This window comes from Crocodylus siamensis, chromosome 8 (assembly GCF_052110815.1).
Source record: "Crocodylus siamensis isolate JL-2025a chromosome 8, ASM5211081v1, whole genome shotgun sequence".
Taxonomy (NCBI): Eukaryota; Metazoa; Chordata; order Crocodylia; family Crocodylidae; genus Crocodylus; species Crocodylus siamensis.
Window position 1 is genome coordinate 65,681,156 of NC_143402.1, and position 142,363 is coordinate 65,823,518.

The following is a 142,363-nucleotide window of genomic DNA, read 5'->3' on the forward strand; positions in this document are numbered from 1 at the left end:
AGTGCATCGTCCTTCTACCATTCAATGGTGGGGTTTTTTCCTTATGCAAATTTAAGGCTCAAGATGGTTTTAAAAGAAATACTTACTTTTAATGAGAAGAATTATGATAAATAAGACATGCAGTGGACAGAATGATCAGGAAAGAATCAAACTCTGCGCATGTAGACGCACACACTTTCTGCATTAAATTGAGTTAGTTTTTATGGAGAGCACAGGGACACTGTCTGGGACTTGTTAGTGTATTTTGTATCTTTTGTGCGTGGGCTGTGAATGAAACCAAAGTTTGTGGGATGGTGGGTTCACATGCAGCACTTTTCAGCAGTCAGCCTGGAGCATCTACAAAACCTCCAGGAATGAAAGAAGAGGGTCTGAAGGGTGAATGGATTTGTGGCAGCCGGCTGGACTGTTACTGACTTACGCTTAAGCCTTGATCTGTTCTCGGTTTTGCTCCTCTTCCACACCACCCCCCAGAGGATTGATTTGAAAAAACAAGCTCTCAATTCCGTATCCGTCTTACGAGCTCTTCTTGTGCAAGAGATCTGCAATTACTCTCATTTAGCCATAAAACTGGCTGGAGCCCAGTAGCAGCAAAACTTGAACAAAATCCCTATCCCTAGCATGCTGTCTTTGGGAGAGTGAATGGCTGATGAAGTTGGAGTTTTTAACTGCTACCATTAAGCTGTGCGGTTTGGATACTTGCTGAGCTGTGGTAGAAGTAGTATTCATAGCCTGGCATTCTAGTTTTCAGCCTTAGAGCTTGCCAAAGGGGTGACCATGTCTAGTTTCCCTCCCTGGGAGAACTGCTGTTGCCCTATTCCATCCATCCCTGGGCAGTTTAGAATTCCTTTCATTTATCAGTGTTGACCCTCTGATGTATTTTGGAGATCTGAGAAAGGTTTGAAAAGTCAGTCCCACCAAAATTAAGAATATCTACATTTTTAAATAGCAAATCCAATAATAAAATACAGAACAGGGATAAATGACTGAACAGGATAGATGAGGCATATGAAGCAAATGGTTAACATTTATAGAATGCATGTGTATAATAGGGCATAACAATCTTAACGATATTTGAAAGCAATTGTATCTTAAAACTTATAAGCCCTAAAGTCTTAACAGCCTCTGAGAGGTGTCCAAGTCTGTTAGGGAAAGGTCCTTCTTACCTAGGTTTCAAATTAAGCTTTAAAAGAGTTCTTAATCTTAGTTCATGTGTAGATGTGTTATTCAGCAAGGACTGTAGTTCAGGGCTGAAGAGCAAAAATTCCAAGATGAACCTAGATTTTTATACTTTATGGCTTGGCCAAAAAAAACCCCAACAACTTACTAAATAAGGTAAAATAATACAGTGTTCCTAATGAATATTCAAAGCCTCTCATCCCCTATATATGCTATATCTTGCTTAAACTTAGCCTTATTTAACTACTTAAGTGTGCTTTAAGAGATCTTAGGGAGACCTTTAACCTAGTCTTCTTCCATTCCGTATTTCTTTAATTTTCTGAATTAGCTCACACCTTGTGATGTCCTTTAACCTGGTTGTTTCCTGTGCCTCGTCTTCTCTTACCCGACCTTTAGTCAGATGAATGCAAGTAAAGTAAATGCTATACTATATCTATATTAAGCAACTTAAGGCCTACTGTAGTCTACACCAGACTCTGGGGAGCAACTGCTGCTCTTTGGAAATGTTTCAAATCTTGCTTCAACCTGGAGCACTTTGGCATGGTATGGATGTACAGACCCTTTCTATATGAAGCACTTCAAAATGTCTCAGCATCTATGCTGTGCTTAAGCTGGATAGCAAGAGGGCTGGAGAGCAGAGATCCCAGCATGCCTTTTGGACTTGAGGCCGAGAAACTGTCCCTGTCCACACCCCTAGCTTGTGCTGAGGGCTCATGGCCAGTGCAGGCCCAGCCAGTTTCAGGAAGGATTTTTCAGCTAGGCTGTCACCCAGGGGAGCCAGAAGTGAATGCCTCCCATCTCCTTGCCCTGCAGTCCTTGGTTAAGCAGCACCAGATGCTGTCCTTTCTGTCCTGCTCAAAGCAGATCTTGTAGCTTACCTGGGCATACCTGGCACCTTCTTCCAGCTCGTTTGCCAGCTGATGGCCAATGCCATGGCAGCGCAGAGCACCCTGACTGAGGCCCCAGCAAGGCACTTCCTTGAGATGCATTACCCTCTTCCCTGCTGACACCAGTGTGCCTGAGGATGATACTACAGAGAATGGCCCTCTGGGGGACCAGCTGTACACTGCATACTGGTACTTCTGGGCTCAGATGAGCAGCGATTGGTGGGAGCATATTGTCCTGGGGATGTGGGATGAAGAGCAGTGATGGCAGAACCTGAGGACAAGTTTCATAGAGATTGGTGCCAAGCTGGCTCTGTTGCTTCAGTAGCAAGCCACCAGGACAAGAGCGGCCATCACTGTCTGGAAGTTGGGAGTCAGTCCCCAACAAACTCTGGACTGTCACCAACCACTTTGGCATGGGCAAGTCCACAGTGGGACTGGCCATGCAGGAGGTGCCACACAATCCAGAGTGTGCTGGCACTGTGTTCCTCCACCTTGCCAACCTGCAGGTCATCAGGTTGCCCTCATGGGCTTTCCAAACAGCATGGAGGCCATTGATGGTACTTACGTTGCCATCCTGTACAGACCCATCCTGTGTCCTGTCCACTGCAACTCAGATTTCATGAACCACCAGGGCTTTTCTCCATCGTTTTTCAGGGTAAGATGGAGCACCAGGCATAGCTTATACCCAGTCTACCTGGCTGGTTAGGGAAGGTCCACAACTGAAGGGTCTTTGGAAACTCCTGTCTTATGCCCCTGAGGACATGGCAGGGAGAGTATCCTTGCAGGGCTCCCAGCACTGAGGTCAGTAACTCACTGAGGTCAGAAAGGTAGTAACTGCCTTTCTGCTACTTGGGGACCATGTGTTCCTGCTCCTCCCCAGCTCATGAAACCTTACATGGGACACTGACAGAAACTGTCCTGGTACCCTGGACCCTGCTGAAGCTAGTACTGGTCTAGGGCTGGGGAGCGGGAGTGCCCTGCCTCACCACGTCAGCATGCGGGTCTTGGTGATGACACTCTACCCTGGTCTTCACGCATCATCTTCAGCCTTCTTTTCTGATAACCACCATGAGGCCAGCTGGCATCTCCTTGCTGCATCTTCTTCTCCTCTTCCTCCTCCTCCTCCATCAGGCAAGTCTGTACTGCAGTCTCTGGTTGTGGCCTTGGGACCTCCATACCTACTGCCATGGGAGCTCCACTCTGAGCAGGTGCTGACCGTAAGATGACAGCAGGGAAACAAGCACCCTTGGTTAAACCTTTGTGATGCTAAGATAAACCAGTGAACTCCCTACATGTCTCGGCATCCCATTCCAGCAGCCTCTTCACTCTTGCTCCCAGGCCCTTAGATGGTAAGTCCCCATGCCTAGGTGCCCCGGGCAACAGGGAAGGGTGATGGGTCCCCTTACCCTCCCAAAACCTGGCCCAGGGCTTACAGGGCCACAATTACTTTCTAGTTCATGGGAGGGGCTCTCCCTCAGTAGGTTTCTACCAGGTCCGCTCACAGCTGTTGTGTCCTAAGTGGTGGGGATGGGAGGAGGGTGGTAGCCAGCTCTTGTGGTCAGTGCCCACACCGGGGATTCTCTCCAGTGTCTCCCCTAATTTTACAGGACACTTTCTTCTTCGGGGTCATCTCCCAGCTCAGTGTCACTGTGCACTGAAGAGTACAATGCTGAAGACCGAAGCAGTTTAGGGCAGCTGGGGGAAACCCCTCCGAAAATGATCTCCTGTTGCTGGAGGAGATGGTCCTGCCTGCCGACCTAGCCTCTTGGAGAGGTCAAGCCCGCTTTGGGGAAAGAAGAGAGCTCCCTTTCAGCAGGAGGTGCTGTCTGACAGAGCATCTGAAGTTCCAGCACCTGCCACTTAATGATTGGGAATCGAAGAACACGGTTGACTCCATTGCCAAAGGAGTGCAGGGAAAGCCCCGTGGTGATACGCACAGGCATTTAGAGGCTCTGGGCATCCCTCCCATCATGGTTGCAAGCCATCGCTGCTGAGGCTCTTGAGTTGCCCAAGGCAGCCACTGAACCATCCACCACCCACCAGCTTGGAGCTTGTACAAGCAGAGCCACAGCACTGCAATGAGAACCCTGGACCCTGCCTGCTGCCGCTGCCCTGGCTGATGCTGACTCAACCCACAACCCAGGAACTGTTCCAGGGATATTTTAAGACATTTTTTTTACCAGGCAAAAGATCTCTGCAAGGACTCCCTGCGGGACTTGGCTTTGGGCGGTGAAATGTGAACCTCACCCCATTCTCCCCCACCCGTTACCCGATTGAGATGATTGTGACATGTGGGAGGAGGAGGGTTGTTGCCAGGACTTCTTGCATTTGGGTGTTACAACATGCTATGTGAAATCCACCCTAGGCTCTGCGTATTCACAAAGCCTGGACCCTGCTGTGAACCCCAGGGATCTCCCGCTGACAGGGGTTGGGCACAGAGGAAGGGTCATGGTCTGCTGGTGAGCCTGGTTTCTCTACAGTGTGCACCCCTCCCCGCCCCCCAGCCAATTCCCACTGTACTGACTGAGATTGCTGGCACTGGCAAATAAAAGCGATACCTTGGCTAATCTCTGGAGTTTTTTCCCTTGTGCACAGTGGGGAAGGGTAGGGAACTGGTATGTGCCAGACGACTAAGGTGATAAAATACATCTGGTAGGCTGGGCCTATGTGATTACTGCAGCCAGGCTATGAATAAGGGTGCTGAAAGAAGGGGGATTTTGGTAGTTTCCCATGTGAGTATTAACAGAGGTGCTGTTCCCATCCATTCAGGAAGCAATTTATGTGCCACCCTGATGCACAGCAATACCGTGAATATAGAGCATTTGTGGTTGCCAGCACAATTGTTATCGGTGGATTAGGCCAGGATTATGCACGAACAGAGAATGATTGCTCCTCCACTAAATGCAGTACACCTAAGAAGGGGAAAAGCCTCTGTGTCAAGCTGCTTTAACATTAATGTAAATGCACATCTCCGCTGAGTGCCCGAGAGTATGGACTGATGTAAGTGTTATTGGTATTAGGCTATATCAAATATAATTTGCCTTTCCACTCCTATAAGCCATTTTGTTCAGGTTTAAAATTATACAGGTATAAAAGTGGATAGACATAGCAGTCACATTGGAACAAATTATATGTGCTCCCACATGGAAAGTCCCTCTTCCCTTTTTAAAACAGTTTACAGTTAGGTCTTTCCACAGCTGGCAAAAGCATCTGAAGGAACAGGCAGAGGGAAATGCCCTTCTTTACAATAGTCTCCTTTGGCTTTATACCTCCTTTGTTAAAAATATTTCCAGCTTTTTGGACATCTCTGCTTTGATCCATCTCTGGTTAGGGACCATGTGTGCTTTCCCTTTGTCTGTCACTATGCTTTTACAGAGCCATTGTCTACCTACCTGTGCAGACCGTGGGCCATTAAACACCCCCGGGATTCCCTGGTCACAGTAGGCAGCTTGATACAGACCCATCCTTTCCCCGGCAGAGGGCAGCATGATCTGCAAAGATCTCTGCCAAGCTCTGGCATCTCAAAAGCTAACCTTGCTCATTTAAACCTTTGTTTATTTCCTACATATGGGGACTTTTTACCATCTTTAACTTTCCCTGAGCCTGATGAAGGGTGTGAGAGCCCAAAAGCTTGCAGAAAAAATATATTTTTTTTTTGCAATTCATCAGCTGGTCTAATAAAAGGTATCATCTCTGAATCAAGAGTTCCAGATTTTTCCTCTTTTTTGTTTTGGTCTCAGACCAACACAACTACCAAATATAGCCCTTGCTCACTTAAAAATCGCAACACCGGTTTTGAGGCAAAACTGGGGGTAATTCTAGTCAGAGGGGCTTAGTCTGGTTCCTGGGGGATGAATATCCCCAGAGCATTAAATGCTATTTCAAGCAGACCAGCTGATCTCTTGGTAGTCATGGCAGGGAGAGGTCAAAGAAGTGGAGGGGGAAGGCAGCGTAGACTGAGAAGGTCTGTCCCTTTGGCAACTTATGTTTGCAGAGCCGGGCAAGGGCCCAGCTCACTCTGTCCACATGGTGAGCTCTGCAGTGCTAGAGCAGAGAAGCAATCAGTGGGGAAGAGAGCCGGGAAAGTTGGTTTGGCAGACACGCAGACGTCAGCCCCGACCAGCGAGCTGGGTGCTTCTGTGTCCTTCATAGAATCAGAGAGGAATCAGGCTGGAAGGGACCTCCAGAGGTCATCTAGTCCAACCCCTGCCCTGAGGCAGCATCATCCCTGTCCAAACCATCCTGTGCAGATCCATTGTCTAATCTCGTAGCAAACAAAAGAGTCAACCCTGAGGAGACACCCTAACTTGCCGCAGGTAAAGCAGGGGGCTCATGGCGGCCAGCCTCCTCCTTCTGTAAAGGGTATTAACATACGTTCAAGAGATCCCCGGTTAGAGGGCCATGTTCCCTGCTACAGAGGAAGGTGAAAAACCCCACAGTCCATACCAGTTTGGGGTGAAATTCCTTCCTGATCCCACATATAGTGATCGGTCTGACCCCAAGGAGAGGGGCAAGGAATCTCCAGGTTTAAGTCCCAGCAGGGGCATTGGCACAGCCCAGTCAAAAGCCCCAGTCTTGGCTGCAACCAACACCTCTGAGAAAGGCTTAACAAAACCCTGACAAATGTGTGTTGGGGGGGGGGGTGGATTTCCTTCCCAGCCCCATGTGGCAAGCAGCAAAGCCCAGAAGCATAGGAAATACCCCTAGTAGGACGTAAGTGTATCTCTGCCCAGATCATCCCCAACCAGTGGCCATCCAACCTCTTCTTGAACCTTGCAGAGATGGTACATCCACAGCTTCCAGAGGCAGTCAGTTCTACTGCCTCACTGATCTAACAGTCAAGAAGTCTTTTTTTCTTGCTGTCTGAATCCCTGCCCCTCATCTGCTGCTGCCCAATGGAAGCCCAAGACGTCCGTCTCACTGCTGGCTGGGGAGGCTCCTTCCCTCGGCCTTAAAGGCTCTTGGAAGGTGACTTCCCTCCTTGCGGGATCCAGGAGGGAAACATCCCTGTGTTGGGGCTGAGATCCCCACCAGCCTGGGCTTTTAGCATGGCCAGAGGAGGACATGGCCAACCTACAAGGGTTGTGTGCCGTATCAGGGCATGGGGCTTCCCATGCACGCTGGGGTGCTGGCTCCACAAGGCAGTTTAAAGAGGCAGCAGGGCCAGACAGTGAATTTCAAGTAGGATGCCTGCCAAAGGATTTGGAAACATCTGAAGCCCCAGGTGTGGGTGGAGGATGTTTGCCGGTAGTAGGGCCACACATGGTTCTGGACTCTTGGATGAATTAGTTTTGGTTAATTTGGCCTTGGATACAAGTTTAAAAAAAACTCCTACTGGCTTCAGTTGGAGCGCTGGGTGCCAGCTGTGCCCCGCTGCACATCCAGAAACCGGAGCTCCCAAATCAGAGGCTATTGACCGATTTGACCCTCATGGCTCTGTGCCTCGGTTTCCCTGCATGTAGTGAGAACAGTATGACTTCCCTGGCCCAGCAGAGGCTGGGAGACTCAGCTCCTCCCGACTCTGGAATAGCAGGGCCTGACTTCTGCCTAGGGAGCACCGCCGGAGTACAAAGCTGTGGGCATCTGTCTCCCTTTGAGGAGGCTGTGGTGGCCCAGCTGAGAAGTGCTCTGCTCTGCCTTTATAACGTAAGACTGACTCAGACAAGCATCTTGCCAACACTCAAAGCCAACTGTGCTATCGGAGATGTCCCTGGCACGCATTGCCCCATATCTTTGCCTCCATCAGATGCCAGTCACTTGACTCAGCTAAAGACTGCTCCCAAGTGGGAGGGATGAGGTAGCAGAAAACATGTGGGAGAAGTACGAGCTGCTTTCCTGAATCCCTATAGCCTACAGTGAGCGCCTGCCCATTATGGTCCCTCCATGTCTGACCTGCGCTGTAGCGTAGCTATGCTGATCCGAGCCCAGGAAACGCAAAGCAGCTAGGAGAAGGAGATTAAGTGCTGCAGTGGTTTGTTACTGAGAATACAACAGCCCAGGCACTAACAACACTAGTCAGTTTGGCTAGATTAGCCCCAAAGGAAAGCCCCACTGCGCTTGTGACTCTGCTTCCTTCTCTGCTACCTGGGGATTTTGCTTGATCAAGAATAAAAGCCCTGCCTGCAACTGCATTGATGGGGAGGTGCTGGGAGCCCGAGTGCCGTGTGTGTGCGCCAAGCCTGGCTGGAGTCTGGATTGTGGCAGTGCTAATCAGGGCTGCTGCGAGCCCTCTGGTCTAGGAGGTGCAGACCGATGCGAGGCCCAGCCGCGAGGCTCCTCTGCCCTCGCACGGTGCTGGAGGCCCACGCAGCACCCGCGCCTGGTTTCCCCAGCATCGCTGCATGGCTCTGGCTGGAGGGGGGCAAGGCGTTCCTTGTCCTCACCCCCCCACGGGGGAGCCCCATAGGTTCACCCATTTTCAAAATAGCACCCGGCACTGGCAGACTCAGCCCAGGCAGGGGGAACTGGATCTGTTTAGTTTGAAGAGAAGACCGAGGGGGATTTAATAGCAGCCTTCAACTCCCTGAGAGCTGGTTCCCAGGAGGGGGGAGCTGGACGGCTCTCGCTGGAGGCAGACGACGAACAAGGAGCAATGGGCCCAAGCTGCGGCCAGGGAAGTCGGGGAGGGCAGTAAACCACCGGGCGAGGCTCCGCAGAGCGGCGGCGGAAGCCCGGGCCCTGGGGGTTTAAGACCCGAGCGGACAGGGCGGCGGCGGCCGGGATGCGCGAGCGGCGCCCCGCCCCCCCGGGCCTCGGGCACCTCCGCCCCGCCCCGCCCCGCCCCGCCGCGGCGCAGGGCCCGGGGGACGCGGCGGTGGGCCGGGCCGGGGCGGCGCCGTGTTGTGAAACCCTACCCGCGGCGGCAGGCGGGAGCTGGGCCGGCCAGACGCCAGGCGGCTCCCGGGGCAGCGGGGATGGAGGCGGCGCTGGACCTGGCCGTGGCCGTGCCGCTGCTCTTCACGGCGCTGGCCCTGCTCCTCGGCTTCCTCTACGTGAAGCGGCGCGGCCCCAAGGCGGAGCGGCCGGCCGAGCCCGGCGAGGCGGCGGCGGCGGCGGCGAAGCAGGAGCCGGGGCCGGAGCCGGGGCCGGAGCCGGAGCCGGAGCCGGAGCCGGAGCAGGAGCAGGAGCAGGAGGGCGCCCGGCAGGCGGAGGACCCCGCGGGCCGCATCCCGGTGGAGGAGGTCGGGGCCGGCGCCGAGAAGCCGCCGCGGGCGGAGGGGGAGGGCGAGCCGCAGCCGCAGCCCGGCGCCCCGCAGGCGGCGGACGAGGAGGACGAGGAGGAGGACGAGGACGAGGAGAGCAAGGTGAGCCGGCGGGGCGGGCGCGGCTTCGCACGAGGCTCCGCGCCCCCGGCTCCCTGCCACCTCCCGGGCCCGGAGCCGCGGGGCCGGCTCCCTGCCACCTCCCGGGCTGGCCCGCGCCCGCTGGGTGTCCGGCGAGGGAGGCCGGTGCTTGTAGGGCGCTGCGGGTGGGAGCTCGCTCCGTGCCCCCCGGGGCCTTGGCGTAAAGAAAGGGCTGAAGCAGGCTGCGCGCCAGCGCTTCCACCAGACTCCTCCTGGCCTCCGGTTCCCTGCCCGGGGCCCAGTTGGCCCCGTGACCAGCTTCACCTTGGAGCTCGCTTTCAGAGGGGCAGGGCTCCCCCAGCCACTGGCATCATGTAGGGGTGCACGCGGGTGCATGCGCACCCCCTGAGCATGACGGTGCACCCTGCAAAAAGGCGCCGCCGATACTGGTGGTGGTGCCTGCAGGTGGTCGCTGCTCCCCCACTCCCCAGTGGCATCTGTAAGTGGTTCGCAATTGCCGTTGGCTGCTACCAACGCTGCTTGCTGGTGGTGCCTGCGGGTGGTTGCTGACCGCTGGTCAGTGCTCAGCACCCCCCACCGCCCCCCTCCACCACCAATAGCGCCATGGCTGCCTGAGGGAGCTCACCAAGTGCCACTGCCAACAGCACTGTCACTGCCTGCAGGAGCTCACCGTGCCCCCCAGCCTCAGTGGCACTGGGGATGGGCAGGATGCCCTAAGGCCAAGATTTCTTAAAACAGACATGCAGCTTCTGGGGGTGCCCTTATGTCTTGCCCCAGGAGGGTTGTCCGTACCCTTGTTGTGACTTTTGGATAGCCACAAGGAAAAGTGGCAAAAACTTGGTTGCTTTTTCTCAGCTTTCGTCAGGCCTGTTGTCGACCAGCTTGTTCGGGAGCATAGACAGAAGATGCTGTCTCCACCAGCTGGGTAGGGTTGGGCGGCAGGTCAGCCAGAGGAGCCTGTTGGCTTTCTTTGCGAGATGACGATGCCTAGAGAAGGCTTCTCTTCAGTGCTCGGTGATGGCACCCCTCCATCACAGCAACCGCGTCTCAGTCTTTCCCCAGTCTCTCTCTGCCCACTTCCAGCCTGTTGGGAGTTGTGTTGCTCTGCCTTTGTGCCTTGGTCCAAGTCTGTTCCAGCAAAACCTCTTTAACTCTTTTATGTTGCTAAAGGATAGGAGCCCGCAGTCTCGTGGCTGTCTCCTTGCTACTAAGAGGAGCAGGTAGGGACAAAGACGCATTTTCACCTGGATTTGAGGAGGGTGAGCCTGTTCAGGGCCTGCAGAGGAGGGCTGAGATCCTGTGAAGGGACAGAGCTGATGGGCTACTACTAGGGGTTGGGGAGGAGGTGGCAAAAGGTCCCTGAAGTGGGCAGCAGGCAGTAGCAGGCTGGGTCTGCCTTGGGAAGCTGGCTGCTGTGGGTCACACTCCTTGGCAAGTGGGAGGCAAGGGGAGCAGCTGTTCGCGTTGCTTAGAGGCTGGTACAATTTTGTGCCCTCAAGGTATCAACTGAAGTTGATCGGCTGACGGAGCGCAGCTGGGACCTCCACTACTTGATGTGGCTTTCCTTTGACAAAGGACCCTGTGTCTCCAGGCACCCTGCCCGTGTCAACCCCAGCTGCCATCAGGAGCCCAGGCAAACCCCAAGGCCAACAACTTCCCAAGAAAATGAGCCTTGCCTGTTCCTTTTCCCACCCCTTTCTTCTCATCCCCTCCATCAATCTCTGACACACCCGCACCTGGGCTGGGCCCTTTTCCTCTCTGTTCTCCACTGCTCCTTGTCACAGGGTTGCCAAAGAGCGTAATGGCTGAAATTATTCCTCATCTGCCATTCAAGCCACGTTGTTCCTGGGAAGAGTGACTTCAGGCCACTTCCAACAGCTTCTCTCTCTAGTGCTTCCAAGAGGGAGGCAGTGACCGGCCTCTGTATAGAAGAGGTGGGTGGGAGAGGAAGGGAGATTTTTTCAGAGTTGAATAAGCATGTGTGCATATGTGATCTCGCTTGTGCCAGGACTCCTCTGAGCAGATCACTTGATTTAGCCAGTGCTATTGCTGCAAATCTGACAATGCCACTAAGCTGGATTTAGGACAGTTGCATGGCAGGCAAATGTGCCACACCAGCAGGGCATGCTCGTGTCTTGGGGAGCCGGGTGGGATTGGCTTAATGCATAATAGCTGGTGCTTCATTGCTGCAGGCACATCTGGGGAGTCAGGGTGCCAGGCTATGTCTCTTGCCTGTTTGCTGTCATACTAGCACCTTTTTGGTGCTCTCTTCCCTGTTGGACCCAGCACTGAGAAGAGCTCCCTGTGCACCTTCGTGGAGATATCTTGTCATCCTCCTGCACCATCTCGCTTACAAAAAGCTGGTCTGGAGTCAAGTTGCTGGTAGTCACCAGAACAGAGAGAGCTTGGGTGGAAACTGGTGGTGTGTGTCCACCTGTTGCCTCTTGCCTTGTGCTCCCACTGTAAGCTCCCTGGGACACAGGCGCCTGTTTGTGCACAGCCCAAAGCTCAATGGAGACCTGGTCGTGGTCATACCAGTTGTAAAAGAAACTAGGTTTGTGTTGTGGGGGATGGCTTCCTTAGGGAGTATTATAATGACAGGGCAGGGTGTACCTGTGTGTGGGGGCTCACTCTTGTGACAGCCCTGATGGGGACTCTTGCAGGAACCCACTGCCTGGGGTGTAGGGTCCTTATCTCTCCCAACCACTGACCTTCCTCTGTTGTACTGAGGGAAGGATGTGAGCTGGGGAGTGGCAGTTCTTGGTCATGAATATGAATGCCTTGTCCTGCCCTCGCAGCTGCCATGGAGAAGGTGTTGGGGGAAGGCCTGAGTGACGGGCAGTAACTCGTGCACCTTGGGGGCCTCTAGTCGGAGGGAGGTGGCAGGACATGGGGGCTGTGCTCAGACTCTCTTGATAGCACCAAAGCTGGACTCTGAGGTGCGGAGCTGCCCCTCAACCCTAGTGAGGGTTTGTATCTCGTACCCTGGCCATCAGAGAATCCCCCAGAGAGATCCTGGACTTGGTGGGGTTGTGTCCAGCCAGCTCAGAAAACTGCAGTGGCCCAAATGACTTGGTGCCGGAGATTCAGCTGCTCTTGGCTCTGCTGCTCATCCCATAACAGTAGTAGGGGACTGTGATGCGGATGAAGGGCTTTATAAACTGCATCAGTACCTCAGGCCTGAGAGGCACAATTTGCTGCTTTTTTTTTTTTTCTAGCAGAAGTGCTGCATCAGACTGGTTAATGGCTGCAGGGAAATTCTACCAATTGGATGAAACACGCTGTCTGAGCAAACCAGCCTTGTGCATCTGTGTCTTGGGGCTGGCTGGCTGGACTCAGGCATTCTGGTGTCTTTGAAGGGGCCCATTATTTCCCCTCTCATATGCCGCTGGCAAGCTGGCTTCTCAATGAGTCCTTTTTCATCAGCTGCATCCATGTCTTGTTCCTTCCCCAGCCCTAGCCCACAGCTTCCAAGGTTGTTCCTCTTCAGTGCACAGCGATGGTGTGCAAGCCTCTGGCTGGGGCAGTGGAACTCGGCCCCAGGACTCCTGGGTTCTGTCCTTGCCTCTGCTGCTAATTTACTTGGCATGTGGATCTTATCCCTCTAGTCCTGCACCTTGGTTTTCTCCCTTGGCAGTAGGGAAAGTTAATCCCCATCTTGCAATGGATTGGAGGCTTAATTAATGTCTGTTAAGTGCTTTGGTGCTTGTAAGAAGGGACAGCTGAGATCCTGCCCCAAAGCTGAGCCTGGCTTGGCTCTCCTGCTGGCTTTGATTGATGCATGCTAACAGGCTAGAATGAGGGATCTCTCTGGCACATTGCGGGGTTGACTGCCTTCGCCTTTGCTGGCATTGGCTGTGGGGGCAGGTGGCCAGAAGAGCTTGCATCAAAGTGTCTCACAGTGTGAACAGGTTCATTGTGCTCATCTGCTGTCCCTCAGCTCACCTCTGCTCAGATCAGAGGCAGTGGGACCCAGCGGAGAACCCAGCCCAGGACATCACATTTCTATCCCAAGAACTTCTGTCTTTTTCTGTTAATTTTAAAATGCCTCCTTTCCCAGGCAGTGTGTCCAGGCATTTGCTTTTTGTTCCCAATGCGCAACTTCTTAGCATGTTGGCACTGTGCAGTTGGCTTATCTTGTGGAGAAGGAAAAACCGCTTGTGCTTGCACTACGAGCTTCCAGCTGCGGGCGTGAAACTTCTGGGCAGATCCCAAAGCGGAGCGGAGGAGGCCAGCACTGAACAAGCAAGCAGTGGGAGGAGAGTTACTGCAAGAGGCTCTGTTATCCACTGTGCTGGCAAGGCCAGGGTCCTACAAGCCATGTGGGGTGGCGGCTGGAGGAGAAAGTAGTCTCTACTGTAAAGGGGATTCCTACAACAGGCCCAATCCTGCCAGGTGCTCAGTGTCCTCAATTACTTTTGGTATCAATGGGCATCTGCAGCCCTCTCTATCTCGCAGGATTCAGCCCATGCTGAATGTAACAGCCAACGCCCTGCTAGCACTCTTTATGCAAGGCTGTCCAGTCACTTCCCAAGTGCATTCATGTTTGCAAATGCCCTGTGATACGAATAGAGTTATAACCTCCAGTTTGCAGGGCAGGAGGCTGAGGCACGGGGCAAGGTGAAGTGACTTGTCTTGGGTCACAAAGTAAATCAGTGGCAGAGCAAGGGACCAGAACCCTGGAGTCCTGATAGAAGCACTGCTGGTGATTAAAGCTGCTTCCCTTTGCCCAAGCGCATCCCTTAAAAGAACTTTAATTAGGATCTAGTCTGCCCTGATAACCCAGCTTTGGCTCCATTAACATGGGATGAGCTGATATCCGAAGATCCTTTTTAATTAAAACTGTGAAGGACAAGACCCACAGAGCCACGTGTGGGATTGACAAGAGCACTTCTGCTGGAGTTTCTCACAAGAACATCCCCGTTCTATTATTGCACCAGTGCCTGGGGCCTCCCCATCTCGTACAAGTGGAGGGGGGGCGTTCCTTGCTCAGGAGCTCACAGGCTGACACAGCAAGATGGAGGAGGTGGGAGAAGGGGAACAGAGGCTCCTGGAGGGGATGGTCACTCCCCGGGGAATAGATCCCAAGGCTGTGAACTCCCTGGCCAGTCCCTTTGCCATAAGGCAGTACCACTTCCCTTCCACCTGTCCTAACCAAAGCCTCCCTGCTAGCGTCAGAGAGCAGATGAGGATCTCATGAAGCACTGGTCAGGCAAGAAAAGGAAGCTCTGGCACTTCCCTTCCCCTTGCCAAGCAGGTCTCCATCCTTCCAGAAATACCCAAACCGGGCAGGGATTGAGAGACTGAGCCAGATCCTGTGCTGTGAAGCCTCTTTGGGCAGCAGGCAGCTGCCTGGATGCCTCAGACCTGAGCGTTGCAGCTGTGGCCGAGGCAGGCAGTCCCCAGGCGTGTTCCTTCCTAAGGTGCTGCTCCCTGAGGATGGCGTTGGTGGCCTGTGCCTCACTTGCAGCCAGATGCGTAGGGAAATCGGTGGGCACTCTTCCCGTGACTTGGTTGGGTAGCTCGTGGTTTGGCAAGAGTTAACCAGCAGCTCCAAGCGCCAACGCCTCACGCTAGAAAGTGCCTGTCAGTGGAGTCCCCAGAACAAAGAGCTGTACTAAAATTGTGGCGTGCAAGGCTCTGGCTTCTTGCAGGGCGTGCTGGGTCCCGACCGGGCTGCCCACGTGGAAGGTGAATTGTGCTAAGACAACGCTGGCCTTATTCTCTGGATAAGCTGATGCTTCCCCCGCAGAGTCAGCCAGCCCCCACCTGGCGGTCTGCTTTGCAGGCACACAAGGCTCTGATTTATAGGGGGGGGGGGGCAGGGGATGTTAGCCCAGCTGCTCCTCTGGCCTCACTGTGTGGGTGGCTGGAGCAGGCTCTGCAGGAGGTGCCATTCTCCTGGGCATCAGCTGCATGTGAAGTGGCTCATAGGGAAAGCCTCTGAGGGACACCTGGTTTGGACAGGGCCAAGAGAGCATGTGGGTAAAGCTGGTAACCTAAGGAGAGGGCAGAGGCTCTGTTCGCAGAGGAGTCTGCCTGCTGCTGTATTCCAGCCTCCATCCTGCCAGGCTAGCCGTGCTCCCTGGGGCCCAGTGCCCAACAGCGCTGCAAATTCACAGACATGCCCAGCCCTGGCACCAGACGTGGTTGCCCATAAGCTGCTGCTGTGATCTAGGAAGCACTGAAGGGATGTCACCTGCTTACTCCAGTCCCTTCCAGTTGGGTTTTGCCTGGCACTTCCCTCCCCTACTGTGAGACCGGTCACGCCAGCACATGTGCATGTGTGTGGCTATCCCACAGTGCTGGGGTGGCTTGCATCTCTTTTGGATCCATGCAGTCCATTGCACAGTGCTGCTTTGAGGCCTGTGATGGAGCAGGTGCAAAAAGACAAGCCGTCCTGCCTGCTGCAAACTGGGCAAGAGGCAGCAGAGAGCCCCAGCCCCACACCCCTCCCTTCCTCCCTGAGCGCCTGGGGGAAGAGAGCTGTCTCTGCCCTGCTGCTTCATTAGACCAGCTTTAATTGAGTGCTCTCTGTTCTGTCTGTGGGAGGGAGAGTGGGGAGGCATGGCGAGCCTGGATTGCAGGAGTCTCATTACGTGCTGCCTCAGAAGTGATAGCAGGTGCCCCATCTTTCTGCCCCCCCCTCCTGATTGCGCCTGGTCTTGTGCGTGTTGCTAATGGAAAACATACTTGGCCTCTTCCTGCGGCGATGCCAGATCAGCAGCAATTGAGAGCAAGTCTCAAAACTGTAGCATGCCTGCCAGCGTCGTCTTCTGATTTCTCCCTAAATCTCACTGTTACAAGGTGGTTCACTCAAGCGCCAGTTCTGGGGGTTTGAGCTGCCTGCACTGTGTGCTGTCCACCCCTCTCCACCTGGACCTTTGTGGTGACCACAGCAAGACGACCACCCTGCTCTAGACTGCGCAGTTCCTTGCTGCTTGAGTTGCCGCTTGCAGTACGGGGTCTGTGTCTCGGCTGCACAGTTCTGATCCTCTCCTGTAGCAGCTCTTGATTCCCAGACGCTCCAGGTAGTTTGTGGCAATACCATACATCTGCTGAGCTGGTATAAGGTACCATTTTCCTCTCCCAAATGCAGTTCTGCAAGTGCCTGCCTGTGGTTTTTCAGTGATGACTGAATCCAGGACATGTGCAGCCCTTCCAGATTCTCTTGGAAAAGAAGGGCCATGGCAGGGGGGAAGGGACTGGGTGCAGAGCAAAGGTCTTCAAGGGCTTCTAAAGAGATGGCTCAGCTTTGCCCAGAGAGGCAAAGGATCTCATAGAAAATGGACTAATTTTTCTCAGAGCCTGGGCCTATAACCTCTAAAGGAATGTCCTCTGCTTGGCTTAACCATGGTGCCGTCCAGTTGATGCTGGGCCCAGCTGGCTTTAGCTGTAGGGCAGTGCAGGTCATGCTGAGGGGGCAGGTGGCACTTTCACGTGACTTGCGGTGCTCCTCAGAGTGAGACCGAAGCAGCCCTTGCCAGAACTCCCTGGTCACAGCTCGGGAAGATCCTGGACTTCAGGGGCCGGTAGGAGACTAGAGAGCTGAGCTCCATGCAGCCAGAAGCCTGACAGCGGTGGAGTTGCCTGTGCTTCATACTGCCTTGGCTGTAACTCCCCGCTTGGGCTGCGCTGGGGGACTGAGATGGAGCAGCTCTGGAGAGCTCGGTACCGGGTTCCCGTCTGCCCGGAAGGGTCAGTGCTAAGGAAGTGTCCTTCCTGCTCTGATGGGCAGCCGACTGCTGGGTGACCCAGCCTCTTTGGCTTCATTAGCGGGTTCCTTTTTCTCTGAGCCCAACCCCTTGGCTGGCCAAAGGCTGCTACATTTCAGTAGCTGGAAGGCAAAGGCTCCATGGAAGGCAGGGGAAGTATGTCATGTACATGTGGCTGGGAGGAGACTGGAGCCTTTGTTCTGAGCAGGAAATCACTGGGGCTGTTGCCAGCTGAAGGAGGGGGAATGGGAAAGCTGGTCCTGACCAGTTGCCCAATCAAATAATTGGCAAAGCAGATGGAGTGAAGGTCTCCAGAGTAGCACGCATCTCATGGCCCTGACCCCAGCTTGTCTCTGCAGCAAAGGGGCCACCTGTTTGGGTTTCCTGGGCACAGCTGGTCCGGACAACACTGGTTAGGACGACCAGCTTCCTCCAGTTGTTGGCTGCATTGACTCTCCCAGCACTGCCTCCCCCCCAGTGCTGGGAGCGCTGGAAAGAAAGCCGATGCCTTGGTGGTGCCTGAGACCCGGGGGCAGTGGTGGGTAGGTCAGGGGAGCTGTCCTGGCCTGCCTTCCAAAGGCAGGTACACGCCAGGGCTGTGCTGTCCTGTCACGGTCTCTCCCGAGAGATGAGGTGAGCATCATTAGAGGCAGAGAGATCCTAGCCCACTGAGGAGCCTAAATCCCCTATCAGGACTATGTGGATTCCCACCTTGCCTGCTGACCAAACGACTTGGCAGAAAGGGAGACTGTCAGTGGAAATCTTACAAGAGAGCAGAAAACCCAGGAACCCTCCCCTGCTGAGGGCTTGGCCCAAGGCTAAAGTTAACTTTACCTTCTCTAGCCATGTGCTAGCCCTCCCCTTGAGAGCCTGTGCCAGGGCAAGGAGAACCAGGGCTGAAGGTTACTTCTGTTTATCAGGTTCCATGTAGCGCCTCTGTCCCGTCGGGCCCTGGAGAACAGTGCAGGGCTCGGGCAGAAATGTCACGCTCCCAGTTCCCCTGTGAGGGTAGGACCCCTTTCTACCAGCAACCCCAGCTCTCCAACTGAAAGAAGGCTTCTGCTGCCAGCTGGCAGCCAGTGGAAGGCGGGCACAGCACGTCTGTGCTTGCAGCCAGCTGCTGCGGCCCCTTCGATAGCGGCGCCGACGTGGGGCACTGCACCGGCTGGCGCAGCTGCTGTAGTGGAAGTGATGGACGCCGTGTGGGTGTGAGCGTGCTGTGCTGGCCTCTGTCAGCCAGCAGAACTGGTGGCTGAAGCTACCGACCATAGACGAGTCACAACAGGTGGGTCATTACATGGTCTTGGCCTGGGTTCACATAGTGCTGACCTGGCAAATCAGCACTTTGGTCGTGGTGTCCATCCACCCTCCAGCCTTTCTCGCCCTCCTTGGTTACCTGAAGACCTAGCAGTAGCAAAGGGTCCTTGGAGGAAGGAAATGCGGCTGGAGAGCTCGTTGCCTGGATCCCTATGGTGCCCAGTGACTCTTCATTTGTCTCCTTCCAGGATCTTTTCAGTAGAGCTTTGGCAGGAGACGCCTGCCATGGGAAGGAGTGCACTAGCTGCCCCCTCGGGAGCAGGTTCCCCACCCTTCCCCCTCCAAAGCATCCCAAGGCTTTCTTTGGAAAGCCTGAGGCTGCAGACTGCTGCCACACTTGTTCAGGACTGTCTGAAAAGATGGTTGCAAGCCCAGCCCAAGATGCCCTGCTCTCCCCAGATGCTCAGAGTTAGCCCCACCATCCCCAACTGCCCCAGCTGTATCCTAGGATTTTGACTTCAAAGAGTTGCCTTGCTGCTGACAGCACAGTCCCGTGTGGTACAGTGGAGTCCAGTACATGGGAATACAAGGAAACAAATGGCTGTTTGATAGTAGGGCCAAGAGCTGCTGGAGGAGAGGGTGTGGTGTGCTGAGAGCCAGGCTGCCCCTGTGCTGGTATAGGAATAGCAATATGCAGGCCTTATGGTGTGGGTCCCCTTCCCCACGGCTGAGGTTTAGAAGTAGATGGGACCCTCCCCTGATGATGATGAGGCCATCCAACAGGGCCATTGGTGCTGAACTTAGTACGACCATCCCCAATCCCAAGCAAAATGCTCAGGAAAAGTGCTCTGCTGCTGTGTCTATTGCCAGAGGCTTCTGCCAAGCACGGTGATGGACAGGGAAGGAAAGGACCAATGTGGGTGGCCTGGCCCTGGTGTGTGAACAAGCTTTCCCCCACCCAACCCTTCCAGGACACTCGCTTTGCCTCTTCCCTTCACCCTTGGAAAGGGAGCTGCTTTGTCTTCCTGCCCACCCTCTTAAAGCAATGTTCCCCAAACCATAGTTCATGGGCAACATGACACCCTCATGGCCCAAGGAAATGTTGCTTTTCACAGGTGCCTGGTTCTTCAGGTGGATGGGGAGGGTGATGCATGTTGCTTGCTGTGTGTTGCTGGCTTGGTGTCATTGCCTATGGGTGGGCGAAGCTTGGGGACCAGTGCCTGCTGCTGGAGCTGTGGGGAGCTGGGCCTGGGGTGCCCGCACTTCACCTGTTTTCAGTGCTCTGCCCCTGAAAAGGGAGGGTGCTGGGTGAGCCAGGAAGCTTCTCCCACCTGCATCTCGTCTAAGAACCAGGGCTCCCGCTGCCTTTGGGAGCTGGGCAGAGGCTCAGCTGGATTTGTGGAGCAAAGTGGCAGGATGCCACCCCCAAGCTATGCACCCAGGTACAGAGGCCCTGCTTCTTCCCTAGCTTAGCCCTCCAGCCTCCCTCCAACTACTGGTTTCTCCACCCCTCCTTCCTGCATTGATAGACAAGCCAGCATTGTTTTTTGCCTGGGCCAAGCAGAAATCGGCCCCATCTTAGGGCCCAGCGGGGGAAGCGTACTGCCCTCTGCCTTCACTGGGGCTCTTGCCTACTGCCCAAGTTGCTCCTGGAGCTGTTTCTTGGTGTACTGTCAAACTGGCCATGCCCAGATGCCTCTGCGTGGGGTAAGGGTGGCCCTGACCTAACAGGTCAGGTAGGGTCTGGGAGCCCTTGTGCTGGGCCTGCAGTGCTTTTCCTGTTTGAAGGCCTGTCTCCTGTTGGCCTCTCAGATCCTTGTGGAATTATAGCATGGGGAGAATGGGAGCGTTATGCTATGGCAGCTGCTTTCTGCGGTCTAAGGGCATAGGAGCTGATTATGATTTGAGTGAAGGGGCTGGATTGTGTGGCCACTGCCTCAGCAGGGAAAAAATCCTTTCCTTCCTTTCTCACTCTTGGCTTTTCTTTCTCTGGATTTCTTTCTGTCTAACTCCCTTCTTTCTCTCTTGCAGAGGCTTGCATCAGGCTTGGATCAGAAAGCATAGCCATAAATGGCAATGCGTTACTCACTTCTGTGCTGGGTCTTCGAGTTTACTGCAAGGCACAGTTGTCTTACCTCCCCTTCAGGGGGGGTGCTCCTTTCTCTCACCCCTCCCAGGGTTAAAGATGCCTTAGGCCTTTCTGGAGCACTTGGAGGGACTGAGGTACCTGCTGTCCCCTCTGCTAAGGAGAGGGAATGGGAGGGGAGACTTGAAATGTAAAGAGCTCCAAGGGTTTGGGCAGCAAGAGTTGGAGAGAGGTGTGGAAGTGGCTCTTGTGATCCAGCTACGTGCTTAGAGACACCTGATGTTGTGACTTTGCAAATAGGAGTGCTGACTGTTTTCCAGTGGAGAGCTAGCCAGGCTCTTTGCTTCTGCAGAACAATCTGCTCTTGCTCCTCGGTTCCAAGGTCAAGACCTGAAGCAGTTGGCAGTGAGCACTTGCATGTATTCAAAGCATGATCCTGGTGCGCGCTAGGTCAGCCTTGCAATGACTCTTGGAAGTCACGGGCTTCACTGCTTACCCTGGTTTTACAAGAAGGGGGATTGGGGCTGAAGGTGACCTGACTTGTCCGTTCATCTTGGGGGTCGATGCCCTGGCTGTGGTATCTCTGTTCTGTGCAATGGGGAAGTCCCTAGCAGGCTCCCAGGTGACCGAGCCAGGCACAGAACTGGAGCCCACAGGAGCGTCGGCTCCGTGCCTTTTCCTCCAAGCTGGGCTGTCTGCCCCCACTGCGCTCAGAGGCCAAAGTCTGCCATCCTCCTCCTCTTTCTTCCACTGTTGCCAGTGGGTGTGCAGGGTCTTATGTTTGCTGTGTTGTTAAGCACCAGCTGCTGGAGTCATGAGCCTGCATGAGGGTCTCGGACATTTTTGCTTGCTTTGGTCTTTGTAAAACCAACAAGACTCCCAAAGCAAGTCCCTAGCTAGTGGAAGGAAAGCAAACCCTCAGTCCCATGAAGTTTGGTCAGTCTTGTGATTTGGGGGTGGGGGCTGACTCCTGTCTTTAACATTCACTGCTAACAGTGCTGAGTTTTGAAGCGTGCTGTGATTTTTCTGCACCGGGCATAGGAAGGCTGCATCATCCAGACTGAGGTCACTCCGGGAGCCAGGACTCCGGGTTCTTATCCCACCTTGGCAGTGAAGTCTCTGGCCTTGCTGAGTCGCTTCATTTCTCCATGCCCGTCTCCCTACTTATAATTAGAACTCCCTCCTTGCTGGCACGGAGCGAGGCACGGCTGTCTCTTCCGCGTGCTCCACGATCCTCGGGGAGCAGACATTTTGGTGCGGTGTGCTATTGTTGCTTAGAGGCACAGGGAGAGGAATGGCAGTAAAATGGGTCAGGGATGGCAGGAGCAGGCAGGGAGCCCTGAGGGGACTGCAGACGGATCTGTGCCTCCCCGGGCTGGGCAGCTGCTGTGTCCTGAGGCCCCTTGATTAAGCCTGTAGTGACGTATCTCGGTCTCTTGTGGCAGCTGGCTCAAACGGCCTCTGTTAACTGCATTCCAGATGCTCCAAATAGTTGTGTGGCCTGCCTTTCGCTGGCAGGCAGCGCTGCTCGTTGCCCACTTCCCTGCCCAGAGGCTTCCTTGCTGGCTGCATCTGTGAGCAAAGGCTCAGCAAGGTCGAGGCAGGGGACAGGCCAGGCGAGCAAATGGGTCTGGGCTGTCCTGACCAGAACACTATGGTTCCTTCTTCCTCTGCAGGCTGTGCTGCCAGCTGAACTCGGTCTCTGCTGCACCCAGGGGCCCGTTTCCTTCTCTTCGCTCACAGCATTAGCCATTTGTCCTGCTCCTTCCAAGATGTTTTCTGTGGCTGCCTCCCAAATGGGAAGGACATGGAGTCCAGCTATGTGCAGTGCCTGGAACAGCCAGGCTGGCTGGCTGGGCCTGCGGGGCTGGTATTGGGCCAGCTTTGGCAAACCCAAAGCCCTGGACCTATTTGCCATGGAGGTGACTGCTGAGCACATGCCTGACTCTGGAACTGAGCTTCAGGCCCTCTATTTTATGCTCCAGAGAACTAATCCAGCTTCAAAATTTAATGAGTGTTTAAATGTATTGTTTTGGACTGAAGCATGGGTCTCAGTTCTGTGCTTGGCTTTGCCTTTCATTTAAGAGCTCAATGGGAAGAGAGGCACAAAGGGAACTGGAGCATAACAACCAGTTTTATTAGTCTTGCAAACCTCAGGAGTCATGCTACCCTGCCCAAGTGCCATCTCCTGGGCTTGTGCCCCGTAACTAACTCTCCACAGACAGGGAGCTGTGTTTGAATGGCACAGAGACCCTGTTTGACCTCCCTGTGCCTCAGTCCTTCCCTCTTAAATGGGGTGCTCCCTTGTAGGGTGGCTGGGACTGCTCAGACCCACTTTCTTCTGAACTCAGAGATGGACACCACCTTGTTATCTTTGCCTTTTCCCCTCCCTTACCTCTGAGACCACATTAGAGTCTGCAGCTGCTAGCCTTTGCCTAGTATCACACAAATGTTGTAAAGTAAATTGGACGCAGCACTCCTAGGCAGCAGCATAACCAGAGGGGTGTGAGTGAGGCACCAGCCCCAGCTTAGAGGAGGGGCAATGGTGGTGGTTGCTGCTCCCATCCAGGGTACAAAAGGTGCTTGTTACACCTCTGGGGCCATATCCAGTACATCTGCAGCCTCCCCCTGCTTAGACGCAGCATAGCTGAAGTCCAGGAAAGAATTTGGTTGTGCGGCGTTTGAGGGCAGGGTGAGCAGGGGAAGTAGGAATCAAACAAATGTCTCAGCATTTGCAAAGCTGGCTGGGGGCTGTGAAAGCAGGCTGGACCCAGCACTCTGGGCAGGGCAGCAGGTGGCCGTAAGGCTCATTCCAGAGGGTCATAACAACAGCTGTCCTGGAGAGGCGGGCCTGCCCCCAAGCCCTGCGAGTGTTAATAGGATAAGAGGCTGTGCTTCTCCTCCTCCATCCGGCTGGCTTCAGCACATTAGTGTCTCGGGGAAGGGCTTCTAACGCTCTGCCAGGAAATCCAGAGAGGCCAGACATTACAATGGCAGAGGCTCCTCTGCCTCAGATACAGCTCCGGCTGCCTTCACAGGCCGACTAGCCAAGAATGGTGGAACCTCCACCATCGCCAGCTCATTTAGCCCCTTGCTTTGCTTGTCTCCAAACCCTGGCTGAGGTTACATGAGCTGAGATTTTTGGGTCTCAAATTGGTATTCCACACTGGGGAGTTTGAGTGTCGCAGGCTGCCAGTCTGGGCCCTGGAGAGGCTGAGGGGTAGAGCAGCGGAGCAGGGAGGGTGGCATGGAAGGTATGAGGAATTACTGGTGTTGTACAAAGGCTGATCCTTCCTAGGGCTGGTTAGCACACGTGCCCAGAGGATCTCCCTGCAATGGACTCCAGTGCAGAATCCTCTGTACCAAGAATAGAGCTCCTACAACCGAGTAGGTCGTTATGCTGACAGCTTTCCAAATAGACCCAAGCCATTCTGGTAGGGGTAGGGATGCATCTCCGGACCTGTTTGGTGGGTTTGCCTTCCAACTAGGGCTCTTTTGGGAAGTCAGTGAGAACACCGCGGATGCAGATGTGGGTGGGCCATGGCTTGATGACAGTTCAGCTGCTTGGGAACAATGGTGACTGTACCCAATGGAGAGAGCAGCTGTGCTTGTGCCCTGTATTGTTCCCAGCTGCAGAGGAACGAGGCTCACGTGGTCGGGTGATTGAAGTGGGGAGGGCCCTGGCACCGAGATTGGGTGACTGAAGCTCGGATGTGGTTGGCACAAAAAGAAGCCAACTTGAGAATGTGTCTGTGGGTTATAGAGTCACTGTGTATAAAATAAGTAAAGAACAATGGCTTGGCTCATGATTTAAGGCTTTTTCCCAGCATTCATGAATTTCTGGGGGGCACAGCACCTTGGATAGTCACAGGGTTTGGGATTGACTGATGTAGTAGCTGTTCCCAAGCACAACAAATCATCTGAGTTTAGCATAGCTGCCATCACAGGTACAGGAGGATGGATGGGCATTAAAACCTTAAGGCAACAGCATCATTTGGCATCAACCAGCATTGCTGTGATCACCCTGAAACTACAGTGGGTGCTGGGGTGCTGGGTTAATATTTCCTGTGCTAATGTTCCCCCTGCTTAGAATGGGCACAGGCTTTGTATACAGATGGCAACGGACCAGCATAGTCGTTCTGGAATAGCGTGGTTATTGGAGACATAGCGAGCTCCTTCGGTGCCCTGAGCAGCATGGGGTGAGAGGGTGGGGAAAGGGGGCCAGAAGCACAACCTGCTAGGATTTGTGCCCTGGGCAGCTACAGGCTCCAGCTGGTGTCCAGGATGCAGGGGGTAGAGCCAGATGATCTCAAGGGTCCTGACAACTACTGGGAAGAAAGTATCCCCCTAGGTAAGGAGTTATGCCTCTTTCTGGCTTCCCTGCAGGCACTTCTGAATGCCATGCTGGGTGTAGATCTAACACCTCAAATTTGGTGATGAGGGAGGGAGGAGCACCCCCCTGTCCTCACCCTCTGCTTTTTTCCTGAGCTCATAGCTAAAAGGACCCTAGAGCTTCCCTGCCTGGCTCTCTCCCACACCCAAGCTATAAAGCTGCTGGAGTAACAGCATCCATGCCAGCACCCCCAGACCTCCCCCTGTAATCAGCACTTGGGGCTTGTGCCCCCCTCTCTCACCACTAGTTAAATTACAGAGTTACTCCCCATATGGAGGTGCTGTTCCAATAAGAGTGCATTTATTTATTTCTTTATTATCGTTTGCATTTGTTCTGGGGCTGTCCATGGTGCAGGAGTCTCGGAGGGGGCTGACTTACAGTCCTGCCAGATCATCTCTTTAAGGTGTGTTGAATGCTTGAAGTGGGAAGCATGGGTGAAGAGAAGGGCTGAAATGGGTTCACGTCAGCAGTCAGGATGAGACCCTGTGCTGCTTAATAGGTCCGGGCATTTCCTGGCTCAAGGGGATGGTTCTCCAAGGGGAGGCTTCCCCACAGTTGTAGCTTTCTTGCACAGTGCAGATAGGGGAGCTGCAGGGAAATGGCAGGTAGCTGCAAGCAGTAGCCTTTGTTCTCTCCCCGCTAACTACCCCCTCCAAAAATGTCCATTCTGCTCACTGGCATTTGCAGCTTCTAGGTACCGCTGGAGCTTCGATGGTAGTTTGGGGAATTGTTCCAGGAATCCCACCCCAGTGTCATTCTTGAGCAAAGCAATTGAGGGGATACTTCTTGGATGGCTGCTCAAGGCTGGGGGGTCCCAAAACTGTTCTACAGGGAAAAACAAATCAAGTCAGATTGCTAGGTGTTAATCACCCATGGCTCCTATTAAAGGATTCAGCAGCTGTGACTTCTCAAGCATGAAAATTAGGGTATAGAACAATTCTGCATCAGCTGAACCAGATGAGCCCAGTGGGCCGGGTCTGCTCAGCCTGCTTTGATCCCTTGAGAGGGCAGGAGTGCCCGGGGTACTGCTGCCCTGGCTTCCGTTCATGGAGAAGACACCTCTGCGCAGCGCTCCTGAGGGCTGAGCTGGGGCCCCCCCGAAACGCCTCTGACATTCTTTCCAAGGCTGTTCATCAGAGAAGCAGCTCATGAGGTGTCCCACCCAGCTCCCCTCTTTCCCCCCTAATACGGGCTGGGAAAGAAATGAATGGAGTCTCAAAGGGAGCTTCCATTTTTGGAAGCATGGACCAAAATAGATGCAAGTGTTTGTGTGGAGGGGGAAGATGTAGGGCGTGTGTCCTGTCACTGAGTCAGAGAGGCAAACAGAGCCCAACTGGCTGTGAATAATGCACATTCCCCACTGATGAGACGGCTAACCCAGTTCTGGGCTCTGGGTTACATACCAGATTCCTGGTATTGATATAAAACAATCCTAAAAAACCCAGTGCCCAGTTCTGCAAGGGGAAAGCTCTTATTTCTGGTCTGTCTCTTGTATCCACATTCCCAGCTGCATTCATTTTGCAGAGCCCTCACAGCCATCTTGCTTTTCTATGTCTCTTCTCCAGCTCGACTCCTCAGCCCCTATTTCTCCTTAAACCCGCTTGGCAGCTTTTAATGGCTCTATGTGCGCATGCCCCATCCTCCTGCCCTTTGCACAGCCAGCAAACTATAGCAGCTGCAGAAGACCTGTCACTTCGAATCAAAGGTGGGAAGCAGGAGTTGGGAGTGGAAGCAGGAGCTAGGAAAGCAAAGTTGGTTGATGCTGACAAACTGTTTCAGCCTGTTCTGTAGGACGGCTGAGACACTGAGAGAAGAATGCCTTCCTGATGCGTGTTCCTGAATCTGGGTGCTAGATAGCCCATCCCACCACCCACAGCCACTATCTCAGGAGACTTGCTTTTGGAAGTAGAAGGACAGTGACCCTCTCCCTTCCCCTCTTCCAATGGAGAATAACCTGGTCAGAGCATGGAGTGTGTCTCTCTCCTGTATTCCACATTAGGGCCTACTCTCAGGGCTCTCTGAAGTGCTGAGATTTCAGAACTGACCCTACAATGTACTTTAAGATGGGTGCATCTTGTTCCTTTGTGGTGGTTAACTGCTAATCTCAGCCCTGCCTTTGGAGCAGAGACTGTGGACTAGTTTCTTTCAGTGGCCTCCAAGGGAGCAAGGGTGAGTCTTCGTCCTACCGTCCATTCTAGGCTTCCAGAGCCGTCCTTTTGTACATTGATGGTTACTCTGCTGACCCCTGCACTGAAGGAGAAGTGATGGTGGAGAGAGGGTGATCGAGATTGGGTAGGCAAGGAGATGGGACTGGGAGCCGAGAAAGGAAACAGGCAGGTGACTGGGACTGAAACCAGTGAGGTCGACAGGTCTAATGAGCAGTTATAGTAAGGGCATAGGCGGCAAAAAGCCAGGGCTCATGGAGCTTAGCTCCCCCACCAAACTCCTTGCCGTGGCTGGCAACAGCAGCAGCACCGCCATCCCGCAGTGCCCAGCTCCGCTCGGCTTGCAGCTGCTCCTTCACCGCTGCATACAGCACGGCCCTGTGGGATGGGGGCAGGGGTCAAATGGGGCTCAGCCCCACAAATTACATTTTCCCCCACCGCTTACGAGAGAGGGGAGTGCTTGGACTGGCTGGGCAAAGACACTGGAACAATGAGGTAGGGAAGGCGCGAGGACAGTGCCGGGGTGCCCCATCTACAAAAAGTGGGTGATACCCTTCTTCTCCCAGGCTGTTTGCACAGATGCGTTCATTAACAGTTGTGAAGCACTTGGACAGTGTAGTGCAGGGCACCATGGAAGAGTCCATGAGGAGACTGTTAATCCTGCCTTCAGAGCAGTGTTTGACTAGAGGCAACTGTTTTGGCGGTGTGACGTGATTAGTGTCAGCTCTTATACGCACTTTCCATCCCCACATCTCACAGCATTGTACAAAGGAGATCAGGGACATGGAGCCTCAGAGAGATGACAGGACTTGCCCAAGGTCACTCGTGAGGTTGGTGGCAGAATCCCAAACTAAATCCAGGTCTCTTGAGTCCTGTTTCAGTGCCCTGTGCACTAGGCAGCACTGCCTCTGACTGATGTCCCAGTGAAGGCCTTGAGTAATTTATGTGGAGCTCGTACCTAAGAACTCTTCTTTTCTTTTCTCCAGGAAGATGATCAAGACTCAGAAAGCGAGAAACTGGTAGTGAAGGAGCCTGAAGCTGATGATGGTGAGTGCTGGGAAAGAGCAGGGGTGGTCAGGCTGCTGATGTCCAGCTTTGGTTTGAATCCAAAGCTGATCACTGAGAGTGACTGGGGTGATGAGACCAGGATTGCTTGGGCGCCAAAAGTCAATATGGAGAGTAGCTGGGGTGGGGGAGGGTGCTCACACTATAAAACCCATCTCCTCACAACCACTAGAGATTAGGGAGCATGGGATGTTTCCTCCCCACCCAAAGCCAAACATCCTGCAGATATGTGCAGTGCACCGAAGGGGACGGAGCATGTCCTCTCTGTTCCAGGTCCTCTTGCTGCTGACTCCAGTGGCCATAATGTTACAGTATGGTTAGTTATATTGCAAGCGAGGCTCCTCTTTCGTCATCCCAATCAGTCAATATGAGGGTGAATATGAGAGAGAGGAGATAAGATAGGGAGGACAGAGAACTTGGCCATGAAAGCACAGACCTGGAGAGTCCGACTTGGTGAAAATTAGGCTGAGGTTGCTTGCTGCCACTTTCAAGTCCCGATCGCGGCGGCTGGCAGAGAGGGAGAGCTGCAGGAATGCTATGGCCTCGCATTCCTCTCCCCGCAGGGCCCTGCTCATTGTGTGTCAGGCAGAGGCTGGGCTCCTGGGGGACCAAGGCAAGGCTGTCACTTGCTATAAATACAGTCCCTGGTCAGGAAGGCCTGGGAGCTGTGGAGTCATCACCCTCTTGGGGGACAGCAGGGGGGAGGGCTAATCCCCACCTCCGAGCAGCTGATGCTGGCATTGGGCTGGCTTTCTGCCGATTGCCGGGCTGTTAATTTGTTCTGTTAGTCTGGGAGTCAGCGAGCACAAAAGCAATAGCATTGCTGGGATCTGTAGCAGGGAGGGAGGGAGCAGAGATGAGGATCAGGGTGAGCCAGGCGGCTGTTGGGTTCAGCCATGCAAAGGATGGAAATCTGGGTAGGTGCCAACTTGGGGAGCTGGGGATGGGCACAGCTGCCCCCACCCTGCTTTTAATTCTGTCAGTCTGCCCGTGGCAATCCAGGTTTCCCTGCTGCCTCCCGCATGCCTTCTCCATACCAGGCCTCCTAGGCATTTCAGCTTCACCCTGCAGCCCACTTCCCCTCTCCTAACAGACATACCACGCTGTTTGCAGCAAGGCAGGCTCTTGCCTCTGGCTTTCAGCCCAACACAAAGACAAAGCTGGCTGAAAAGCACTTGCTGGGCCCTGGGGGATCTCCAGGGGGTTTAGCTAGAGCGGTGTTTAACTGATTAGTCAATTACTTGATTACAAAATGATGAATTGACTAATTGGGATGATGAGACAGGAGCCTCGCTTGCAATATAACTAACCAGATGGTGACAGACCAGTGTGTACATCTTGACAGGAGGCTATGCCCCCTCCAGCAGCATGAGAAACACCATTATGCCTCCCAGGAAAGCCTCCATCTTGAGGAGGGTGGGGGATGAAGGGGGTTGGAGGTGGCAGAAGGGAGAGAGGCCTCCTTCCTCTGTCCCACTTTCTTGCTATCCTTTTGAGGCTTTGTCACAATCCTTCTGGCTCAGGAAGATTTACAGTTAATACTTACAGGTAAACTTTCATCCTAGCAACATGCTTGCAAGGAAGGGAAACGGGTTTTCCGTTCTATCACAAGGGAAGCACGGAGGAAACAATCTGGCACTGAAAAAACTGGCCCAACCTCACCCAGCGTCATGCAGCTGGATGGGTGACAGAGCTGGGAATCGAACCCAGGTGTCCTGACTTTCAGGGTGGGTATGTTTCAAAAATCCAGGGTCCCTCTCCTCCAGCTGTAGACAGCACACTGAAATGCATTTGCATCTCGAGCACATGTGAGACTGCGTGAGGGAGGGAAGGGGAAATTTAGGCCAATATTACTGGGGAAAACCCCTGTCTCTGCAGAGCTTTCAGTACTGGGGTCCTGATGTACCTCAGGAAAGTGTTGGGCTGTGCTAAGGATGCTGAGATTGGGATCGAGGAATCTGGGACGGACCAGCACCATTGCTTATGCCCCAAGCCCTCTTCTGTCTCCTAGTGAGGTTGAGTTATGAGCCTGTCTCTTGGTCATAACAGGGCACACGGGTAGACTGGCTGAGGTTTCTTGCTACAGATCCAAAGGCATGAATCTGAGCCTTGCTCTGAACTTATGCTAAAGGCTGACCTAGCTGTGAACTGGTGGCTGGTTGTTTGGGCTGTGCTGTCTAAGGTGGCTGGGTGTAATGCCAGTATAATGGGCCACTAGGTTCAAGAGAGCCTTTGAGCTGTTGGCTATTGGTACTCCTGATTTAACGAGCTGCTGGGGTCAGCAGTGAATAGCATGAGGCTCTTCCTTTTGTCTCTTCTCACCCCTTCGGAAAAATAACCTGCTCTTTCGAGCTGGATGTGCTGCGTCAGCCTTTGCAATGCGACATACTCTTAATGGCTTCTTCTCCAGGCCCTCTGCGGGGCAGTGCTAAAGTCTGGCTGGAGGGGGTGGCGGCGTGGCTTTTTTTGCCAGCATTGCTCTGTGTCTGGCCAGCATTACAGCAGTGGATCAAAGCTTGAGCCTTGTCCAAGCTATGAAAATATTCCTAAATTCCTTTCCTTGCTGCCTGCAAGAGCCTCAGGCAAACATTAGCAGAATACTTGGGCTGGGATTTTCAGCCCTAAATCGCTTTGGCTCCAGTGAAAATCCCAGCCCTGGAGATGGATGAGAATGACTAAGGTGTTCGCCTCTCGGCTCTGTATTTCCCATCCCAGAGTTGGCTGGGTTTTGCTCCTAACAATGTTCCCATCACCCACGCAAGCATTCAGTCTGTCTGGTTTGTTCTGTGTGTTTCCAATGATTTATACCTTCCCTGCAGAGCTGGCTGCAAGGTAGGCGTGTTTTATGAACAGATTCATTTTTTGTTTGCTTTTGCATTTTTTGGCAAACTTGTGTGTTTTTGTTTTTCAAGAGGAAAACCAAATTCAAGCCAGAACCCAGCCAGGTTTTCAATTTGTGCAACCTGAAAGATTTCAAAGTCCAGACTTTTGTTTTGGTTCTCCCTCCTCCCTTGGTAAAATGGGAAAAAAGGAAAAGAGGGATAATCCCATTCTGCCCTTCTTGAATTCCTTCAACAATATTGAAATAACTGCTGGTTTCTTCAATTTGTGCCCTGAACTATGTTACTGGGTGCTATTAAGGCATTTCTGTCCAACATTACTGAAGTGGTAGCATTTCAAAGTAAGTGATCCCCTTATTTGGTGCTAGGTGGGGAGGCAGGTGATGTTGTGGGCCTTATCTTGAAGCCCTTGTTCTTGCCTAAATATTGCCCTAGACCTCCAGGCTGCTATTGATTCCCTTCATTTTTAAATAATTCAGGTATTTTAATGGGCTGAATAAAACAAGTGCTCAGGCTGGCCACTGGCTTGCATCTAGTAATAACCACAAGGTCTCTCTTTGTTAGCCAGCTAGCTTTTTATTCCTTTAATGCGTTTCCTGTCTCTCACCCCCATCAGAGCAGCAGCTGGCGTCTCAGAGTGATTATAATAAAATGGATCCTCCCTGCCCCTGTGAGGCAGAGAAGTGCTCTTAGCACCATTTCAGAAGGGTGCAGTGTGATTTACAGGCCCTGGCCCGTGCTCATAGCCAGGATTAGAGCCCTTGTCTCATGCATGCCAGGCTGGTGGCCTAACCACACTCCCCCATTCCCCCTGCCTCCTTCCCAAGAGTAATAGGATATGCGAATCCCCAGGGAGTCAGCAGGTTCTTGGCTTGAGACCCAAGGTGCCTGGGAGGGTAAGCTGGCCGGGAGAGTTAACCTTGAATACAGATTCCTTTTGTTTGCAAAATGATGGGTAGGGAGAAAATTATCCGGCAAACCCAGCATCTTGGCAACTTGCAGCTACTGGGGGAGGGACACACAAGGCAAATGCCTTTTAAAACAAATCTTTCCACTGCTTCGTGTAAGTAGGTCACTTCATACTCTTACATATTTTGCGGTGCACATGAAGAATTACGCCTAGAATTTCCAATGCATTTTCTGGAGTCTGTTTCCAGTCTGCAGAGAGAGCCCCTGAGATCTGCAGGCTTGTAGCACTTCCCTGCAAAGCCCCAGCACTGTCTCTGTTTAACAGCTGTATGTGGGCCGGCAGATCTGACGTCTGTTTATTCTTTCAGATAGGCTGGTATTTGAGCTGCACTTTGGGGAGGGAAAAATACAACCCCCGCTTCTTTTTAATCAAGAAAAGCTTTTAAGGATTAAGACTGCCTGCCTTGTCACATACATTAGTGTAACTTCACTGATTTTAGTGAAACCACTCTGAATTTGCACCACAGTAAGGAAAGGGCAAGTTGGGGCCCCGGTTTGTGAACATCTTCCAGAGCAATGACCAGCAGAAGTCACGTTTCAACAGCGCTGCCTAGTTAGCCTGTGGCGTCTGATACACCGAGCTGCATTTTTGTTCACTTCCAGTTGACTGGACTTGGTTGCCTGCAAGGGTTGAGGTTTTTTCCACTGAGGGGATATGAGATTTTTTTTAACCAAGCTACATTTTCTGAGTGGTAGGGCAAGGGCATTGAATGCTGCTGTTTGCTGAGCACGTGAAAAGCCACTGGAAGAGGGTTAGCGTTGTTTTTCACAAGGTGCCATAAAGCAGCCTCATTTTTTTTTTTTCTCTCTCTCGCTGTCCGGTGCTACAAACAAATAATTAGCCCTCAATTCAGGACCTCGGTGGAGAACTCCCAAGGCTCGCAGTGATCCTCACTGGCAAGCTGGGGTGCAGAGACTCTGGGAATGGACAGGGGTGGAGAATCTGAGAACCTCCAGGAGGCCAGTCATTTTAGCAGGTTTGCACCTGGATGCAGGCTCTGTAGGTTTTTCTCCCCCCTTAACGATAATGATCATGTAGCAATGGGGGCACCTGGGTTCTCCTCTTGTAGCCCTGGCAGACCATTTAGCGTTTCAGTTTTCTTGCTTGTAAAACCAGGATAGTATGTGCCTCATGGTTGTGCAGAAGTCTGCAGAGTGCTTGGAGCTCTGTTGTTGACAGTCACCACAGAAGAGCATTGCGGTGGCAATTCATAAGCCTTATTTCTTTAATACTTGAACTTAGGGAATTTGGAGAGATCCCTACAAATCCGAGAGGTAAACACCTGGGAAGGAGAAGAGCCCTTTAAAGGGCCACGTTGACACAAAAAGTAATGGATATGAACTGGCCATGAATAACGTTAGGTTGGCAATCTGAAGAGCGGTTACAGCTGTGGGGAGAATGGAAAGGAGCTCTGACAGGGGCAGTAAATCCAATAGTGGGAATGAGATGGAATTTGATACATTTATGAATGGGATTTTAGGATACTGTTACCTGTCACAGCAGGGGCTGGACTTGATGACCCAGGAGACCCCTTCCAGTCTTATGTTCCCAGTTTAGGCACTGACAAAAGGAGGACTGTATAGATTAGCAAAGAAAGGCTAAGTCCTTGTACAGGTCTTTCCCTTCCCTTACCAGGGAAAGCTGGTCCTTGCAACACCTTTGTTTTGTGTCCCTCATTGATCTCTGGAGGGGTCAGGCAATATTGTCCAGCATGAGGCAGTACAGTTTTGTGGTCTCTGGAGCATCGAGGTAATCTAAACACAGCCCCTAGATCAGGGTGGGCAAAATACGGCCCAGGGGCTGGATCCAGCCCACCAGGCCATTCTATCCAGCCTCAGGACTTCTAAAAAATTTAGAAAAATATTTATCTGCTCCTGGCTGCCTGTCAAAGATGACAGGAGCCAGGGGCAGTAGGGCCCAGGGGGAGCTAGCAGCAGGAGAGAGGAGCCCAGCCCCGCCCCGCCCCATCCCATCCCATCCCCAACCATTTCCTTGCCTTCCTGCCCCGGCATTGCTACAGCACCATGTGTCTCCCAGCTGCATTGTCAGACCGGGAGCGTGGGGCCGTGCCAGTACCTGTGTGTGTGTGTGTGTTCATAGGGCAAGTCCCACACGCACACCCCACCATATACATATACCCACACCCCCCCTCACACTGCCATACATGCAGACCCCCATGCCCCTTCTCACACCCCCCAGCCACTCTGCCCCTCCAAACAACCCCCCACAAACCGTATACCCACCCACCCACACCAGCATCCCCCCCACAATATCCAAAAGTAAGACTTTATTTAATTTTAAGCTATTATATGCAATCACCGCTATGCACACTACAGAACACATGTAAACCAGGACAAAAATACTTTTAACATCAAATTAATGGATGGTTGTAGATGTTCACTTTTTAGAATATAATTTAGTATTTTTCTGGTTCTGAGATGGCAAAACCCCTTGCTGAAAGGAGTACTTTCAGGGGCAAGGGGAGGGACTTATGGTGGCAAAGGTCAGGGGTTAGGGGGCAGAACTTCCAGTCCAACCAGGGGGCAGGACACCTGTCAAGGAGGCAGAGCTACCCATGTGGCCTTTGACAGCTAGCTAAAACTTGGTAAGTGGCCCTCCGCCTGAAATAATTGCCTGCCCCTGCCTTAGATAGTTTATAAAAGCCATTGTGAGCTACAGCCCCTCCTTCCTGGTGATGCATTTGAGATTGACTTCCAATCCCATTATCTGCTGCCCTGCTGCGGGAAGGTAACAGTGGGGGAGTCTGTTTAAAACAAAAAACAAAAAAAAAAACAGCCCCAGCAAAATCTGCTTGGAAAAGATAAAGCTTCAGCTCCATGCCTGAGAACTACAGAGTTTTAATTAAAGTAGAGATGTGATCCAAGGGCCAGGGTTTGGTGAGAACCTGGACTGTAATAAACATGCTGTACTGAAAAAATTAGTGATCTGCAGAAGGGGAAATCTTTTCTGCTCCAGTCTGTTAGCGGGCATCAAAGAGCTGTTGGCCCCCTCTCATCACAGCTCGTATTGCAACCTATAACAATCTCTGTTTATAGCCCAGGAATTTGCAGTGTGGGACTCCTCTTCCTTTTCAAGATTATTTCACATGCTTGTTTGAAATTCTGTGGGTTGCCCAAGTGCAGTGGTTGGAAAGCACAGGTCCCTGGCAGGCTGATGGGGGCCATCACACGTTAAAATAGATTGTGTGGCATGTACCAGATGTGCTTCCAGCACCATTTCCTGCATGATTGCTCACAAACTTAAAGCATGAGCAGGCAGCTTTAGCTTGTGGCAAATGGGGAGAAGGGAAAAATTCCTGTTCAGAAAGAAGGGACGGATGCTGCAGGTGAATTGAGGCACAGTTACTTCCTCCTAAGAAGCCAAGATGGGTTGACAAGCCTCTTGCACCAGAGAAAAGAAATACAGGGCAACGTTGTTTATAATTATAACTAACTTCCCTGTGAGTGGGAGAAAAGGCAGCTAAAAAAGGGTATTTACTATAACAGAGTAGATCAGTTGGCTGTTTCCTCCTAACAAAAATACCACTTTCTGCCCTTGAGGTCAGTGAAAGTAGAGGTTTGTTATAAATGGGGCTTGTTTATAGTGAGGCTTTACTGTCACACAAGGTCCCTGTCCTTTATGGTTAGTTGCTTCATTCCTAATAGTAGGTCACTAACAATGGGCCTCATATTTGTGCCAACTCCATGTGCGCCCGGCAGACTCAGTGGCTCTGACAGCATTAGCTGGTTCTGATGTAAGTTGACTCTAGGTTGGAGTCCAACCATAGGTGACGTGGTGGGGTCGGGTATGAGGGGGACACTCCCTCCCAGATTTCTGTGCCAACAGTGGGGTATGGGGCTGCAGCCTGGCTGGAGCCAGGTCCCAGCAATAGTGGGGGTGGTGGCGACAGTGCAATTTCTGTGCCAACAATGGGGTGTGGGGCTGCAGCCTGGCTGGACCCAATGCCCAGCAGCATCAGGGGCAGCGGCATGGAGTTGTGCCCTTCCACCGTCAGCACTTAAGTATCACCTGTGACTCCAGTCCTTCCCTCTTATCCCCAGATGGCCAGGCTGATCTGTTCCTAAAGGGACAGTTGGTCTTTTGAAATGTTGCTGCAGCCTGCTCAGGTCTCCTGTTGGCCCTGGAGGTTGGCAGCATATCTGCCAGTCTGGGGTGGGTGAGGAACAGGAAGGATCCCTCCCATTGTTCCAGTTTGCTTTTTGTAGCTCACAGTTGTTTTCTCTATGTTAGTTCGTACAACTGTTTTTTCTTTCCTTTTCCCTGTCTCCAGCTGCCGATGAAAAGTTCTCCTTTAAATATAGCCCTGGAAAGCTGAGGGGAAACCAGTATAAGTCAATGATGACCAAAGAAGAACTCGAAGAGGAACAAAGGTATGTTGAACTTATTTTTGACTGTTGCCTACCACTTGCAGCACATGGCTGATTTGACCCCCAGCAGAAGGAGCAGGAGCCCTGGGCTGGCCAGCAAGCTTGTGCAGTGCAAAACTGATTTGAGAAGTGTTGGGATTGTGACCCACCTTGTTCAGGCCCCTTCTGTGGATACTTAAAACCAGTTCCTCAACTGGTATAAATCAGCCTACCTCTGGGAAAGATACTGAAGTGGATGCTTAGCTGGAGTAGATCAGCATCATTTCACTACCTTCATCTGCGTAGTTGCATACATTTACACTGGCTGAGAGCCTGGCCCTACCCACCTTTCTTCTTCCCTTTTCTGCTCTCCCTATGAAAGGCCTCAGAAATGGGGATTTTCAAAAGAGGAATAATTAAAACGCAGATGGTGCTTTGTTCAAACATAACATCATGTAGATGCTATTACTATTTTCAATCAATACTTCAGATTTGGGCCTTGCAGCGTGGTTGTAAAAGAGTAATAATAACCACCACCACTGTCTTTATTCAGCTGCCTGCTGGGCACGTAAAACTGGGGATGGTCCCAACAGGGTTTGTTAGGGGAGGACACGGTAAGAATCTGGCTTTCAAACATCTTGAGCACTCAAAACATTTGAAGGAAGTCAGTGGGAATGGAAGTGCCCAATGGCTCTGAAAACCAGCCCCTCTGGCCTCTTCCCCATCTCTGATTTCTACGTATCGATTTCACATTCACACGCTGAGAATGCTACCTGGGGCTCTTCTTAAAACTCTTTCCAGGGAAGGGCTTGTCACCTTTTCATCAAATGACCTCCCCAGAGAAGAAGCCACCAGCTTCCGGTCTGCTAAGAACCAAATCAAGCCCCAAGCTTGTCCCTCTGCACAGCCCACAGCCCATTCACAAGATCCTGTTTTGAATAAATCAGTCACTGAACAGAGAACACCATATGGCAGCTGGCACCCATGCTTCTGAGGGGTCCCAGCACCGTGGGGCTGCAGAACAGCACTGATTAGTGCTAAGGACTGAATAAACATAAAAAGCAAACTTCTCTTGGTTGACTTAAGCCAGAACACTGCAAGAGGAAGTGGGGTCATGTGGGAAACCTGCCCTGCTGCTGCCTTGTGCTGCACTGCTTGTCCAAGTAACTACTACTCTTCAGTCTCCAAAACTAACCATATCCCTCCTATACAGAGGCCTTGAAGCATAGCAGGGGCACCCTTTTATTCCACAGGGATATACAAGTACAGGGAAATACTAGGTAAGTTCATCTGGTAATGGAAGCAAGTTCTTGAATAATGAGACAGTCCCTGTCTGTACTATAGACCTCCTGACTTCTGCAGTACCCTCTTTTTCAAACAGTGCTAAGATGTGCCTTGTTAGACAGCCTCATGGACCAGACTTTCTTCCTATTTAGCACATCATCTTCTGGATTTTACCCACTGCCTTTATGGAAGTTGCTTTTCTGAGAAATTCTCCAAAGATACCTTGGGGACTCTGTTTTTAGTCTTCTGAATATGAATGAATAGCCTAACTCCACTATGTGGTCTCATACACACATTATATGCTCTCTTCACCTCCCATCCCTATTCTGAAGAAAGGTCTGATGAAGTGAAGTGATCCAGTCATGAAATTGCCTCCAGTTTATAAAGGAGCAGAGCTTTCCAGGCTCAGTCTTACTGGGTCTACACCAGCTGGGCCAATCCCCAGATATTATGACAGAAGGCACGGTATAAAAATCAAAGTGAAAAACAGGCTAACTGAAGTTGTCAGTGGAGTGAAGGGAATGGGGAGTACACCCTTGACTCACACTTTGCCAACAGGCAAATCTTTCTTCAAGACCTTTATGACTCTGCCCTTTGCTGTCCAGGGCTAGGAGGGCAACCTTGATTTTTCTAGGGAGGTAGGAAAGGTAGCTTCTTTCGATGCCTTCTGTATGCATATTCCACTTCACAATGCAATGAGTGGGTTTAGTTGTTTTCCTTGCGTTACTGTGAAGCACACTATATACTTGTACTTCTGCAGGGGAAGTCTTGGGCCCTGTGTCTCCATTGCCTTGCACCATGTGCTAGTGTAGAGAGGGTGTAAAATGCTCCTAAATCACAAGATTACCTCACGGTTGCTTGATAATGGTGCCAATGTCTATGAAAGGGGCAGGGCAAGACAGAATTGGACCCACCTTGAGGACAGTTATAGGAAATGTGTCGTGGTCCATTTCTCTTATCCTAGCTGTACTGGCTAGAAAACAAGAACTCCATTCTGCATAGTATGTTTTGAGGCTTTGGAATTTCATGGGGTGAATCTGAGATCTTTTGAGATGCTTCAAGAATGAAACCAGAATAGCCTGGCACCTGGGACACTTGCCTGGGGTATCTGGTGTTATGTCACCAGGTGTGACTGCCTGGTATTTGATCAGAAAATCCCATCCTAGCCATGAGAAGCCTTTCTAGTGAAAGGTTTATTACAGGCAGTGTGTTCCTACAAAACCCTTTTTGGTTTCAGTGTATTGACCTTTTCTGATTTAAAAAAAAAAAAATGGTTTCATTGGAAAATTCAAAATGAGCTTTACGTGTGTTCCAGCCCAGGACATACTAGTAGATACCTGGTTCTTTTTTGAACAGAAGACCTAGATGAAGGCTGAGGAAGAACAGATTGTTGCTATCTTGACATTGGCATCATTTTATGTGGCTTTCCCTTTTAAATCTTTTGAGACATTTCTTTAAGCAAGTATATGATGAATCCTCGTAGTAGTCAGCATTTTGGTGCCATCTAGCAAGGAAGGGGTCTTGCTGACTTGGAAGGAATGAATAAGCAGTCAATGACCCGGTCTCTTTCTAGTGACTGAGAAGACTGTCCTGTCCTTGGTGTAGAGTCCACTCTTGGGCCCAGACCTGTGCATTTTGGGTAGTGATCTCTCTCTCTCTCTCCTGGAAGGGGTTGGGAGAAGAGCTGCGGTCTTAAGGGCAAGATATGCTGGATGAACTTCTGATTTGTTGGGCTGCGCCTGGAGAATGGCTAGCAAAATGTACCCCAAAAAATTCTTACTCGGATTCCTGTCAGTTGGGATCTTATGAATAGGTCTTGCTTTTCTGTGGTGGTGTAACCTTTCCAGCCTGCTGACTGGAAAGACAGTCGCTTTAAAGGTTACATTTGCATGAAAGGGTATGTCTAATTGCAGACTGTAGCCCAAATGGACTTTAAGCCAGCAAGTCTAATCCTGGCAGCACAGAGCTCAAGGTAGGTGAATTTACCCTGCTTCTTGGCAAGGTAAATTCACTGGTGCTGAGCTCCATCCTGCCACAGGTATTGTGCTGCTGGTCCCCAGCTACCTCCATTCAAAGCTTGCTCAGGCTTTGCTACACTGCACTGCTGCCTAGAATGAAGTTTGAAGCCTACAGCCTGTGGCATCTCACTCGCTCCCATCTTATCAGTACATTGGAAAAGCCAGGTTGGTTTCTCTTCTTAACGTTGCCACAGATAGAGCAGCGACTCTTGTCAAGGTGATGCTGGGGGATTTCACATTTTGGCTTGTTCCAGACCGAATCTGCTTGATGTACAAGTCGGAAGAGGATCTCCCCTTCCTTTGCTTCCCAAATGTTTCACCTCCCCCTAGGATAGGAGAGTCCTGCTTGCTTGTTTCTGCCTCCTGTACCGTCACCAGCAACACAGCTTCTAGCGCTTGGGATTAGTTTTGTTGCTAGGAGGATAGGTATGCTTCTGCTGGCTCTGCCATGGCCAAATTGACTTGGTTGTTGGTAGCAGTGTGCACTTATTTTGCTTTTCCTCTCTCACTGTTGTTGTACCCTGACCATGCTTTTAGCCCTCTGATCTATTAAGAAGTCAGGCATGTCTGCTAGCTTCATTGCATTGCTTCCACTCCGAGAGGGCCCCAATGGATAAGTCCTGTATGACTGAATGTGAACGAAACAGGGGGGGCTCTTGAGATTATTCTTAACGGGCTGAACTCAAAATATGTCCTGCCATAGAAACGTATCACCAGGCTCGCTTGCACTGCGCGTGCGAGCTGAACCAGAAGTGATGGGCTCAACTCAATAAATAGTCAATGGTTAATGGTCTGAGGCCTGGAACTTGTCATGTAGGAGCTCAGGCTGCCTCAACACAGCGATCCCTCCTGGCCACAATGTGGGAGATGAACCTTCCTGGCCCAGTGGAAACATGGCCATAGATGTTAACAGGACCAGGATCCTGTCATATGAATGCTATGTGGAGGTTAACCCTATGGATGCTTCACTTATCTCAGCAGGGGCCACCAAGCATTTCACCACTGGTCGGTTTGCAAGTGTTTCCTGTGAGGTATTTTGCAGATAGCCCTTGTTGAGAACACTTGGGTTGCATGTGTGTGGCACACGTTCAGACACACTAAGCTAATTCTGTGCCTGCTGCCACCTCAGCAGGAAGCTGTATAGCATTGTGCAGTGCTGCACTGTGCTTGGGCAGATGTATCCTGCCTCTCGGCTGTGTGCCATGCACATGTGGCTTCCGGTGAGGGAGCTGGCACGGACACTGCAGGCTACGGTATCTCTGCAGATCTCACTCGTCCCATACAGACCTACCCGTTGCAGGTTGCTGTTCGACTTGGGGTTGCTTTTGAAAGCTGTTTCCTGCCTCCCATGCTAAGGGCCATGGGCAGACTGCTGTATTTCTCTTAATTGCTCCTTTATTTTTCTCATTGGTGCCCCATATATCTGTGTTCTTTTTTTTCCCTTTGCTTTAAAGAAGCTTTGTATATTTGTTTCTGGGTTTATTTCCCCCTGGATCTTGGCTTTGGCATCAGCAACTTTTCATTTCAGGCTTCACAACATCCTGTCCTCTTCTAGCTGATATATTGGGGCAGGGCGGCTGTCAGGTAAGGCACTGACTGGATCAGTTGAGAGTAGTGATGCAGCCCAGCATCTTTCTTTGTCCTACCTCGTCTCGCCCCACCCAAATGCACTCCTCCAAGCTGCCACACATCCTCCGACAATGCTGCCATTGTGATGTGACCCAAGTTTACTACATTTATATTGCAGGATTGAATTGACCTCTGACCTCACATCCCTGTAGCAAGCACCTTAGGTCCTCGGCCACAAACATTCTTGCAAATCTTTTTGGTAAGGACACAATGCTTCTTAGAAGTAGTAGTACCACCGATAACCTCTTCTAATGTGCTGTGTTTTTTTTTTGTTTTTTTAAACTGAAGTTGACCATGTCTTGTCCCATATCCCTCCACCCCATTCCCACTCCCTCCTCATAACCAATTAATAAATCTGCTCCACTCTCTGCCTCCATCTCATTTTCCACGAACACCCAAACTTGATCTAGTGAAATGGGATATGCAGACTTCTACTGTCCCGCTCCCGTGGCTTGGTCCTGCTTGGAACTGAGCACTTGGGGCTCCCCCAGGAAAAGTGCAAGTCTTGGGATCTGTCCATCCCACTGGTGGGCTCAGACCGTGAAACTTGGGAGCTTAAAGTCAGACACTGAACTCCACGTTGGTCTCCCAAGTTTGAACACCAGGGTCACAGACTGAAGGACTGAGTTGTCACGAATTGTGCCTTGGTTTCTTCAGACTAAACTCAGCTGCACAATCATTTGGTTTTGTCTAGCTGATAATGCCCCGTCTGTGCCTGGAGGAACTGTTCCACCATGGGTGAAAGAGGAAGGAGACTTAGCACAATGGATTATTTGGTGGGAGGGAGGGGGAAAGGGAATGGAAACTACTCTTGCATGGCATTGTCCAAAACTTGCAGATGGTTTTGTTGCGATTTGCTTGTTTCTCCAGCCAAGCTGAGCCCTTAACCCTACAGCTGTGCTAAATGCCGTTTGGAGAAAGGAGCACAAAATGTACCAGAGAGACTGTAATTTCCTGTCTAGCTATTTTAGTCATAAAAGTAGAGAGATGTTTCAGAAAGGGAGACAGACAACCGGGCTGAGAGGGGAACCCAGGTCCTATGTCACAGAAATCTTGTCTTCCTCATTTTAAGGATTGGTTCTGGTTTCAGACTTCAGTTTCCAGCCACAGGGATAGCTGCCTCTGTACAAACCATTGGGGCTCAGCCTTTTACTAATACTTCACCGGTACTGATTGCAGCTGGGAGTGGTTTAACCAGTCTCCCTGAGGTGTTTGCAATGGTGCAGCCCGGTTTCTTCCTCTTCCATGTCCCTATAACAAGGTATTTAGCCAAATTCACAGATTCATTGGAATCTGATGGGGCCGCATCGTGAGTCCTTCTGCTGCGGCCTCAAGCTCGCGACCTCTGGGCTGTCAACCACGTGCCTTAACACCTGTGCCACCCTAGCCCCCTGCAAGCCAGTATAGACAAGGGGGTGGGCAGAGATCTTCAAGGCACCCTGGGTGATTGACTTGCATGCTGACTGGTTGCAATGCAGCCTTTGCAGCTGCTTCTCAAGCTTTGCTCTCAATTGGATAATAATTATTTTGCATCTGGGCAGGAAGATGATCAGGACTTTGTTCAAATCTTCCAACTTCAGCAGAGTCAGAAAGTTTTAGCAGCAGAGAGCTTCCCTTTCTATTGAAGGGGGAAATAATTGGGAGACAATTCTTTTGTCCAGATAATGTCAGTGGTTAATCCCTTGAAAAGTTCTGGCAGAACTTTTGCAGGTGTCACCAGGCTCGAGGGGTGGTATCCTCCAGAGCCCATCCTCTCTCCACCACTCCTCCCTTCCCAGAGTTAAGGGCTGGAGGAAGGAAAGAGTGTGTTGTTTGTAGGGTTTTCTGTCCCTCCTTTCTGGGATCTAGGGGCAGGGAGGGCATAGCTGTGTAGGGCCAGAAGGAGATTCTTTGGTTACCCTGTTTCCTGCATAGGATTAGCATGAGGTGGCAGTTATGTTTTTGGTATAATCACCTTGCCGGGGTGGGCGTGAAGCATCAGAGCTGTTTCTCATTCTTGTGTTGGCTACAAGGCTAGAAAACAGCTACCTTATCAGCTGCTCGCATTCTTGGGTGAAGCTTCATAGTTTCAACTAGCCCTGTGGGATAGGGTGGGGTGCCAGGGTGGCTTTTGAAATGGAACTGAAGGGCTTTTGTCCCCATTTTTTTTTGATCTGGTGAGAGGCTGGCTCTAATAGCTACAGGAAGGAGAAGTGGAGGCATATGTGAGTGGGAAGAATTCCTGCCCACACAGAGCCACCAGGAATATTTTTCCCCCCCTGCAAAGATAAATGCCTGGAGCTGGGGTGCCCTCTACAGGGCCTCAGGAGCCTTGCCAGTGTGGATATCGGGTTCAGACCAGCAAGCAGGACAGGCTAGTTTAAAAGCAAGGCTCTTTGCTGTGCTGCTTAGTTGGGAGCAGGTAGAATTAGGGGTGAGATGATGCACCAGATCGTGTTTCTTCAGACCAGCCCGGATTTCTGCCACAGTTACTGCATGGTCGAATCGGCAGCTACTCTGAGAAATCCCTGCCTTGCTCAAGGTAGGGAGAACCGAGGATGAAATAAAAGGGGATTGTTCCGTTTGAGGGCAGTGGGCTCGTTGCCCAACCGGCTGGCTGAGCTATCGGGGGGAGATTCCTTCCCTTGGTTGAAGCCATTGGCCCCCCTGTTTCATCTACTCTCTTGACTAAGATAAACGGAGGGTGTAGAGCTTGGATCTGAGTTAGGCTTAGGGTAAAGTTCAGGGCCAAGCTGGAGTTCAGGAATAGGGTTGTTGGGATGTTGTGAGCTGATCTTGTAAGGTATCCATGCTCTTCAGTCACAATTTAGTACTAGCAAATTGGCCTCTTCCCAGTTTGGGTCCAGTCTAGAATCCAAATTATAGTGGATAATTGCTGAAATGTCAAGGGGTCATGGGGAAGGTTCCCATCTCAGCCTGTGCCCATTTCTAGTTAAGGGTGCTGAGAAAGAGCCCTTGCCTTTGTCTAACATCACAGGGTACATCTTGGATCGAAAAGGGGATGCAGTTGGGCCTCTAGGGGAACTGTTGTAACATTTAATTTGGGACTGGATGGTAGCAGTGACAGCTCCTCCAGGACAGACAAGAGCAGGCAGTAGCTGCAAGAGCTTGACTGACCATCTGATGGACTTAGTCTATTCACTGTTTCTGTTTCAAGTGTCTTCAGTATTGCCCCCTCTAAAAAAGCAAGCCGGGGTCAAAGCAGGAGGTGGGGAGGGCTGTATTTTTTTTTGTTTGTTTTTTTGTTACAGTCACATTTACACTCCAAATCCCTGTGCTCTCAGCATCTCCATTGCATGTTCCTCTCTGCTTGCTTTTTCCTCTCTCCAGCATGGGGATAGGGGATAGGGTGGGCATTTCCCCTTCCTTCATCGCCTTCCTCCCTCGGTTGCTTGCTTACTTCTTCAGCCCTTCCTCAGTAGCTTTGCTTTCCTGTCCAGCATGGCATTTCTGTGGGATGAGAGAGGCTGGTAAGTGTGGTGGTGTTTGTTCCCTTTTTGCTTTTCATCTTCTGCAGCATGATAGTCACTCTGGGATGAGGGAGGAACAGTGCGGGAAGGGGACTGATCAGCTCTCGGGGGGAGCTGATCTTAATCAGGTTGACCCCTAACCCACTCCCTTGATTAACCATGGAGGAAATCTGTAGCACTCCCTGAGTAAGCCTGGGTGGGCTCCTGGGATACAATTCCTGCATATTCATGCAGGAAACAGCCTGCAAACAGGGCAGTGAAGATGCCTCTTATCTCAGTGGAGTCTCAAGTTCAGTGCTAGGGCATAAGTTTGGGGCTGTTCTGATCTACTCAGGGTACTTGGTACTGAGCTGTCCTAACTGCTGATTTTGCAGGCCTGTGCACACATGAGTTGGTGGTATACCCAGCCTTGCTTTGGAAGTGGTATAGATATACCCAAATTGTCTTCTGGGCAATGTAGTGCAGTGCACGTTGCCATTCAGACCCCCAGCCTGTTTTAATGAAGTGAACTTTGATTCACGTAAGCTTGTGCTCTGTATATATTAAGTTTAGCTAGTTTACAAAGGTGCATATCTACCCTGTCCTCTTTCCCTTTCTCACCATCTCTCAGATGGGAGCCATATTTGTCATGAGACTCCATTAGCCCAGTTCTGCCACACTGTCCTTGAAGGTCAGCACAGTATCACCAAAAGTCTCACCCAGTATTAAATTCTGGGAATGGATGGCATGAGCTCCTCTTGGAAGAAAGCAGCACCCCTGGTGTTGTGGACACCATATCTGAATGGGATGGTGCTCTTTCACCAAACGTGTCAGAGCCACATATAGAAAATATGGCTTGTGACCTGTGTGTGAGGGCAGGAACTTGGAGAGCTCCCAAAAGCCCTTCCGTGCGACTAGAATCTCTTTCTATTGACACACAGGCCAAGTGGGAACCCCATTTTGAGAGCCTGGGTCCTTTTTCTTTGGTTGGCCACAAATTTTCCTGAGGCTCATGGCTGTTTCTCCATGTCTTTGCCATCTGTTACTTGCAACATGTCTTCACCTGCTTCTGCTTTGCTTAATCGCATTGGCAGCTTGGCCTTCTCCACCTGCTAACTCGCTGGGAGTCTGATCCTGCTGGTGCTTCTGCATTTTCCCCAAGACGGGCAGCAATTGGAGGCTGAACACTGAGGCAGCGAATAAGCTGTGCACAAATAGGTGAATGTGAAGGTATTTTAGCTTATAGAACTTGCCTGCATAGAGGATGGAATAAGGCATAGGTCAACCTCTTATACCAGTTTACGTAGCACTGTAGAGTTTGCCTCTTTTGGTAGGATATTCAGGGGTCTAAGCGGGTTAGGAGCACAAGTCCTATTGGAAGTCAGTGGGATTTGTGTTTCTAAATCTCATGAAGCTGTATCCTTTGTTTAGTGTGCTTGTGGGATGCCCAGCATTTTTGGGGGTGCTGTGTGTGTTTAGCCTTTTCACTTGAATTCTACCTTGCAACAAGACTGTGGACACTGCTAATTAAAAGTTCCTGTCCTAGCTCCCGTCTTCCCTCCTCGCCTCTGCCTCACTAAGCATAAACTGTTTCTACTCTTTTTCTCTGTACTGAAGCAGCTTCCCCAGGGGCAGAAAAGATTGTCCCATTTGGGGCCCCAGACTGGAGTGATCTGGTTCAGCTCTGAGACGGGTGGGAAGGCAGGCACTTGCACCCAGCCACTGTTTTTCCCTGCAGCAAGTATAGAGAAAGCACCCCCAGCCAGTGCTTCTCCCCCCAGCGGCATGGGAAAGTGACTGCTGCCAAAGCCCCATAGCCGAATCCAGCCCACCGGCCCTAGGTCACCAGCCCCTGCTGTAGAGAGAACTCAGAAATGCCGTGTCCTGCCTCCAGTTCAGCAAAACCCCGTGATGCTGCAGTGAATCAGTGAGACTATTTAAAACCCTGGCCAGGTGGCTGGGTGTGGGGGGGCACTCTCTACAAACTGGATACTACAAAATTTAAAGTAGTAATAGAGCCTGAGCTACAAGGGAAGATAAGGGGGGAAAGTGGTGCTGCTGGAAGAAGCATCCCACAGAAGAAAGACTGGTGAAACTGGAAGCCCAAAGGTGAGTTGGACAGGTGCATAGCAGTGGTTCTTGTACCCAGTAATCGGGGTCTGTCTGTTCTTGGGAGGCCTTCCTCACTGAAATCCCATCTAAATTGAGAGCTTCTGTAGTTGCCCAGTTAACCCTTCAGGGAGCCGGCCAGGTTTTGCCTCCCCTCGCAGGGTTTCCCATGCATCGAGGCCGGGTGTTCTCAAGGGCTGAGTGCTGCTGCCCTTGCCAAAGGAGCAGGAGGTGCAGCCGCTCCATGCTCCTGATTTGCAGGCTCAGAGGGACCTGCCTTCTACGATATGCAGCCTGAAGCGGTGTCCCTGTTGCCGCCAGTTAGCAAAGTAGTAGGCCTGTGCGAAGTGGCTACAATTTGCTTTGGATTTGGCCCATTCAGGGGACAGTGATTTGATTTGGTGATTCGAATCGCTGTTCTGAATTGATTTGGTTGAATCTGGTTAGGAGATTCGGGGGCTGCTGAATCGGCCGAATCTCTGAAGTGGTAAGGCCAGCCCCAGCTCCTGGCACTTGTGGGGGGGAAAAAAAAAAGCCCTGGATCCGTGGGTGCTGCCAGGCGGGGGGCAATCCCCGCTGCCCCGCGCTGTGTGTGTCAGTGCTCTGCCCAAGCCCATTGACCTCCTGCCCCCCGCCAGTTGTCGGAGCCCCCCCATGGCTGCCCTGCCCACCGCAGCTCCAGCCCTTTAAGAAAAAAAACCAAGAAAACTCCAGATTCACCATTCCTGCAGGGTGGGGGGTGATCCCCGCTGCCCTGCACCACATGGGGGGCTCTTCCACGAGCCCCCCCCAAAACCTTCAGGCTGCTGCAGGAGTGGTGAGTCCCAGGGCTTTTCTCCAGTTTTTGTTTTTTTCTTAAAGGGCCAGAACTGGGGCAGGCAGGGCACCCGTGGTGGGGCTGGGACAGTGGGGGAGACGGCTGGGGGGTTCATGCAGAGCTCCCTGTGCAGTGAGGGGCATCAGGGATTGCTCCCCCTGCCTGGCAGCATCAGGGCTTTTCTTTGAAAGGCTGGGAGCTGGGATGGGGGGTGCTGGGGGAGCAGGCAGGGGATGGGGGCTGGCAGGGGTCCCCCAATGGTCCCCTCCCCCCTCCTTCAGCCTCCCCCCGTCACTTACCAGCTTTGAGTCTGGCTGCAGCTCCCTCCTGCAGGCACCAGGGATTGCCCGAATCATCAAAGCTCTCCAAATCTTTTCTGAAGATTCAGAGAGCTTTGAATCGATTCAGACCTTTCAATTGGTCCCCTGATTCGATACGGATTTGGAGATTTGGCCACCGAGTTGAGCTGAATCTCCTCCAAATTGAATCACCATCCGAAGATTCGCACAGCCCTACAAAGTAGTAGTCCTGCTTGGGAACTTACTCCATTTCCCTTCTGAAAGCCTTGGTTTATAAATACTCCATGAGCAAGGGGTTAAACTCAGACTTTGATTTGTGGCCCTTGTGCTATGGCTTTCACCTATTTGAGGGAGGCGTGGGCTCCGTAGCATCCCTATCCACCCCCTTTTGCCAGTGCTTGGAGATGCCCTCTGCTCTGTTTCTTGTCAGTCCTCCTTAACAGATCCCAAAGTCATTCTACTGCACCGGACTCGCTGTGGGAAGGAGGCAGTCCTGGAGTCCCCACACTGCCTCTGCCTGTTAGGAAAGACTAGGAATCGATACCTTCCCCTTAGGGGTGACCAAATAGCAGGTCTAGCATTCCCCACAGAGCTCTGCCCTGTGGCCTGTAGCACCACTGGCTTCTAGCATGGAGGGAACACCACAGAGCCAGTATGTCCCAGCCTGAGTGGATCAACATGGAGATTTCCCTTCTGGGACCTGCAGTGTCCTAACCTCCATCCTTACTCTAGAAGAGGACAGGTCTGCTAAGCCCAGTTGTATGCAGGCTGAAGGTGGCTCCAGGTGAGTTACCAAACCTGGCCCTTGGCTGGTGGGTATTTGGACTGTCTTTGCCTCAGTTGAGAAAATGGTTCTCCTGTAAAGGTGAAGCCTAAATGAAATCCTTAGATGGGTGAATTGCCCAGGGCACAGAGAGATTGAGTAGTCCTGAGACATTACTGGGACAAAGTGAGATCAGGGGTGTGCGCCTCCTGAAGTGTCTGCCTTGAGGTGGCTGCCAGGCCTGGTGGCACGGAGTGATCTGACTCGCCCTTCCTGTGCTGTCTGGGCTCTAGACTCCATTGCAATGTCTGCCCCTTCCTCGTCCTTTCATCCCACTCCCTTGCCAGTCTACCAACCTAAGGTGCTTATAGCCCCTATCTCCTTAGTGCCTCGTACCCTTTAACACAGATACCCTCACAACCCCTGTGAGGTGCAGGCAGTGCTGCTATCCTGATGGTGAAGATGGAGAACTGAGGCACAGAAAGAGGAAGTGACTTGGCCAAGTTCACACAGGAGCCTGTGGCAGGACTAAGAATCAAATCCTGACCTCCGAAGCCTTCAGCTAGTGTAGTGACCACTGGGGCATCCTTCCTTCCTCACTTGTTTTTGCTATTGCCAGGTGAGTGGTACATGCCATGGTTAGGTTTGGTTGTGCAGGAAAGCAGGAGTTAGGATGCAAAGCTTTGAATCTTGGTGCTTTGTGTAAGGCCTGAGGCTTCAATAAGCTATGCTCTGCAGCGGTCTGGATGCTTCCACCTGAAAGCCAGATCAGAGTAGACTTAATGTAAATGGATATTTGGACCATTGGGTTTGCAATACTATACTGGGAAAATGTCCTGTCCTGTCTGGAGTCCTGCGGGGGGTAATGCCCAGTACCAGATGCTTCAGATATCAAGGAACCCCCTCCCTCTTGCACCTGCCTGGATTAACACACTTATTTAAGTGTTATGCTTCTCTGAAGATGAGGAAAGAACTCCTGCCTGACCCCCCTCCCCCCCCCAAGCAGTCAGCTTGTGTCCTCAAGCATGAGGTCTGATTACCCTTCCCTTTCCATGCATGGCTTGATGGTGATGAGCTGATCCCCTTCAGGGGGAGGTTGTCTACTCTGAAGAATTCCCTTCATTTGTCCTGAAGTGGCCAGATACAGAACTTGCTCGTACAGTGAGAAGCAGCATAGTCGCACAAGAGGTGCTTAGCCAGGGCATCATCAGTTCAGATGCTGGCTCATAAATAGTGCTTATTTACCTGTCGGAAGTGTGAGGGACTTTTGCACAGATCTGCAGGAGATCTGCTTCAGCTGAGACGAGATGTCCTTCATGTAGGACTGTGAAGGTAGCATGTGTGTAGGCCTGTTTGGACTTGCTTCCTAATCTTCTAAGCCCCCTGGAAGTTATCCTGGCCTGCTCTGACAAGTGTTCCACAGTGTGTGGATGCAGCATGTTACCACTAGGTGGTAGCCTGTTTGCATTGCATAAATGCCTACCTCCAGATTAGAAGCAGAAACATGCGATTTACAGCTATAGTTTTACTATAGGTTTTTCCCAGGTGACTATACCAGTTCTAGTAGGTTACCCAGGTGTAAGACTATACAGTGTGTGTCTATTCTTGTTCATACCAGTATAAGAGCAGGTTCCCCTGGTATCAGTGTGTTGCATGTCCAGGATCTATCTTCCAACCTTGGCTTTGCCAGTGATTCAATGAAAGACCTCAGGGAGAGTCATTTACCCTCTCTGTCCATCAATCTACCCACATAGAAAGTGAGTCTAATAATTCTCTGCTTCCCTGGGATGTGTTGAGGATCTTCCCATAAAAAGCAAAGCAGTAGTATTTACAGATGGAACCCAAGGTGTGCCTGCAAATTGTATGTCCTGTTGAATACAAAAGGTGGAGATAAAGCTAGAACAAGATGTAAGATTTGTTGAAAGATTCCTCTTCCCTTTTTGTGAGATCAGCATGCAGCCAGGTCTTCATCACAAGCCACACTTCCTCCAGTGGGATTGTATGTACAGAAAAGTATCCAGCCAAATCTGATTCTCCAGGTGGTTTGGCCTCTGGAAAGGTCAGGGTGGGACCATGGACCAGCTTAATTCTGTAGCTACAAATTATTTGAAGCTGCCATAGCCCATGGTTTGTGGGTTAGGAAGGTTGGAATAGCATTTGGTGCCAGACGAGAGGAAATGCATTCAATTTACTCTGTTCAGGTTTTAGACTACCTTGCTGCAAAGGATGAAGCAAAATGCCTCCTGCTTCTGAGGCATTAAGGTTTGAAAATGGCTTTTGGTGTTTCCAGAACATTTCCTAGCCTCTGCTCCTACAATGAGTTCTCTTCCCTTGCTTGTTACACAAGTAATGAACAATTAACCCTGCCCAACAGCTGAAATGACTGAAATGATTTCTCTTTTTTCCTTGTTTCTCTTTGCAGAACTGAAGACTATATGAAGTTGTCCCTAGCCTCCTCCTAAAGGCTTTTCCCTTGGCATCTTAAAGGCTTGAGAGAGATACCAAAACCAACCAAACACACACAAGAAAAAATCAGTAAACCCTCAAAACTTGGGACTTTCTCCTTGGCTGAAGTTGGGTTCTTCAAAATAACTCCTTGTGGTATCAAGCTGGGGGAGAACCTGTTACTTGGGTCCCTGGAGTGGGCCAGACTGGAGTTGTGTTTGGGGGTTTGGGACCTCATGTGGGACCAGGACCCCCAAACAGAACTGAAAGTGGACACCAAATATTCAATGAGTCTGTTTAGCTGCGTTAATCATGTTGTGTTTGCCCTGTCTGAATCCCATAGTTCCCCTTTAGAGGGAATGGTTAAATGTCAGCTGTTAGCGTAGATAAGCTCACATATTATATCAGACTCTCAACCCACTTCCTCCAGGGACCAAACTCTATCTTTGAACAATACAGCTTGTGATTTCAAACACTGTGTAAAACTTTTTCTTGGGTGGGAGGTGGGTTGAGGGGAAGGGTCACAGGCTGTAGCTGGACTGGCTTAATTTTGCTCTGTAAACTTTTGCAGAGAGATGATCATTTAGGGTAGGTGGTAGAAAGACCAGAGAAGTGAAAAGCATTGATGTTTTAGCTCTTCTACTTGTGGGGACTTCCATTGTGGGGAGTCCATGCCTCCTTAACAATGTTAATGCTTGGATTTGCTTTTCCTTATTTCGGTCCCTTAAAGAAACAAACATGAGGAAGTGGCCCTGAGACTGAGGGCTCCCTCTGGATTACAGTGAGTTTTAGGGATGCCATAAGAGATGTCCCATTCCCTTCTCCATTCCTTTCTGTTGCTGGCTCAGTGACTTAATTGCTTTACCCAGGGCTGAGCACCTCTCCTGAACTGTCACGTATAGATGATGCATACTGCTGGGCATCAGTGCCTGCTTCATAGAGATCAAACTACAAGTAAGATCAGGTTCTTTTGCAGAAAGTCCTTGTTCTCTACTGGTAGCGCTTAGTGTTCTGCAGAACTACCAGGCTAGGTTGGAACCTGTCTTCTTGAGTGTCCCTTCTTTCTGTGAGGAGGCTGCCTCTTAGCTAAAACATTGAGCATATCAAAACCCAGGCTGCTTTGTTGTTCCTATGCAGACAATACTTGAATCTGTTTTCTCTGTTGTTCTTTGTGGTGCCTAGGTTTTGGAGAATGTTTCTGTAAAAAGGGCTTATTTAATGGACTGTAGGAAGCTTTAGCTTTAGAGGAAGCCAAATTGCCCTTTCCAAGCCAGTAACTGCTAGCATATTCAATGGATTATGTATGAATCCTAGATACCTAAGGACACTCTGCTTCAGCATAGCAACCATTCCTGCCTTCTCTCTCCATGCTGGCTGGCACATATGATGTTCCAAGCACGTGACTATGCAAAGAATGCCTTATATACGTATATGTTTAAGTTATATGGCAATATGTACATTGAGCAAGCAAAGTCTATAGCCAAGCCCAGATTTTGTTAGGGGTAGTGAGTTAAACTATTTCTTCAACAAAAAGAAAATGACTTTCTGGGTATTTTTTACTTTTTTTGTATCTGAAGGTGGCTCTTATACACAGGACTGTAATTCTGGTGGCTTGAAACTGTAAATTGCCTTTGTTTGGTCCAATAAACCTTTGAATAGTTCATATGGATTGGGGTTGTGTAGTTTGTTTGTGTTTCCCACCCCCACACACACTTTTTTGCTCCTTCCCTTTTATAGCTCTTTAGCATAGCATGGCATCTGGGGCTCATCTCTGTCAGCCCTTTTGTTGCCCTTCCTGGAAATACTTGCTTGGGGCTGATACCCAATAAGCATTTGGTGCTGTGTCAAATGTGGAGCAAGACCTGGTTCTTTCGTCAACAAAAAGAATCCAGGTGCTTTTACAGGGTGGTGCTATGAAAAGTAGAACACAAAGTTCAGTGAAAAGTTAACTGTCTAGAATGTATAACCTCTTTCCCAGTAAATTTAAATGCATTCAGAATAAAGCCTTTAATGACAGAGGATCAGAACTTAATGCACTTACTCGCATAAAGAGCATCTTGTAGTCCCCTGGACTTTGGTGGGAACAGAATTTGGCCACTGCTGGATACCTTTGAAAATAGCACCCCAGCAATTTCTGCATTATTCCTGTTTGAGCAATGCAGAGCTAATACAGCTGGGAGGGATGAGAGAGATTTTTGTGCCTGTGTTGTAAATTCCAGTTCCAGAATATTTGGTCAGAATGATCATGGGTGATGGTTACATAATTTGGACTGCTTCCATATAGAGGCCCTGTACTTTCAAATAGGGGATGCTCAGCACTTCCTGAAACTCAGGACCATTTAAGATACCTGTGAGTAGACACCCAAAGCCACTAGTTCCTTTTGAAAACCTTTGGTTGGGATTTTTAAAGGATCCTAAGGGAGTTTACAGTACACATCCCATCGTCTTCCAGAAAGACTTAGGCTGCCTTGAGTATCTCAAACCTAGTCTAAATGATCAGGGAAGAGTGAAACCCTGCTTAACTTCCAAGTTCCAAGTTGTTTCTATGTAACTGGTGGGTAAAAAGTATTTTTGTACTGGTAAATGCCAGCAGATTTGATCTGGAACAACTGAACTGACACATGTGGAGCTCTAAGGTGCCATTTTCTGTCTTTTAGATCAATTATGCTTTACTGATACTTTTCTATTCTCTTCCCAACACTCCCTTCCCCAATCATCTCCTTTTGTATAAACTCTATAGAGAGTGACTTCACAGGGGCATCAAGTTTTTTACAAACTGCATTTACTTGCATAATACCTATACCTCTTTTTCTGAAATATTGCTGCCAAAAACTAGGGTGCAGCCATTATGCACACCCTAGAACAAAGTTGAGGAAGGTATCGGTGCTGAATGGAAGTTGTGATTCTGTGTTCTAATATCCACCCATCTACAATGATCTTCCAGACAAGACTGATGCAGAGTTGAACTCAAGTACCCTGTGGCATGGGTTTCCCACATCACTGCATTCCTTTCTTCAATAAATTGTGTCCCTTTTTTAAGAGAAGTACTATTTGAATCTGTTTTTTTTTTTTATGCATTTGAACATGTCCATTACATGGATAATTTGTTTTTCAGGTATTAATCAGGGGTGTGGCTACTACACCTATGCGTGGCTGTAATATGAGTAATCATGGTATATCTCTAGCTACCTTAAAATTGAAACCTCGATTTGAGAGCCCTTTCTGTCAGAGAGAGAGAACCAATTGATGTTGGATTAAAAAAATAGATTGAGATTTCTCTGCAATTTATTCTGGGGAAAAATGCTGGTCAGTGAAGGCTATTACCTGAATTTGTTACCCTGAATTTGCTCCATCCTGTTAATTTTCTTGGACTGAGGAAGAGAGGCAGAGTTGTTGTTGTTGTTCTCAGCAGGAGTTCATTTCAAATATGTTTGTATAAGGAAAAGAACATGTACTGAATTTCTTTGAAATTGATTGGAGATGTGTCCTCCAGTGTCCAATGACGTTCTGAAGTTAAAATATGAAGATCTGTGCAGAAAAGATCATCTCTGGGTGTTCTATGCAAGGTAGAAAAGTATGTCAGAGACAACAGGATTTCTGAGCCTGAGGGATTTAAGTTTCCATTGTTTCAGCATGTCCCCAACTTCACAGCCTATACATTTTCCACTATTTTATTTTGATTTGAACAAGATCACAGGTCATTAATAGATTATACATTTAATCTAAAGATGCAGTGAAATGCATGTCAATTGTAAAATAAAACAACTGACAAAATATCCTCCTTTTGTCATTCTGCCCTTGGTTCTTGATCTCATGGTTGGTGTGAGATGAGGAACTGGGAGGGGGCAGGAATAAGATGATATTGACAGCTACAAAGTAAAAACTGCCTGCTATATCTTGTCTCTACTAGTATTTTGCACTGAAATTATTATTTTCATGTAAAAACATATATGTTTCTTGTGAGTTCCTGCCATCTGTCTACAGAGCTTAGAACACTTTCGCACTTCATCTCTGCTTCTCAATGTAACCAGTTATGATCTACACCCTGAATTGAAGGAAAATGCAAATGTTAAGGCATATGCTTGCCGTAAAGTCACTCAATGCCAGTTTCGGCCGCTGCCAAACCTGGAACTAGTGAGAGGAATCCCTGAAGATTTTACTACTAGGAAGGGGCACCAAATGGCTGGTTTGTAAGGAAGGCCCTTGTTGGCAAGTAAAGTGAGAGTGACTTTGACTTTCTATCATGAGGTTTGGCTATGGGAAGAAGGGAGGATCTTTGGAAAGTTGGGGTGAAGGCCAGGGCCCAAGTCTTCCAGCCTCTTTGAACAGCCTGTTCCACCTGCATTCAGTTCTGCTCTGCCTCCTTGGAAGTCACTGGACCTGCATTTCTAAGATCCTGGGGTTCATTGGTGGACACAGTCTTATGGGGCATGAGGCTTTCCATTTGTATCATGATAGGAAAGTCATGCTCCTCTCATTACTGTTTATGAGATGAGTACGTCCCTTTTAGTTATAATCCTACACAGGAGAGCCATGGACTGGATGAAGGAACTAGATGTTATCTGATCTCAGTAGGTGGGAGTCTTCCAGGGAGGATACATCCCTCTTGTATCCAGCCTTGACTAGTGAAATGTTATTTTTAAAGGGAAGGCAAAGGTTCTGCATATGCATGTAACAGAAAACATTATTTCACATACTAGGATTAGGACTAACTCCTAACCTGGAACTAATTCCCATTTTGCCTTTCCAAGTTAACATTTGAGAATGTAAAGATATTTATGGACAAAATAGTCTCTGCAGTTAAGCTTCCTCAAATAAAATCCTAGAACAGACACCAGTGTTTGTGCTAGTAGACACGAGTCAACCACTAACCACTTCAGGTTGGAAGGAAATTTCTTCTGTTGTTTCTTCTCCTTTAAGCATCTAGTACTGATCATTTTCAAAGATGGGGAAACTGACCCAGATGGCCAATTGGTTTGACCTGTTATGGCATTTCCTACCTGCATATGTTGAATGGGCCATTGCTGAATTTTCTATATGGCTGTATGTCACAATTGAAGGGTGCCTGTTACTCGACACTGGGAATGTCTACACGAGATGCTAGCAGCGCAGTAGCCTAATACTGCACAGTAGCATCACAGCACAAACAGTACTAATACTCTACTGTACAGTATTATTAGGCTACTGCACAGTAGCATCAGTTAAAAGGTGTTTGCTACTTATTTATTGCTTATTTATTTAGTACTAATTTATTTATTGCTTATTTATTTAGTACTAAATTAAATGTGTAGTAACCACTCTGCATTAATGAACATATAGACATGCCCACTGAGAAACAAACAAGCCCCTGGGCTGGCAAGTTAATTTGGATTAAGGTAGAATATAAATTAAAAAATGCAGGAGCACTTCTTGAATCATTCCATGTGTGGATACTTTGATTACCGAATAGAAATACATTTAGTTGAACCCATTTTCAGTGGATTATGATCTACTGAAATGAAGCATTCTCCTAAGAGTTGTTATTCTGGAATAGCTCCAAGTATATCCTAAATAGCCTCACATTTGGCAGTGAGGGTGGGAATAAAGCTGATGGTTTAAAAAAGACAGATTATACAATGCAAAGAGAAAGGAAGGATTGAGGATTCTAGGCCCAATCTGGCTCATTTCATCGTGTATGGATTTGCTGAACATGATCGGGCTTATAAGGTGAGCCCCCCACCCCCCTTAGCCTTATGTCACAGCTGACTCCGTTGCTCTGGTCGGAGTGCCTGTTGGGGAATAGCTATTTCTATTGTCCCTTTTTTCCTGACAGGGTTCAGAGAAAGCAGCTGGCTGCCATCTTCAGGCTCATGAAGGAAAAAAGTGACACATTTGGAGAGATGTCTGAAGGAGACATGAAGGAACAGCTGAGACTTTATGATATATAGACTTGATGAAGCTGTAGTCCGTGCCCAACTGCCGTCTTAGGCCTCATCATTCAAGATTCTGGAGACTGTCATGCTAAGAACAGGTGTCACTTAAGTACATGGTCAGTTTGCTATTCTAGATTGTTTGCAAAAATGTACAGCCCTCTATTATATTTCTAAGTCCTGTGATTTCTATCTCTTTTTACTGATTTTTGCTAGCAGAAATGTTTGTATTTTCATCTTAAAAGAACAGGTTTTCTTGGGGTGATACTTTTTATTGGACCTACTGCATTATTAGTTGGGATAGAGTTAGACAAGCTTTTGAATGCAAGACATTCTTCTTCAAGTCACCTTGGGATGATGCTTGGGTTTCTTGCAGAGCCTCAGAAAGGATGTTGCTGCATAGTCTGGCTTCTTTTTTCTTTAAGCAGTGGATTTCAATATCTTCCATATTATGGTAGCGTTAGAGAGATGTTACAGCTATAATGGTCCAGAAATTATGCAAGACGCAAGGATTTCTTAGGGTGATGATCTGCATAGTTGGGATAGAATTCGATGATGTTTCTAGACAAATGTCATGCTTTTGAAAGCTTGTCTAACTCTTATCACAGCTACACAGTTAGATATCAATAAAAGATATCACCCTGAAACATTCTTGCCTCACATGATTCCTGGACTATCATAGCTACAACATCACTTTAACACTCCCATCTCACAAGGAAACATTTCACTTCTTTTTAGCCAGTTGATACAATTCAGCCCATAGAGCCTGGTGAAACTGGCAGTTCTATGCTAATTATATGTAATTACAGCATCTGACACAATACATTTTTGTTCATGAAAGCTTAGGCATCTCTGGTTCAGTTAGCTTATAATGTGCAACTCTACCTGCTTTCTGCCTGACTTCAGATTAACACAGCTAACTGCTTCTCTCTGCTATATGTAAATAATTGTTTCTTCACCCATTCTACTATTGGGTCAGTATTTGAAGGACTCAAACTGCAGTGAAACAGCAGCTGCTACACGGTTTATGATGATGAAATTGGAGGTTACCCTTTTGTTCAGGGTCATGGCCATTACAAATTCCAACAGTACAGGCCTAATTTACAATTCTGGCAGATGGAACCAGTGATTCTTGAAGGAGGGTGAAGCTGCCCATTATGGTTCCGTGAATAACGTTATAAGCATTTTTGCTATTGTCCTGCCTTTCTAGATTCTGTATTTATAATCTAGTATCTAATTTCAGGCACGTGTGCCTGTAATCTGGGTCCAAACTAGATGCACCGAGGGCTGGAACAGAACATTCTGTGAAATATCTCTCATGCAGATAACCTTCCCTGGAGGAAAAAAAATGGGGGGCATAAAATTTCCTGTTTTACAATGAGGAAGTTAAGGGCAATTGAATTTTTCTCATTACGTGATGCAGAAAAGCCACATCCATTCCATTCTAACAGAAAAAATCCATTAGAATTTTTAAGTGGAACAAAGATGTTGGTTATTTTTTTTAACAATCTTTGTTTGGAGGTAAGAAGAAGAGAGGTCCAAGGAGATGCATATTGTCATGCAAGTTGGTGTATAGTTCCTTGCAAGATGGTACAGGGGAGAGCAGACTGTAAATATAGCTAAGGTATTAGTGGGTGACAGGGGATGGGGTCAGACGGTGTAGTGGATGATGGAGGAGAAAGGAATCAATGTCTGAAGTGGTGTAGCTTGGGTGTTCAGTGGGGCTATTTGTCATAATTTGTGTACTTCTGTTCATCATCCTGACCTTTATGTAAGGAATTCAGCAATGTTAATACATCTTAGGAACACTCAGAAAATGGTGCATCTTCTCCTGCTCAACACTCACAAAATGGTGCATTCAACCTTGCCCCTGTGGGATTTGTCAGGACAGAAGAGCCACCAACACAGATGCCAGCAGTTGCAAATACCTGTTGCAAAGGAACATCAGCATCAAGAAGAACATGAGAGAGTTCTTTAAGAGTAGCCAGTTAATGTGTCAATACTGGGATTAGGGGTCAATGGCAGTCTCTCATGTCCTTTAAGGCTATCCTCCTTCTTCATTCACTCTTTAGCTTTTCAGAGTGACTCAAAATTGAGCAGCCTGAAGAAATACGACACAAGTTCAGTCAGATAACAAACTAAACCTTATCCATATTGATCATTAAATCTGCTATGAAAAAATGTACTCATTTTTTAAGGGAATTGCCCAACTTGGATTACATATTGTCTGATATAGAGCATCTTGTTGGAAACTGTATTTTGTGGAAACTCAGTGAATTCACCAATTAGGTGACACTTCAAATGTGTTTTATTTCATGATAAGAATCCTGAGCTGATGTTTCTCTTGGCGTAATTCTTTTGTCTTGTGAGACGGACACAGATATCTGCTATCCTGAGCAGCTGCTGACATGTTTGGTTCATCCAAAAAAAAAAAAAAGGAAATATTAGGACATTTCAGATTTAACTGAATATATTTTGTATGCACCTGTTCTCTAGTCCCTCCTATGATATCCTGTTAGTTCCTCTGCATTAAGAAAAATTTCCCAGTTTATACTGCTGACACTGAACCAGTATCTTCTGGTACAGTGCCAGGGAAGCATCTCCAGCAAGATAAACATTTTTCCCTGTTAGTCTTTTGACTTGGAGAAACCAAGTATCTCTCATCCCTTTTACAATATCTTTTGTAACACAATAAGATACTTTTTTTTAAAGTCATTTTGCTTTCTAACTGTTTTAATGTGGATAGATAGAAGATGTCTCTAGGAGTATTTACAATACACTCGGGCTGGCTTTACCATCAAATCCTGGTTTAATCTCAATTTTCATGTTTGAAAATTACCACGTTTTCAAGTACATTTGTGGGGCAAATAAGGAGGACAAAAAGGTTAATTGATGTGTGTATGTAGCCTATAAGTTTCCATATTAAGTGATTTGTACATAAGGAGAAACGTGTGGAGTAATTTCTGGTACAGATATGTGACCTCCCCTTAACTAGTGCCTGATTCAAGTCTCGCTGGAGGCCAGGGGTGTCTTATTAGGGCCTTAATGAAAGTGGTGTAGACCCTTGTCTCATGTCATTTCAGGAATATTTCCTAAGCTTTTTTATGTGTTCCTCTACACTGGGGCTGTTTCTGACCAGGAGGCCTTCTGAAGCTTTCTCTCTCTGCACTGTCACTAATGGCACCAGTGGTAGAAGCATATCTGGAGCTTGTCTCCTGGGATTTGAAGTCCTACCATGTGTAACCAGGCTCAGAGCCAGCCAATATGATTGGTTAAAAATGTTAGTTGTGCACCACAACAGTACCAGATTTTCAGAATCTTGCTAGCACCGAGAAGGTTTAAGCACAGTGGAGAAAAAAACAAACTAAACTAGAATCTCTCCGAGAAGTACCAAGAGCGTAAGAAACATGGGGATTGCAAGGTTTTGAACATTTAATTGCATTGGGGTTAGCATTCAGCTAGCAAACGTGAGAGGAAAATGGTATACTTTCTCAGTGTACCTTTACAAAGCTTTAATAAACATAAACCTGTTGTACACGTTTGCTAGTAGTTTGTCTTAGGAATGGAAATATAAAGTCTGTCTGTGCACTCAAAAGCATTCTTTGACTTATTCTAAGATTCCTTTTCACTTCTGCCTGATCAAAAAGGAGCTTGTCTACTCCAGGAAAGTTACTAGCATTTTAATAGTAGCGTTACTGTACGCTTGGATTTAGTGGTATGACTTTTTGTGCTGTCTCTCTTATTTAGAATAGTCACAAGGGTTTTTTTTTTCCTCATGAGTTGAACAAAAAAATGCAGCCATTTGGCCAAATAGGAGCTGAATTTTTCCTGCTCAAATATTTGCTACAGGGTGTAGACAATACTGAAGAGGTGGAGTTTCACAAACATTCCAGCTTAAAACTTGAAGACCCAATAGTGCAGATTTTTTTTTTTTAAACCTACCACTCTTCAAACCAGATATTACAGTCAGAACTGCTGTATCTATGTAGGAGAGCAGCAGAAATGCCAAAAGGCACTGCCAACTTAAAACCTTTTGGGCCTACTTTTCAAAGAACCCAGACTCAGTTAAATCATCTTTTTCTGTGATCTGTATTTTTAATTCCTTCAAGAAACAGTATTTCTCCTGCCCAGAATGATATTTAGAAGGGGATTTTCAGCAAAGAAAATGGTTGATTGCACATGGCTTTGCCTGCAGTAAGGTCTCTGAGGCAGGTGCCCTGGTGTTGTTTGTGCAGCGCTTGACGCAGCAGGGCCTTTACTCTATAGCTGTAGCTGCTAGAATTGATTGCAATACAAATGCAAGAGCCAGGCTAGACCAGGGAAAGAGTTAAAGCAGTGGTTTTCAGCCTTTTTTTTTCATTTGCAGACCCCTAAAAATTTGGAATGGGGATACATTGCAGCCCTCTCGGGTGTCCACATACTTCTGATTGATCATAGTCATTTTTCATGAATCCATGGACCACAGATTGAAAACCACTGAGCTAAACTGATGGTAGGACAGCAGCAGCAAGTCCAGGAGCTGCAAGGGAGCCCCTGGCCTTGCCAGACAAACCTGCCAGGGCCTGGGGTGGCTCAGGCTGGGCTGCTGCAACAGGACCCCAACCTGTCCCCACAGGAGGCCCACTAGGTCCCTACATCCTAGTCCAAGACCCTCCAGCGTTGCCATGGGAACTGAGCCCTGACCCCAAGCCTGAGGCCCTAGCCTGTCACCAGGCAACAAGCTTGGGGAGAGGGAGGTCATACGGTACCAATTTATTATGCATTATGGTATTAATTATAATGACTAATTATATTTTATAGTGTGTGTATATAAACAATTTATAAAATATTATATTTCTATATATTATATTAATCATGCAAACAATTTTATAATATTTTTATAACTTAAATTATATTTAAGTATATAACATATATAGAAACAATATATTTAATTATAATCATAGTTAATTATATTATATTAAATAAAAATAATAATAATGTAATGAATGATGGCATTACGTATAAAGGTATTACGGTACAACGCTGTGCCCCAGCCCGCACAGGCACCTGGACAAGGCCGTCACGGTAACGGGGGAAGCTGTGGAGAGACCTCCCTTCCCCCTCCACTAAATGGCGACTTTAGTTTGATTTGTCCCTAGCAGGCTCCCGTGAGTCGTCCTTCCTTGAGGCACCTCCTCAAAAGCACTCGGATAGATTTGTGGCGGGTGACGTCAGGGGCAGTGTGAAAAACCGTGAGCCGGGTTTGCCACTGCGCATGCTCGGAGAGCTCAGCCCAGCCTGGTGTGACCTCCGGAAACACTTGAGGGGAAGCTTCCGGAAAGGCGTTCGGCGCATGCGCTGTGGCTATTCGCGAAGGACGCCGCGGCAGTTGCTGGGATATAACCGCCGCCGCCCCTCCCCCCCGGCGCTGTGGAGACGCCCCCGGCCCCGGCGCGGCGGGGGCACCATGTGCGCCGCCAAGCGGGTTCAGGACGGGTGGCCGCAGCGCTGGGCCTTCCGGCCCGGCCCAGGTAACGCGGGCCCCGGAGGAGGTGGCGCACGGCGCCTCTCCGTGACCCCCGCAGGCTTCGGGGACCTGCAGCCGCTGCTGCCGCGGGGCCCGCGGTGGCCGCCTGGCCCCGTGCCCCTGCTGCGCTGCGGCTTCCCGCCGCCGCGGCCGAGCCTCAGGCCCTCGGGTCCGCGCGGGGCCGGCGCTGGTGGGAGGGCCGGGGCTGGAGCCGGGACCGGCGGCGACGCGGCCGCGAGGAAGCGCAAGGAGCCCGGTACGGTGGCGGCGGTGGGGGCGGCTAAGGTGGCCAAGCCAGCAGCTGACAGCAACCCAGCGCTGTTGGAGGCCTTCAAGGCCGTGGTGGCAGCTGGCGGCAGCGACTGGCTGGACCCCGAGGCTGTGGCTGCCGTGGTCACTGGAGACCCCCCAGACGGTGCTACCAAGCGTGAGAAGAAAGTGCCTGAGAGCCCGAAGGCGGCAGAGCCTGAGGTGGCCGCACCCAACCCGGGGCCACCTGCCTCTCCCACACCCCAACCCAGCACCGAGGCCAGTGCCACGGAGTCGCCGCCTGTGCTCCAGCCGGATCCCAGCTTCGGCAGCGTGGCGCTGGGTGAGTGGGGGCTGTGGCTGCTGGGTGGGGGGCCACCAAGTCCCTAACCTGGCTGTAGTCCAGCTAGGCATTGCTTGACCAGGAAGGAGGCTCCAGCGGGGTGGAGGGCACAGGGTGTGTTCCTGTCTCCAGTCTGTTCGTGTCTGCAGTTTCGCTGGGCAGCGTCTGCCTGCTCCTTGGACTCATTCATGGGCCAGTGAGTGCTCACCAGCACTGTGCTTGGCATCTGCCCTCGTTTGCTTGTTCTGAATTGTTGACCTTTGGTCCCAACCCTGTTGTCTTTGGTTGTTCCCAGTAATTGCTCTGTGCACTTAGTGGCCCCCTTATTAAGGGAGGCTTTTAGCTGTGGTTGGCCAGCATTGGCCCACGTTCCCAATGCACATCAAATGGGCCTGAAGGAGATGGCAGGGGTCAGGGCAACTGACCTTTTTTTTTTTTTTTTTTTTTTTTTTTTTTTTTTTTTTTCCTCCCCCAGCTAAATCGGTAGTTGTCAGCCTTGTTTAGGTGCAACGGGACCCCAGGAAATGCCAATTCTTTGTCTTTCACTTGTATTTTCCTATGGGCAAAAAAACCTAGTGCGCTTCTGTTGCAGAGAACTTGGAAAGGCCATGGCAACTCAGACTTTCTCTGGGTTTATTTTGGTGCCAGAGTGGTTTTGTAGAAAGTATGCGAGAGCCAATGATTTCTCAGGGTACTGTATTTTATTGGATCATCTGCGTGGTTAGGGGAGAGCTGGACAAGCTTTACATGTGAGAGGTTCTTCCCCAGGTCTCACATCGAGGTCTCAGAGACCCGAGGAAAAATGTCTTGCATTCAGAAGCTCCTCTAACCTCTCTCCCAATAACATAATTGGTCCAATAAAGAGAGTGTCCTAAGAAATCCTTGTTTGTGCGTGGGTTTGTCTTGTGAATCATGTGGGTGCACCTAACAGTGCAAATATTACATGGCAACCTTGAAAGGATCTCAGGGCACTCCAGGGAATCCTGGCTGAGAATCGCTGGTCTTCTACTATAAAGAAAACTTCAAAATATTTTGTGGCCACAGGCAGAAAGAATCATGCAGGGCTTTTGGGGAGTTTTGTTTGTGTTTCCCCCCTCCACCCTCCAGTGGAGTTCTATTCCTCTTTCATATTAGGGATGGCAAAACCAACTTTATTTCTATTTCCCTGGTATTTTGAGTAATACTCTATTTTGAGTTCCTACAGAAACTGTAGGTGTCTGATAGTGGTATAACCAAGCAGCGACAAAATAGTTAGTGCGTTATCTCAAACACCTGAGAAGTCCCATTTGGAGAAGCAGTTTTAAAATTTACACCTTTAAGTTAGGGACTGAGAGAGTTTGTATTTCACTTCTGAAACCTTGGCACTGCACTCCCTAGAAGTGGGGAATACATTTCAGACTTCTGAGTCTTTCCCAAGCTGCCCATGTAATACTTCTCTTAAGCTTTCCTATGTTCAGTTTCTTTTGTTTTTTCTGCCCATGTGATTGGCATGCTATTAACACATTGGGGAGTGAGGTGCAAGGAAGAGCTCTTTCTGTAGACAGGAAGAAAGTTTCATAATTTTTAGGGTCGGAAGGGACCTGAGTAGATCATCTAGTCCGACCCCCCTGCCACAGCAGGAAAGATTATTGGGGTCAAACGACCCCAGTGAGGTGTTCATCTAACCTCCTCTTAAAGACCCCCAGGGTAGGAGCCAGCACCACTTTTCTTGGAAGTTGGTTCCAGATCCTAGCCGCTCTGACTGTGAAGTAGCGCCTCCTGATATCTAGCCTAAATCTACCCTCTGCCAGCTTGTGACCATTATTTCTGGTCACTCCTGGCAGTGCTCAGGGCAACAGGGACTTCCCCAGTGCCTGCTGATCCCCCCCCTGACTAGTTTGTAACAGGCCACTAGAACCCCCCTCAGCCTTCTCTTGTGGAGGCTGAACAGGTTCAGGTCCCGTAGCCTCTCCTCGTAGGGTCTGCCCTACTGCCCCCTGATCATACGAGTGGCCCTCCTCTGGACCTTCTCCATGTTGTCCACATCCCTCTTGAAGTGTGGTGCCCAGAACTGGACGCAGTACTCCAGCTGCTGCCTGATCAGTGCCACATAGAGGGGGAGTATCACCTCCTTGGACCTGCTCGAGATGCATCTGTGGATGCATGACAAGGTGCGGTTGGCTTTCCTGACTGCATCCCCGCACTGCCGGCCCATGTTCATCTTGGAGTCAATGACGACTCCAAGATCCTTTTCCTCCTCTGTACTGGCAAGAAGGGAGTTCCCCAGCCTGTAGGTATGGTGCCGGTTGTTCCTCCCCAGGTGCATCACTTTGCACTTGTTGGTGTTGAATCCCATCCTATTCTCATAGTAATGAAGATGTAAATGATGGAGGCTGGTTAACTTCCATTCAGTGGAGCCCTGGCAAGGAACTATAGGTTGGGAAGTGGGAGGTGAATATGAAATTGTATCTTGTCTTGGGCATCAAATACCAATTGTAAGTGAGTGCCCTTATTCTGACTGCTTTGCCGGGGGGGGGGGTGGGAAGCAGTAGCTTACTGAACAAAATCATGGCTGTCCCTTTATCTTGCTAACATCAGAGTTCAGCTTGGAAATGTGAGAGTTGGGAAGCAGAGATGGAAGTGACTTGTTTACACTTGCTTCTTGACCAAGACAGGGCTGTTTCTAAAGTGTTCACAAGCTCCGTATACTACTTTGGAAGTCTTCCTCTTTAGTGCTTATACCATTGGTAGATTAAAAACTGCAAGTGTCTCTTGTTTGGATTAAGAAGAGAGACTTTTTTTTGATTGAATGCACTCTTTTTTTTTTTCTTCTTTTTATGTCATCTTTCTGTCTTCCTTAGTTTGTTTTGATTATCTTTTTGCTTTTTCTTAGTTCCAGATGTCTACCTTCTTTCAAATTATACTCCTTTTCCCTTTTTAGAGTGCCTACACACTTATGTACTTGGTGTTTCCTTCTAGTGCTTACCTGCCAACTATGATTTTAGTTGTATTGGTTTGGAGGTAGGACATGATTTGGGAGTAAGACAGTGTGAGGATAAACATGTACTGTGCATTTATACAGTGTGAATGCACACAGGTAGGACAGCAGTCCTAACACAATACTAAGGAGTAGTACAGGGGAGTTCTGTGAGAACTTACCATGAGCAAGTTTGAAAATTTAAGTTGTCATGTTTCACACACACAATCTGAACACCATGTACTGAAGAACAAAGTACTCCACCCATTACTATGAAAGTGAGTTAGCAACACTGTGTCCTTTGCACAGGAAAGGCCTATGAAGCAGTAGGTACTGTTTTTAACTAGTCCTGAGCAGACTGTGTAGTTTGTGAAGCAAAGCAAACTGCAGTTTCAGGGATACACCTGTTAAAACTTAGCTTGCCTGTTGTAGGGGTGGGGCTTTCCTCTTATCTCTGTCTTCGAGGATGCTGTATTTTGTTTGCAGTTTCCAGTCATCTAGGGCTGGAGATGCTGGTAGTGGCATGAAATGATTAATGTGGCATTTTATTTTTAGGTGATGGTAGCTTGCTGCAGGCTGACCCCAAGGAAATATGGATTTTTGGCCACTCTGTGATTTCGGCGGTAAAGAAGAGGGCAAACAATCATCCCTGTGGTCTGCAGTTGGCTTTCCCGATTACAAGTGTATTTGTGTATTGGCATGACGTACAGGAAATGCTGTGGGATCAGCTCGTGCCTCTCCTGCACGAAGTGTATTTCCTCAGAACGTCTCCATCTGTTTTGGTAATACACCTTGGGGAAAATGATCTTTTGCAACAATCTAGTACGTCTCTCCTCATTAAAATGAAAAATGACTTGGGCATCCTTAGAAGGGCCTTTCCGGATGCCTATATCGTTTGGTCTTCATTGTTGCCAAGGCGCTTTTGGAAGGGTACTAAAACTCCATTGACTAAAGAGGAGGAACGGCAGGAGATTAATAGAGAGATGTTCTATTATTGCAAAGCAAATAACATAATATTTTTGCAACATGATTTCATCACTAGCAAGAGGCCAAACATGTTCCTGCCTGATGCAGATGAACTTTCTGATGTAGGAGCTGATGTTTTTATATCAAACTTGAAGGCAGTCCTGCATTCCTGTATGGGCTTTGGTAGAGGCTGACAATGCTGATCAGTTTCAGTCTATGGAAGTGCACTCATCCAAAAAAATCCATGACATCCCATCTGTGTTTGGGAGCTGAGGATTTTTTTGGGGGTGGAAAGGGAGATGGTATTACTGAAAGTTGAAATGAGTAGGAAGAGTTTAGCACTTCCCTGCATATCCATTGCACCTGGCAGATTGTAGATTTGGAGAAAATTGGGGTGGATTTGGGCTACCCACCCAAAGAGTTCTACAGGTCTGCACACAGGAGGTTGTGATTCCTCTGGAATTATCTCTGCCCACACAGGAAGAGGGGGCAGCTAACCTCATGCAAGTTAACGGGTGTTCGTTGTGTTAGTCATACCATTCGTTTTCACCCCTTGATCGCTAGTCTTGTAAGCAGGAAGGCATTGTGGAGGATTTAACAACGCAAGTTGTCTCCTTAGTTAAGCTGGAACAATGCTTATGGTGTGCGTGCATGCACACACACCATAATACACTTAAAATGTAATGGGTAATGTGGTTTTTGCGTAACAACTGTTGATGGAAAGTTAGGAATCGATATTAGTCTATGTCTGAGCAGTTTGCTTCCACACACTATTATTTATTCAGGTTGAATCCTGTGTCTTATCACTAACAAAGTACATAGCAGGGTTACAAGTCTTGTATTGCATATCCAGCTCTTGCTCAACTGTAGCTTCCATCTGCTGCTGGACCCTAATTTGTAACTGAAGTTTGCAATAAAGTTTTTGATATGCTAACTGATTGCCTTATCAACAGTTGCTGTGCAGCCTATTTCCCCAAGTAGCTTATTCACTTCTGACTAACTGCAGGGACCCTGTCTTTTGAGGTTCTAGTAGCTTGAATATTGACTAGTTTGGCCTTGAGCAAACTGCTTGCTTACAGGTATTTTGAGGTGCAAAAAAGTAACCTGTCTGAAGTTTGCCCCTTGCCTACCTTCAAAGTGCTTGTTGAAGACATCAAGTACTTAGTAGCTGGGATCTTTATGTGTATATCCAGGAACTTTGCTTTGGGTCAGCAGTTATCACCTAGTGTGAACTGCTTCACAAGGAACCAGCTGGCAACTTACTCTTGCTTTCCAGTCACTTATGGAAAATGAGGAAGGATCTGACTAAGGACATGCCCCTTTTTTTAACCTCATTTCTTATTAAGTCTTCAAGTGATACTTGGAGGAATCAGGATAATACACTTGTTTTGTTTTTGGTTTTTTGGTGGTGGTGTTTTTTCTGGGTTGCTTTTATTTTTATTTTTATTTTTTTTTTAGGGTAACCAGAACACATGTACATATTTTGCTGCTTGTTGGCTTGTACTAAGAGGTCATCAGATCAGGAGTGGCAGTAATTCTAGGATATTTCTTCTGCCCTAGACTACTTCACAGATGATAAGGTCTAAGACCTTAATTGCATCAACTCTTCTTAACTTCATAGTGTGTCAGGTTACCTACTTCTTGTGGAAGGCCTTGTGTAATTTGAGGCAGCAGTTGTAGAGGAACCTTTCAGTACTGAACAAGCATCTGGCTGATGACCTCTTAAGTTGGCTACACATTTGTATGAGAGTGTGTTGTAGTATATTAGTGTAAGCAGCATTGTTGTTTTGTACATGAATAAATCTGACTTATAGCTTGGCTTTACAGAGAAAAGCATGTCCATGCATTGGTACAGGGCTTACCTGTGTCTTTTTCTGTACTGTGGAAGGGCAGCACCTCACAAATGTTAAGTTTTTGGTTGTTGTGGCAACCAAAAATTTATATTCTATGGACAGACAACCTAAACCACTTTAAAGATGGAAGGAGGGAGAGAGCGGTTACTGCTTGTGAGCATGCATTATTTGTTTCTGTCTGCTCCTGTGCTGGTGTGTATAAAAGTTCAACTGTTAAGCTTGGTTTATTCAGGTTTAAAATTGGAGTAGTTGCATTTCCATTCTTCCCTGTATGATTGCATACAGATATAATAATTAAATTGGAATAGTTTTATACCAGGAGTTGGCAACAATGTGTGCCATGAGTCTGACCATATGGAGCAGATTGGTGGCCTGGTGTAACTTGGTACCACTGATTCTCTGTATTGGATTAGACCTTTTTGCATGCTGGATCCAGCCCAAGAATTTATAGATTGCTGATCTCTGGCTTATACCAACACAACTCATCTATCCTTGCTTATGGAGTGAAAGCTGTTTCTACTGCATGCAAGCCTGCTGCTACCTCAGATCATAACCTTCTTTAAGTTAAAGAATTGAATTGAAATTAATTACTTTTTAATAGCTTCCTTTCTACCTTATAATTCACCTTCCACTTCTCTTTTCTTTTTTTTAAATTACCTATGTTTTATTTGGAACCTCAGAATAATTCTCAGCAGTGTTCTTTTATATACTCATTTTAACTTTTTTTTTTTTAGAGCTTGGGCTGTGTTGCTGCATGAATGCAGGGTTTTGGCATATTGTTGATAAATGGAAATGTTTACAGTAATTTGTAAATATGCAGACTTAATTGAAATGCATTGGTTGCCGAGTACAAAAGTGCCCTAATTCCCTAGAAGCGGACTTGTTCTGTAGATAGTTATAGGGAAAAATAACAGCAATGTTGATTTTTTTTTTGATTTTTTTTTTAGCCAAGATTATTTTTCATATTTGGATGCTTAAATATAAGCTTAAAAGCTTCTCTTGGTTCCATTATTGACTTTATGCCATTCACTGTTCCATAGTAGAAAAATAAAATACCTATTCTATGAATTTCTATGGCATCAATAACATTACAAGAGGCAAGACGTTTTGTATGCAAGTAATACGTATTTACTTGAATAGAAGAGAACCCCTTGATTAGATGATATCTATAAACTGTTATAATTTTTCAGGTATACAATCTAATTGTTGGAGATACTATTTATATCTAGTATGAGCCAAGACCAAATCCACTCCAAATTCACTTGGGCAAAGCACAAAGAGTCAAATTGTGAAATTTCACTGAGCCAAGCTTAATCATCAAGTTTGTGTGATTCTACTATCAGACAAGTGACCTCCCTCCCTCCCAGACCCATCAGTCTGGAGTTTCAGATGCTTTCCAAATCCCTGGCAGCCATCCAACATGAAAGTCCCAGGCCCAGAAGCCTTGGAGTTCAGATGCGCCTTAGTCTTACTTGATCCTACCCAAAAGGCCCATGGTGTTATTTAGTGAGACTTTCTTGTGTGTATTTATAAGACAAGGGGCTTTTTTTTCCTGTGCCTAGTGTGGGGGGGACCTTGTCTTAGAGTTGAGTAAATATGGTATGTTTAATTTTTTGGTTTATTCATTGTAGGCATTTAACTTTGTTATTAATTGCTCTTTTATTTACAGAACAGTGCAAAAGATCTTTTCCATGTCTGGTAAGATCTAGTGTCCTGTAAATACACTATTATTTTATGTTGAACACTTGTGTTTTTTTTATTTTCAGAAACTCTTTTAGTAAAGTACAAATTGTTATTGCATACATTAATACTGGTTTTATTTTTCAGATTTTTAAGGTGTCTTAAAAACCAAAGTAAGTATCTGGTAACACAAAGGAAAAGGGAAGGAGGAAACACTTCTGTTAATATATACTAATAGATAACTTCTGATGTTTCAGAGATCAGAATGTGTACATGTGTTCAGAATATGTACTTCTGCTGTTTCCCTAGAAAGTAATACGGAAAATCCATTTTTCTATTTTTGCATGTAAAGATTACTTACATGGCATTGAATATGGTGATGCACTGTCCTTTCGTAAGGGACACCTGCATTCATGGGACTTCATCCAAAAGTTTACTATAAGGCACTTGCGTTGACTTAATTGGTCTCTGCATCAGGTCCATGATTCAATAAATACAAGACATTCCTTGACTATACAAGACATTCCTTGACTAACAACTTTTTCCCTTGTATCTCAAGTGAATTTAATCTTGTGGCAGCCTTGGGAAGTGATGAACAGACTCATCAGAAATGGACCTGTCCTCAGAAAGGTATGGCCACAGCAGTACAACATGTCTTGTTGGTGGCCATCCAGGGTAAGTACTTGACAATGCCAGCTGAGCAAGCAGAAGACTGTAGCTTTGTTCTGATGTTTGTGATTGCAGAATGCACAGGTCTCTGATCCCCACACTAATGGTACTACATTGAAAACCAGAAAGTAATCCTTGCACATAAAGGGATGGCTTTTGCTTTGGCAGTTCTCTATTGGGTAGTCCAGAGAGGGAGTGTTGGCAAGGAACCATAATGGCTTCCTGGCTTCTATGCTTCAGTCTTTAAAGCAAGTTAGAGTAAGCCTCAGGGCAGGCACCACCCAGTAGGGCTGTGCGAAGCTTCGGGTGGTGATTCGATTTGGAGGAGATCTGGCCCGATTTCAGTGGCTGAATCTCCAAATCCAAATTGAATTGGGGAACCAATTAAAAAGGTCCAAATCAATTCAAAGCTGTCCGAATCTTTGGACAGTCCTCGGTGGCTGCAGCAGGGAGCTGCAGCTGACTCCAACTGGTAAGTACTAGAGGCAGGGGAGGGGACTGTGGAGGGACCACTGCCAGCCCCCTGATCCCTGCCTGCCCCAGCTCCTGGCATTTTAAAGAAAAGCCCCAGTGCTCACCTGGTGCTGCTGGGCAGGGGGTGATCCACGCTGCATGGGGGGACTCTGGCACAAGCCCTCTGACCCCTTTGCTCCCCCAGGCCCCCCCACAGGTGCCCCACCCAGGCCAGCTCCAACCCTTTATGAAAAAAAACAGAGAAAAGCCCCAGGACGTGCTGCTCCTGCAGCAGCCTTGGGGGCTTGTAGCAGAGCCCCCCACATTGGGTAGTGGGGATGCACACCCCCCGGCAGCACCTGGTGAGCACAAGGGCTTTTTTTTTAACAAGTGCCAGGAACTGGAGCAGCCATTGCTGGGCTGGGAGAGGGGCGGAGGGTGGGCCTGGCCTGGCCTGGCTGATTTGGAGATTCGGCAGCAACCGAATCTCCGAATCAGATTCAGCCAAATCAGATTGGGACAGTGATTTGAATCATTGAATCGCTGTCCCCAAATCGGCCGAATCCAAAGTGAATACTAGCCGCTTTGCACAGGTCTACTACCCAAGTAGGTCTTTGTCCAGGTGCTACTGTTTTGGTGTAGCGAGCACACTAAGTACAGAGAAACTGCAAAAGAGGGAGATACAGGAGCTCTGTGTCTATTATGGATTTTACTACATGGGGAAATCCTTAGCGAGGATTTGAGTGATTTCCTGTCAGTAGAGTCTGAGGGAGTTTTAATGTTAGCATGTTTCAGAGCTGTGGGCTATCAAATGTATAAATTATCTGCCAGGTGGGGACATGGCATATATAATGCATATAGCACATTAAGTGGCTTAAAAGCAGTATCAACAGTGAGTAGATGCATAATACTGCAGTGCTACAAGTTGGTACTCAGCACTTCTTTAAGGAAGGAGACACCTTGGATGAAATAGATGTAAAGAGCTATTACTGTGAAATGCTTCAGGTTACATATGTCCTTCCCACTGGAGAAACAAAGGGAGACTGTGGGTTGCTGCTGGGCTGATCAGTGTTCTTGTTTCCCATCCCAACAGCCCTATGAGGTGATCTGTGACTCAGTTCTATTACCCTAGGTTTACAGGTCCTACATATGACTTAAAAACCTGGCACTCTGCAGTTGCCACTTTCTAGGTCTCAGCCCCAGAAATGTGGCTTCCTGAGAAGGACATCTGATGCTTGAGCATCTGTATCAAGCATCACCACAATGTCTGTGTGAAATGCTCTGCCTGCTACAGGCTAGTTGAAGTTCTTCATCTCTTCTCTGGGGGGAAAAAATTAGCAACTGTGAGAGAACTCCCAAAACCAGACTCTTGATGAATGGATCACAGCAGATGTGGCAGCTGGCAGGCACAACTATGATTGTCATCAGTGCCTGGCCAAGGCAAAGATGCTGCAGGTACAAAAGGGTTTGGGTGCCTGTCAGGCTGAGTGTGCAGGTGAGGAGCTGTTGTGTGCCCTCATCTGGGATGACTCGCATCAAGCCTTGCTTCATCATTCCCTCTGAGAGGGACTCGGAGCTGTTCAGTGACACAAAGCAGGAGATGCACAAGGAAGCTATGGCCCAAGTCCTGGAACAGGAGCAGTCCCTAGAAGATCTTGGGTAGTTCCTTCTCTTCGGGCCTGTTGAGCAGGAGGTATACCAACTACTGAAGCAAGACATCTTGGATGGCATTGTAATCGGGAAGGACCACCTGACCCTCCTGTCATCCCTCCTGACTCTTCTAATCTCAGGAGCTTGGATCATGTGAAGAGGCTTCTGAAATGAAATGCAAAAATCTCTTTGAGATTTCCTTTCTTAACAAGTCATATACATTTAACAAAGATTCCTTGTTTGTTGCCTTTTCAGGGTCACTACCTGCAGCTACTCCTGGTGATACTGTTGGGGCCCTGAGGTCACTGCCTGAGACTACAGCTCAGTGAGGAACTGGACTGTGGAAGTTAGAAGAGTAAGGAGATGTTTGCAGATGTGGCTGTATCTTTGGAAAGGAGAGTAATTGAAGCGGAGGACTGGTGTGCCTGGTTGGAGTCCTACCAAGACAGTAGTGCTGACCTGGTCAGACTGGGGAACATCATGGGTCAGTCATGCAGCGACTATTTTTCTGAGGCCACCAAAGAGGCTGTGGAGATACTGATGAGGAAACACCACAGTCTTACAGCCACCCCCATCTGACAAATGGAGAGCATCTCAGCAGTGTTCTGTTCTTCTTATAGGCTCCCCCCCACCCCCCTTGCTTTCCAGAGTTCAGGACTCCTGGCCTCTTTCCCCCATACCCCAGTTGTCCCTCTCCATCCCCACTTCCCCCTGCTGTCCTGGGCACATCACAAACAGATTATGACTCTTCCCTCCTCGAGCATAGTCTGTCCACCCTGCCCTATCGTGCCCCCACTGGACTTTACTGTAAAGTCCATAGCCCCCTCTTCAGTATGGATGGGAGCTGGGGAGCATTGTCTGTCTAGGAGGAGTTGAGGATGGATGGTTTTTGTTTTTGTTTTTTTTTGCGGGGGGGGGGGGGGTGCAGATACAGCTCGGTTTTAACCTCAAAAGTTCTTAGCCAGTCCCCATCCAGGGAAAGCAACATGGGGTGGGATTTCATGGTACGATACTGCCCACCCCCTCTATTCCCATGGACCCTTCCTCCTCCACTGGGATATGGCAATCCTGGCTACATAGGGCTTGGCCCCTTAGGTACCTTCCCCTTTTCCTTAAGCTTGCAAACAAACCCTAGCCCACTCCACTGCACCCTACTTCATGTGCAAAGCACTTTGTTTCAAGAGCAAAGCATACATTGGTTGACTGTTTATAGTGTTTAATAAAAATCTTAAAACAAACTGTCAGTTAAATGAGTTCTACTTTATGCAGTTGTGTCCTTCTTGGCCGGGCACCACTAGAAATTTTGTCATGGCCTCCTTCATGAAAACACCCTGATCGAGGTTCTTGAGAAGGCTTGGTCTTTGTGGCCTGGTACCAACTGGTAACCAACTGGATTGTCAAAGCCCAGGAAGGTCTTCCCCTTGGCTTTACAGATGTTATGCAGCATGCAGGCCAGAATGACTCCCCAGGACAGGTACTGCTTGTCAGTGTACAGGCACACCCCAGACTGTGTTTCAAGGGGGTCATTTGACTGAGCAGCTGACAGATGTTGAAGATCTTCACAGTATCAGGTGTCCAGTGTGGAGTTTTATGACCCTCAAGAGGAGGGGATAGGCTGGGGAAGGAGAATACTTGCCCTTTCTAGCTCTGTGTTGGTAGTAGTGTGGGCAAGTGTCCCTTGCATCAGTCAATGTAGTAGACGAGTTCTTGAAGAGCCTGGTGTGAAACTTGACAGGCTACCCAGTGGTCACATGTGATTTGTCCTGGTGAACTACAGTGTCTTATAACTTGTTAAAAAACCCTTTGACTTAGAACCATGGTGTTCTGAGCAGAGAGTGTCAATGTGCGTGCCGTATACGGCATCAGTTCCGTTTGGAAAACTTCTATGGACAAATCTGGCTATGATCTCCTGGGGATCATAAAGTGAGAGGAACCATGGTGTGCTCCTGGATGGAGTGGCATGATTTCTGGACAAATGATCCAGCTGTGAATTTGCCCACACCAAAGTTGTTGACACTTCCTAACTGTTGGGGCTTCTCACCTTGCAGATAGTGATTACTACCTGCTTCTCCACAGTCATCAGTACCCTCAGGTCAGTGACTTGCCTCTGGAATGACTGAGCCATGTCTTTCCAGGTCCTGAGGATGACTGCTTCCACCAATTGCTGCTTGTCTCTCTGGCACTGAAGCAGCAGTAGATGATTTTTAAGTGGTCCCAGAGCAGGCCATTTTCTATGAAGTTCCTTGCTATTTTTTCCTTGGGCATATTGCTGTCAGACATGGAGCACAGAAGACAGCTTGAAGTGCCCTGTCATAGAGCCATGGACTGCCACACTAGCACACCAGATGGTAAAGGATAGAAAGCATGGCAAGGTAGGTGAAGACTGACATGATGCAGACAAAGCTAGTATCTTATGGTGCTGGTCAATCCAGACAACATGGTGTTTGAAGACTCTAGGTGTTTGTTCTCTGCTCCTACTGGGAATGCAGTGTATGTGGAACTGATTCCTCCTAATGTGAGAACGCATGTGAAACTAGCCTGCTGGAAAAAGTAATTCTAGTTGCATGCTATTTTAATCTGATCAATTTAGCAGTACCAAAAAGTAACCCCAACTCTGCCTTAAGGAGAAAGCAGCTAGATGTGTACAGTACGTCTAAAATCAGAACTCTGACTGCTCTCTGAAACTAATGGTTAAGGATACCTCTCCCAGTGGGTTGGACACACAAGTTGACCTAGTCTGAACTGATTTGATTCAGATATATATTTCATTAAGACAAAATCATCTGGCATGGGTTGGGGTTTGTTCTTCCTTTTGCAGGTGGCTCTGCTAAGGATTGTAAGCTTGTGGCTGCAGGTATATTAATTTAATCCTTATATGCATAGCTTGTATCTAGAATTGATGAGCTGTGGAGCATGACTTTTATGTTTTTTTACAAATCTATACAAGATATTGTGTGCTTCATGCTGAGCTTTGAGGACCAGGCTAAAAATTAGATTGCTCATACAAGGTTTTGATAGTTATGATTCTAGCAAGGACTGAAGTGTGGGATTCCTTTGGAAAAATCTTTCTGAACTTAACTTACTGAATGTGATCAGTCAGTGAAGAGTTGTTTAAAAAAAAAAGTCCCATCTCTTCCCCCCGTTTATCACCTCAAAGAAAGCAGGAAGAATTATAGGCGGTAGCCTAGAAGTCTAATGTGATTTCATGTTAGACTTCTTAAAACCAGTGTCTGGACCCATCCTGTGACTCTGACCTTCTCTCTCTCTCTCTCTCTCTCTTTTTAATGTTGCTGCAAAGCTTTAACATATGGGGAAAGTGGTGAATAAGTACTAACAGGACATTTATTGGAAAAAAAACAGCAAAAAAAACCCCCCCGAAGCAGCAAGTCTGCCAAGGCCCAACAGCTAAATAAGTTCCTAGGCCAATGTGTCTTGGAACCATGATGAGGGTGACCTACCTTCATACAGACTGAGATCCCAATCTGTATAGGACTTCTCATAGATGGGTTTTGCTCTGATAATGTTTGGAAGTTCGGAGCTCAGATTGCAAGTAACACAGTGACTTCATCCTGTAGGAGTTGGGTCTCTTATCTCTGTTGTAGCTCACTAAGATACAGTATCTTAGAGCTGGCTACTTTAGTGCTCTGAATGGTTATTTTATTAGCAATCAGCCAGATTAGAAAATACTATTTTCAGAACTCTTGGTAACTGTGCATGTCCTGTGTTTTCACTTTACATCGTTAGCAAGCTTGAAAGCAATATTTTGTTTTCTCCAGTATTATGTAGTTACTAATGCACAATTCTGTAGTACTGGGATAGCAGAAGGAATATGTGGGGAGAAACAGATGAAAAGCTTTTTAGATGAATTTTGTTTTCTCCAGTATTATGTAGTTACTAATGCACAATTCTGTAGTACTGGGATAGCAGAAGGAATATGCGGGGAGAAACAGATGAAAAGCTTTTTAGATGCTGTAATGTAGAAGCTGTAAAAACTATCCAGGTTTTATTATAAGTATGGCCATCACTGAAGTGGCTGAGTAGCATTTTTAGATGGGGAGGAACATGTGAATTTGTAACTAATTTTTATTTATTTATTTTAAATCCACATTCTGGATTTAGTTTCTTCCCTCAAGGTTTGTCTGGATTGTGACTTGTTCCAGTGATGCTCTCTTCATGCAGTTCCTCCCTATGTTGAATGGAAGAGGGAGTTGTTAATCCATGACCAATTTCCCAGGCCACTAGTTAAAGAAACTGCCCAGGACAGGTGGGCGCTAAAGGTAAGTTCAAAAGATAAGCACGAAGCATTAGAAAGGAAAGGAAAGCCATTCCAGTCACACTACAGACTGAATGTTGTTGTTTCCTGCACATGGCAAGTTCAGCTAAACACCATTTCACCACCTTTTGCACAGTTTAGTAAGAACTTCAGGTGGCTAGGAAGTAAGGGCAATAAAGTATGATGAAGTAAGCATAACAAATTTGGAAAGAGTCTCAGAACTCTTCTGTATAGAAGAAGATGGGAAACTGGCATTCTGTATTGGTTGCATGTGAAATAAGTAAATTAGTCTTCAGAAACAGATTAAGACCTAAACACTTCTGAGGGAATTCTAAGAATCCAGATACTTTTTGGGTATCAATACACCCAATCAGTGGCCACAGAAACCTGGAATCTGGAAAATGTAGAATAATACCCCTCTTTCCCAGTAGGTAAGAATCTTAATTCTGGCTTCCAATGTGCCTTACCACCTCCTGTAATAGGTGAGGAAAACAGCTGAGATGTTCATGTGCAGTAAAAGGAATAGGATTGCTTTTTTCAGAATTGAGAACATTGTTAAATTGCTGATGCTTGTTATTAAGCTGTATTGTGAAAAAAGACTAATAAAATACATATCCAAATACATTCTCTCGTCTTTATTTCCATTTCCAAAGAGAGCTATGATCCAAATAATCGGCATGTCTGGATGGAAGAATCATGCTGATTCTTTTGTTTGTGGTCAGATTTATTTATATATTGAACTAAGTTACTTCAGGCACCAAGAAGTGAAGGTGTGAAATATCCAGCCAATGGCCTCCATCCCTGGGAGGGGGAATTTTAATGGCCTGCACACATCTCAACACTTGGTAGCACTGATTTTAGAGGATATTTGAAGCTAGAAGATCTGATGATTTTTACCCCTTAAGACCAGTAGCTTTTATTTGCCCTCCTCCCTCCCACCACTTTTAAAATTACTATACCACTCATCCTTCTTACCCTCCCATTGGATGCAGTGAAGTAAATGCTCAATGTGTCCCGTAAGTCGCCACTAGTGGAAGCTGTTGCTTTGGGTTGGGTTTAAATATTTTTTCTAACGCTTTACATGGGCAGGATTCAGTCATCCACCACTGGTGACAGAAAAAGGATTATGAATATGAAGCCAGCTGGTCTGTTCACACACAAGTAGCAAGACATGGTTAAACCCCCAGGTTCTTTCTCTTACGGCATTTTCAAGATATTTGCCATCTATTTGAACATTCAGATGACTTGTTAATATTGTAACACTTAATAGTGTAGTTTGCCTTACAAGTTTCAGGTGATTTATGAGTGAGAATAATATTAGCATTCCTAGTAGCACAATGAGTTGTTTGGGCCTGGAAAGCTGATGTTTGGACTCCATTATGTGGGTCAGCACTGCAAGTAATGTATAATTGTATGACTTAAAGAAAAACACAAAGTGCAGAATGCCATCTCACTGAAAGTTGCAGCTGAATTTGGCAGGGTAGGGGCACTTATGTTAGAAGTCATCAATAGGTGACTTGGAAATAAACTGTTAAGCAGACGGTTGGTATTCTGTCCCCATTTGCCATGGATAAGCTGTGTTTGAAGTAGATGGCCATTTGTAACCTAAGGACTGCATTAGTAGTAACATGTTGGCCCACTGGATGGTACTGTTGCTGTGCATACACTTCTAAGGCTGCTGTGCAGCTCAAAATAGCTTTGCTTCAAAGAAGATAATTCAGGGGATGTGCGATGTATTAAATAGAAAATAATTGCAAATGGAGATTGTGGCCTCCAACCCCATATATTTTGGTCCGCCTGTTCAACAAAATTCTTCTCTGAGCCCCTTGGCTGGCCTCCACTATGGAGAAGAATGGCCATTAGTGCCCTAAATAGCTACCACCAGTGCTCACCTACCACTCCGGCTGCCAAGTGATCTCTACATTGTGGAGTTCAGGGGGGGTTTTCACTTCAGTTTTGCTTAACAGGAAGGCTTTTCCCTTCTGTCCCCCCTAAATTAACATCTCTCTAGCTTTTTTGTGGATGGTGGTAGATGCAGCAAGCCTGGGAAGAAGGAAAAAAACCCAAGCCTTGCTGTGTATTGCCCTGCTTCATTTTTTCAAAGGAAAAGGCACTGAAAAAGAGACCGTGGCTTGAGCTTGGGGTTCTGTACCCTTCACCTGCCCCTACCCTCACACATGCACGCACCTTGCAGCATTGATCATGGGTGTGTAAACAGTTTACCTCTTAAAAAAAAAAAAAAAAATCTTGAAATATCTCAATACTGTAAATGGAAATGATACTTGAGGAGGTGCCTTTCCTTTGGAGAGGTTCCAGGCTATTATTAATACTGAGAATTACTTGACCTATCTCAGTAGTGTAGCCACTGGAAGATGGAGAAGTTTGCTGGTGCTATATCTTCTTTAAGCGGAAGCAAAGAATACAGGGCTGAGTTGGAATGTAAACAGTTCCTGCCTCTACTCCCAAGTCTTTCTTAGTTGTTGGAATGGCACTATAACTACACCTTGACCAATTTCCAGTTTAGTTTAAGAAGACAGTTTAATAACAAAAGATCTTGACAACCTGTGGTCAAACAGCTTGTCCTAACAATACCTGTCCAGAGTGCTAGTGCCTTCTAGCACCATGCTAGGTCACTGACTGAATCTTAGTGCCACATGTTCTATCACTAGTGCCACTTTTGTCAGCTCCATGGGGAGATCCTGGAAGAACCAACCAGCCTAACAGCCGATCTTGCAAGATCTGACAGTTGGGGGTAGGTAAGGCTGTAAAGGTATAACAGGAGACATTTGAAGTTACAACCAGCCAGAATTTGAAGATCGCTTTTCATAAGCAAAGATCCTTAAGAGTGATGCTGCCTTGCTGTAGGGGACATTTTCTTACTCCAGTGTCTTGGCTAAAGCCTTACCCTGCAAGTAAGGGGTCAGTTTCTTGCCTTGGCTATAAGTAGAAAGGTCCCTTGCTATTAAGCTACAGGATCTTGAAGATGTACATTTTTTTTTCCCAACCTCTGTTAAGCCTGAAAGTCATGCAGCCTGCAGCTGTGTGATGTTAAAATAACCGGGCTTCTGTTTTTGGTCAGCAGGGATAAACTCTACTCTGAAAATCTTGTCGGTTAATTTTGAGTCCATTTATACTTAAGTACTGATTGCTCAGTCACAAATAGGCCACTTTGCAAAGATGTGGAAATGTCACAGCCCAGCAGCCTAGGATGATAGTTGAGAACAGTGATTCTCAACCAGGCTGTTACAAAATCCTTTAAAGGGGGATTACAGAGTGCTATGCAACATTAGCACTGTTAGGTGTGTAAACACCTACTCCATTCACAAATAGCAATCCCACCTTTCTCCACCCCTATGCAGGCAGAAAGTAGGACAGGGTAGTACCAAAGCATAAAAAATATTTTGAATTCTCGTGGGGTTTGTGAGTTCTTTGGAAAATAATTGTTCTATTATATTTCTGCACTCAAAAAATGAGTAAAAGCTAAGAACTGGCACTTTCTGAGGTGTACGTTGAATCTAAAACTTTGAGAACCATTAGTATAGCAAGTTTAGTGAGTGGATTTTTACCTATCAAGTATACAACCTATCAAGTATGCAAGCAACAACATGAGCTAGTTGTCCTGGCAGGTAAGATTGCTTTGGTATATTTGCAATGAATACTTTTGCTGCATAAGTTATCTCCTGGCGGTAGAATGACTGACTGGATTAGTCTGAATGGTTGGGACAAACCATTTCTTAAGAGCTGTTTTTCTACAAGGAGAGTAGGCTTCTGTAGGCTGCAGAGATGTGTCCCCACACACAATTTTGGGGTTCTTTGATGACTTAGCTGCCTTTTTTCCCCTCCCTACCCACTCCTTCCTGGATTTTTCTACTCCTTCCTGCCCCCATCACAAATTCATGCTTTGATCATTGTGGGGAAGCCTTTGTCAGCTGCTCTTTCACAATCTGATTGTGGTGGCTTTTGGTGTCATGTTGTGATATAACAAGTGAATTACACATAGGTTTTGCTCTGGTTGTAGCAGTGTTCTCTAGAGAGCTGATGAAAAACGTACATATTGGTGTATGGTGAGGGGGAGAGGGGGTGTTCTCCCAGCACACACATGTACACAAACATATTGAAAAGTGAGAAACCTGTTTAAGATTTCATAAGCACTTTCAACTGACTTTTTTTCCCTGCCCCCCTCGCCCCCAACTTCTTAGCAAAACTGGCATGGTTGCATTCATGCTGCACCATAGCAGTCGTCCAAGTACCTTATGCTGTCATTCTCTTCCATGGGCAGGGGGCCCTGGCTAGAACACATTTCCCATGATGCATCCTCTTCCTCATGAAGACAGGGATCGATTAATCATCACAGATGCACATAGTATCAAATTACTATCAAATGAGAATATAAGGCGCCTGACTGTAACTACAATGAGACCATGCCAATCTGAATTGAAATGCTTTGATTTGGGAGAATCTGGTATTTCAACAGACTGGCTAAACTTTCTGTTGAAATTGCACCCTTTCCATTAAAAATGTCATATTGAAAACCCATTTCTGTTAAAACACTCCACTTAAAGATTTATTCCTAATGGAAGTCCTGTAGTGTGAAAAATGCCAGGGTCTGTACTATGGGCTCCCATGAAGGGGATCCTGTTGCTGGCAGAGGACTTTTCCATGCTGTACTATAGATGGGTTTGGTTGACCTTTTCCCAACGCATTTGTTTGTGAGCAAATAATTATTCTTGAGCATAGTTATTCAGAACTTATTCTTCTGTTAGCAGAGGGATGTACTGTACTATGAAGTTTCAGGCATCAGGCTGACCCTTCGTTAATATTTGTACTAGAACACCCATAGAACCCTATACCACCTTTCTTATGAAACTTTCCAGAAAGAAAAGGAGTGGGTTGCAGCAAGTTCTGTCCTTTGTGGCTATGGGAAACCCTGAATGACTGCAACAGGCACAGTACAGTTATGCTACGCAGGGTTAGCAGGATACAGTGGATGAATCAGTGAGTCCTTGGGAGGTGGAGCTATTCCCTTTTCTTCATAGACGGCAACTGTGGAGGACCAGTGAATTCAAACCTAAGCAGATCCACTGGCCAGTCCTTCTTTGGCAGAGGATGGCTATAGGCAGTGGCCCCAGCAAGGTGTTCAACTAACCTCCTCTTAAAGACCCCCAGGGTAGAAGCCAGCACCACTTCGCTTGGAAGTTGGTCTCAGATCCTAGCCGCCCTGACAGTGAAGAAGCGCCTCCTGATGTCTAATCTGAATTTACCCCCTGCCAGCTTGTGACCGTTATTTCTAGTCACTCCTGGTAGTGCTCGGGGCATCAGGGACTCCCCCAGTGCCTGCTGGTGCCCTCTGACTAGTTTGTAACAGGCCACTAGATCCCCCCTCAGCCGTCTCTTGTGGAGGCTGAACAGGTTCAGGTCCCGTAGCCTCTCCTCACAGGGCCTGCCCTGCTGACCCCAGATCATACGAGTGGCCTCCTCTGGACCCTCTCCATGTTGTCCACATCCCTCCTGAAGTGCGGCGCCCAGAGCTGGATGCAGTACTCCAGCTGCGGCCTGACCAGTGCTGCATAGAGGGGGAGGATCACCTCCTTGGACCTGCTTCAGATGCATCTGTGGATTTCATACCAAAATCAATATTTGTTGCAAAGCTTTTCAGAATCTGCTTTGTTTTCTTGTTGAATGAGTAAGCATACCTTTTCTTCATGCAGTGTACTCAGTCAAATGTATTGGATGTCAGAGCTGGGAAAATTTCAGCCTATGACTGATTCTGTGACGGCCTGGGGTAAAATCTACAGTGAAAATTTACATCAACTTCTGTGCATAACTCCAGGTCACTAGCATGTGCCCCTTTGTTTATTATACTGTTGCTAATTGTGAAGATAAATGGGAACCAGAGTTCAGTGAAAGGGGAGCCCTGCCCGCCTCGGATTATTCCAACATAATAACTGATCATCTTTATCTTCAGTGCTTATCCATATCATCTTCCATAGAAGTTGCTTGCAAACTTTGGACCAGATAATGATATTATAAAGTAAGTGCATTTTTTATCAGACCTACCCTGCCACCTGATTATAAATTAGAATAAACTGGTCTAAACAGACTGGTTGCCTAATGTTGATGGTATGTTGTTTCCAGTAGTAGAAAGAAAAGCCTTAAGTTCATACTGCAAGGCAATGAATACTAAAACATTTGTCTTTCTAAATGCTATTTCAACCTTGGACCCGGGCTTATAGTTTATTAAACTTGTCTTTGATATATTTGCAACAATATCAGACACCTGATCTACCTCATATACAGTTTTGGGACATATTCCATCTCTGTCATCTCCTTAAAAGATGACAAGAAAACATATTTTTTGACCCTCTTGTCCATCAGCTATCACTGGTACTTCCTGGGTAGCCCTCTCAGCTCCTTCAAGCCCCCTCTTTTTGCTAGATGTGAGGTTCTGTTATGGTTTAACATCCTCCTTGGATTCTCAGTAGGGCTGTGCAGAGCTTTGGATCACGATTTGGATTTGGAGATGATTCGGAGGCTGAATCTACAAATCCGAATCAAATTGCTGGAAGCTTTAGTTGATAGGAGATGGGTACAGAGGCTTCTGGGGCCCTGCACCTCGGACTGTTGACAGGCAAAACTCGTGTCATGGGTGCAACTGTGTCTGTCTTGGGGCATGGGTGGGGGGTGGGAACTACTGCAGGCCTGGCTGCTAAGCTACTGTGTTACCAATCGATCATGATTCACTCAGGGACCAGCTGAATACATAGATAAGGAGTGTAAGAGCAAGGATTAATATCTACAAAACCACAGACTAAGGAAAGGAATTGATCAATACAGAGCCAGGAACTACTGCTGCTCCAAGACAAAGACAGTCAATTGCCCAAGCACCCATGTCACAAGTTTTGCCTGTTGGCAGCTAGAGGTGCAGGGCCCCACAACCCCCCTACACCTATCTCCTTGAAAGCTGGCAGACTTCGTGGCCTCAGCAGAGGCTATAAGGCCTGTAGCTTTCACCCTGCTGCTCCTTAACACACACAGTGTCACCCATGTGACGAGTTTTGCTTGTCCGCAGCTTGAGGTACAGTTTCCCCCAAACTCCTGCACCTATCTCCTTGAAACTTGGCAGGCTTTGTGGCCTCCACAGGGGCTACCATCCCTGCAGTTTTGACCCCACTATGGTTTAACATAAATATGACATGAGTTTTGCTTTCAAGAATTTGAAGTGGGGTTTCCCCCAAAGCCCTACACCTGTCTCCTTGAAACTTGGCAGTCTTTGTGGCCTCAGGAGGGGCTACCACCCATGCAGTTTTCACTCCTCTGTGCCTTAACACACATACAGTGTCACCTATGTCATGAGTTTTGCTTTCAGGACTTTGAGGTGCAGTTTCCCAGAAACCCCTACACCTGTCACCTTGAAACATGGCACACATCATGCTCTCAGCAGAGGCTACCACCCTGCAAGTTTAATCTGAATCAGCTAAAAGACAACAAAATTATAGCTATTTCATTGATTCCCCATTATACTCTATGACCAAATAGCCGAATTAGCCCCAAACTGGCTCTGAATCTTCCAAAGCAATTTGGAAGAATCTAATCGGAAAAATGATTCGGATCTCCAAATCAAGTCTCTGGCATCTGAACTGGCCAAATCCAAATCGAATAGTTCCCTATTTGCACAGGCCTAATTCTCAGCTTAGATTTAAAAAGAGTGAAGCATTCTGGTGGGAGCCAAATAGGAGGCATTTCCCAAATAACAATTTCCTTATTGTTTCCTCAGGGACTCATGCCCGTGTCATTATTGTGCCTTTCTTGCTAGGTTCTTTTGGCAACCCTTTTTGACGTAATTCCAGAGTAAGTGACAGCCTATTTTATTGTGCATTAAAGCATCATGAGTGTTACACCAATTTGTGTAGCAGAGTACTTTCAGCGTGTTATGCTAATTAATATAGTTGCCATGCCATTGAAAGTGTATGCTTCAAAAACAGAGGCAAGATTATGTCAGCATAAAAAATATTTATGCATGTCACCCTGTTGGAACAGCTATAACACAGTGTTTACCAGTGATTTTAGCAAACAAGCCCTTTTCAAGCTCACAGGTATTCACCCATTAGTCTGGCAGTGAGGAGCACTTCCAAGTTGTGCCAGTCACTGGCTAAGCTGCCAGAAAGCACCAAACCATAGCAAGCACAGAAAACAAACAGAGCAGACAATCTTGCTATATCATCGCATTTTTAATATCCTTTTCTTGACAGATCATCGCAGCCAAATTGCAAGCCTACCTTGTTACAAGTAACCTTTTATGAGAAAACCATTTCTCTCTTCTTCCAGTGTGTTTACTTTGTGTAGCTGAGTGTGTTGTGCCTAGTCACTGTTTCTCTTTGTTTGGGCGAGTCTTTCACGAAGCAATGCGGAAGAGAAAAACATTTCTAAAAATATGGAAATGGCTGGCCTGGAGAGTCAGGGTCAGGTGTAGTACCTGGAGACTATTTTTAACCCATGTTTTCAAGTTGACAGTGTTTCTTTATACATGGATAAGTCTTTTGTACAAACTTCTAACAAAATGAATAAATTGGATGCTTATTCAAGAGTAAATTGGATGCTTATCTTGCTGGGATCCTATGACCCCAGCTGACTTCCTGCCCTTTGGGCAGGGGGCTGGACTCGATGATCTCCCGAGGTCCCTTCCAGCCCTAATGTCTATGAATCTATGAATCATGTAAAGAATATGCAATTACACTAATGCCCCTGCTGGTGAATCCCAGGATTTCTTCAGGTATTTTTTCTTAAAGGGCCAGAGCTGGCCCTGGGCAGGGCACCTGTGAGGGGGTTGGTGAAGCGGGGGGAGTGAGTTTGGGAGCTCATGCAGAGCCCTCCCATGCAGTGGGAGGCAGTAGGAGGCCAGCAGGGATTGCCCCCCCCCCCCAGCAGCACCTGCTGAGTCAGGGCTTTTTTTTTTTCCCCCCAAGTGCTGGGAGCTGGGGCAGGCGGGGCGGCCATTGCTGGGCTGGGAGAGGGGCGGGGGATGGGCCTGGCCTGGCTGATTTGGAGATTCAGCTACTGCCAAATCTCCAAGTCAGATTTGGCTGAATTGAATCAGGACAGCGATTTGATCACCAAGTGGAATCACTGTCCCCCGAATTGGCCGAATCCAAAGCGAATACTAGCCTCTTTGCACAGACCTAACTATCACTTTATTCAAGGCGCTCACTGTAGTAAAAGAATCCTACAGATATTGCCTGGTTCTCCTCGCAGGGCACCCACAGCTCCCATTTATTTTGCTTGAAGTTGTAGGTGAGACCTGCACAAATGCAGCACAGGTATACCCATTACAATCATATTTTCCTGAAATGACTGTATGCCCTATTGTAAAGCTAAGACTTTTCTTTCTTAATTAAACACGTTTTTAGCTTTTTCAGGCTTAGTTTAATCTGATAACACACCTAAAGGTATGCCAGGCACTTGTGCTTATTCACTGATAACAGTTCTTCAGATGACAGTTTTACTTCTTAAACAATGTTGTTTTCTTCCCTCAGGCTAGTAAGGTTAATACTTAACTATTCCCTATTACAAAATATAACTCATCCCAGTACTGTGCAAAACCACAAGTGTTTTCTTTGTTGTTTACAAGGTATATAACTGAGTACAGGCATACCTCGTTTTATTGCGCTTCGCTTTATTGCGCTTCGCAGATATTGCATTTTTTACAAATTGAAGGTTTGTGGCAACCCTGCGTCGAGCAAGTCTATCGGCGCCATTTTGCCAACAGCATTTGCTCACTTCGTGTCTCTGTGTCACATTTTGGTAATTCTCGCAATATTTCAAACTTTTTCATTATTATTATATTTGTTATGGTGATCCGTGATCTTTGATGTTACTATTGGAATTGTTTTGGGGCGCCACAAACCGCGCCCATATGAGACGGCGAACTTAATCGATAAATGTTGTGTGTGTTCTGACTGCTCCACCAACCAGCTGTTCCCCCATCTCTCTCCCTCTCCTCGGGCCTCCCTCTTCCCTGAGACGCAACAATATTGAAATTAGGCCAATTAGCGACAGGGTTTGAGAGGATTGACTCCAATTTTGAAAGAAGTTCTACTGTGATTAAAACGCTATCAAACAGCATCGCATGCTACAGAGAAATCTTTCGTGAAAGGAAGAGTCAATCGATGCAGCAAACTTCATTGTTGTCTTATTTTAAGAAATTGCCACAGCCACCCCAACCTTCAGCAACCACCACCCTGATCGGTCAGCAGCCATCAACATCGAGGCAAGACCCTCCACCAGCAAAAAGATTACGACTCGCTGAAGGCTCAGATGATGGTTAGCATTTTTTAGCAACGAAGTGTCTTTTAATTAAGGTATGTACATTGTTTTTTTAGACATAATGCTATTGCACACTTAATAGACTACAGTATAGTGTAAACATAACTTTTATATGCACTGGGAAACCAAAAAATTCATGTGACTCGCTTTATTGTGATACTCGCTTTATTGCGGTGGTCTGGAACCGAACCCGCAATATCTCCAAGGTATGCCTGTACTTGTTGGGATAAACTTGGCACTACTCTGAGAAGTTTCTTCTCAAACGTCAAGGTTCCTATTCTGGGAGAGGTACTTAGTTTTTAACAAATTAATTTGATTAGGTTAAGATAGATATCGCTGAGGAGAAGGGAAGTATATTATGGAATCTGTGGCCAAAGAAAACCACCTGGCAAAAAGAAATTGAAAATGGGGGGTGGGGGATTTGCATCAATACCTGATCATGGGTTCCATTTATATATGGTGTGAGTCCATTTTAGGTCATGGGAGTTGGATTAGGGATTCATTTAGCTTTAAGAGTGACGTGCCTGCATTTCACCACTGAACACGCACTTTGACTTTTGCTGCTGTTTCCGCATAGTGTAGAGCCCAAGCATCCACAGAGCCCTACTGAACAAAGGAGCAGTTGTCTGTCTGTACACCCCGGAGTACAGAATTGAGGCTAAACCAATTCTTGGGGAACTGATGAAAAATTACAGTATCTCATTATTTTAAAGTGCAAAGGAATGATTCTACCGAGTTGATTCTTCTCTCGCGATGCAGGCTGAGAGGAAGGTAACACACCTGTGCATTGCAAGGGAAGTACTCAGTGGAACTAAGGTGGTTCTGTTTATCAGTATTCTGTAGACTTTTATCTCAGCAAGGTAGAAGCACATAATGAGCCTGTTTCATAGACACTTTCAGTCCACACTGGAGCCAGCAGAGGATATTAGCAGATCCCTGGATCAGTCGCGTTGAAAGCTAATGTCAAAGGCAAAGAAATAAAGCCATAAAAATCAGTAACTAGGCAGAGTTGTGTATACCTCTTCAAACATCAGTGGATAAGATTCTTTAGTTTCATGCACCTTATGCATGTCACCATGGCAGTTTTTATGGGTTTTTTTATGTTGCTGTAAATGTGGAGGGCAATGGAGAATCAAGCTCAGCTGAGTTAGTGGTGACCACAGCCGTGATGGTATAAGATGCCTTGACTTCTCTGCATTTTGTCTCATGATGTGCCACTAGGCAGGTCCTATCACTTCGCTGTACGGCAGTTTCCTCACATCTCCATAACAATAATGCCCTCCTTTCTGAGAGGCTGTAAAGTTTTGTCACTGTCTGTAAAACTCCATTGGTGAAAAACATTTGAAAAGGACAGCATTTTCAGAGAGCCAGAAAATATAGAAGAGAAAATCTGTCCTGTGCTTTAGATGGCAATAGAAATATGTACAAAATTAGAGCTTTGGTCACATTACTATTAGTTGGTTGTCCTGTGATGTAGGATGTGTAGGTCTCTACATTTTACTTCTAACTCTGCAAGACCAAAATATTAAAATAGAAAAATAAAACTGCAAAGAAACGTTCAAATTTAAGCAGGTGAAAAGTAGGTTGCCCAGTCCGGGATGATAGAAGACAGAACTAAAAAGATTATTTTATTGCCTCTTGTTAATTTTTAAAAGTCCCCATAAAGTAATTGGGTATAATTAGAATTCTATTGCTCTCACCACCAAGGTCATCAGTAAGGCTGACTTACTTGGCTGTTATCTGTGTTAATTCAAGTCAGATAAGGAAAGAATCCACAATATACTCACTCATGATGATTAATACAGTATACTTTTAATAGAAAATGACAGTATTATCTCCAGGGCTTATGTAAATTATAAAGAACAATCGTGGAAACTAGGCTGTCATGGCTTCATGCACACAGCACTTACGGCCTTGTTGCACAATAATTTTGAGTGGCTCCTGGAGCTCTTAACCCCTGTATTGTCCCCACATTAAAACACTTTAATGTGGTTTTAAGCACTTGTTATATGCAGCTCAAAGTTATGCCACTCTAGGTCAGGATTATAGTCAAAGCTGGGAGAGGCAGGTCAGTGCCGTGCCTCACCTGCTTCATCACCAGGACAAGTTAGAACAGCATTAAAGTTTGTTGTAAGGCAGTGGTTCCCAACCTTTTTAGACTCAAGGCACCCCACAGAAACAGCAGTTGAAGTTGAAGTCACCCATGACGACCATGCTCCAAGAGTGTGCAGCCTCTGACCTGCCCATAATGAAGCCATGTTGACTATCTTTCAGAATACTGTCTTCTGTTAGCCTATCAATAATGGATTCTTTGATAATTTTTTTCAGGATTTTACCAGGGATTGAGGTCAAACTGATTGGCCTGTAATTCCCTGGGTCTTTCTTTCTCCCTTGAAGATAGGCACTACATTGGCCCTCTTCTAGTCTTCTGGAATCTCTCTCAAGCACTATGAGTCTTCAAATAACCTTGCCATAGGGCACACAATAATGCTGGACAGTTCTTTTAGCACTTTTGGGTATAGTTCATATGGTACTGCTGGCTTGTAGATGATGTTAATCTCTCTTGGTGCTCCCCCACGAGATCTTTGCCAACCATGGGAGGGAGATCACCCACACCATGGTCATCCTGTACTCTGTTAAGCAGGCCAACACCCTTGACTGGTGGAATACTGATGCAAAGTATTCAAATTTGGTTTTGTCCTGAGTGTTGGTTATCAGCTGTCCCATTTCATTCATCAGGGGCCCTATGCTTCCCTTATTTTTTCTCTGACTTCCTACATATTTAAAAAAAGACTTTCTGTTGTCCTTGACTCCAGTTACCAATTTGCATTTGGTTTGTGCCTTTGCTCTCCTGTTCTGTTCCCTACAGGTGTGGGCTATTGCTGAGTACTCCTCTTTGGTGGGTGTATCTGACTTCCATCCCTTGTGGGCTTCTCATTTTGACTTCAGGAGGTCCATGACTTCCCTATTGAGCCACAAGGGTCTTCCAGCCCTTTTGCTGCCTTTCTTACATAAGGAAATGGACTTCCTTTGTGTTTCTAGGATCACTTCCTTGACGAATGACCACTCCTCTTGTACTCTCTTCCTCCCTGGACCATGCTCCTGCCGGACCCTGCCAACCAATCTCCTAAGCTTGTGGAAGTCAGCTTTCCTAAAATCAAGGATTTCTGCCCAACTGTCTGATTTCCCTGACTTATGGTGGATGGAGAAAGTGATCATCTCATGGTCGCTGTTGCCCAGTTTCTCTTCAATCCTCAGGTTGCTCACTAGATTGTCCCCTTTGGCCAGAACCAAATCTACCAGTGCCTTGTCCCTGGTCAGCCTGTAGACTTCTTGAGTTAGACAGAGTTCTTCAATGCAAGTGAGGAAGCTTTGTGAGTGATCGGATCCTGCTGAGTGTTCGTCCTACAAGCACTCAGCAGTTGAAGTTGAACTCACCCATGACATCCATGCTCCAAGAGTGTGCAGCCTCTGCCAATTCTCCAGAGAATTCCCAGGTCGAGCTCTTCCTCTTGGTTTGAAGGTCTGTAGTAAACTCCTACGGTCACGTCCCCTTCCCCCGCGCTCTCCTCATATCAGAGGGGTCAAGATACCCGTGGCTCAAGCCCCCACCCAAAAAAACTGGGATCACTAAATTTGTTGGGGCGTGCTGTGTAAACAAACCCCCCTTTCTCGCAAACAGTAAAATTCAAAAACCCAAATTTATTACACAGAATAAGACAAAACAAAGGGAAGCATTAAATATAATTAAAAAAACACTATCAACTATGGTGCAAAGTCTATTGGAGGCACCCTCATGGGGAGGCTTTACCATACCAAGACAGTCTGGGACTTGGGGCTCCCCAACAGGTAGTTCCAGGGGCCTGCACCCCATAGCTGCACTTCAGCAATGGTCTGAAGAGGGGGCCCACGCTGGAGAGTCCTGAGCCGCTCCCTGGTTTCACTGCACTGTGGGGAGCTGCTTGAGAGCAGGGGTCCTTTTGCATTGCAAGGGGCCCCTCATTGCTCCTAGAGAAGCGTAGGGTGCTGATCTTTGCTCCCATGGACAATTGAGCATGTGTGAGGAGTGACTGCAGCTCCAGCCAGCATGCACGTACCCCAAAACTTCTGGGCTGCATTATGTGGGCTAATGAAATTAAAACTTCAGGAAAAACTCAAGAGGGAGCCAAGTTGCTTAATGGCTATAGTTGGCCCAACCACACAGCTTGACTGGAGCAAAGGCCCAACAAAAGAAACAAAGGGGAAAAAAACAGGCCTACCTTCTAGGCCTGTATTGAAGGCAGTTTGGGTCTGCAGCTCCACTGGGAGCAAAAAAGTTGCAAAACTCAACCCCAGCCCAAAACTGGCAAGAACAGAAACTCTCAGGTTTCAACCCTGTTTAAAATTGCCAGACATAATTCCTGGCCAACCAAATCAAGGACCCAGTACTTTCTCCCCAAGTATTAATCCCTTGAAACCACAAAAAATGGGGAAGATAGGAGGAGAGGGGAGTTCCCAGGCACTGGGACAATTCTCCCACTTTCTCTCCTCTACCTGAGTTTCCCCTTTCGCTATCTGCAAATTCCTTCTCCCTTGGAGGAGACTTCACACTTCAGCAGCCTCTAGCAGCTTCTCCCCTCCCCAAACCCATCTAGCTCACCTTATACCTGTTGCACACTTTGTTGCCCAGAAAATGGGATGCTTAGTGCTTAGAAAGACTGATACAACAAAAGGATTTACTAATTAAAAACCGAGTTCTTAAAGGAAAATGACAAATAGGCTTATTGCAATCTACAAACAAAACAAGCCATAATCAAGTCCAGTACTTATTAGCCATAATAGTGGTTTTCTCACCAGCACAGGCAAGGAAGCGGTTCTCATCTTTGCAGCTTCTCAAAGATGTGGATCCGTCGCCACAGGTGGTCAGCTGGGCGCTGTTATGGTGGGTCAGCGAGTTGTTTCCCTTCTGGGATGAACACTCTTTGCTGGTCACTTCCTTCTTCTCTTCTACACCTTCTTCAAAGTATGTTTCTCTTAATGGGTTGATGATCAGGGTCCAGACAAAGCTGGTAGGGTGGACAGTTATTGTTCTTTGGTTGCGATGTGAATATTAGCCTTTTGGATCCATCTCTGTTTGTTGTGGGTGAAACTGTCATGCATAAAACTCGATTGCTTCCATGGTTTATCATCTGCTTACCTACAGTATGGTTTGATTGCTTTAGCCCAACACCCTAAACCAGAGGCACACTATTTGATTTAATTTCAGTAGGACTTGGTTTCCTAAATTGAGCATCTTAGACTCTAAAGTGTAAGATGCAGTATAGGTTATTGTGATAACAGGGAGGAACCCCAAATATTTTCCAACTGGCAGAGACGCCTTGATTGGTGAGGAATGTGATAGCAAGGGAGATGTAATCACTCTGAAAGGGGAGCTTGTTCATAACCAAATTAGAGTAGTTGGTCATGGGTTTTACTTAGTACTAGAGTCAGAGATGTGATTAACTGTATTGTTATGCTTTAGGTGGTCCCAATCATGAGTTCATATTCTTGTGCAAAAAGGCACTGATATTATAATTTAGTTGTTTAAATTTCACATGTGTCCAGCAATATCCCCCTGTATGACATCACACTGCCCTTGTCTAGTCAGGGAGCGCCACAGTCCAATCTTTCTCCCAACTAATCTGCTTGGAGGATCTTCTGCTTCCTCTAGCCAATGAGCCCAGAGGGTTTTACTAGGGCTGTGCGAAGCTTTGGGTGGTGATTCAATTCAGAAGAGATTCGGCCCGATTCAGTGGCCAAATCTCCGAATCCAAATTGAATCAGGGGACAAATTTAAAGATCAAAATCAATTCAAAGCTCTCCTAATCTTCGGAAAAGATTCGAAGAGCTTCAGTGATTTGGGCAGTCCCTGATGGCTGCAGCAGGGAGCTGCAGCTGACTCAGAGCTGGTAAGTACAGCTGTGCGAAATTTCACCGGCTGTTTTGTTTTGACACTGTTTCAGCTCATTTGGAGTTTGAAACAGCAAAATTGAAACAAAATGAAGGGCTTTGAAACAGCCTTGAAACAAAATGAATTCCCAACCCCAGCATGACCATCGGGCTGGGGAAATGAACTCAGCCCACCTATACCTTTGCTCGGGGCAGGTACAACCCTCAGACCAACCACAACACCTGCCAGTTGATAATAGGCGAATTTACTGATACAGAGTAAGAACAAAAAAGCAATACAAACAATCCTATATCTACCGATTCTAGGGTTGTCATCAGAGTCAAAGTACATCTGATTAGGATGCAAGCTCCACTCTGAGGCTCTCTGTCTTAGGTGTGTGCAGTCTGGAGGTGGAAAGCCAAGGCTTACAGCCCCCCTCCAGTGGGGTACATGAGACGGGCTACTGGTATGCCCTTGGTCCATGGTGGCCTCGGGGACCCTTCCCGAGGCACGGGGATGGGGTGGAGGACCCCCTCTCAGGGAGAAGGAGGAGGATGACAAGGAGGGACAGACAAGATAAAGGGAGGGGCCCTTTGTTAATCTCAAGTCTCTGTTTTTGTATTCTCCTTCCCCCTTGATGACTCCTGATGACTCTCCATTTGTGACTATTTCTGGTTGGTCGTCTCTCTGTGGGCACATGTCCACATAGCCTTCTGGGCCTTCTCCTAATTTGGTCTGTTCCTCCAAAACTGGGACTTGGGCCCCCCTGCTCTCTGAGGTCTTGTTGCTGGTGTCACTTATCTTGTGTTATGGGACAGCATGGTCCATAATTCTTTGGAGAGCCTTGTTGTATTAGACAACCCATCTGCCTTGAAGGCTGTGATCTCGTGTTATGGCATGCCTCCCTTCATTCTCAGGCTGTGTCCATCCATTGGCCTTGCTGTGCTAGACAGCCCGTCTACCTCCAGGGCCATGAGAAGCTTTGTGTGTTTCCCAAGCTCTTTACAAATCCAGTTAACCCCTGTTGTCCATCTTGACCCCTTATAATACATATATCTATACCTATAAGTCAATTCCTCAGAAAAAACAGACCTTTAAATACTGTTTCTAAGCCAACAAAGTCCTGTCTCTGCATGCCATTAACTTTTCCCATTTTGACTCAACCTTGCAGTCTCTCCTGTTATCTTCTATCTTGCCCCTTTTCAGTTTCCATTTCAGTGCCTGTTTTCCTCTCTCCCTATGCACCCAACAAGACAAACATGGTAGAGCAGCGTAGAAAAAATCTTATTTTCTGATTCTAAGAATTTGCGGATGTGTAGCATTTCACAGAGATGGTTCTGTCTGATGATACTCAGACAGTACCCTGGCCTGTCAGGCCAGTTTCAAAACCAGTTCTGCCACCCACATGCTTCAGCTCAGTAAATGTTATAAAGATAAAATGGGGAGCAAAGGCTGCCTTGCTCTACCAGTCCAGGTTAGTGTGTGTTTGGGGGGAGGACGAAGTAGTACTTTCCCACTGCTTTAGGTCTGGGCCTCTTCTAGAGAGAGAGGTAAAAAAATTTCAGCTTTCAAGGCTGTTAAAGTGATACTTTACGCAAGCACCAAATTCACTTTAAAAACAAATCCCTGATGTCTCACAGTGGGTGTGCAGTGGATTTAGCTTTAGATTTTGTTATGCATTATCTTGGGTTGAGGTTAAAAATAAAATGTGTTTGAGCATTAAGTTGTTTGGGGGGTAGGGACTGGCTTGCTGTGTGTCTAGACAGGCCTTAGCATGGTGGGACCTTGATCGATATTGGAACTTCTGAGCTTTATTATGACAAGATGAATACTGTATTGTTCTGATTGAGTCTACCTGTGCTTTCCTCCAAAAGAGCCATAAAAATCACATTCTACCTATACACTGGGTTGACCTCTAATTGGGTTCCCTACAGTCTTGATTTTTGCATTTGCAGTATTTTTGGACATGCCATAAAAATAGCATGTTCAGTGCAGTTTTCATTTCAGTATTTTTGGTGTGTTTAACGCTTTGCATCTTTTCCTTGGTTACTGGATTCTCTTGTGAGTATTTGTAAAGGCAGTAACAGTTCAAGGGCATTATTTTTTCTCAACTTATATTTAGGAAAAAAGCTGAGTTTTTTTTCTCCCTTAAAACTGAACCTAAAAATCTTGGGTCAACTTATATGCAGGGTCAACTTATTATCAGAACAATATGGACATATAGGCATATTTTTGGATATGCCTAGCACTCATCTGAACTCTCACACACAAGTGGCTCTGAAAGCTAACCTCCTTGGGCAGAGCTGCAATTAGCCTAGTACAGGGGTAGGCAATGTTTTTTGGCTAGAGTGCCAAAAAACACCACATTGCCTACCTTGGAAGGTGCTGGAGTGCCGACATGCCAGAAAAACAAAATGAGGGCAGGGGGTACAAGGCAGGATGCCCTGCTTGTGCCCCTTGCCCCCCATCCAAAGCCCCTGCTCTGTGGCTGTCAGCAACTACCCTGGCTCTGGGTAGGTGCTGGAGCCTGGGCTGCTCCCAACAGGGCTTTCAGCATCCTACCCGCCTGCTGGGAGCAGCCCAGACTCCCAGCTGGTAGCAGCTACCCAGAGCCAGGGCCAACTGCAGCCAGGAGGCTGCAGACAGCTGCACCGGGCCCCAGAGCCCGGGCATCAGCTCTACCGGTGCGTGCACACGTGCCTCAGAGCAGGCAGTGAGGGAGGGGCCTGAGGCAGCGCAACCCCGGTCTAGCCCCCGCTCCTGGCACAGAGCTGGTGACTGGGCTCCAGAGCCCGGCGCAGCTGTTTGTAGCCAGCCTGCGCTCTGGGCAGCTGCAGCAAGCAGTGGGCAGGCTGCAAACAGCTGCGCTGGGCTCCACAGCTCTGGCACCAGCTCCATGCTGGTGGTGACTGCACGCACACTTCAGAGCAGACAGCAGGGCAGCGCAGCAAGTCCTACTGGGAGCAACCTGGGCTCCTTTGCTGGCAGAAGCTACCCAGAGCTGGGGCTAGCCATGGCATGCTGAGCAAAATGGTCTTGCATGCCATGCTCAGCACACATGCGAGGGGTTGCCAGCCCCGGCCTAGTACTTCCCATAAACTTTTATAGTGTTCTCTGTTTTGGTCACCAGTAGATGAGTATCAAAAAGGGGTTTTTTTGCCATTTATTTTACTGGCCCTGTTTCAGAGGAATCTGTGTACAGCCCCTTGTTTGCACAAAAGGGTGTTTCTCTGCCTACATATTCAGGCAAGCCCACAAAATTTTCACAATGCCACAATAACCTTGGAATTTAAAAAAGTCCCAACCCTGTTTTATTTGAGCATGTCATGTATTCAGCCTGCTGAGCTGTCCCTAAGTATTGGGACAGAGGGTGTGCAGTTTTGTCCAGGATATAAGAGTGGAACTGCATGCTTGCTCTTTGTGCAGTTCACCTGTGGTACGGAATCACGACAGTTCCTCTTGTGCCTGATAGCTGATCATGGGATTTTGCAGGAGGAGATTTGTTAAGGTGTCCAGGTTGCTCTTCTGGCCCTTCATTGGGACAGCTTTTGTGCTCTTCATTGTCTGTTTCAGCTCCTTGATTGGATTTGCAGAAAAGTCTCATTTCAGGTAAGAGATCCAGCTCTTTCTGAGGCAGTTTGGGAGTGTACTGTCTCTAATGTACCTAGTCTATCATCTTTGTACATTAAACCTGTACTGGCAACTATGGTTAGCAGAAACCGCCAGTCTTTAGCGGTCAGATTGGTGTATTCCCAAGTCGTGTACAATCTGCCTACTCTGTTGTGTGGTTGTAAAGACCCTATTGTGCTTGACAACTGATTTTCCAGTGATTTCTTGGATAGCTGTTTAGAACAACAGTTTGTAAGTATTGCTTTTATATCTGTACAGTGTGAATGTATAGTACTTGAATTTAACTAGAAACTACTCTCTTCGGCACAGTTTGTTCTCAGTTCTATCAGTGTCAGTCCAGAAGAAACCAGCTGAACTCAGTGGCGTTCCTCCCTTATATTTACATCAGAATCAAGAATGGAATTTGGCCTGAAATGTAGATTCTCCCCCCCGGGTATTAATGCAGCATATTTCGGTCAACATAGAAATGTAGCAACCGCTGTAAGTGTCTGTAAAAACAGGAGATAGACATTGACATGTGAATTGTATCTAGTACTATTTGTCATGGGCTGTATTTTAAATAATGAATACAATATTAATTTAACACGTTTAACACTTTTCACATGAAAGAGTGGATGAAACATATTTTGGTAGATAATGTATAGTTGCCCCTATGTTGTGTGCATATATGTAGACCATGGCATTATACATACACATTCACATTATTATTAGTGTCTGTTTGTGTTATACAAGCATTTAGAAACCTTGGTGGACTTTGCAGCTCTATTGTGCTTAGTCCCTGGCCCAAAGCAGCCACAGTCTAAATCACCATTCCTGGATCTTACACCTGCACCTCCAGAAATGTAATATATCTTATCCAGTACACTGAATGCCCTGATGGAAACTATGTACAAGAAACCAAACAACAACCATGTACCAGAATGAACTCACACCAAAAATTTATCAAAGACAAAAATACCCAACTACCTGTGGGTGCACATTTCTCACAAGGCAACCACTGTTTCTCCAATTTCTCAGTTCTAATCCTCAAAGGGAATTCATAAAACAGCTTTCATAGATGAGGTTACAAACTATACTACATATATCTACTGAATACAAATTAACATGGACTAAATATGGATATTGGATTTACGACACAGTATAACCTGTCTGCCATCTGATAACCCCAGGTAATCTCTCTATATGTTACCAGCCACATTTTATCACCTGCCAACATTCCCCTCTTTTGTATTTTCCCTTCACCTACCTGTATCTCACCCATTAATTCCTATCGGTGATCTTTCCTGCTCCACATGTGCATTTTCACAGACCTGCATTTTGCATATTGGCTTAAGCTTCTATTCAAGCCTAGAAAAAACACCAGCAGACTCACCCTATCCCTGAAGAAGGGTGCCTGTGCCCAAAAGCTTGCAAAGAACAATTTTTCCAACTATTCAATTAGTCTAATAAAAGATACCACATCTACCCAAATAGCCTTGTATGCCACAATATTTTTCAACAGGTTGCCCTGGCCTGGGGGCCATGGAAGCCTTTTAAGAGTGCCATGTAATATTTGCACTATGAGGTGTGCAAACACCTGGGCTAAGTACACAGATTCAGGAGGTTAAATCAGGTTCAGAATGGGCACCCAATTTAAACTTAGCTTGTCCCAGTGCTGACCTTACACTTACAGACCTGTTCTCTGTGAACAGCGATCAGTCTAAACCTGTAACTGTACAGAAGTTCCATGCACACTGTAACAGGGTGGGGTACCTAGGGGTGGCTGTGTTACCCCCCCAGGTCCTTAATCGTGCCAGTCCTTTACCCTACAAGCACCCTTGTTCTCGCCCGCCATGTCTGTTGGTATAATAAATATAGCGAGGCTGCCCTTGAGCTTTAGTTTTGGACACATTTGGGCTAGATCCTAGTAACCCTGTTGTGTCTACCCCCCTTTGACATCCCACTTCACTGTGGATGGTTCCTGAGTCTGAGTCCAGCCTTATGGGCCATGTGCATGGCTCCAACCAGCCCTTTACCACGCCCCAAGCCTTGCAGATGATACACACACAAACCAGTCTAAAAACTGCAGAACCCGATTTAAGATAAACCTAGATCTATGTAGTATCAGATTCATTCAGTTTAGGTCAAACCGATGCATGGAACTTCTGTCCACTTCCCCTGCGCAGCCCCAGGGCTGGGAAAATGCAGTCACTGGCACCAGCCCCGGGGCTGCTCTCTTCACTGCCCCCCCACCCCACACTGGTCTGTTTTTTGCACCCCCCTGCCCCTTGCTGCCACCGCAGTCAGTGCTTTAATCTCCATCCTACAAGATGCTTAGGGTGCGGTTGTTTTTATCAGCATTCACTGCTGCTGAAGCAGAGCAAGTATGTCCCAGTGGGGTGGAGGGACAGAGAGGGATGGGGGTGTAGGCTTGCTGGGGGGGATCTGACCCTGCCCCCCACCCATGGATCGTGCCTCCCCTCCCACCCTGCACAGGTCATCCCTGGCTCCCCAATCCTACCTGTGGGTCAGGCCTGCTCCCCCCCTACTTCACCTGTGGGTCATGCCTGTCCCCTCACCCCATCCCTGTGATCACACCTGCTCTCCCTATCCCCCATGGGTTGCACCTGCTCCTCCCACTCCACTTATGGGTTGCGCCTGCCCCTCCTGCAACACTTGTGAGTCGTACCTGCCCCCCCCCCCCCACCAAACCCATGGGTCATGCCTCCTCCCCCATCCACTGGTGGACCTCCAATCCTCTCCAGTCTGCTGGACCCCCAACCCCTGGCTAGCCCCCTTCCCAGTCTGGCTTACCTGATATCAAGCATCCATTTTTAATCAATTTAACATGCCCCCAAATGTCTGTACTTAAATTTTACAGTTTAAATAGGGAGGGATGTGTTTTCCAGTTCAACTTTGCCTCATTTTTTATTCATATCCCTGATTTTTTGGAGGGCAAACAATTGTGAGTGGAATTGGGTATTGTAGTTGTTTGCCATGTAGGTGCCAAAGACAGCCCTTTGATCCCAAGGGCCTGCCCTTTGTGTACATTTAAAGCTCTCTTTACATCAGGAGAGCTCATACCGGGCACATGCACCCGCCCATGCTGATCCGTGACAGGAACAATGCTTCTGAAGAGTACTTTGCATGAATTTGGATGCGTCTGACCTTGAATGCAAAACTTTTTAATTATGCTGCCGTGCCATAGCAATGAAGTTAAGTGCATGAGGCAAAGCCCACAGCAGCAGCCTGCCTTCACCCCGCACACTGATCCAGGGGGAACACGCCGCCCCCCATGCATGCTTGGGAGTGCATGCAGCAGCTGCCCTCCCACCATCCCCATGCCCCCCCCAAACAAACTGGTCATGGCTCTATTCTGCACCCCGCCCCAGCTGGTTGGCTCCCGTTGGTGCCTCTTTGCTTTGGTGCCTGAGTGGTTGCCCCCCTCGCCCCCCCACCCCTCCGCTACAACACTGATATGTTGGCATGTGTCTGTACGCTCTGTTTATTAACAAACATTATCAGTATTCACGTTTTAAATTGCAAATTTCAAATATGATCAACCATGATGCACTCCTTTACCCTCTTCCTATGCTGCCTTTTGAATTTGCCTAGATGTTAAAAGTTGTACCCAAAAATGAGCCTACAGCAGCTCAAGTACAGATAGGAAATATTATGTTAGGAAGGAAGATGTGGGTCTTAGTATGGTACTTTATATCCATTATCACATTAATTAACTTCCCTATCCCTTGATTATAGAGATCTAAATATTCATTCAAAACATATTACTGGTATATATGCCAAAATATGCAGATATGTCTTAGCTGATGTTTATGCACTGAATATTTTTTTAATTTTCCAAAAATGTTTAATATTTGCCCTCGAGTTCAGGGCTCATACAACCATAGGAAAATCATGCTGATTCACTAGTACGAAGCAAGGATTCACTGCAGTTGTACCAATGTAACTTTTCCTAATATGGGTTCAACTACTCAACTACTGCATTTCAGGGCCTGAAGACAGGCTCCATCCCCAAGACAGCTCTGCCCCCTACCTCCAAAGTTAATTCTTTTATGGACCCGGGGAAAGAAATGCCTCTCAATTAAATATTGATTTGATTTATATGTCACCTTCCCCAACAAAGGCTCAGGGAATCGTACTGCAGGAAAACAGAATCACTTTTAAAACAGAAGAATGAATAACAGAACAAAACAACTTAAAGAGCAACTGGAGTACTACCATAAAACACAGTCACACCCAACACTGTCCCAGCCAACCTTTGTTTGCTAAATGCCTATCCATGTAGGAAGGTCTTATAAGTACTTCCGGAAGATGTCTGGCCTTGGGCTGTGGCAGGTCTCAAAAAGGAGGGCTTTTCAGAGCTGAGGAGCCACTTTTGAGAGTGATCTCCCATGTGTTTTGGCTTCACGGATATGGCATAGATGCATATATCTGCTAGCTCTGCAAACATCTGATTTGGAGCTTTGTCCAAGATAAGATGTGCAGGATGGAAAAGAAAAAGGATGACATATGGCTGGGGAGATTTGGTGATATGAATATGCAGATATGACAATAACACAAATCTTTACAGCAGTAGTGCTCAATCTTCTGGCTGCAGATGAGTTGGATCAGGCCCTGTGCTGCCTCCATCTATCCCTACACACCTGGATTGGGCCCCAGGACCCTGCATTGCCTTCACATACTGGGACTGGGCCCTGTGTGCCAGGATTGGGTCCTGGGGCCCCACACTGTGCCACCCTGGTGTACCACTGCCCTATATGCCTGATCCAGCATGCAGGGCCATGCTATCCAACCCATGGGGCTCCCCACAAGTCCAGAAATTTGGCAGCAGGGGAGAAGTGTCACTGCTCCCCCACTGCCAGATTTTCAGACCTGTGGGAATCCCTGCCGGCCAGACGACCCTGTACCAGGGGCTGGACCTGGCCCATGGGCTGGGGCTTGAGAACTCCTACTCCACAATCATAGGGCTGTCCCATAGGTAATGCTTCAATAACCCCACTGATACAATGCCCATCCAGGTCAATGTAAAACTTCCTATGACATAAAATGGCAGCTGGATCTGACTGTGCAGCTGTGCCCTTGTCTACACAGGAAGGTTTTTTACATATAGCCCAGGGAAGCATTTCTCGAACTAGTATAAACATATCCCTGAAAGTGCCTGTCAAACTTCTGTGGTACAGTAGAGGATGGAATAGGGAAGCAGGAGGAAAAGAAAAATAGTAAAAAAAAATAAATAATAAAATAATAATAAAATAAATAATAATAAATAAATGAATAAAAAATGAAGACCAGAGTTTCTCTTGGTTGCAGTGTAGAATCATAGGAGTACATAGTAAAAGAGCAACTTTAAAAAAGGATACATGACACCAAAATATTTAAGAGCTATAAAGCCAGGTTGTAGATTTAAAGCATGATAATGTCATTTAGTAGAGACTTTCTTTAGTTTAGCATAAACTTTTTATTCTTAAGTAACACAAACCAAAGCTTTTTGTTTATATTATAGGCTTTTTATTTAATATGATATTTAAAATATTATAGTAATTTATTTATTAGATACAGGGTGATTTAAAATGCCCATCTGAGACTCTGTGTGCCCTAATATGTTAATTAGATAAAACAATGTAATCTCAGTAGCATTAAAAGAGGAATTCAGCCAGCTGCCTGCACAAACTTTCTGCTCTTTTAGTCACTGTAGGAAGCAAACGCTCAGCAAACCCCCTGTCGAACAGATGTCTTATACCAGAATAAGAGTGCACATGGGTGATTAGGCTGTTATACTGGTTTCAGTTCAGACCTTAGGGTATCCTGGAAAACTTTCCTAAGTTGCGGAAATCTGTGTCAAAAGCTTTTCTGACTATCAGTCCCAGAGAGAGCAGAGAACCGTGACTTTTTGGGAAAAAAATAAATAACCATTTTGGCCTGAATTTTAGCTGGGCATTATCTCAGCCTTCTATATTGCAGGTGGATATAATGGCTGCTACAGCTGCATCCATTTATGGGCCTAATTATCTGGTTATGCCTGTAAATCAGGCAGCAGGGCTTCTAAATGGGTGTAATTGTGCTCTTAGGCTATTTGTGAAAATGTGGGTATTTAACACATTTTATTGTAATGTTTAAAAATGTAACAGCTCGAAAATTCCAGGGGACTTGCTGATGTGTCCTTTTTGTCTGTTTATTGTTGCATGAATAGTGCATGAAGCTATTAGTTTGACAGTTCAAGAGATGCAGAAGCCCACTCTACTGGCTTGTGATACAACATTGTACTTTCCTTATCTGCACCCTGTAAACCCTAGCAATGTTTCCTTAAAACTGCATCTGGGGTCAGTATTTGGCTTGTAAATCCCATGGCCATACTTACATCTCCTGTTTGCACCTTTGCAGAAATGTCTTAGTACTCTGTACAGATATTATGGACTACCCTCCATGGCCTGCTTTTGATGCACAGCTGTGGCATGCTGTGGCATCTTGGTGTTCTGAGCCTTGCATTCATGTATTTGTATTGGGGGGACACAACATGGCCCCACTCTACCATTTATTTAAGTATTTAAAGTCATTCTGCAAGCTTTAGTATAGGGCTGGACAAAATAGAAAATACAGGGTAGTGTCTTTTTTTCTACTTCTTTTTTTGACGGTTCTGTGGTCTTTATGCCCCCCCCCACTTTCTCTCATTTTTCCTGCCACAAGGGGGAGCATAGCCTGAAAGTGTCAGAAAGTGGGGAAACTTCTCCAGGAAACCTATTTAAAAAAATCCCTTGAAAGTAAAAATAAAATTTGCTTAGCTGAAAAAAAACAACCAAAATGATTTTTTTCATGAAACTTTTCATTGTGGTCAAAAGAAAAAATGTTTGGAAAAAAAAATCAGATTGGTTCAATGCAGTAAGCAGGAACTCACAATCCACACTCAGGCACAGAGATTTGGCCAGTGTCATATGTTGTTCACAAGAGCCCTGAGGTCAGAACCATAAATCTCAGTTGGGCTAATCACTTTTTAGTCATTTTAGCCTCTGTTACGCTGGTGTTAAAAAAGTCAAAAAGAGACTCATTGTTAAAAGAGAATATGGCTGTTCTTAGTGGGCAGAAAATGTATAGCCTGGAAGACCTCTGAAGGCATTCCTGATCTGCCTGGCTTCTTGTTTGCCTGCTTCACTCCCCATTGCAGAGCAGCCTCCAGGGCTGGGAGGTTCCTTGTCTCAGTCTGCAGTGCCCTTGTCAGGCAAAGGGCTGACATAAGGAACTTATCAAAGAAAGTGCTTTGCATTGATTTGTTTAGATAACAATTTCTGCTTCTGCCTTGATGCTGCTTAGCAATCTGTACCCTCAGGGCCCTTTTCAACACTCTTCTAAGGCAGGGATGTGGTTTTATCTCTATTTAACAGCATTTCAAGACTGCTGTGTAGAGAAAAGTTCAGTGACTTGCCCAGGGCACCATTGCAAGCCAGTGACAGAGCCTGTGGCAGAATGAACATGGTGGGTTACTGTTACTGCTGCCCAGGTAGATGGAATAAAGCATGATAGTCCATGTGCTACAACATACCTCTTTCTACCACATGCCTAAGGGAGTCTAATGCTCTGCTCAGGTAGTCTCATTGACTTTTCCCTCCCCTTCATAGGGCATTTCTGTACCCATGGGCAACCTAGTTCAAGGTACTGACATAAATCCAACCCTCTTTCCCCCTCACTGCCAGGAACACCATATGTACCATGATTCCCTGTCCAGAAACTAAACAGTCTCTGCGATTTCCTAGCACACAGCTACAACTTGTGTTATGCCATAAAGGCAGGTGATCTCCCAGGTGGGCAGGCAACAGAGCAAGTAAACTGGCTTTGTTTGTCAGATGCTCGAAGTAGATAAGCTTGGAAAGCGATGTGCAGCTCTGCGAGAGCAAGGTACTACTAGCTGGCTCAGCCCAGAAACACAACACCTGAAGCTCCAAATCTCAGTAGAAGACAAATGGGTTTGTCACATGCCTTTCAAAGGCCTGGCAGCCAGGGCCCAGAGTGGGAGGTTTGTGGATTTTGCCCTTCCAGGAAGGCTGAAACATTTCAACTGCACAGTCTGGAGAGCAGCTTCCTTTTTCAAAGTAGCTACCATTGTACATTTGTCCATAGCCTTAATAGGGCGGGGAAGCACAGAATTGGTACATGAGTCCCGAGTGCCCATTAGCGGGGGCATAAGCATCGCAGCCACTGCCAGCCCAACTGCTGCTCAGGCTGCAGGACTGGCTCTGGCTCAGAACTAAGTTAAACCTCTTCCAAAATGGGGCTTGCACAAATGTGCCACTTCTCCAGACATCATGCTGGTGCTCTGTGCAGTGCTGATCCTGCACTGTGTGCTAGCCTAAGCATCTCCCAGAAGTTTGCTTGGAAGCCCCTCCCCGGCAGCCCTAGCCAGTGTTCTGTGGAAGCACTGAAACCAGCGGTCCCAGCATCCTTTTTCATGCTGGTTCTGCCCCAGTGTTTAGGCAGATATGCACAGTCATTTTGCAGTGAAAATAATGTTAAATAGCAAGGTAGGGGGCCAGGGGCCTACAGGATACCATTTGTGTCTCATATTCTGAATACAGAATCCCCATAGTGCTTGCTGCACCATGATCCTGACTGTTTCATGAGGGATGATGCTTCAGTGACCATGGACTCTGACTAGCCAGGAGCAGACTTTCCCCTAGTCCTGAGTTGGTTCCCAGCTATGGCTGATCATGGATATTTCACGAACCATTTTCACAAGTCCTAGTTACGTATGATTTGCCTAGTGGTTGGAGTGGGGAGGAGGGGAATTTATATTATTTTGTGGGTCCGTGATGCTGAATAACTATTTTGTGGTGAAATCCTACACAAAATCAATTCAGACAGGCAGATTTCAAGCAGAACATGACACACACTCTGTCCCTTCCTCATTGTGCATGCGCGTGTGCACACACACACACACACACACAGAGTTCTGACAGCATGATTAGAGACTCAGAGAGCCGGTCATATGAAGAGAGGCTGAAAGGCGTGGGACTGTTCAGCCTGGAAAAAAGAAGACTCAGAGGGGACTTGGTGACAGTCTATAAGTATACTAGGGGTGTACATCAGGGCCGGGGGGAGCATCTATTCAGCAAGCTCTCCCAGGGGAGGACAAGAAACAATGGGCACAAAGTATCTTGATGCCCACCTTGCTGGGGTCATCTGACCCCAGCAGTCTGTCCCAAAGTGCAGGGGGGCTGGACCCAAAGATCTGTAAGGTCCCTTCCAGCCCCTAACTATGAAACCATTTTCTTCAGTAACTGAGTGTCCATTATGAGACTGAATCCTTGGGGAATGTGATAGCTACCGCAGTTGGGCTATAAAGCACACAGAGGTGTATGTACATAGCCATTAGTGTTTAAATGGGAATGGGGCATATTTAATGCTGGGCTGAATATCTGTTTGATGTCTCTGCTTTTCTTTTGCTTGAATACAGGGCTTTCAGTCATTTTCAAAATGCCAGAGAAGTGGCACAGAGGAACCGCCAAAAGGCTAGACCAGCAGAGGTGAGCCCACAAGAGGTGATTCTGAGGACAAAAAGCACTATTCTGAAACAAGATGTAGTCAAGAGGATAGCAGAAGATGAAGTAAACATCAAGGAGAAGCAAAAAGAGGGCAAGAATACAAGACCAACATCCAATGAGAAACCAGCCAAGGAGAATGGTGTACCAGCAGCATCCAGTGACAAGCCAGCCAAGGATAATGGTGTACCAGCAGTGCCCAATAACGAGCCAGCCAAGGATAACGGTGTACCAGCAATGCCCAATAACGAGCCAGCCAAGGATAACGGTGTACCAGCAGTGCCCAATAACGAGCCAGCCAAGGATAACGGTGTACCAGCAGTGCCCAATAACGAGCCAGCCAAGGATAACGGTGTACCAGCAGTGCCCAATAATGAGCCAGCCAAGGATAACGGTGTACCAGCAGCACCCAATGACAAGCCAGCCAAGGATAACGGTGTACCAGCAGCACCCAATGACAAGCCAGCCAATGAAAAGGGCATAGCCCAAAACCAGGCAAAAATGGAAGTGGCCCCCATGTCAGCTAAGCCTGGTGCTGTGAGACCTGTGACACATGGCCAGGGTCACCCCAACTCTGCAGTGCAGAAGCCAGCCGTTCCCACAGGCCAGCGGGTCAAGAGTCAGGTCCCTGCAGCGACAGAAAAGAAAAGGCTGAAGGCTGCTGATTTCAAGTCTGAGCCCAAGTGGGATTTTGAGGACCAGTATGTCCTGGACAGTTCGTCTCCACCATCGGTAAGCTCTGTCTTGTAATTACACCTCATGGTTGGCCTTCACATTTTGGTCTCATAAGTCACATAGCTAATTAGTCTTTCCCCTGAAAGGCAGCCAGTACAGCAACTTGGAGGGTTCAAAATGGTGGAGGAACTGGGGTTTGTGGAGAAAATATTATTTCTTGGAGCCAAAATTTGCTTTCACTTTGCGCCCCTGCATACCTACAGACACGGAGGCCTCTACAACAAGCCTTTGTTTAAAATCAGTGTAATGGTATATATAGCCAATGATGAAGACGGGCAAGAGTAGGTTTTCACAAATCTTTGCCAGCACAACCTTGGGAAAAGGCTTTGACATAGAAGAAAACTGTGTCCATTTAGGAGGAACAAATGTTATTTTCAGTGAAAAGTTTATTCTTCCTCCCTCTTCTATCCCCACCTCCAAAGTTTTGCAGATGGATTACTGCTTTCGCCTCCCATTTGTCCCAGTTAAATAGCTTAAAGCTATTGGCAGCTCTACTTTAAGTTCAGAGCCGAATTCACAAGGGAATGGTGGGCTAGATCTCTTTGCCTGGTCTGAATCTGGATTTGAAAGGGAGCATTTGCATTCTTAGAAGAAATAAGTGACTGAGTTAGCTCCAGGGCTGATTGCATTTGCAATTAGGCTTTTCCTAGAGAGCCATTATCAAGGCTAGATGAAGCACACTTGGTCTTGTCCCTGCCTTACAGTTCCTGGAAATACCATGGGGAGGTTTCCCCTGGGGCAGCACAAAAAACCCATGAGTCAACATACCAAACTACTGAGGAATTGGCAAAATATAAAGGTTTCCTGGTGCTCTCTCCATGTCTGATCTGGCACCATTAGGACTTTTAACTAACTTCTGCTTTTCCATCTATTATTTACTCACATCTATATAGGAAGCAAATTCTTCGCAAACCCCCTGACGAACAGATGTTGTATGCCAGAATAAAAGTGCACATGGGGGGTTAGATTTATATTGGTTTCAGTTCAGACCTTAGGGTATCCTGAAAAACTTTCCTAAGTAGGGGAAGTCTGTGTCAAAAGCCTTTCTGACTACTTCTTGACAGCTCTTCTAGCTTCCCACTTCCTGCCAACTCACAAAGTCATTTATTCCCAGCTGGTGAAATATGAGGGGGTTCCCTTCACACCTCTTCCTCTGTCAATTCTGGAATGGACTTTGGGCAATCATCTAGTTCAGTGATTCTCAACCAGGGTGCCACGGTATCCTGGGGTGCCTTAAGATCCTTTCAGATGTGCCATGGGGTGTCACACAGTGTTAGCACTGTGGGGTTTACAAACAGGATTCACAAGATAAACCCAGAAATTTCAAATAGAAATCCAGAGTTATGGTCTTTCTGAGTTCTCTGCAACAGAAAAACTGCTCTATCATTTTTCTGTAGTCAAAAGAAGAGTCAAAACTAAGAGCAGACATTTTTGACAGGTGCCTCAAATCTATCTAGGGTGCCTTGAATTTATCCAGGGGCACCTCGGATTTAAAAGCTTGAGAACTACTGATCTAGTCCAAGCCTGTGCTTTGTGGTAGTCAGTGATACTTAGACTATCCCCAACAGATGCTTGTCCATCCTATTTTTAACAATCTCCAATGAACACGATTCTACAACATGCCTCTGTAGCATGTCTCAGTGTTTCAATGCTCATGCGGTTAAAGAGTGTCCTTTATATCCAATCTCCATCTTCTCTGTGGCAAACTAAGCAGAATCTTCTTGTTCTTCCCCCAGCACTGTTGGAGAACAGTTGGTTCCTGCAGTGTTGGCCTTACATAGATCTCAGTTCTCTGATTTCTAGACTAAAGAAACCCAATTCCTTCAGCCTTTGCTCATGAATCATGGCCAAGTTCAGTGCACTGCCAGTGAGAATAGTCAAAGGAGGCCAGTGACTGGGTATCATGGACTTGCCTATACTGCAATGGTGGGGGTCCTGATGGTGACAAGCCCAAGAATGCCCTGTTTCACCATGCTGGCTGACACTCCCCAAACTGGGAAGTTCACCCATGAGGCTCACTGGGAAGTTCACTCATGAGGCTCACCTCAGCTCATCTCCACTGGCTACTCACAGGCATGCTGGAGACAGATGTCTTGAGAGGAGACCAGAAGAACAAGCCTGGACTAACCTCACTGGTATACTTGAAGGCTTGGAGTGTGCCTGTGGGCATAAGTTGGATGGGGCATGCTCAGGACCATCCTTGCAGAGATCTGTGACCACTGTGGTGTGGACAAGTCCTCTCGGGTGTGTGCTGATTATTACTTACATTATAGACACAGGAAAATGACAGGAAAGAAGATAGATTTTGGATAATAATCTATTATGTGTCTGTGTGCTCTGCAGATCCTCTTTTAGCAACATGCTTTGTAGTTCCACAGGGTGTGGGTGTGTCCAACAGAAAAATGCTGGATAAAAGCAAGGCTTGTGATTGCTATGATTGTGACTTATAAACAGGCTGGGTCAATAAAACTTCCTAGTATAATTAAACCATCATTTTCAGCCTAGCTAAATAAAATGCTTTGGCGCTGTTGAGCAATTGAGAGAGGCATAGCTATTTGCAAGCAGGAGGTCAAAACTTCCTCCCGCATATAACAAGTTGTTATTAAATGATCTGTAAAAGTATCTTAGAAAGACTAAACACTGCTGCCCCAGATCTAGGGTACTGCTCCCATAATGCAGTGTGGCTTGCTATGGATTTAAAGGTCTGCTCTTCCCAACATATTACAAGTGTATGATCTAGGTAATGAGGGCCACGCTACTATATTTTTGAACCACAATTAGAGATAAGCAAATGATCATAGCACATATTTTATTACACAGATATGCTTTGTTTTCTATTTGTCGGGCTATCAAGTTAGGCCTTGTCTATGTGGAAGTGTTACATTAGTGTTACATTAGCGAAAGCTCAGTGTCACGGCGCAGGGTCCTAGGGGTGGCTGTGATCTCCCCTAGTGCCCCCTACCATGCCAAATTCATGTTAAACACCCTCGTTCTCACCCGCCATGTCTTTGATTTGTATTTATAAGGGAGGCTGCCTTTTGTCCCCTTGGACACGGTGCTCTGATGTTTCCTGGCCCCTGTGACTCTGTGTACCCCAGCCTTGTGGGCTATGCGTGGCTCCAACCGCCCCTTTACCACGCCCCAAGCCTTGCTGATGTACCAGACGTTGTTTGGTCTGTTTCTCTCTCCGCGGCCCACAGGCACTCTGGCTTGTCTCGCGACCTTGCACCCTAACAGGCACTCTGGAATCGATGCCCCCTTTGCTTTGGGGTCCCCGTCGCCCCCTTTGCTCTGGGGCGCTTATCGTGTTGCACCCTCTCTGTTGCCAGGGTCTGTGCACCCCTGAGTGCTGCGCCCTCTCTAACGCCGGGGTCCCCACGCTACCGTGGAGCCCCTATGAGGCCTCCTCCAACCCCTAATAGCCTCGCCCGGTCCTCCGGTCTAAACAGTAAACAGAAACTCAAGCCTCTTGGCTACAACATAAATTCAAACCATCTGGCTATAACCATATTCAAGTCTGTGAAAGGGTTTCTCCCTCTCTCACCCATCCCAAGTGCCCGAGTATCCTGGCCTCTTCCTTCTCATTACTCTGGCAGAGTTCCCACCCCTATGGCTGCTGGTAGGGAGCTGCCTCCCTGGCCTCTGCATGGGTTTATATATATATCAGGCCCTGCCCCCTTCCGGTCAGCTGACCAACAGCAGTTGCCCCAGCAATCAGCACCCATGCCTCTTTATAGGTGCTCTGCAACACTCAGGTGTGAATTAAATTGATATCACTTATACCTGCACACCCATAAAATTTGCCCAAGTAAACAAGACAGTAACATTTTCTGAGGGGTGGAGGTTTTGGGAAATTTCTTCCAATGCTATTTTTATTTCTGCACCTTGAGTGGATAGTTCTAATGGGAGACTTGGGTCCTGAGATCAATAGTATACACCCTAACCTTTCAAAAAATCGTAAGGAAGATTGATTATAGACGTGAAAAATAACACAAAAACAGTGCTTTACCAGAAGAGGAAGCGCATTAGTCCAACCCAGCTCCCCAGCGTCTGTATAGATTAGTGTACTTCAGCAGGGGGTTTTGGCACTTTTATCTAAAATTCACTGAATCAGCTATTAGATAAAAGCACCAAAAAACCCCACTGAAATGCCCAGTCTATACTGATGTTGGGCAAGCTGTGTCAAACTAATGCAGTGCCTCTTCTGGGATGAGTGGTGCTTGGCACAAGGGTGCACCAAGATTAAAGTAAAGCACTAGGTTGGGTTTTTTTTCACGTCTGTAAGCAGCCATGGTCTTGAAATGAGGAGACTTTTAAAGATCATATGATTTTTAAAGAGCATTTTGTCTTATTTTTCATTTGTTTGCTAGCTTTTTTTTGAGCCTTGTTTCTTATTTTCAAAGCCATGAGGACTAGAAAGTTACTTTTATTGAAAATGAAAGCAGAGTTGCACGTGACTTCAGGAGCAGGAGCTTTAAGAAAAGCAGCACGTCTATCTAGCAAGATTCTCCAAAAGGTTGTCAGAGTTGACGACACTCCATAGTGTAGTTTGTACCATGCCGCTTATTAGAATCATGTTTCTATTGTCAGCGGGAGTTCAGAATTTGTTTTCGCCTGCTCTTCTCTAAAAGTGGCAGTTTCTGTGAATGTTCCTGCTGGAAATCTCTTTGTTAGAATTCATGCAGAAAGCAAACACAAAAGGGGAGCAAATCCTGCTGAAACCTGTTTGGTGTTTGATTCTAGCAAACATTTAACAAGGCTTTTGATGCTATCCTCCATAGCTTCTCATTAGCAAATTAGAGAAATGTGATCTAGATAAAATCACCATGACAGGGTGCAGAACCAGTTGGAAAACCTCAGTCTGACAATAGACGGCAGCGGCTTACTGGCATGGTGAGAGGTCATTTCAAGTGGGGTCCGACAGTTCAGTCTTGAGCCCAGTTGTATCCAGTATGTTTAGTAATGATTGGGAGAACATGCTTAGAAAACTTGTGACTGACCCATACTTTCATTCTTGATAAATACGGTCAGAAATCTCCATGATCCAGTGCCAAAAAACCAAAACCAAATGCAAAATATTTACATTTAGGAAGGAGAAATGAAAAACACAGAAGATTGGGGTAGGGTGGGGAGAGGCAAGTCCTTGAATGGGTGAGGTGAGGAGGTTGTAGAAGGCCGGGCAGAAGAAGTTCATAAGGACAGGTCAGATAGACGACTGACAGCTCGAAGGGTTGGTTAAGGAGGTGTTGCCTAGAGGACTGGACTGGGACCCAGCTAACGTGTTTCTATTCCTGACTTTGCCTCTGATCTGTGTGACCCTGAGTGAGTTACTTCCCTTTTGTTTCTCTTCCCAACCCTTTGCTGTTTAGTCTGCCAAGCTCTTGGGCAAAGTGGCTTTCAGGTTTCTGGGCACTACTCTGATAGTAACAGTGGTCCAGGCATATGACCAAGAGCCAGCAACTCCTGAATTCTGGTGCTGTGGCCTTAGGCAAGTTATTTGGCCTTTTGCTGTACTGAGATATTTGTACTTCCCCATCCTTTCTGCTATGGTTTTGGTGGCAGTGGTGTCCATTGTTCATGTGGATGGCCTTCAAGCAGCTACCAGCATTGCAAGCCCCATGTTGTTTAAGCCTGCTTGGAGTCCTCGGAGTCCTGGCCTGCTTTTATACATGTTGCCTGGTGTGACTTGCCCTCTGCACTTCTGGGGAGCAAGGCTAATAAAGTGAACTGAGAAAGGATCTTGGACTAGGTTTTATTACATCAATATTTACCTTTTGGTTTTAAGGTAAATAATGGCTTGTCATCACTCTTGCCTGTATAGCAGATGTGGTTCTTCAGGTGAATCTGATCTCTTTTATTAGACCAACTTAAATTGTTGGGGGAAAAAATTTTAAGCAACAATTTTCTCCAACAATTTAAGTTGGTCTAATAAAGATATCTGATTCACCCAAAGAACCTGGTCTATGTCCTTAGCCCAACATGGCTACAACCTACACCCCTCTTGCCTCTATAGCAGGGGTGGGCAATTATTTCGGGCAGAGGGCCGCTTACTGAGTTTTGGCAAGTCAATGAGGGCTGCATGACAGGCAGCCAGGGGCAGATAAATATTAATTTTCAAAAATTTTTTTTGAGGGGAGGCCCACAGGCTGGATAGAATGGCCTTGTGGGCCACATTTTGCCCACTCCTGCTCTATAGCATTCTACCAGGATGTGGAGTGATAATAACTGCTCAGTGTGACTAAGTCACGTAGCAAATACTTTACTGAGTTACGAAGAGAAACATTGCCTCAAAAGCTATGCAAACTCATTTCTAATCCCTTTGCTGGGGGAGTAAATTGCTCTTATGAGACAGTTAAGTTTGCACGTCAGCGTGAACTGAGTTACTGCCAAATGCACTTGGCCTTTGGGAAAAGGTATGCACCCGGATTTCCGTGCTCCGGCACGGAGAGAGATAGCAAAGTGTGCTTAGGGAGAGAACCACAGCTGGGGAATACACAGGACTCCTAGATGAAATATATAAGCCCTGCAATTTTGGATGATCAGTGTCACCAATTTGGCACCTTCCTATAGACAGAGTAAGGAGTCTGTTAGGTCATCGTAACTTAAGGACAGGATACTGCTGTTCAGTTTGAACATGGCTCCAGGGGGCTTTGCTTTTCTCAAGCTACAAACATCTGGATGCAAACATTTTTCTGGAGATAGTGTGATGATAGTGTAATGACCTGCACCAAGACAAATACATTAACTGTGCCCCCATTGCAGTCATTTTGCCCTCTGAACCAATACATCCACCTTTGGAGAGGGAGAGCAGAGGCTTGCAGAACAGCCCAAAACAAATGTCCCTGAAGAGCATTTTGCAGAGTTGAGTTAAGGAAACCAATATACAGCAGTTTAGAACAGGAAGCAAGCATCATTTTACTCAGCTACAATTACACAGGGAATTTCAGTCTACAAAAGATAATTCCTCAAGTTGGATTTTGGCCAGGACCCTGGGGAGAAACACCTCTAGAGTCTTACAAAAAGCAGGACAGGATTAATAATGAACATATATCTGGACACCACATTTCAATCTCATCCCAAATTTGCTCTTTGATCCCACAATTCTGCATGGGTTCAAAGAGTGACTCAAAGAGAAACTGCTGCCTTCTAACTCACCATCTGCTCCACATCTCATATTGTTGGTCTTTTCCCTGGAAACATCCCACCTGTATATTAGCTCTCTATGGCCCTGGATTCATTTATGAGATACAACAAGTTCAGGGCTCAGGAAGAGGAAATTACTCCGTTACTCAAGAACCACAAGCTATGTTCCAAGTTAAACATTACACACTCAGGCATCCCACATTGTTTTCTTTTTACTGCCCGTAGTAAAAAGCAAATAAAGTGAAGTGTGCCCTTGTCCAGGTTGTGTCTGTAAACACCAGGTTCCTCTAGTGGGGAGGATAATGACAAGTCTGCCAATCTAAGGCAGTGATTCTCAGCCACATTAGATTCAAGCCCTTGCTTGGAAAATGCTAGCTCTTAGATTTTACACATTTTTTGATTACAGAAAAGTAATAGAGTAATTCTTCTGTTACACAGAACTCAGAAAGACCACAGCAGGTCAGAATGCTTTTGACACTCTGGATTCCTATTTGAAATTTCTGGGTTTATCTTGTGAATCATGTGTTGGTGTTTGCACACCTAACTGTGCTCTATTGTGCAGCACCCCGTGGCACCCCAAGGTGCTGCAGCACTCTGGTTGAGAATCATTGATCTAAGCACTGGAACATAGGAAATTTAGGCTTTGTCAGTGCATCATCATGTTTAGAGGCTGAATCTTGGGACTGGGAGCATGAACCCTGACAGCATAGGCTAGACCAGCTCTCCTAGGGCGAACCTGCATCAGATTTAGCCACTGTGGCTAAGTACAGGAATTCAAAAAGCCCAAGCCTGAATTGATTCAATCTTTGCAGGTTAGTCTAACCTGCATAGATCGAACCAGCAAGCAAGTGAATAGACATTCACTTTTGATTCCGGAAATGCAGGCACATGCCTGCAAGTGGACAAAGCCAGAAGCTGGAGGGCACTAGAGTGAACCCTCCCTTCCCTTCTGCAGTGGCTAGGCTGGAGAGAAGCTGAGCTTGGGGGGCGGGCAGGCCCCAGCAGGCCTAAGTATGATTTGGGAGAGGTTTAAGCCCCCCTGGCCGGAGAGAGAGGAGGGGAAGCAGCCCTTGACAGGCTTTTTGGGGGGGAAGGAGTGTGGCCAGCCCCCAGCCCCCAGGTCAGACTCTGGCCTGGCATGGCCCCCTGAGGTGAAGGGGGCAGGGCAGGGGTGACGTGTAGGGGGTGCATGCAGGTGCACGTTCATCCATAGAATGTGGCTGTGTGCCCCCTGCAAAAAGGTGCCACTGACACTGTCAGCGGTGCCTGTGGGAAGTCGCTGCTGACCACCCCACCACTGCCACTGCTGGCGGTGTCTGCAGGCGGGCCACGATTGCCGCTGGCCACTGCCACTGCTGCTGGCGGCGCCTGTGGGTGGTCGCCGACCTCTGGTTGATGCTTGCCAACCCCCTGCTGCCAACAGTGCTGGCGGCATCTGCGGGAGCTCCCAGTGTACCGCTGCCACGTTTCAACCGCCGCCACACTCCCACCACCACCAGCGAAGCCGTGCCCCCCCAGCCACTGAGTGCATATGCCATTCATGGGGCAGGGAGGTGGTTTATTCTCCCTCCAAAGGACCCCAGCTGGGGTCTGTCTGGCCAGGGGTGAATGGCAGAGGTGGCGGCAGGGGTGGGGGTGGCCACCAGACAGCAGTCCTGCTCTCTGGAGCAGACAGCCCAGCCCAGGGCTGCAAAGCATGCTGGGATGCTGGGGGACTATGATTTAACTTGAACCAGGAAGGGGTCTGAGACAGAAGTTCCATAAACCGGTTTGACATTAATCAGTTAAGTCTGATACTACATTCAACCAGGTTTATCTTAAACTAGTTTTGGCCATTTTGAAACTGGTTGATGTGCACTGAACTTTTGTGCACTGTGATGCTGGACTCATAAGAGAGGTGACTTTGCCTTTCATCTGTCCTGTGTCTCTGTTGCTTTGATATAGTGCCTTAAAGAAAAATATCTGGGGCTACCAGATCATTCACCTTTGTCTACAGCTTTCAGAACTCTTCAGGAAACTTGCTTATGAGCAGAGCATGTGAAACTTGTTCCTGGAGTCTGTGAGAAAGGAGCTGCCCCAATGCCTGCCATACACAGTGGGCCACATTCTGACCTCAGTGGAAGAGTTTCTCAGTATTTTACTGATTCAGCTGAAATAAGTGAGTTCTCGCCACCCGTTGAAGTCAGGCTTCAGCACTCCAGTTTAACATGGTTTAATATTTGCCTTGCTCAGGGAGGCTGATCTTGTTCCAGTTGAAGGAAGAGGCAGGACTGAGCTTAAGGAAATTTAGATTCTACTTCTAACTCTCTTTGTGAGTTTGGGCAGGTCATTTGGCTTCTCAGATCTGTAAAATGAGGCTACTGCCCCTTCCTTTCTCCCACTCCTTTGTCCGGCTCCTCTAATTAGATTGTAAGCTCTTTGGGGCTGTCAGTGTGTGCATGCCTATTATCCTCAGGATGAAAAATTCAAGACACACAGAACTGTCTGGGCAGCCTCCCAGTCCAGTTTCTGTTTGGTGAATGGGGCACATGGAGAGATGTATAATAAACATGAAGTAGTGGATTATACACATGCACACTGTGGTTTATTGATCCACCTCAGGGTAGCTCTGAAGCCTGCCTGGTATGTCTGTGCTTCCTCAAGAGCTTTTTAAAGCCTAGCCATATGTTTGTACCATTCACAGTCAAGAATGCATTATAATGATTTGACTGGTTATTTGAAAGGTGCCTTTGAGTACAATTCCAAGAGGGGCTTCGGCAGCTATCCTGTAAGACATTAAGGCTCCATTTTCCAGGCGCTCTTGGAAAGCATTTTGCACAGTTGAATTAATCCTTTCAATCAATGCCACAGTGTCAGAAATGCACACTCTTTTGTGCTGCAATGAGCTTTGACTAAGCTTTCAAGCTTCAGGGATTTGGAGCTGCATGCAGACTTTGGTGGTTAAAGCTGATTCCATGCAGCGATGTCTTTTGGCAGTTTCCTACCACCAGTCATTGTTGGCTCCGCTGAACTGACCACAGTGCAGCCTCACAGGCATTTGGGCCTGACTGGGTCTGCTAAAGTGCAGGTGCATGAAAGCCAACTAAGAGCAAGGACTCAATTTACTGCAAAAGGGGAATCAGGGTAGAAATTGCCTGCCTCCAGGTGGAGGTGAGTCCCAGTGTTGGAGATAGGATGTCACGTCTTCCCTTTCTAATACCACATTTAGAGAGGGAGATTGTAAGATCTTTAGGATGGAGGAATCATTTTTTGGTTCTGTGTATATACAGCACTTAGCACAATGGTATCCTGCCTCATAAGTGCAGCTCTGAGGGTGGCTATACATGTGTTCTAGGGTGGGAGGGGGAGGGCATTTTAATTAGACCAGCTCTTGGGAGCCACTCTAATTAAAGCACCTCAGTGTCTTGCGTATTCAGCATTCCATGTTTCAAAATGGGAGCAGGGGTGCTTTAACTAAAGTTCATTCGATAAGCTTTAGTTAAAGCGCCCTGCCACCATTTTGAAACGTGGGACCCTGAATACACAAGACACTGCAGCACACTGGAGCATAGATGCCAACTCCGTTGGTGCTCTGGGGCTCAAGCACCCACCAAAAAAATATTGCAGGTCCTCAGCACCCATGGAACCCCTTGTGCAGATGTTAAAAAAAAAAAAAAAAGTGCTTTATCACAAGAAGTGGTGCATTACTTCAACCTGGCTCTGCAGTATCTGTAAAGATTGGGTGCTTCAGTGGCGCTTTTTGGTGCTTTTAGCTAAAGCTGATTCAGTCAGTTATTAGATAAAAATGCCAACCCCCCCCCCCCCCCCTAAAGCACCTGATCTTTACAGATGCTGCAGAGCTGGATAGAAGTAATGCCCTGCCTCTTCTGGGCATGTGTGGGGGCTCGGCATAGGAATGCGCCGTTAAAAGTAAAGTGCCATTTCTTATGGGGTTTGTTTTTTTTTTAATGTCTGTAAGCACCCACCAGCAAAAAACCAAGACAGCGCCTACGTGCTGGAGCGTTCTAATCAGAACACTCCAGCAGACTCAATTAATTGGGTCTGTTCTAATATGTTCTAATTAGAGTGGGTAGGAACACATGTATAGGTGCCCTGAGATGCTTCAATACAAAGCCTCATCATAAAAGGAGAGAAGGCCTCTGAGGCTGGAAACTGGTGTCTGTGGAGTGTGGTCACCTGTGCCGAGATATGTTACAGCCCAGCTGATTGTGCTCCAGGGACATCTATAGACATGCCCTGACTTGTGGTGCATTTGCAAGCAGGAGAACACCCTGGTCCTCACCTCCACATTTGCAGGCACATGGGAGAAAATCCCTTTGCAAGTGCAGAGAGGGCGACTTGCACAGGGGTCCCTCCTCCACTTTCCCTCCTGTGCAGAAACCCCAACTTGCAGACACACATCCCAAAGCCCTGAAGTCTCTCGAGGGCTGCATCTGGGTAAGTGGGAGAGTGAGGCAGGGGCTCCCAAAGCTTGAGGGGGCCAATCCCACCCCTCCAGCCCATGGAGGCCCTGCCCCGAGAAAGGCTGGAGACCTGGTGCTTCACACTGCCTGAGCTCTTCTACAGTAAATAAAGAGACAGGAGCTGAAACAAAGCAGCCCAATTTAATACTACCTTCTGCAGCAGTCACAAATTTGAGCACTTGTGGTGTGACGGACAACGTGGCATCTGTTTGCCTTCACTTTGTGCCAGCATAAACGTTTCTATGGTAGCACAAAGATGATACCTGTTTCCACCCTGAGTTCCTTCATAAGCCGGGGGCACAAGCAGTCACATGCTTAGTTTGCTTTCCAGGCCAGCCCAGCCGCAGGATAACACCGAAGCTACAGGCTTGCACAGCCATTGATGAACTCAGTTCCTGCTCATTGTCCACCCAGACAGGTGTGGGTGCAGATTGGAGGTGCACTTTTCCCTGTGATGTTTAACCTGGGCTAAATTCAGAACTGCCAAGATGCAGCAAGATGGTGCCTGGGGCTGTTGGGGTTTGGTGTGGGGTAGAAAATTCAGGGAGAACAGCGAGAACAGGCATAAATGGACTTGCACCAGGAGGTAAGAGGTGAGGGAGTGTGGCTTCAAGGAAAGGAAATGTGGCTGGGGCACAAACAGAGCAGCACATTGAGGTCTGATGCACAAAGGCTTTCAGCTGTGCCAGGAAAGGGTTCCAGTAATGCAGTTCCAGGGGGCATAAGGCCACAGTGCCTTTATTTGAAGCAGCCTCCAGCAAACAGGTTTAGTAAGTCTGATCAGCTGCTGCATCACAGGACTACGAAGTACTTTCCTAATGGCAAGAGCAAATGCCACTGGCTTGGCCTCATATGGTGTTAGTCTGACAACTCACACCTGCCACTAATTGCAGCTGCCAATTCACAGCCTGGGAGCATGTGTATGCAGAAAATTTGCCACCCACCACTCAGTGCAGTACTCTAAAGATTTGTACAGATGTGACACTTTTTCACAGCACTCTCACAGAGCTGTGTTATAGTGTTATGACAGCTAGCAGCAGGCAGCTTCTCTGCATGTACATGGGAGGCATTAAGTCAAAAGTTACAGTTAAGATCATTACTCTGAGATGTATGGCAACTGTAATTCCTTTTCTGATTATGTTTGCATTTACAGATATGTTAGTATTCGCACTGGCAGAGGGGCTCATATTTATATTTTGCTGGAATCCCTGAGTGTGGGTCTGACCCAAAGTGATTTGAAACCAGCAAAAGACTTCACTGGGCCTTGGTTCAAGACCTGTGCAAGTCAGAGCTTAACCCCCCACTCCCAGCTGATTCACTGCCACATTCAGGCAAGGTCCCTCTGAAATTACACTGCCTGCTTTCAGCACTTGAAAACCTAACTCATACCCATCTTACAAGACTGACGCTTGTCTCTCCCGTTACCATTTCTATCTTTGGCCCGATGTCAGCATTTCTTTTAGGTGAATCTCCTTGGTATATTTCCAAATACAAAGAACAACCATGTACTTTCAGGCAGAATGGTTCAGGCAGTAACCTTGATTTTAGATTAAGGAAGACAACAAAAGCAGAGTGCTCTTCAGAGAGCACTGTGTGTGCATGTCCTGGATAACAGTCTGCAGCGACTCTGAGAATGAGCCCTGGACTCGGCAGAGGGAGAGGGCATAGAAGTAGAAAAGAACTGCACGTAGAAAGCAAGATATCACATTTAAATAGATGATAACCCTCAGCTCCTTAGAGTTTGCCAGTGCACTCATTCACTTTAGCTAGTCTGGTATATGCTGTTGATATAGCAATCTTCTGTACTATAGTTTGATATGGTTATTAAATTCATATTTGCTATGCAAATCTTGAACTTCTTTGAGTTATCTTCTGTGAGTCTTGCAATCCTGACTGATTCCGTAGCAAATAATTCTATCTACTAGATATGGTTTTCCATAGTTTTCCTCAGAATTGGTCAGATGTGAGTCACAAAAGACAGGAGGAGAACCGTACCCTAATAACATCAATTAGACTGATATGGCTGAATCAGGTTTGATTAGACTAACAGCCAATGGCCATTTAGCTTCCTTGTTAGTTAATTAAATATTTACGGGGTGGGTATTATTCAAGTAGATTCAATATTTTTATGAGCATTCACTGAAAATGTGAACCATTCATTCGCAGCCTATGCCCTATGGGCTATCATCAGCTCATCCACTGGTTATTCTTTATTAACGTTGTATGTGAACTCATCTGAGTTGCATAGTATAGTTTCTTCTCTCTGTCTGAATTATCTTACACATTAAAATAACAAGTAGCAAATAATGAATAATACGTTCACTAGAATGCATTTAATTCCTGTGGGTCACAAGCCTTTTCATAGGTACAGGCTGTTTATCTGAATATTTAGGAATGACTAATACCATGCTACAGATCTCCATTTATATGCTAAAATATTTACAAATCAGGATGTAATTTTTACATATTCAATTTACATATTCATTTCTACTGAATGAATGAGAAGCTGTTTTTAAATGTTTAGTCAAACAGTGTCTTGCCATAATTTGCCTCATGCCCTCACATTCAGTAACCAACGGTGGCAAACATGTTTTAGGCTAGATATCAAGAAAAACTTTATGGTAAGGGTGGCTAAAATTTGGAATGGGCTTCCAAGGGAGGTGGTGCTCTCCCCTACCTTGGGGGTCTTCAAGAGAAGGCTGGATAGGCATCTGGCTGGGGTCATCTGACCCCAACGCTCTTTCCTGCCCAGGACAGGGGGTCGGACTTGATGATCTGTTGAGGTCCCTTCCAACCCTGGCATCTATGAAATCTGTGAAGAAACCGTGCATGCGTACATTCAGGTGGGAAGGAACCAAGCTCCAGTAAAGTCTGGGCCAAGGTTAAATGGGGTATAACTGGCATCAAGAGGCATCTGGATTTATTTCAGGGAGGGATCCTGAGGAAACAGGAAGGGTTATGATGAAACAAGAAGGTGCTGGGTATGTGCAATGGTGCCTGCCTTGTCCAACACTTCGTGTCAATACAACCCTCTTCTTCTTCTACCAGAGCTGCCCCACTTCAGTGAAGGCCCAAGCTGCCAAGTCTGACTGGCTGAAGAACCTTTTCCTGCCCAACATCACACTCTTCATTGACAGGGTGCGCTTCAGTGACAGCGAGTGGGAGCGCCTGGAGCATTTTGCACCTCCGTTTGGTTTTATGGAGCTGAATTACTCATGTGAGTCCTTTTGGGGGTTGTTGGAGGGAACTGGGGATGACAGATGTGCCCCCTAGAGCTCACTGCTCACCCTTCTCCCCCTAGAGCTGGAGGGATTGGGCTCTCAAGCAAGGACACATCTGTAATGGGCAACAATGGTTTCTCCAGGATTGGGGCTTCTTCCACTTCTGTCAGTGCCTTGAGCACTACATCAGTTTCCAATTTTGTGTTGTTCCTGAGTCATGGGACCTGATTCAATCTTTGTTGCTCTGTTACCACACCAGTGAAGTCAAGGGAACTTCAAAGAAGGAGCAAGTCAATGGTGAATCGGGAAACATGGTGTTCTCTTTCTATTGTGAAGCCCTTTTTGTGCTTATATTAGCTGAGAGACTTGGGAGGCAAATAGCTCTGGAAGTTTCCAAAAATGCAGGGTTACTTATACCAGGAGTCAAATGGGGAATAGCTGGCAGAGAGATTTTATCCACTCTGTGAAGGTGGGACAGTGGTGGCAAGGGGGATTGGTGATGATAGGAATCAGCAGTGGGAGGAAAACAGTAGAGGTAGTGGCTGGGCTGGGACCAAGCTGTGTTAATTTGGCCCTCTGTTGCTAAAAGTTTGCTGACCCCTGACTCATACCAAAGAGAAGATCCTCTATAGGCATGCAAACTCAAATAACCATAGCATGGCCTGTCATAAGCTGAGCACAGGGAAGGGCAATTAGACATTTCCCTTCATGTTATGTAGGAATACAGGACTGGAAGGGGCCTCTTAGGCCACAGAGTCCAGTTCCCTTAATTCATGGGCAACCATACACTCCCAAATTCCTAACAGTCATCCACTCCAGTCCCTCCCACAGTACAACCATGAAGCACATTACAAAACCAATACTCTCCTACAGTGTGAAGGGGACACAAAGATGACAGAGTGTATTTCAAGGTGGTAAGATGGTTTCTTCTGAGATATCTAAAATTCGAAGTGTATTCCAAGGTAGGAGAAGGGTTTCTTCTAACTCATCAGGTATGTCCACTCTCGGAGGTGGAATAAGAGACTAGACGGACCACAAGTTAGCTTTCATATAACAATTCCCCTGCACTCTATTCCCAGCCCAAAAGCACTCAGCAAATGCACTAAGCCTCTGTTGACTCTTTGTTTGTGTTGCAGTGGTGAAGGAGGTCTTAACACTCCTGCCACCCAACCCTTCCCAGCAGATCCTCCTAGCCAACAATAGTAGCCAGATACCAAGGTGCATCAGCTGTGCTGTGGTGGGGAATGGGGGAATATTAAACAATTCTGGAATGGGCAAGGAGATCGACTCCCACGATTACGTGTTCCGGTAAGAGCAGCCGCTTATTTTCTTTTCTCCATCTTGTACTTTCTTCTAGAGATCTCGGATGATCCGACATATTTGTTTCTCAATCCTTGCTACCAACATTTGAGTAATACCTCCACAGAGAGCATCCCCATGAACACCCCTGAACCATCTTTAAATATGTTTTCTGATCATTGCAAATGCCCTGAAAAGCCCAAAGCTAAATAACGTATCAGTCAGTTTAAACAAATCTTTGTCATTGAGGTTCCAGACTGGAAATTTCACAAGGACAGGCTTTCTTGTGCTCTCCCTGGAACTTCTTAATTCTAGCTAGAGCAAACAACTACAGCTGTGCTACTTTGCCACTTATAATACCACACTTGGACCCAGAAGTAAAGACATGATTAGTGAAAACAAGCCAAACTCAAAGAGCAGGAAATGGTTCTGAGCCTCAAGGCCTAGTCTGTCTGGGTTCATTCCCAGATCAACCTAGAGATGAGTCCAGAGAGGGACTCATATTGTTCACATTCAACTGAAGCTTTGACTAAAGGTTTTGACTGGTTCTTTTTTTATCCTACCAGGCCTGATGTGAACTTGACCTCACGTGAGTGCCTGGGATTAAACCAGTTACCTGCTAACTTTGCATTTCTGTTTGCTTTTCGGAGCCAGGGTGAGTGGGGCGATGATCAAAGGCTATGAGAAAGACGTGGGAACAAAAACGTCTTTCTATGGATTCACGTCCTACTCCTTGGTGGTCTCTCTCGTAACACTGGGGAGCATGGGCTTCAAGAAGATCCCAATGGGAAAAGTAAGTCAGGCACATGACTTCAGCACATACACCCAGGTGCTGCTTTGCCTGTGGTTTCGATTTCTGATCCTGACCCGTGTGGGTCAGCAATAGCATCAGAGGATAGGTCTTCACTTCAGAGTTTGCCCAGATCTGGGCACCTGGGTCTGGGTCTTAAGACCTGGGTTAGCCTCACTCATCAATAATCAGCAATCAAATCATACCCAGGTAGTTGCATCCATGCTGCTGCTGCACTAATTCAGGGGTGACACCAGGACTGACAGGGGCATGTCCCATGTTTCCTAGTGCTGCCCTAAGCTATGCCACTCTGTGAATTGTTTATAAGTGGATTATAGGAAGACTTGTCTAGCCTTTTCAGGACCCTATGATGAAGTAATGCATATAGTCAAGTAATGCCCTTCACTTTGGAGGAGGCCATGAATCCAGTAAGAACTATGATTGGATCCAGCTGTTGGCATCAATGTAATTCACTTCTGTCCTATATCACTCCAACCTGGAGGCTGGCAGCAGTCTTGTGTTGTGATTTTGCCAGCTGTCCCTAGCTAAAGCTAAGATGGGTTGAGTTACCGTTTAAGTAGAAATTCATCCTGGAGCACGTACATCTTGTAGAGAAACGGCATTGGGAGACCCTCTTCCCTCTGGGTCAGCCCTGATCTCATATGGTGCAGAAAGCAGTGTGATGTTGGATGTCTTCGGAAGGAGTCATCAGACTGATGCTCTGACTGATTTGCAGTCATTAAACATTCAGTGGTACATTTTTTGGAAAGAACTAGGCTTTACAGCCAATGTCCTGACCAAATTACCTTCTGTATAGCAACTGTTCTGCCTGCAATTTCAATCAACAATTATAGTTTTCATTTCCTATCCTAAAGTACTGTGGCGTGCGTGTTGTTACAGGCTGCTAAACAGCTGCTGTGAATCATCCCAGAGGTGCATGATTGTGCTCAGAGTGGCTTTTTGGGCTGTTGTGAAACAGAAGATGGTGTTCAGGTGTGAGATCACATAATTCTGGTGCTCTTCATTCTCTGCGGCATGGCTGGGTGCCTGGGGAAAATCCTGGGGAAGCTGTCAATGCTGGGTTTGGAAGCTGGCTGCGGATCTACCTGGCAGATCAATCTAATCTCATTATCTAACCTGTTCCAGGGGTTCTCAACCTGGGGGTCATGAAGGAAGTCTTAGGGTGTCATGACCAGCCTGCCCTACCCATGTGGCTAAATGGGAGGGGGAACTGGAGAGATGTGAGGTGAGTTTTTGGGGGGAGGGGAGGTCCTGTCATGAATAAGGTTGAGAACCTCTGATCTAATCCTTTTGCATATGTATATCTTTTCCCTCCCTCACTTGCCTGTCTTTCCATGAATGTATCACTACGGGGGCCTTGGAGCTCAGGCTTGTGTCAGTCCCTCACACCCTGAGAAAAACAAACAGGATCGCAACCAGCAAGTACCTATTTGCAAGCTCCTTAACTATTCTCCATTTGGACAGTGCCCTGCCCTGTGTCCATGGACTAAGTAACAACAGTAAACTCTGGATCTCTGCCCAAGAAACCCAGTGAAGCAGGCAGGGCATCTTCTTCCTATTAATAGTTAATGCCCATCTCCTTTAGACGCCAGCTACTAACACTTCCTTTATGGGTTTCCTAGGACATCAGATACATTCACTTCCTGGAGGGCGAGAGGGATTTTGAGTGGCTCAAGGCTCTGCTGTTGAACAGGGACGTCAGGAAGGGATTTCTGGACCAATACGGGTAACACAACCTGTTGCCACCTTTGTACAGTAAGAGCTGAACTTCCTGCAGCTTCCCCTTTCCTTTGCATGAAGCTTCACCAAAGCCAAGCCCCCTGTGATCACTGCACATCACATGCCATTTTTCACAAGGGGAGGAGATGCTACTATTTCAGCATCACGGCACTAGGAGGGGCTACCTTCTGGCCCTCCCTGTTCCTGGGAGAAGTCACAGTTGTCAGCTCCTCTGGCACCCTTGCATGCTGCTGTGGTGACTGGCTGGTCTGTGCCATCCTGGAAGTGGCTGCATTTCAGTGCTGGGTGTGAACACTATTGCCTGTCAACAGTAACTTGCAAAATATTTTGTGACTGCTCTGGGCAAAAAGTGCAGAGACCACCTAGGTGTTACCACAGCACGATATAAAAAGAGAATAAGAATAATCTATTAAGTGGTTTTGATTTTGTTTTTATGTGGTGGTGTGGTAGCATCCAGGGTGTCTGCCTGGCATGTACCACCCACAAGATAACTGTGTTAGGGCAACACTTCACCCAAGCTTATATCCTGCTTCTCTCCAGTATTAAGTAATTTGGAGGGGGGCATGCTAACATGGCTCTGTGGGTTCCAGTACCTGAACAGGCTCGCTGTGCTGTGTGTATGTTAGGGCTGTGCGAAACGGCACTGTTCCATTTCACCTTGAGTTTCGATGGTTTGACGAAATAGTGTTCTGTTTCGAATTTCATTTAGGTTCGAAGCAGCTGTTCTGTTCCATTCCTTCAAAACAGAAACACTGCCCCTTTTGCTGGGGACAGGGAGTCAGCCCAGCTGACTCCCCACCCCCGGTGCGATCTAGTGCAGGGAATGGGAAGTCAACCTAGCTGGGCTGACTCCTGCCCCCAGCACGATCTAGCACCTGGGGTGGGAAGTCACCCCAGCTGGACTGACTTCCCGTCCCCTGCCAGATCTTGTGCCGGGGATGGAAAGTCAGCCCAGCTGGACTGATTGCCCATCCCCAGTGCTACGGTCGAAATGTTTTGATTTTCGAAACATTTCAACTAGCCTCATTTGTTTTGAGGCTATTTCGATGGCCTTTGTTTTGCTTTGATTTTGCTGTTTTGACCTTGAAATGAGTCAAAACAGTGTTGAATGAAACAGACGGCGAAATTTTGCTCAGCCCTAGAGTGCATGCCCCTAGCGGCCCTGATGACTGATGGAAACTACATTATTCTAAGTCCTGTGCGCACACAGAATGAAAAGGCAATGCCTGCAGTCAGAAGATACACAAGCAGATGATGAAGACTTCATGTTATTCTTGGATGTGCTCCAGAATAATTTAATATTTCTCTTGTTTCTTTTGACTCTGACCAACCATTACGAAAGGGCTGACTATTTGTACAAAGTGATATGTGCTCTGAGTGGTTTGAGTTCATGCAAAGCTGGAGTCTGTTTCCCTTTCCTTCCCTTCTGTAGGCGCAGGCCTCGGGACAAATTCAGTGATGATTTTAATCTGGGCCAGTATCTGGTGATCCATCCTGACTTCCTCAGATATATGAAAAACAGGTCAGTAGTGCGGCTTCTGTGCTAACTAGTTATTTCCCATACCGTTATTTCAGCCATTCCAGCGTGACTTGCCCACTTTTGTCCCTTGTACACTCACAATGGAGGGGTGGGGTGTGGGTGGGATTTTCCCTGTGCAGAAAATCCATGCAAGGCCTAGGGTAGGCAGTACTTCAGCAGGACTTTGGTGGAACATAGATCTAGTTTGCTGTCTCTCTGTACAAGGGCAGTTTTCATCCTCAGGAAGCTGAGGGATCAAAATGGGATAACTGCAAGCCACTTTGTCTTGCTGAGAAGAGTATAGAAGTAACCAAAACCTTGCAGCCTGATCGGTGTGGATGGCCTCCTCCCACCCATACAGAACTCCACTGTGGCCACATTGCAGATTTGGGGCTGACCTGTCTGTCCAGTCTGATATCCTGCCTGTTACAATGGCCAATACAGATACCTTAGCGGAAAGTATTATAACCCCTTTTTGCCTGAATCACAAGACTAGATCATTATTTACTCCTACCTTTATTATTGCAGGAAAAGGGCCTTCACTGCCTTTTTCCCCATTTGAAATGTGTCGCCTTTCTATTGCACAGAGCCCAGTGCATTTCAGATTATCAGAAAGGATAATCCAGGCAGCATTGACATCCAGATGTTTGTAGCCCCCAGGGAGAGTTTGTGAAGAACAGAAATAGCCAGGCAGGCGGAGCCATCCTAAGTGCTGAGAGTTCATCTTCTCCTTTTGTCTCTATGCAGGTTTTTAAGATCCAAAACTCTGAATATGCCCTACTGGCGAATATACAGACCTACCACTGGGGCTTTCCTGTTGCTGACTGCCCTCCATCTCTGTGACCGGGTAAGGGCTCCGCACTGACTTCCTTGCTGTCTGTGGGCAAGTCACTTAGGCTCTTGCTCTGAACCCATGCAGACGGCACTCCCCTATTGACCTAGCAGTAAATGGCTACTTTGCTTTTAGGCTGGGGAATCAGATGTATCTGAATAGGATGCTCAGCTTATTATTCCCTTGTGTACTGTCAGCACTGCTGTGCTTTAACCATGTCAGCCCAACAAGCTGCCTGGAGTTGGGATGGACCTCAGCTTTCCTTCTGAGCACTATGAAAAATGACGGATGCTTTACTTTTTGCTCCAGTTTCCTTATTTGTAAAATGGAGATAGGAAATCGTAGCTAGCTCTCAGAAGTGTGGTGAGGAGATGCACACAATGGAGGTTTTTACTCAGTGCAAACAGAGAAAGAATATCAGGACTTGGTCTGATAATAATAATAAGTGGCATAGATACTTGTTGTTCCTTCTCTTTGAGGAACAAAGTCCTAGATTCAAGAGGAAGATTAAAGTTGGTGATCAAGTGAATGCTTCTAATCACATTGGCTCATGTGAGATTCCCTAGAAAAGGCTCTCTTAGGCTATGTCTGCACCCTGTTCTCAGCATGTCATGCCAAGCACGTTCTGAAGCCTACCCCATTCACTCATCCACATGATCCAACCCCCCAAAAGTGGCAGAGGAGTCCCTGTGGGAGTATCCTCCAGTGGTTGTTTGCAAACACACCGGGGCCAGAACTCTCCAGAGTAGCCACATGAGGCACTGTATTACAGGCACACTGGTTGTGTCTACATGAGATCCTACCGCACAGTGGTTACTGTGCATTTATTTAGTACTTGTATAAGCAAGTACTAAATAAATGTGCAGTAACAAAGTTACCACACAGTAGTGCCAGCAAATGTCTTTTAAGTGACGCTACTGCGCAGCAGCCTAATAATGCTGCACAGTAGTGTATTAGCGCTGTCCATGCTGTGACATGGTACTGCACAGTATTATTCAGCTACTGTGCAGTCAGCATCTCATGTAGATACATCCACTTGGGAACAGCTCTGCCCTTGAGCTGTGGGGAGATGACCACAGTAGCCTGGTGAGCTGTGGGAGAGAGTAGGCTGGGAGCAGCAAAAATGTGCCAACCAGTGGTCTCTTGCTGGCTGTGCAGCCTTGAAATGCCACCGACATTCAGGGAAGTGGGTCTAAGAAGAGCAGTGAAAAATTGACAGTGGAAATTCTCAGTGCTGCACATAGAAATGTGGGAGGTGATTTGTCTTTTTTCCACCAGGCGGAACCCTGTCTGCTCCTTGCCTCCCTACACACAAGGTCCCCTTTGTTTTACCAGCTTTGTTTCTCCCACTCCTTAAGGGTCTGTCCCATTTCAGGTTCAAAAGTCTCTGTGACACTACATCCTCCTGCCTTTTCCAGGTGAGTGCCTATGGCTACATTACAGAAGGCTACAACAAGTACTCGGATCACTATTATGACAAGGTGTGGAAACGCTTGATCTTCTACACCAACCATGACTTTGACCTGGAGAGAAGGGTATGGAAAAAACTCCATGATGAAAAGATCATGAAACTCTACCAGCGCTCCTGACCAGGGACAGAACAGACCTTGCCTGGAGACTTTACTTCTCCCTGATAAAACATTCACATGGAAGAGAAACTTGAAGGAAGAGAATTTATATGGAAGAGAAACTGATGGAAGACATCAGTGTCTCCGGACTTGGAGTCATAGTCTCATTTTTTTTTTAAATGCTGTTGTCCTTTGGCACCACAAATCTTATGTCTCCAGGTGGCTTTCCAGGAATATGCATCCAGTGCTCCTGTTAACCATCAGGAAACAGACACCATGCAAGCAGCAAAGACATTTCCCATTCTGAATGTAGGTACAGCAGGCACAGGGCTGATTTCTTCCCTCCAGGGCATGAGAGCCATAGTAGGTTCTTATGACTAGGATTTCTTCAGAAGGTAGAGTTAAGTCATGGTGGGCATGTCTATATGTGCATTTATGTGCCATAATTACTGCACATGAAGTTTAGTATCTGTAATAACAGTTACTAACCCAATGCGCAGTAACTGGCACTACTGCATAGTAGCACCGGCACATGACTTTTTAGTGATGCTAATGTGCATTAGACAATTCTACTGTGCATTAGCACAGTGGCATGACTTTTGACATGACCCGCTAATGCTCAGTAGAATTAGTCAACTGCTCATTTAGCATCTTATGTAAATGCTCCCTGGGAGAGAGGATTCCAAGATAGATGGCTTTGCAGGTCAAAGGTGGTTTTGGTCCCTGCATGTTTCCGTTTGGGGGGCCTTCTGGCAGCATGATGTGTTCAGGTAGTGGCTGAAACGGTGTTCAGTTGGGTTTCCTGGGGAAAGGAATCCTTCTTGAGTGTAGCAGTTATTGGAAAGGGGAAATTAGTTTTGGTAGATCCCTCATTGCCAACCTCCATTGAACTCCATGGCTCCATCTAACACCACTATGATGTCCCTGTTTTTCACCTTGTGGCTGCAGTTCCTATTTCTTATCAGACCCACACTCAGTTTAAAGATGACAATTTCAGTGTGGTGGAGAAGGGAATGCATTTGTCTGAGGTCAGTTCAACCCAATTCCATGCAGGCATGGTCCCAAATCTGCTCTCCACATTTACCTCTTTTTTGACCTCTGCAGTTAGGCTGCTCCCATCAGGATGGACTGACTTTATCTCAGGTAATTACAGACATTGCCTAGTGATTGCTGTTCAGGATCAGGAGCCAGGACTCCTGGGTTCTGTTTTTGATTCTGCTGCTGACTTGCTGTGTAGCCTCGAATAAATCACATATCCTGCCTGTATAATGGCTATGGACACTCTTCTACCACACAAGGAGCCTGTGAAGCTAAAATCACACTGGATAGTTCAGTGAGCTCTTCTGGTAGAAGGCCACTGTGGCCAAATATACACACCCTCCCTCCCATCCCCAAGACCACCAGTGTCAAAACAAGCCCCACACAGTTGTATCCATCAGGTGTGTGAGAGCGACTGGCAGGTAGCAAGAATAGACAGGTTGGGAAAAGCTCTGAGCATCCCCAACTCTTCACCCTGCTCTTAGGCCCTCACAAGACAGAGCCCCTGAGCCTGGTCCTAGGCTGCCTCAAGTCATGCACTCTACCAGATTTGCTGTCTCTGCCTCCCCAGTCTCTCTGTGGGAATGACTGGGGCTTATTTTGACCCGGGGTAGGGTGCAGGGAGTGAGGCTGTACAGACAAGCCCTGTGTTATGATGGTAATATATTCCTTTATCATGTCCACCATGGTGCTTAAGCAGCCAGTGGCCATTGCCCACCGCTCCATATGCTGTCTCTTGGCCCATCCAGCTTCCATGGCTCAGGGTTCACTCTATTACTTGCCAGCTGACAAGAGGAATGTGATTGTGCTCTCAGCTAAGAAAGTGTCAAAATTATCCTTGAGCCCATATTGGGCCCCTTCAACACCTTGTAGAAAACCCTTGGGGCCTCACAGGGTCAGTCATTTCCCATAGCACAACACAGATGGTTCAGGGCAGGCAGCTCCTCAGATGAACCCTTGGACCTCACATCACTGCTCATTGATGAGGAAGCAGAGTCCCATTTACAGATGGCATGCTGCAGGCTGTTGACAGTCTTTGAGCAGGGTTTGCAAACAAAGCAGGCATCCCTGCTTGGCCCTGCAGATTTTTGCTCCAGGAAAGGTTCTTGTGAACCAGATTCACAGCAGTTTAGGGCTGGAAGGGGCCTCGTGAGATCATCAGGTCCAGCCCCCCTGCAAGAAGTTTAAAGGACAGGAACATTTCTGCAGCATGGCAACAAACTGTACAGACTAATGACCTGATCCATAACCCACTGGGGCAGCTGGAGCCTTTCTGTTGTCCTCACTGGGCTTTGCTGGGGCCTGAGTGTGAATTCACCTTGCAGGTGTCACCAGTGCAATCTCTGTCTGCAGGTGCCACAGCTTTCCTTTGCTGACCATTTCTGTTTGGCCCTGGGAACATCACTGAGGAAAACACCTGAGTTCTTCAGGGAGGAATTTCAGATCAGTATTGCAAATACAAATGTTATCTGTCTAGCCAGTCAGGCCCCGCTCTGTTATCTGGTTTTATGCTTGTACTTTGTAATAGGTGAATGGCTTCTCAAGTGACAGTCGGTAAACTTACCTCCTGCAGAGAAAAAAAAGAATTTGGGAACTGGCAGGAATGAAACATGCCTGGACATCCCATGGTCCAGCATCTGTGGTTTCATCTGCACGGCAGTGGTATTGTATCCTGGCAGGGATGCCCCTGGCGTGCCCTGCCAACCCCTCCCACTCACATGCATGAGCTGTGACTGCATCTCGGTCTCCAGCTGTCGTGGTGCAGACGGGTCCTCCATTACAGCTAGACCACCTGCTAGATTAAGGGTGGCACATATCGTTTCAAACATAGGAGCCTCTGGGCTCTGTTGTGAGTGTTCCTCAGAGCCATCAATGAAACGCAGCACGTTTTAGCTGGGATAAGTTTAAGCTCTGGCTGGCACCTACACAGCTCCCCCCTTAGTGGAGGAGGATCTATAACTACTCAAGTCAGTGGTGAGGCCCCCATTGATTTTAGGGCGCTTAGACTCAGGATAACGCTACAGCTCGGTCCCATCTGTCAGCTGCTCCTCTGCCTTCTGTCCCCTGCTTGGGAAAAGGAGAGACTTACTGGGTTTATCTGCACTGGCTTAACCCCGAGCCCAGTTCCTGGGATAATTGTATGGATGCCAACCAGAGAGGTACCCACCCAGGCCTCACAATTGCATGTCTCTGCCTTATCTATCCACCAAGGGGCAGACACAAGTGCTGGAGCCGGGTTATTCCCTACACAGTAAATAAGGGTTAACCAGTGCTGTGGGGAGCCTGGGTCCAGCCAGATGCCAGTGCCCCTCCCCTGTGCACTCACTCAGGCTTTCGCTGCAGGATCTTTTATTCCCTTCTGCAGCCCTTTCTCTCACAGGGTTTGTCTGGCTTTCCCAGCCCTGGCAGCCCCCCCTGCTCTCCTGGGAAGGTTCCCAGGACTTGAGTTCTCCGTGGGATAGCAAGAAATCACTGGTCCTTCCCCGGGAAATCTGGGCTGTGCCAAATTACTCCAGGTTGCTAGGTGACCATCTCCATGCTGGTATTCTTCCCAGCTGAATAGGCCTTTTTTATCCCCCAGAAGTTGGATGAAGTTTCTCAGTTCCCAACCCCCTCCTCTTTATCTGCCCCTCTTTGTTCTCTCTGCTGGGAGGTGGGATTAGTTGAGAGGGAAGGAGGCTCCACATCAACACTGAGGGGCAGAAAACCATTAGCAACAAGGCCAAGGCCAAATCAAAGGCAACAGGAATGGCCCCAATGGCTGGAGCGTGGGCTTCTCTCCAGCACAGAGGCTCTGTTCATGGGCTCAACTCCTTTAGTACTCAATAGGGAGAAAAGCTCCTGCCACTCAAAAGGAGGAGGCCAAAGCACCATCACAACCCTTCCCCTTCCCCCACAGGGCTCATTCCTAGCTATCTTACTCATTCAGGAGTTAATATTGAGGGCTGCACGGGGTGGAGAGGACAGGGTATTTAGTACTCACCAAAGTGAGAGCAGCTTCCCCTGCTGTTCCAGCCTTGGGATCCTTGTGCACACCTGTCTCTTCCAACACACACTGACCCGGATCGCAAATGCCTCCTGCTGGGCAGTGGGGGAATCGGGGTCCTTGACCCGCATGTGTAGTTTAACCAGTTTTGATATGTTGCAGCACAATGTTGCATTGTCTCACCTGTTTAGCAATGCAACGTCCTGTAACACAACACGGCATAGTCCACCACGGCCCAGTTTCAGAAAGGGGCTCTGGAGCTCCAGTGGGAAATGTCATCAGACCTGTCTGCGTTCCTGATTGCTGTGAGTACAGTAATACCTGGGGACGCTAGGTGGCAGCAGCTTTTTAGACACTGAGATGATTTATCCTGGCATAGTGCGGAGGTGGTTAGCTGTGCAATATTGTACCATACTGTATGCCATGCCATATCACCTAGACCAGTGGTGTCAAACTCACTTGGTTCCTGGGCTGGACCTGAACTGCAGAACTCCTTGCAGGCTGGATCTGGACATGGTGGTGGCAGCAGAGAGGATTAACACAGCTTTCCTCCCCCCTGCCACCAACACAGGGGACATTATCAGCCTTGGATTTCACAGTGGGTCCTGCCTCCAAATTCCCAGCCCTTCTACTAGCCCCAGGGGTGTCATACCACAGCGCCAGAGGCCAGATCCAGCCCACAGGCCACACATTTCATAAATTTCATAGATTTTTAATAGATTTCATAGACATTAGGGCTGGAAGGGACCTCGGGACATCATCGAGTCCAGCCCCCCGCCCAAAGGGCAGGAAGTCAGCTGGGGTCATAGGATCCCAGCAAGATAAGTATCCAATTTACTCTTGAAGGTGTTCAGTGTAGGTGCTTGAACCACCTCCGGCGGCAGGCTGTTCCAGACCTTGGGGGCTCGGTTAGTAAAGAAATTCTTCCTTATGTCCAGCCTGAAACGGTCTTGCAGTAGTTTATAACTGTTCGACCTCGCCATCCCTTGGGGTGCTCTGGTGAGCAAATGTTCCCCCAGATACTGGTGGTCACCCCTGATAAACTTATAGGTGGCCACCAGATCATTCCTGAGCCTGTGCTTTTCCAGGCTAAAGAGCCCCATGGCTTTCAGCCTGTCACTGTAAGGTCTGTTTTCCTGACCTCTGATCATGCACGTGGCTCTTCTCTGGACTCTCTCAAGCTTCTCCACATCCTTTTTGAATTGTGGAGCCCAAACTGGATGCAGAACTTCAGCTGCAGCCTCACCAAGGCCAAGTACAAGGGGAGAATGATGTCCCGGGATTTGCTTGAGAAGCATCTACGGATGCAAGCCAGCATTTTGGTCACTTTACTAGCCGCAGCATCGCATTGCAGGCTCATGTTCGTCTTGTGGTCAATGATGACCCCCAAGTCTCTTTCTTCCATAGTGCTATCCAACGTAGAACTGCCGAGCCTATAAGGATGCTACAGGTTTTTCCTCCCAAGGTGGAGAACCTTGCATTTTTCAGTGTTAAACACCGTCAGGTTCTCATCTGCCTATTTGCTGAGCCTGTCCAGGTCAGCCAGGATCACCCTCCTGTCCTCAGGTGTGGATGCTTTGCCCCAGAGTTTGGTGTCATCGGTGACTTAGCCAGTTCGCTTCTGACTCCAATGTCCACATCATTAATGAAGATGTTGAATAATATGGGTCCAAGGACAGAGCCTTGGGGGACCCCACTGGTCACAGGGCACTATGGACAATTGACTTCCATCAATTACAACCCTCTGGGTCTGACCATGGAGCCAATTTCCCAGCCAGCGGATCATGGCAGACCCAAGGCCACAATTGGCCAGTTTCGCCAAGAGGTGATCATGGGATACCAGATCAAAGGCTTTTTTGAAGTCAAGATATATGACATCAATCTCTTCTCCCTTGTCCAGGTTATAGGTCACTTGGTGGTAGAAGAAAATGAGATTGGTCAAACAAGACCTACCCGCAACAAACCCGCGCTGGCTATCCCTTAGGATGTTGGCCTCGGCCAGTCCATTAAGGATGGCCTCTTTAATAAACTTTTCTAAGATCTTCCCCGGAATAGAAGTCAGGCTGATGGGCCTGTAGTTAGCTGGATCCACTTTCCTCCCTTTCTTGAAGATCGGCACCACATTGGCCTTCTTCCAGTCTTCGGGCACTACACCAGAGCGCCAGGAGTTTTCGAAGATTTGTGCCAGGGGCTGGGCTATGACGCTCGCCAGCTCCTTGAGTACCCTGGGGTGCAGATTATCAGGGCTGGCTGACTTGAAGGTATCCAGCCTCTCAAGGTGTTCCTTCATGAGGTCAGCATTTATGGAGGGTAGGGGATCCCCCTCACCCAGATTTCCCTGTCCCATAGCAGGCATGGGCATCCCATGTGACTGATGAAAGACTGACACAAAGTACCTATTTAATAGGTTGGCTTTTTCCTGGGCGTCAGTTGTCAGTTGCCCCATCTGGTTCAGCAGGGGTCCAACATTGCCCTTGCTTTTCCTCTGGCTCCCCACATATCTGAAAAAGGACTTTTTGTTGTCCTTGAAGCTCAAAGCTAGCTGGAGTTCAGTTGCAGCCTTGGCTTTCCTGGTTTGCTCCCTGCAGGACCAGACCAGTGCAGAATAATCCCCCGTGGAGGTGAATCCCATCCTCCATCCTTTGTAAGCCTTTCTTTTTAGCCTCAGGAGGTCTGCTAGGTCCCTGGAGAGCCAGGGGGGCTTTCCTCCAAGATGGAGTAGACTTAGCTTGTGCATTGAGGATCGGTCCCTTGAGGAGCAACCAGTCTTCTTGAACTTCCCTCTCCCTGGGGTCATGGTCCCTTAGGGCCTCACTAACAAGCCTCCTGAGCTTGTCAAAGTCGGCTTTCCTGAAGTCAAGGACTTCCGTGTTCCTGACTGACTTGCCAGCTTTACGGCGGATGGTGAAGGTGATCAGCGCATGGTCGCTGTCACCCAGCTTCCCATCAATCACTAGGTCACCGATTAGGTCATCCTCAGTAGCCAGTACCAGGTCGAGCAGCGCTTTACCTCTCATTGGCCCATAAACTTCTTGAGTCAGGTAGAGATCATCCACGCATGAGAGGAAGCTTTGTGACCTCTCGGATCTTGCTGAGTGATCCTCACACGAGATGTCTGGATAATTGAAGTCACCCATGACATCCATGGTCCTGGAGCATGTGGCCTCAGCCAGTTCCCAGGCGAACTCCTGGTCAGGGTCTTGATTTTGGGTGGGAGGTCTGTAGTAGACTCCCACCATTGTGTCCCCTGTGCCATGTTCCCCATGGATTTTAACCCAGAGGGTCTCCAGTCGTCCACCCTGCTTGCCAGGATCAGCTTGCAGGGACGTGCAGCTTTCCTTAACATAGAGAGCTACACCCCTGCCCCTTTTATCTACTCCATTTCTCCTGTACAGGGTATAGCCATCTATACCCATGATCCAGTCATGGGTGGAGTCCCACCAGGTCTCTGTTATCCCTATGACGTCGTAATTATTTGCATTAACAGGAGGACGAGCTCCTCCTGCTTGTTCCCCAAGCTCCTGGCATTTGTGTACAGGCAGGCAAGTGTCCCCTTGGGAGCTCTTGCCTTGCCCACAGATTGTACCAGGGCTGGGGCACTGGGGCACGGATGGGCTCCCTTGAGTGCCTTGACCTGCTGGCTTTGCAAGGGTTGCTCAGTGGGCCAGCAGTGGCAGTAGTCCCCCTGTTCCCCAGCGGGCTTAGTTTAAAGCCCGGTGGAGCAGGTCAGCCAGTCTGGCTGCCTCCTCCCCAGGGGAGAGAGGTGGAGGCCATCTCTTCCCAGCAGCTCGCTGCCTCTCTCAGCAAAGAGCGGGCTGTGGTCATGGAAGCCAAAGCCTTCCCGATGACACCAGCGCTGCAGTCTTTGGTTGACTACCTGGATCCTCCTCTCCCTCCTCAGCCCATAGCCCGAGACTGGGTGGATTGAAGAAAACACCACCTGTGCCCCCAGACCCTTTAGACCCACTCCCAAATCCCTGTAGCGCCTCATGACCCGGCTGGGAGCGCTCCAAGCTGTGTCATTGGTGCCCACATGAATAAGGAGCATGGGATAGTGGTCTGTGGGCCAGAGGAGCTTAGGGATCCTCTCCGCAATGTCTTGGATGCGAGCCCCTGGGAAGCAGCAGACTTCCCGGGCTAAGGGGTCGGGGCGGCAGATTGCCCCTCAGGATGGAGTCTCCCACAACAAACACTTTACGTTTTGTCTTGGGGAGAGCGGGGGCGGTAGCCGCAGTTGGGCCTGTGTTGCCTGCGGGAGCTGGCAACTTGGCAGGCTCTGCTGGGGCTGCAAGAGGTGCGAACCTGTCGCTAAGCTCTGGCGGGGCAGGGGCCTTGGTATGGTGGGCCCTGGGGCCCTTGACCACCTTGGTCCGTGCCCTGACTGGACAAGAGTGGGAGGTCCCGGAGTCCTCCTTTGTCCTGGAGGGGGACCGTGGTCTACCCTCCGCCTCCCGGGGGAGAAGGGCCTGGCAGTAGGAGTCGATCTCCCCCAGAAGCCGGACTGAGCAACAAAGGAGCACATGGCTTTATGCAAGGGTAGCACTTTTTAAAGAAAGTTTACTCTGATTGGTTCATATAGACTTTGACCAAACTTTTTGGCATGCTGGACTGACAAGGCTACAACAGTATCCTGATCCCAGCTTTGCTCCCATGAACACATCCTGTCACTGGCAAGGTGCACTATACCTGTGTCATATAAGGAAGGCCTTCTGCTCACCCAAGTATCTGACTGCCGTGCTGCAACTTTATAATACCAAAGTGGTCAAATCACCCCACCTTGCCCTGAAAGCTGAGGTTTCTTGAAGCTGCTTTTGGACTTTGGGTACCTCTTTCCCATTCAAGTGAATAGGAAGGAAGTGTTGCCAAATATCAGCCTATGCACCTTCCCTGAAGAAATAATTCAAACAACTCCCTCATCTCCACCCCGTGCCAAACTGCCCTTTTCCAAAGCAAAGCCTTCAGCCTTCATTGAAAAAGCACTTAATTACACCACATACAACACTGTGAGGAGTTGGGTAAGCCGCGATAAGCACATCTCAGAAGAAAACACCTGCTTTGAACTGACTTCAAGGTCATTGCTTACAGAGGAGGAGGAGGAGGAGGGGATGGGAGGCAGGGGAGGTGGGCAGAACTGAGGTCCCCATGTCACCCTGCCAAAATGTGGTCTGGTGGCCTGGCCTTGCTGCTTTGCAGGAGACTGGGCTGTGCATGGAAGAAGAAGAAATGACGGGGGAGGAGGAGGTGCAGTAGGACCTTGCACAGAGCCATTCGTAGCCAAGAGATACCACCTTAGCCTGCAACCAGCCAGACAAGAGTGACTCCTGGAAATCCACAATAAAAGCTCCCATGTGGAGCAGACAGGAGCAAAATGCCCAGCAAGAAGCCGCTGGACCCAGGCTGTTTTCCAAAGGAAGGTTTCTGGGTAAGTCAAAGGCAGACAGTCTACTGTGACACCAGTTAGCCCAGCAGATGCTAACAGGGTAGGAGGCCATGCCAGGGCTGGTGTCTCCAGTGGGATGGGTGGGAGCCAAAGAGATGGGGAGGAAGACAGGCAAAAGGAATAAAAGGAAATCCCACATAGTAGGAGCACCTGCCTTGCAGCTTGAGGAGCCCCTTCGAAGTCCCAGTGACATGGCTCACCATGGGACCAGGCACTGCAGCCCACCATGGGCTGGGGTGCAGTGTCAGCCTTGCTTAGGTCTTTGGGGTAAAAGCCACACATACCCTGTCTCCAGTAGGCTCTGACAGTGAGATATGATGGAGACCTGGCTTCTATACTTGGCGGTGCTGCTAACCTGCTGCATGCTCTCAGGGAAGTTGATTCTCTTTTCTCCTCCCCTTGCCTGTCTTGTCTCTTTAGACCATAAGTTCTTAAGGGAAGGGGATGGGTCTTGTTCTGTGTTTGCCCAGCTCCTAGCAGGTTGGGGTCTTGACCTCAGGTGGGGCCTGTGGGAGCCACTGACTGACAAATAATAATGGTCTGTGCTCTTGCTATTCAAGGAGGATGAGCTGGTACAGTGGGGATTAACTGGCCCCAACCACTGATGTAGATAAGGCTGTAAACAAGACCAAGCCATGTTCTCACGTGGTGCCACCATCACAGTGTTTGCATAGCATACCCAGCGCACGTTAACAATCACATGAGCCCAAATTCACCCCACCCCAGGACTCTGCTGTAGTTCCTACACACATTATAGTGGTGCTTCAGCTCCTTGCATTTCTCCTCTGCAGATCTCCAAGCACTTTATGAGGAAAGGCAGCTAATGTCACTCCCTCTCCTCCATGTTATATGTAGGGAAACTGGAGCACAGGATGCTGATGTTGCTCAGCTAAGTATGTAAATGATACACCCAGAAATAAAACACAAGTTTTCAGGTGAACAGCAAGCTGTGATGCTGTCAGGTTGGCACCCATCTAATATCAGGTACACTGTGCACAGATTATTCACTGGGTGATGGAAACACATCTGCATCACTTCTTTACCAGCTATTTACCATCAAAGCCACTGCCCAGATGGGGTTAAATGGATTGTCAGATCTTTTATTCACTGAGCAAAGGGAGTCCACTATCCAGGCTCGCTATTCAAACAAGTCCTAATTGCAACTGTGCTGAGCTGATGCAGCATGAAGCAGGGCTGGAGTCCTTCATTTCTGTGGCTTGGCAGCAGAAGGATCCAGTTCACCCAGGAAAACCATTGCAACTGGTCTGAGAAGGGGGCCCAGGGAGAGGAGAAGCCAGTGGAGTGCTCTGCATTATAAAATGCCAGGTGACCATTTTACAGCCTTCTCTTCAAGCAGCCCATGCTGGTGATTGCTAGGTGGAAGGTGGACCGTGTCACTGCCTGCAAACAACCCCTCAAGGTCAGCCCAGTGCCAGCTTGTTACCTCTGTTGTGCTGGCTGGTCTGGATCCCATGTGGAGGCATTTGAACTGTACAAGGAACATGGATGCTTCACCTATGGTTTGGGATTCCAGTCTGAGACCAGGAGCCTAAATCTTAGATTTTGGGGCCAGAACAGCTGGCCCCTAGTCTGACTGCATGCCTCAGTTCCCACCTGTCCAGTGAGGACAGCAGCACGTACCTACTGCACAGGGGGTTGTGAGGTGGAAGCGATTGGAGAGTGTGGGGTACCCAGACCCCTTGGGAATGGGGAGGTATCTCGGTGCCTCCAGTAGCTATATGCTCTATGCCTGCAATATGCTCCCAGCCCCCTCCATGTCCTGGTACAGTGATGCTCAGTATGGAGTACAGCAAGCTTCCTCCTGGTCCCACTGCACTCGGGAAGGAAGCCGAGTGCCGAGTTAGAGAGAGGCCATCATTTGGCTTCAGTAGCCGGGGTGAGTCAGCGCTGAGATGGCGGGGAGCCTGGTGCTTCACGCTCAAACCCTGTAATTACCGCATGGCAGTCTCTCCCTCCATGCCAATATGCAGCTGCTGAGCTAACATGCGCACTGTCCTCCTCCCCACCCCTGAACATATAGAAGAGGGAAGTGTGTGCCCGAAAACTGCACCAGGTCTAGGTCATGCCCCTGGATGAGGGTGGAGAGAGGCATTTGGGGCAGTGCAAAACAGGTGCACCTGGGAGGGCCCACAGCACCCTTCGTGTGGGCTTGGGCTCCAGCTCCTTGGATGGGACATGTCTGCCACTGACTTTGGCTCCTGGGCTCTGCCCCTTCATGTGGGGATGGAGAAGGTTGTATGGAATATACTCTCCAAACCCACCTGCCTTGGTCCTATGCTGTCAGAGAAAGGCTTCCATGAGGGTGGAGGAGTATCGAAGTGTGGCTTCTGCAGGCCTGGTGTTGGCTGGTCTTCTTCCGCCCCCCCCCCTTGTGAGGGAAGGAAGTGTGGCTCACTGTGGGTCCGGACGTGCCTGTCTTTGGTGGTTCTGAGGCCAAAGGACAAGGGGTGATTTGACCTAGGCAACTCCTCCACCGTAGGGAGGAAGGCGCAGTGCCATTGAGCACTCGGTGTCCTCCTTCATGGGGTTGTGACTTGAGGCCTGGAGTGGACCACCCCTCTGCCTTTCTGTGGTTCAGGTTGGCCAAAGTGCTGTTCTTAACAGTTGCTAGATCCAA

The 142,363-nt window shown here is 47.8% G+C and overlaps 3 protein-coding genes across 6 annotated transcripts; all 3 read left to right on the forward strand.

The window, feature by feature from the left end:
• The first annotated feature begins 8,686 nt into the window (after positions 1-8,686).
• On the forward strand, positions 8,687-61,772 carry MXRA7 (matrix remodeling associated 7). 3 transcript variants are annotated; one of them, XM_090061682.1, is made up of 5 exons: positions 8,721-9,367; positions 27,970-28,030; positions 36,150-36,249; positions 41,275-41,355; positions 51,016-52,707. In XM_090061682.1, exons 1-4 carry the CDS (start codon positions 8,978-8,980, stop codon positions 41,306-41,308), a joined length of 585 nt encoding a protein of 194 aa, XP_089917808.1. In that variant the 5' UTR covers positions 8,721-8,977; the 3' UTR covers positions 41,309-41,355; positions 51,016-52,707. The 3 variants fall into 3 exon arrangements, with proteins under 3 accessions (XP_089917809.1, XP_089917808.1, XP_089917807.1); XM_090061683.1 differs by lacking the exons at positions 41,275-41,355; positions 51,016-52,707 and adding an exon at positions 56,851-61,772 and having other exon boundaries at positions 8,687-9,367; XM_090061681.1 differs by lacking the exon at positions 41,275-41,355 and having other exon boundaries at positions 8,822-9,367.
• Positions 61,773-62,260: 488 nt separating this feature from the next.
• Positions 62,261-74,510, forward strand: LOC149858886 (uncharacterized). Of its 2 annotated transcripts, XR_016444010.1 has the most exons (3): positions 62,261-63,045; positions 66,557-70,673; positions 71,060-74,510. XR_016444010.1 is itself a non-coding variant. In XM_090061680.1 (2 exons), the coding sequence occupies exons 1-2, from the start codon at positions 62,280-62,282 to the stop codon at positions 67,159-67,161; spliced, it is 1,371 nt and encodes a 456-aa protein (XP_089917806.1). In that variant the 5' UTR covers positions 62,261-62,279; the 3' UTR covers positions 67,162-74,510. The 2 variants fall into 2 exon arrangements, 1 of the variants encoding a protein (XP_089917806.1); XM_090061680.1 differs by having other exon boundaries at positions 66,557-74,510.
• Positions 74,511-97,171: 22,661 nt separating this feature from the next.
• Positions 97,172-131,319, forward strand: ST6GALNAC1 (ST6 N-acetylgalactosaminide alpha-2,6-sialyltransferase 1). The gene is made up of 9 exons (XM_090060207.1): positions 97,172-97,382; positions 106,846-107,662; positions 122,320-122,488; positions 123,629-123,800; positions 124,446-124,584; positions 126,225-126,328; positions 127,775-127,864; positions 128,609-128,708; positions 130,112-131,319. The coding sequence occupies exons 1-9, from the start codon at positions 97,252-97,254 to the stop codon at positions 130,280-130,282; spliced, it is 1,893 nt and encodes a 630-aa protein (XP_089916333.1). The 5' UTR covers positions 97,172-97,251; the 3' UTR covers positions 130,283-131,319.
• The last annotated feature ends 11,044 nt before the right edge of the window (positions 131,320-142,363 follow it).

Coding starts and splice junctions, on each gene's coding strand:
- ST6GALNAC1 (XM_090060207.1), top strand. CDS start 97,252: ATGGGATTTTGCAGGAGGAGATTTGTTAAGGTGTCCAGGTTGCTCTTC. Junction 123,801..124,445: donor TCCCACGATTACGTGTTCCG/GTAAGAGCAGCC, acceptor TTTCGGAGCCAG/GGTGAGTGGGGCGATGATCA. Junction 128,709..130,111: donor CCCTCCATCTCTGTGACCGG/GTAAGGGCTCCG, acceptor TGCCTTTTCCAG/GTGAGTGCCTATGGCTACAT.
- MXRA7 (XM_090061683.1), top strand. CDS start 8,978: ATGGAGGCGGCGCTGGACCTGGCCGTGGCCGTGCCGCTGCTCTTCACG. Junction 9,368..27,969: donor ACGAGGACGAGGAGAGCAAG/GTGAGCCGGCGG, acceptor TCTTTTCTCCAG/GAAGATGATCAAGACTCAGA. Junction 28,031..36,149: donor GGAGCCTGAAGCTGATGATG/GTGAGTGCTGGG, acceptor CCCTGTCTCCAG/CTGCCGATGAAAAGTTCTCC.
- LOC149858886 (XM_090061680.1), top strand. CDS start 62,280: ATGCGCTGTGGCTATTCGCGAAGGACGCCGCGGCAGTTGCTGGGATAT. Junction 63,046..66,556: donor CTTCGGCAGCGTGGCGCTGG/GTGAGTGGGGGC, acceptor TTTTATTTTTAG/GTGATGGTAGCTTGCTGCAG.